Source organism: Fundulus heteroclitus, chromosome 5, assembly GCF_011125445.2.
Source record: "Fundulus heteroclitus isolate FHET01 chromosome 5, MU-UCD_Fhet_4.1, whole genome shotgun sequence".
Lineage (NCBI taxonomy): Eukaryota > Metazoa > Chordata > Actinopteri > Cyprinodontiformes > Fundulidae > Fundulus > Fundulus heteroclitus.
The window spans coordinates 39,155,279-39,293,727 of record NC_046365.1 but is presented as its reverse complement, the minus strand read 5'-3'; the positions used below and the strand labels follow the sequence as shown (position 1 = coordinate 39,293,727).

The following is a 138,449-nucleotide window of genomic DNA, read 5'->3' as shown; positions in this document are numbered from 1 at the left end:
TTAGCAAATTCATTGCAGGCCCTGGTGGAGTGGAGCTCAGAAGCCACGGACACAGGTTTGTTAACCTGTCGACTGTGGCAAATAAAGCGTGAGTATTATTAATGTTTTTATTGATAATCTCAAAGAAAAAAGATTCCCTTGCATTTTTTTTGTTTTAAATAACATCTGTAAAGTCTCTCTTTACAGATGGCATAGTGAACATTTAGTCTAGTCTTTCTCCACCTCCATTCAGATTCCTAACACTCCCTTTTTTTATTTCTAACTGCTGGAGCACTTCTCCCACCCAGCCGTGTATAACATGATGAATCTCGTTTTCATAGAAACATTTTCACCGCTCTTCTGATTCCTCTAGTTCATTAGGACTGCAGGATTGTGCTCTTCCTAAACCGTTTTTATATTCGTACAGCATTTCTCACTAGCCTCTCAGCGGTACTGCGCTGTTAAAAATATTTACTCCTTTGATTTTTTTTTTCCACTTATGTTTTTTAGATCATCAACCATCTTTTAATACCAGACAGAGACAATCTGAGAAAATACAAAATTCAGTTCTTAAATGATGATTTCATTTATTCAGGCGCACTAAACCGGCATGGCTCCATCCCCAAAACCCGATAACTGGCCGTGCAACAACAACGGCAATCAACCTTTTGTGATGATCACTCTGCTGAGTTTTCCTACTGCTCTCCAATTTGCATTGCTCGATTGTTATTTCATCTTTTACCTTTTTGCCCTCTGTCATTTTTTTCTTCATAGAAGGTACACCTGGTCTGGCGTTCTGTTAGCTGTGACATCATCAGGGGAGGCAGATCATCCACTATTACCATCTAACATAGAAAGTACTCCTGGATCAATGTGAGCTTCTGTGCTTTCTGTGTCTCTGCTCTGTGTTCTGTAACATAGAAAGTACTCCTGGGTCAATGTGAGCTTCTGTGCTTTCTGTGTCTCTGCTCTGTCTTCTCTAAGCCTCAGTGGGTCGAGGCAGATGAGCGTTCACACTGAGCCTGGTTCTGGTTCTGCTGGAGGTTCTCCTCCCTGTTAAAGGGGAGTTTTCCTCTCCACTGTCGCTTCATGCATGCTCAGTATGAGGGATTGCTGCAAAGCCATCAACAATGCAGACGACTGTCCACTGTGGCTCTACGTTCTTTCAGGAGGAGTGAATGCTGCTTGGAGAGACTTGATGCAACCTGCTGGGTTTCCTTAGAGAGGAAACTTTCTGACCAATCTGGAGGATCTGATGAAATCTGTATAATCTGATTTAATTTGACTTTCGAAAGTGCCTTGAGATGACATGTATCATGATATGGCGCTATATAAATAAAAAAATGTTGAATTGAAGACCAGCAGTAAGTCTTTTTATATCATTGTGGAGGAAGTTTAGCCAACTCCTCTTTGCTGAATGTTTTTAATTCTGCCACAAGGAATGTTTTAAAGCATAAATGGTCTATCATGCCAAAGGATCTCAATTGGATTAAAATCTGGACTTTGACTAGGCCACTCAGTGCTGTTTGTTTTGGGGGTTCTTTTAGCAATCTAGGCGGCGGACGTCCTGGAGTGCGTTGGATGTTTGACCTGCTGCATAACCCGACTGTGCTTGAGCTCGATAAGATGTTCTAAAAACAGCATAAAGGCCTAAATCTGAGGCCTTTTTTTTTCTGAAAAGACAGAAAGACCTGAACAAAAGTCCGATTTAAGCCTGTTTGCTGTTGCGATTACCCGAATAACTGAGAATTTGCACATGCATGTTCTAGAAATGTCCAGAAAGGCTGTTGGTTTTACTTCAGCTGATTTGCGACGCACACTTTCCAAGCAGTTCCTTTAGGCCCTTTTCCACTGATGTCCTGTCAGTCAACAGAATATTTTCCTACAAGTGTTTGGGATCATCAAGATGTTTTTGGGGCAGTTTTGAGACGGGCCTTTTCGTTCTTTTAAATCAGCGGTTGTTCTGACTTCACAACTCTCCTATGGAAGCCATTCCTTCCCAGTCTCTCTTTTTTACAGTTGTTTCGTGAACTCTGAGCTTAAACAAGGCATTAAGGCTTCCAGAGCTTCAGATGCTGTTGTGGGTTCTGATGTGACCTCCTGGATTATTTTAGGCAGGTCAGCCACCACTGGGACGGTTCTGCACTGTTCCATGTTTTCTACATTTGTGGGAAAGCTCTCACTGCAGGTCATTAGGAAATGAAACACGTTCCAGAGCAAAATACTTCAGTGATTTTATCTTCTGTAGACCAGCAAATGATTTGCTGCTCTATATGATTGTCATATTGTATAAAAGTAACTTCTGTGTCATCACAGGTAACTCACCATTTAACTAGAATAAGGAGGTTACCTACAGATGTCTGGCTTTATCATGTCAGCAGGTTATTTCCCTTATTCAGCCCAGAAATATGAATTTAGTCCATTGGTTCTGTCCAAACCGAGAGAAAGTGAAAAAAGAAAAACTTGAACATACTTTCAGAAAGGCTGGGGAGCTATTCATGTTAAGTATTCACGAGACAGTTTAAGTGCAAAACCAAAAGAATATTTCCTCTGTGTTGTGAATTAAAAACACGTGACTTCATGCGGACTGAATAAAATGAAAAGGTGAAATAAAACAGACTCCATTCTCACATAAATCGCTACAACTTGCTACAGATCTGGAAAAAAAGCAAAGAGTTGTAAGGCCTCCAGAAAGCCTGGCGATCTATAACTCACTCAGTCAATCAGCATTACACGTAGCGCCTCAGAACGTCCAAAATGTGACCAGGGTACACAAAAACACAGCAGAAATAAGATTGAATAATACAGCAGAATGTAAAATCTAATTAAAAACATGGCAGACACCTAAACAGCACATGAAACGTGCCCAAATATCGGACAATCCCAGATAAGTCCCACAACCCGGTTGGAATAAATGAGCATAAATCCCACAACCTGGGAGCAGGAGAGTTTGAACCTTGGCCTTTTTACTTCTAAGGGGCAAAGATTTGAAGATCTCCTCTTTCTGAAGAATAAAATAGTGAGAATAAAATACGGTAAGATGGGGGCAGGGCCATCAATGACATTAAAAAGAAACGGTAACATCTAAAAGTGCCTTTTCAAAGTAACCGGAAGCCGTAGAAGCGATAAAAACACGGCGGTGACGCGGTCACATCTGGAGTTGTTGGTTCCAAGACCGACTGCTGCGTCTTCGGCGACTACAATGAACAGAGATTCTGACCAATTGGAAGGAAAACACACATAAGTTTTCATGTTTAAACATATTCGGGCTGAAATCTGACTCCAAAAATCCTTGAGCTGATGTGGACTCCTTCCAGGTATGCAGGGGCCTCCAAATTACTGAGGCCAAACAGCAGAGAGGGCCGTCAGCCGCAGTCAGAACCAGAACTGAGGAATGTCTGTGTGGATGTGACCAGAACCAGAGCCCACCGTGATGCTACAGCGCCACCTACAGGCTGCGCTCAGAGCAACTAGGAAGGGTTTCAGCTTTAAGTTAGGCATAATTTAGACTATTAGAGACGGTTTAGGTTTTTAATCCTGAGTAAAAAATACTGGGGTGGTACATTTAGAAAGTATTCTGTAGTCTGCAGGGGTCTCAGGAAGTAAAGCGGTTGGGTTGAAGGGGGGGGGGGGGGCAGTTCGCCTGATCCATGCACAATGCTCTCTTTACTGCACACCTCCTTCCAAGCCATGGGCCCCAGCTAGGAAGAAAAAGGAAAAATCAGGCAAGTATTTATGAAGCCAAGTGATTTTATTAGAGAAAATGTGTTTTTTTAATTCAAACAAAACATAATTTTGCAACAGTTCTTAAACTATACAACGTTACACGCTTAGTCGTTTGTGGACATCCAACCGCATGGCCAGTTCCACGTCTGCACGCCTAACCCAACATAAACCATCAGAAACACATTTTCTATTGCCCATGTGTTGAGAATAAAGTGGAATTGAACCAAAGTACTTTTAGCATTTGGAACAGCGATACCCGTTTGTGCAAAAATACTGTCTGCACATTTGAATCAATAGCGCATTAATATTTAAGAATAAACAACAGGGAAACTCCTCCAGCAACTAAACAAGAGCATCAATAAGTTGAAAAATGTTTTGCATCTTGTTAGAAGTTAAAAGATATTAGAATTTATGACTATTAGAATACTTTTTTTTCTTTTCACTGGACAATGCACCAGACCAAAACGCAGCTGGTTAGTGAAGTATGGATGTCCACTGCAGGATCTTAATAAATATCTAATGTTGCTTTGTGTACATTTGAGTCGTTGACGTCACAAGAGGCTGAGGATGGGGAAAAAAAGAGATAAATAGAAATGGCCCGACTCAAAAGAACCCCTTGCTATTTTTTATCGTTTTGTGGCTGATGTTTTTGTCCTAACTTCAGCAGATCATACCTGCCAGGGGGACTGAAGGTCGTTTTCTGTAATCTGCTAACAGAAAAAGCAAAAGGAGCCCAGACCGAGCAACAACAACAACAAAAAAGAACCAGGAGCCTCCTGAGGGTTAGCAGGGAAGGGTAAATGTAGTTTATAACCCACAGTGACAGAGAACAACAAGTCCTCTGCAGGAATTACAGCAAATCAATGTCAAGATGACATTTCCCAAAAGATTTAATGTAAAAATAAATTAAAGAAACAAAATCTATGAAAGACTGCGATAGACTGGCGACCTGTCCAGGGTGTATGCCGCCTTTTGCCCATTGACAGCTAGAGATAGACACCAGCTCCCCTCATGAGAATAGACGTGTTAGAAGATGGATGGATGGATGAAATCTATGAAAGAAGCAAAGAATTTAAGGGAGAATTAAATGCTATTTGAGATCTCTTTTAGAAGATCTGGATAAAAGACTTAAGTTTTTAAATGTTGGCCTTTTCAGGGTTCCTTCGACAATATGACTACTGGATCATTCCCGACGTGATGTAACCAGAAACATGAGCTCGTTCTGGAGAAGTAGGTTTTATTTTGATTAAATTACGTTTCACAGAAAAAATAAATAAATAACAGCAACAAAACTGACGTCAAGATAGTTGAACCTGTAGTTTTAACCTGTATGTAGTTTGGATTTTAGTCTAGTTAAGTTCAACACCCTCAGACTTGCAGGAGCTAACCCTCATCCTGGATATTTCACGCTGCACCATTAAACACTGTAGCCCATGCTGAGCATCATCACTGGAAGACACCAAGATCATCTTCTCAGAGCAAAAATGAAACAGAGATTACCTTAAGCACCTTCCTGCCAATTATATTGCTATTAAAACATCACTCATCTCTTCTGGGGAGGCAAAGGACATCAAATTATGATGTTTTTGGGATGTTTTACGTAAGACAAACTTCATCTGCAGCGTCCTTGATTTCGTTTCTCTTCTTTTTTTTTCTTTTTTGTTAACAACCACGCCTGGTCGATAGCTTTAAGACAAATATTTATTATCAACGTCTTTTGATAATTGTGATATTGGCTAAGTTTTATTTAGCTAAAATTACGTTTAACAGCAAAAAAAAAAAAAAAAAAACATCTGCAGAGTCGTTGATTGATTTATTTATTTTTTATTTTTTTTACAACCACTCCAGGTCGGTAGCTTTAAGATAAGCATTTATAATCTACGTTTTTCGATCCTTTTCATATATTGACTAGGTTTTATTTAGCTAAAATTACGTTTAACAGTAAAAAAAAAAAAAAACATCTGCAGAGTCCTTGAGTGATTTATTTTATTTTTTTACAACCACTCCGGGTCGGTAGCTTTAAGATAAGCATTTATTATCTACGTTTTTCGATCCTTTTGATATTGGCTAGATTTTATTTAGCTAAAATTATGCTTAACAGCAAAAGAACAAAAAACAAAAGAAAAAAAAAAACATCTGCAGCATCTTTGACTGATTTTTTTTTATATTTTTACAACCACTCCTGATCGGTAGCTTTAAGACAAATATTTATTATCAACATTTTTCGATCCTTTTGATATTGGCTAGGTTTTATGTTGCTTAAATTACGTTTAACAGCAAAACTAAACTAAACAAAACAAAAAAGATACAAACAACATCTGCAGCCTCGTTGATTGATTTTTATTTATTTATGTTTTTTTTTTTTACAAACCACTTCTGGTCGGTAGCTCTAAAACAAATCTTTATCATCAACGTCTTTTAGATAATTGTTGTGCTATATAAACTTTTTTCGTTGTTCTTTTTTTTGCAGGAACCAGCTGCAGCGCCGCTCCGCTTTGTGGGGGCCGCGTCATGTTTTCTCACTGCATTGCCCCTTTCAGAGGCGGCGATGGGCGGCTGGCGGCGTTAGGGGGCGCTGTTGAGCAGATATTTTTGTTTCAGTCCCGTTTCCCTCCATGGTTTCCCCTTCTCTCCGACTAACTTAGCGTTCGGCTCACTTCATTACACAGCCCCGTCTTCACCCTCCGTTAAAAAAAAGGGGCATCTCCGCCGATTCGCGCTGAAGATCCCACCAGAAGCCCGAGAGAGAGGAGAACAAAAAGTTTCACTTCCACAGGGGGAAGATGGACATGAAAAAGAGGATCCACTTGGAGCTAAGAAACAGGACACCGTCTGATGTGAGTCGTGCTTTTTTTTTTTTTTTTTTTTATAAACCAACCCTTTTAGTTCTTTCTGGTTAGCCCCTCCGCTAATGGTGACCACATGGGTTTATCGGGCTCTTGTATGCGTGTGTTTCTCCGTTTAAAAAACAGTCGCTTAATCCCTCGGTTCTTGTTGCGGGGATTGGGCGTATTGTACACGGGGGTTTGCAACGAGACGAGAGAAGCCGTATTCAATGGTTACTTTCAAACGGCGGTTCTCTCTCCCCCCCTCTCTCGGGTTGCTGACATTATTATTGCGGTGCTTTAACCGTTTCGCAGCCTCCTCGGTGGCCGCTGCACACGCACACACACACGGCTCAGCCCGTCTGGAGCGCGGTCTGTAAACTTATTTCTGCCGCCCGTTGGCTCGGCATGCTACACGGCGGCTATATTTTATACACGCATCGGAAGCCATGTTTGCTTGCTAGCTCAACTGCTACAAGCAAAAAAAAAAGGAAGGAAGGAGGGGGAGAGGAAAAAGAAATCAAAAATCGGGCGCTTTTTTTTTTTTTTAAGCACGCCGATGCAGATCTCTGGAGTCTGGATGTTTCGGTCGAGTTTAATAATGAGAGAAATCAAGAGTCGCGGCGTTAATGTTACAGCTAACCAGCGAAAACCGTTAAAAAAAAGCCACTTTTACCTCGACTGTGGAGCTGGAGCTCTTCACATTGACAGTAAACAGTTTATATGAAATGCATAACCACTCCTGTGATCTGATTTATTTTTTTAAATATATATGTATTTGATGTTTGTTGGAAAAAAAATATGACGCCGTTATAATGTTTGAACGTGAATCTACCAAACCCACGCGTGTTAGCGGCTTGCATGGCTACACGGGCTGCGTTTCGACGCGAGGCTCCTAAATGTGGCTGTTTTTTAAATGGAATCAGGCGCTGCCATTATTCGCAGCCCAAGCCAGCTAACTTAGGAATTTGTTCCCGCCATATTACCACGACGCCGAAGTGCGCCTGTGATTCGGAGCTTCGCAGAGTAAAGGGCCATTTCAGTTCCTTTAGAGCACACAGCTCAAATGTTCCACGCTGGATGAAAATGTTCCACGCTGGATGAAATAAAATGCTTTTATTTTTGGAAGAGGCAATTTATTTCAATATTTTTTTAAACATGGTTCCTGGACTGGATTGCTCCATACTGATTTACAGATCTCTTAGAGCAAGAGCAGGATGTTAAAACATGCTTGTTAATAATCAATTTGAGAGAATACAGTTTAAATGCATATTTTTTTAGTACATATCTCACCTTTAGATTTGGTCCAACTTGAAATACTGCAATACTTCACCAAGTCTAAACTGAAAACTGGCTTATTGTACACTAGTAACAAACGCTTTACAACTAGTTAGTGGTAGTGGAACAGCAGAGACTAGTTTAAAGAGCCCCACAAAGAAACAGTTTCAGCTTCCAGATTAAAACGCCAAAAATATTGCAGCAAAGCTGAGGAGGTCTGTAAGACATTTGTTTTTAGAGAACACAAAACCACCAGGTTCATCTAACAGTGCTGATCTAACCTAAGATGGATTGTCTCACATTTCATTGAAAAATGTTTTAAATATCCCTGAAACTTCAGTTAAAACATTGTATTTATTACAGTTTGATTTTGTAACCTGATTCAAATTGCAATGTTTCAATATGCTTTTTCTGACTGATGCTTTATACTCAAACAAAGCTGTTATTTCATATCTTACACTTTTTATCTTGCATTATGGATTAAAAAGGACAATACGGGTGCCTTATTTTCTTGCTGTGTAAAGCCAAATCTCCAAAAAGAAATACTTAAACGGATCCAAAACAAGCTTAATTGTCTAAATGTTGGATTCCTAACAAAACATCCTATGATATGTGTAACCTGTATTCAATTTGTAAAACTTTAGCCTTGTGGTAGTGATTTAGCTGTAGATCAGCAAAAATACAATACTTAAAACAGGGTTAGCGTTTTATTCCTGCAATTATTGCAATAAGATACTGGTCTTCCACAAAAGGAATCAAAGTTTCAAAGATTAGCAACTATATTTTCAGGTAGTTTGTTCCAGGTTAAAAGTGGTGAAACGGCCCTTTACTCAACGAGGCAACAATTCGGAAGCCAACTTCGGTGTCGCCATGTTGCCTGTTCCCTACAACGGCCAAAAGACGAAATAATTAATCCAAACATAACTTTGAATTTAACGACCGTATGTTCCAGCAACGTTAACAATAATTATCTTAAACTTTGCGTTCGCTGCTGACCAAATCGACGTGCTGGCTGGGGTGGAGGCCTCGTTGACCGAGTGCAGCCTGCCTGCCTGCGTGACACGGAGATCCGGTGCTCCGCGCTTCATGAGTGGGCAACAAACACTCGACGGTCGGCGTTTCCGCTCAAGCCGCAACTTGCACTAACAAAACATTATTTTTTTCAGACATTGAAAAAATGTTTAGTTGAGGTTTTAAGTATTTGTAATCAGTCTCCTTTCCGCCACCGGAGTGTTGGGAGAGCTGCGTACTGTAGTTGTGGAGTCGCCATGTTGTCGCTCTGTCGTCTTTGAAGCCCTGGCAGAAAGGAACCGTCTCCATCTTTGTTTTTTTTTTTCCTCACTAAATTTCCGTTCAATCTCCTTCGCAAACTTCGACCTCAAAAGCGAGTCGTTGAACAACCCGGGTCTTACACTCGGAAGACGACGAATATTCCACTTTACCCCCTTAATGAAAGCTGGTTTGATCGAGAAAAGGGTGACTCTTTTCGGGGTGTGTGTGTGTTGGCAGTCCTTTTCCGTTGCCGCGGTGCTGTCTAATGGCGGGCGATGCTGGAGCGGCTGCTCTCGCGCTCCGCAACGTTTATTAAAAGGGGGCAACGGTTAGCCTGTAGCTAAGCCAGCTAGCTTCCCCAAAACCACCGCGTTGGCCGTTAGTGGCCGCATCGACGAAGCCACGGCAAGCTGCTGCTGCTGAAAGCGGGCGGTTATTTGTGTCGGCCGGGGGGAGGAGGACACACACCGGGAGTTACTTTAGAGCCACACACGCCATTATTTCTGCGTGTTTTGCTCCGCTAATCGCGGCGTTCATTGTTTTTTTGTCCAGCATTTTTAATTGCGCAACCAGTGAGTTCGGCCTGACTCAAACAAACTCCGCCTGTTGGGAGTTGTTTTTCCTCATATTTAACGTTACAAAATGTCCCTCCAAGAATAATCAACTACACATGAACGCTTTTTCTTTTAACTCCCAGCTACTTGGTTTGTACACAGTATTGAAAACTGAAACTGAAAAAAAAAAAAAAAAAAAAAAAACATGTTTCCAGGACTCATCCATCATTCTAAAAAACTTGAAGATTATGATAAATAATATCTTGTCAAAGCATAAAAAGATACCTGGTCATATAAATAATATCTAATAGATGCAAGAAATTGAATTACAATTAACATTAAAAAGTAAGGGTATTTATCAAAAGCAGGTAGAGTAGCCAGAAATTGTACTCAAGTAAGAGTAGCTCTACTTCAAGATGTTTTTACTCAAGTAAAAAGTAGTCAGCTAAACAATTACTCAAGTAAAAAGTAGTCAGGGAGAAGGCTACTCAAGTACTGAGTAAATAACCATGACAGCTGATGATTTATTATTTAGAAATTCTGTAATTGGACAGTCAAAAATATATTATGTGTGAATTCTGTTTTTTTAATGACAAAAATGAAAACATTTACAAAGAATAACAGAATAGCAAAGAAACACTTTTCTAAAAACAAATGTCAACATTAAACTTGAAAGTAATGCTACAGCAGTTACTGTATATACGGTTTGTTAGAACAGCTCAAAGTGCTTCCAGTGACATCTGCTGTTTACGTTCAATGAGCTCAGCAGATAGAAAATACCATTAAAACAACAAAAAGCTTGTGTGCAAATAAAAAGTCTCACTCTAACACAAACTCCAAGTTTTGTCTCTGGTGCATTTTTGGTTAAAACAAGTATGTTCTTTATTCATAAAGTTACTCACAGCAGGTAGAGTAGCCAGAAATTCTACTCAAGAGTAGTAATACTTGAGTAATAATGACTCAAGTAAAACACACAGTGCAGTAAAACTACTAAAAGTACATTTTGTAAATAAAGTTACTCAAGTGAATGAGTAAATGTAACTAGTTACTGCCCACCTCGGGTATTTGTACAGTGGGAGTTGACCAGTATGTTGTTTTAAGGGACCTCACCAGTGGGGTTAATTTGGTTGACAACAAATGTTTGCCATAGTTGTCGATGACTGGTCTTATAATCGTTAAATCTAAACCACACATAAGTATTCGTAGAATCTAATTCAGTTTTGAAAGAGTTGGGGGGGGGGGGGGGGGGGGGGGGCAGGCAATGAGGGGACCTCCTCTACAGAAGCAGCCATTTTGTTAGTTTGCAGGTCTGGAGCATACAGGTGTTTCAGACGTCAGCGGGGAACGAAGCAAAGCAACTGTTGCTGCCCATCAATCCGGGAAGGGTCACATGACCTTCTCCAGACTATTTTAAATCCATCGTTCTGCACAGAGATTATCCACGGGGGGGGGGGGAAACTTTTCTAGATTCCCAGGCCGTGATGCGCAGGGAAAACTGTCAACCACAGCGGTGGAGGTGTGATGATGTGGGCTCGCTGTGACGCCTCCACCTGCATTGATGGAGTTGAACTTGTTTATAGACCAAAGTATCTGGAGTCAGATGTTAAGGCTGTAGCTTGGCCCAGACTGGGTCACTGGTTCCAAACACGGCAGCAGATCTGCTACAGCTCATAGATTAAGACTGTAGGTGCTCAGCTAGCTAACCGCACACGTTACCATCCGTTCCGTCGCTTCGTCCCACCGGCTGAAAAAGTGGGAATTGTAGGAACTTGCCACAAGAAATGTAGCCAACAGCACGCTCGACTATGACGGGTAAGAACTTGCTTCTGGTTGTACAGGTACAAGCCGTTTTAATTCAAATATTCCATCTGGGAGTGGACCTGAATTCAAAGTGTGTCTAAACCCGAGCTGTGAAACATGCTGGTAAAACAAGATGGCCGTTGTTAACGATGAAGGAATAACAAAATGTTGTCTGCTAGCGATGTCACACGATGAGCTAAGAACGGGCTTCATTTGTGTAGCTTCAAACCAACTTTAAAAAGTAAATTAACAAGTTACAGTTTCATCTTTATGGTAAAAACAAAGATTTTCCTAAACATATATTCAGGATTGCCGCTATTCTCTTCATGGAAGCCCAAAGAGTGCTTTGGAAAACAAAATCTCAATCTTATTTATTTATTTTCTTCAAAAATGTGATCTTAATAAATTGTAAATTCAATCCAATCGATTAAATCGATTTATTAATGCAGGGTTCTCACCAACGCATTTCAGCGCGATGGACCGTTACGCTGAAATTAAACCATTACACTAATTTTTTATGAGCGTAATGGTCAGTACGACACGGGAGAGCAACATGGAGGAGTCGGTAAAGCGCTTAAACCACTGAGCTATATAATACACTGGAGTGCTAATCACCGTCTGTTTGAACGAGTCACTTTGAAGCCACCAGCCGCCATATTGGTACTCCCTATTTCTCCCCAGTAACTAGGGAATATGTGCGATACAGCATCAAATAACGAGGATTTTCTCATGTTCAGGGGGAGCTTAAAACTTTTAAAATGTCGAATGCCATATAGTTTTATGTTATGTTCTAAAACTATCAAGTAGTGAGAAAGTCATGTGCTGAAATATTTTAGATTTTATTCATTTAAATATATATGTTTAACATTTATAAATATATAAATAACAATATACAAAAACATATATTTACATATATATACATATATACATATACACATACTTATATATACATATATTTAATATGAATAACATGTAAAATATTTCAGCACCTAATTTCCTAGTACTTGATACTGTTAGTACATCCACTGACTGTAAAATTACCTGTGAAACGTTTTCACACAGCCAGAAAACTGCTTGTTGTTGCAACCAAATCCTGTGGGATTCTGTGAGAGTAGGGAGGAGCAAGATGGCGGCCAGTGACTTCAGTTTTTCGGCAAAATCAGCACTCCAGTGTATTATATAGCTCAGTGGGTTGAACGTGCATCAGCGCAGCTATAAACCTCCCAAACATCAGCTAATGCTAGCTGTTGTTAGCTGCGGGGGGGGGGGGGCTAAAAATCAGCATCGTGGATTTTTAGCCTGTGGTCGTTCACCTTCTAATCACCGCGCAGCATGGAGATGGGTGCGTTTATTTTTGACCTGATTCAGAGCCTTTTGTGAAGTGTGATGTATTTGGTCTGATTGACGCACTAACTCAGTCTTCCTCAATCTGATTTCAGGTACGAGAGCTCGTCCTCGATAATTGTCGGTCGGTTGAAGGGAAAATCGAAGGCCTCACAGCCGAGTTCGTCAACCTCGAGTTCCTCAGTTTGATAAACGTCGGCCTAATCTCAGTGTCCAACCTACCGAAACTAGCAAAACTGAAGAAGGTAAGGCCCGTCTCGCCCCTGGCGCCGCCCCACAAATGAGGCCGGCTGCAGCTGACCGCGCCCTCTGCTTGCCTTCCAGCTGGAGCTGAGCGACAACAGAATCAGCGGCGGCCTCGACGTCTTAGCAGAGAAACTCCCCAACCTCACACATCTAAACCTGAGCGGAAACAAATTGAAAGACATCAGCACGTTGGAGCCGTTGGTACGTTTTTTTTCCCCGTCTGCGCCGTCTTCTGTGGCCGCGTTTACAGCCACTTCCTGGTTTTAATTTCCGTCCCCACCTGTGCAGAAAAAGCTGGAACACCTGAAGAGTCTGGACCTGTTCAACTGTGAAGTAACGAACCTGAACGACTACAGAGAGAGCGTCTTCAAGCTGCTGCCTCAGCTCACATACCTGGACGGCTACGACATGGAGGACATCGAAGCCTCCGACTCTGACGGGGAGGTGGACGGAGACGGCGTGGATGATGACGAGGACGAAGGTACGGGGTTCTAGGAAGGCTTCTCTGTTTTCTGTCAAATAGACTCAAATTATCCCAGAGGAATCATGGTGGATAGTTTCTGGTCCAAGTTGATGGGGCACAGTGAGAAAAGGCATTTTTTTCATGTTCTGATGGTTCTAACGGATCACTGAAGAAGTCCTGAGACCAAAGTCTGTGGCTGGACTGTCTAAGTGACATCTAGGAGGACGAATGAGGGGAGAACAGCCTAAAGAGTGTAACTTTTGCCTTATCAGCATCTAGTCTTAGACAGAGAAATATGGTCAAAAACGAACTGCAGACACCTCAGCACAGCAGTAATAGTTTTTCATGGCACCAGACCACAGTGCCAAGATAAAAAAAAAAAAAAAGGTTTACAAGCATCAGTAACATTTTCACCGACACTTTAAAGAAATTGGAAACAGAGTTGGACCTAAAATGGATCCGATGTCAAACGAAGAACTGGGCCGTCCAGTTTTTTTCAGTGAAAAAGGAAATGTTTAACATATAATGATGGTACATGGAGATGCGCTGATATGAAGGGACAACAAGCAGGGCAGGAAGATCAGCTGTTAATATAAGCCCAGTTTTATTTATCGGACCGATGTCCACGTGTTAAAACTGACTAACGTCGACGTCCGATCTTGAGTTAACGTCGATTTATCGTGTATCCCAAGTGTTACGTTGTACTAAAAGCCTAATCACGACGATAAATTGTGTAAATTAAATTCAAAATGTATCTGTAAAGTCAGAGGTGGAAGTATGGTCTGTTCACTTAAAAATATCTAATAGAAAGTGTCAAAGGTGTTTTAAAAATCTCCAATCTTGGTCCCAGTAAGACCAAAGATCGGCTGAAAGGTGGAGAAAATCTTTAGTGTCTGGTGGCATTTCCACAGGCCTCCACTAGGGGGCCACAGGGGGCCTCCACACCCCAGACTAGCTTCAGCTTTTTACCCTCATCTTGCATTTTGCAGCCATGTTTAGAGGTGCACTGCAGAGTTACTGCATGTTGAAGGTCCATGAGAACGAGACGGGCTTTCAGACACCTTCGATTTGTCATATTAGTGTTTTAATGAAAAAGTGATGCACGTTTTTCTGTTAGATGGATGTTTCTGCCCCAAATGCTGAGGTGAAATCTTTGAGTTTTGAACATATTGTGGAAAAAAATGGTGAATGTGCAACTTTATTCCTGTTACCAACTTGTACACGGCTGTGGATCAATTTAAAATCATCAATTTAGAAATAACTGGTAGGTAACTGCTGATGGGGAAAAGCTGCGTGGTGCGTTCACTGACTGAAGGGGGAGTCAGATTTTTGAGAACTTATTGTTTGCTTCATCACTTTTTTCTTCTGTTTTTTTAATTTCAATTCAACAGAGGGAGAGGAGGAGGAAGACGAAGATGGGGAGGAGGAAGACTTTGATGAGGAGGACGACGATGAGGAAGATGAAGAGGAGGTAGAAGGAGAGGAGGATGATGAGGAAGTCAGCGGTGAAGAGGAGGTGAAGACAAAAACAAAACACAAAAAAACGGACAACTGTTTAAATCTTTAACTCGTCTCTAACTTGTAAATGTTGTTTTATGAAGGACGAAGAGTTCGGTCAAGATGGAGAAGTGGAGGATGAGGATGAAGACGAGGATGAAGATGAAGAAGGTGAGTGCACTGCAAAAAAGGAACTAAAAATTGGTAAAATCCTCTTGAAATTAATGTATTTTTCATTGATTTGAGCTGGTAAATCAGACTATTTGCCAATGGAACTAGATTTTCGGATTTAAAATAAGAACAATTCATCTCCCTCATCTTATTTCAAGTGCAGAATGTCTAATGATCTTATTTTAGGAGTAGAAATTCTCATTACATTGGCAAATATTCTTATTTAGCTGTTCAAATCAAGGACAAATTTACTAATTTTAAGAAAATTTTACTTACTTTTAGTTCCCTTTTTGCATTGTGTCAGAAACTGTTCTGATGAACCCGAATTCAGCCACATACAGAGCTTAGTTTTTAAGAGTTTATTGAAGAGAGGATGAGTTGATGAGAGAGAGACAGAGAGACAGAGAGAACCAGAGTGTTGACTGAGCAGAAGGTTGTAGATGGCAGGAGCTGAACTTAATGCTCCGTTTTACATATGGACTCTCAGGAGCCACAAATCAAATGTGAATATTGCACAATCCGGTTTTATTTAAAATATATCCAAACTACAGCAGATTACTTCCATAACATTATAAAACTTTACTCTCCTGCTGTCTCACTGTTTGACTACGACTTTGTGCCTGAATGTGGCACAAATACACAAACATCTTGTCATAAGTGCTCTGTGATATGACCATACACTGCAAAAACTGATCTAAAAATTAGTAAAATGTTCTTAAAATGTGTGTTTTTGTCCTGGATTCGAGCAGGTAAATAACATTATCTGCCAATGGAATGAGTATTTTAACCCATAAAATAAGATAATTAGATATCCTGCACTTGAAATAAGATGATGGAGATGAGTTGTTCCTATTTTAAGTGCAAAAATCTTATTCCATTGGCAGATCATCCTATTTACCTGCTCAAATCAAGGACAGATACACTAATTTTAAGAAGATATTACTTATTTTTTGTTCCGTTTTTGCAGTGTAGGGCTTGCCGTATCTCCCTTCTCCGACTCCGCTGTTGTTTCCCCAAAATAAACCACGTTTGCTTCAGATTTGAAGAGAGGCAGACGGGGTTTCTGCGTCACCGTTATTACTGGCTTCTCACGCATTAGTTTGGTGTGGAGTGCTCCGGATGGACAGCCCAGAATAAAGTTTTTATTTGCTTGTGGATTAAATATTCTTATATCTGCAGAGCTTTCTGACTGCCTGTGATTCAGTTTATTTATGAGTGTCCCCTCTGTGTCGCCAGAAGCAGAGGCCGGGAAAGGCGAGAAGAGAAAGCGAGATCCAGAGGATGAAGACGAGGATGAGGACGACGAAGACGACGATTAAAAGCAAAAAAAACGAAAAAAAAAAACGGAAAACGAGAGCCTACCGAGTTTCCCCTCCTCCCTCTTTTGACCCCGTCACAAAAACCCGAACGTCCAACAACTCACACCGCCTTTTTAATCCGCCTCAACCTGCTCCCCTCCCCAGCACTGGGCTCTTTTTACGAGCAAGACTGTACCGACGGGTGGGCCGAGTGGAGCTGCTCCTCCCACAATCCCCCCTTTTTTTTCTTCTTCTTCTTCTTCTTCTTCCTCCCACTCCAATGGACTGAGAGCCACCTAACACCCACTTCGCTCCCACCCGTAACCCCAGAGGTTCTCAGGCAGCCTACCACTCAGCATTCCACATTTCCACTGTCCGCCCCTCTTTATGTATTCCCGCGTGAGGACTTTGGGACTGGTATCTAGTTTTGGGTCTGTGTTTTTAATATTTTGTTGGATTCGATTTTTTTTTTCTTTTTTTTTTTTGTTGTTGGGTTTATTATTTCCCTATTTTTTTTTTCTGTTTTATTTTGTTTCCCCCAATAAAATTATTGCTATAGCAGCTGTGCAACCAGCAGGCCATGGGTTTTTAGTCTGGCAGCCTGTTGCACAAATCAAGGTTGTAGCTACATTTTTACTTTCTGTATGACAAAAAAAAAAACAACTTTGTAAATAAAATGTTAACATTTTTGGCTTTTCTCTCTCCCTGCTTTGCTTTTCTGCTGTCCTGAAATGATTTAGATCAGTTTTCAGTTAAACTGGGGGGGAAAAGGCAGAAGATATCTTTAGATTCATATTTAAATTCTTCAGCAGACGTTGGAATCGTGAGAATGGAGTTAAATCATTAGTAGTGCTGGTATTTGTGCTCACTGGACTTCTAAAAACCAAAAAGATCTGATTTGCATACTTGAGCTGTGCCTTTTTTTCTGATTCTCCTAAATAAAATCCAACCTAGACGTCTGCCTGAATGTAAATAATCAGCAGCTCTGTGCTCTGCTAGATTATTAGTGAACCCAGCAGACAGGTCGGGAAGGAAGTTCTGGTCCAGTTTAAAGCAGGTTTAGGTTCTAAAACAACACCCCAACCTTTGAAACATCTCCTAGGTTTCTGTTCAGGAGCTCAGGGAGGACCATGGTAACTCTGGAGGAGCTGCAGAGTCCCACAGCTCAGCTGGGAGAATCTGTAGACAGTATAACTGATTGTATTCCCCACAAACCTGGCGTTTAAGAAAGAGTGGCAGAAGACGGGATTAGGAAGTCCTGTTTGCTAACCTGGAAGGAGTTTATCTCCCCTGTTGAGACCAAAAGTGAACTTTTCACAATACATGCAGAACTGGAAACAAACACTGCATATTCCCTGGGGAGGGTTGTCCAAACTTTTCATCATGTGAGCCAAAACTAACCCCCCTAAGCACTTGAGGAGCAAAGGATATATTAGAAAAAGGGTGTTGAGAAGTTCCCCGTCCTCCAAGGTGAGCTCCAAGTCAGATGCAAATCAGTGGACCCACCCGTCACTCCTGCATCGTTAGGGTGAATTGTTTCGTGTGCTAACCTCTAACGACCCAGGAGAGTGATGGCAGGGTTGTTGATTTGCATCTGACCAGGTCCTGAATCATGTCTCCTGCTCCTTCTTTGGTCTTCTGTGTTGCTCTTTTATTTCAAGGACTCACCCCTTTGTCCATTCTTTGGGTCTGAACTGCTCTTAGGTTTTATCTCACTACGCTTCTTCCTCTCATTTTCTAGTATAAGGCTTAAAAGAGCCCCTTTTTAGGCCCTTAAACAGTTTTAAAACCTGTCAGACTAGTCATGATGTGCATGAATCTTTGTAATTGAATCATTAATTCAAAAGTGCGTTGCCAAAATAGTAAGAGTGGTGTTTTACTCTGAAAGTTTCAAACGGGGGGCTTTCATTTCAGGACGAAGGCAGAAACATTTTGAACAGTAAAGGGGTCGTTTTAGACTTTTTTTTTCCAAAGGAACGGTGCGCTTTGATAAAAAAAATCGATTTAGATGAGAGAAAAGAAGTGAATTTAAATTGCTCAGCTCAAAGGCAAGGCAGGTTTATAAAGCACTTTTCAGTAATAAGACAAATCAAAATGTTGTACATGAACAGAACACAAAACAGGAAATCATCGCATTGGAACAGTAACAACAGGTAAGACATGTAAAAGACAAGTTGGAGTACAAACTTCCACATTAACAGTTAAAGGCAACTTTAAACAGGTGTTTGACCTTGATTTAAAGGAACTCAGGCTTTCAGCACTTTTACAGTTTTCTGGGAGTTTGTTCCAGATCAGTGGAGCATAGGAACTAAATGCTGCTTCTCCATGTCTGGTTCTGGTTCTGGTTCTGGTTCTGCAGAGCAGGCTGGAGCCAGAATACCTGAGTGGTCTGGAGGGTTGATGCCCTGATAACAAGTCTGTGATGTATTTAGGTGCTAATTCAGGGATTTATAGACTAACAGAAGGATTTTAAAGTCTATTCTCTGAGATACAGGGAGCCATGGAAGGACTTCAGAACCGGGTCCATGTTCTCTACGTTCTTAGTCTTAGTGAGGACTTCAGAACCGGGTCCATGTTCTCTACGTTCTTAGTCTTAGTGAGGACTTCAGAACTGGGTCCATGTTCTCTACGTTCTTAGTCTTAGTGGAAGGACTTCAGAACCGGGTCCATGTTCTCTACGTTCTTAGTCTTAGTGAGGACTTCAGAACCGGGTCCATGTTCTCTACGTTCTTAGTCTTAGTGGAAGGACTTCAGAACCGGGTCCATGTTCTCTACGTTCTTAGTCTCAGTGGAAGGACTTCAGAACCGGGTCCATGTTCTCTACTTTCTTAGTCTTAGTGAGGACTTCAGAACCGGGTCCATGTTCTCTACGTTCTTAGTCTTAGTGAGGACTTCAGAACCGGGTCCATGTTCTCTACGTTCTTAGTCTTAGTGAGGACTTCAGAACCGGGTCCATGTTCTCTACATTCTTAGTCTTAGTGAGGACACAGGCAGCAGGTTCTGGATCAGCTGCAGCGTTCTGATCCACTTTTTAGGCAGACCTGTGAAAACACTGATGCAGTGATCAGTTCTACTAAAAATAAACGCATGGATTAGTTTTTCCAGATCCTGCTGAGACGTCAGTCCTTTAATCCTGGAAATGTTCTCCAGGTTCTAGAAGGTCCACGTTGTAATTGTCTTTAGATGGAGGTTCAGGTCTGAGTCCATCACTGCTCCCAGATTTCGAGCCTGATTGGTGGTTTCTAGCTGAAGCAGCTGAAGCTGTGTGCTAACTTTTGATCTCTCCTCTATTGGTCCAAATATTATTACTTCAGTTTTGTTTTTATTCAATTGAAGAAAGTTTTGGCACATCCACGTATTGATTTCTTCTAGGCATTTACTCAGTGCCTGAACTGGTCCATAGTCACCTGGTGACATGGTGATGTAGAGCTGTGTGTCGTCTGCATAGTTATGATAGCTGATGTTGTTGTTTTTTATTACCTGTGCTAGAGGGAGCATGTAGATATTGAATAGGAGGGGACCCAGGATGGACCCTTGGGGAACCCCACATGTGATTTTTGTCATCTCTGATGTAAAGTTACCTACTGACACAAATAACTCCCTGTCCTTTAAGTAGGATTTAAAGCTGTTGAGTGCTGTACCAGAAGGGCCGACCCAGTTTACTGACGGATCTTAAATATTTTTAAACAGACCTTAAAGCCAGGAATAAGTTGAAGAAAACATAAAACTACTATCTATTTGACGAGGAGTTTTGTAATAATTAGAAGATGGGCATGTGAAGCCAAACTATCAGCAAGAACCCCCCAAAACATCAAATGTTGAGATAATTATAAAGCTATTTTCAAAAACACAGCTTACATAACTAAACAAAAGTTCAGATATTCACAGGAAGGTTCAGTCTTCAAGCAGTTCTCAGTCTGCAAAGAAAAATGCTGACACCGGCACTTTGCCAACAGCCTAATGCTACTTTTTCCTCACTTCATGTTTCGCTTTGGATTAGCAGAGCAGCGTTTCCAACGTGTTTAGGCTAATATGAAGATTCGGACCTTTATCCGCCTCTTTGGATCAGCTCTATCCATCCATGTTCTATACCCTGGCAGGAAGCTGGAGTACCCAGAGAGAACCCTAAGATGCACAGGGAGAACATGCAAACTGCAGACAGGCGCCGGGATTTGAACCCCGGGTCTTCTTGCTGCAACATTATAGTGCTACAAACTGTTTATGGTGCATATATTATATAAATGTGTTGCTGTTGTAAAGTGCCCTGAGAAGACACTTAGGAACTAAAAATAACTATATTTTAAACTAAGGACAGCAGAATTGTCCGCTACAGATAGAAATAGTCCTGATGGAGAGGCTGCGGTCCATCAGGACCACAACCTCACGCCACAAGAACATTTTTTTCCCCATCTGCTACCAGCCTCATGAACAAGGCCCAGAGGCGCCCGTGACAATGGACACTGCCTCTCTCCCCCGTTCAGGACTTACAAGCTTCTGCGTTACATTAACACACAGTTTACTGAGTGTATATAGCTTCTGTATATATATCCATTTTATTTTATTTTCTCTCTTGTCTGCATCATCAACACCAAGTCAAATTCCTTGTAAGTGCAAACCTACTTGGCGATTAAACTTGATTCTGATATCAGCCCAACCTAAAAATGAAGCGTGAACAGTGTTTAGCTTCTTAGAGTCAGTTTGTTTTATAAAAATTTGCATCAGTGCATATAATGCAGTGATTTTAAAACTGTGGACAGACATGGTTTGTTTTCAGGTGTGAGCATTGCCTGGTGCAGCAGCAAGCGCTGGGTTGAAGTCTGAACACGTGATGCTGCTTCTGCTTCTGGACCAAAAGCAAGTCTAACTAATCCTGCCGGACCCGCCGTGCTGCAGGTCAGCCTGGTTAGAAAAACCTCTGCGTCTGGGGCGGTTAGCGTGGCAGGTTCTGGGTTTTCACCAAAAACAAAACCAGTACCATCCCACTGACTAGAACCAACATGTGCTGGATGAGCGTTTGTCTAAAAACAGCAAGCGGTTCAATGGCCTCTGTGTTTATTTTCAGGTTTATCGGGCGTCTGCTGAGGGTCCCTTCAAGCTCTTTAAAAAAACTCATTCAGACAGAATGTGCACGGTCTTTGCAAGGTTCCTGGTGGAGGTGAAAGCATGGTGGTGTAACCTGGGCCAACCCTGCATACAGAGAAGCCCTGGGCATGATGGCAGCCCAGCTTACAAGCAGAAGCAGCTACATCAAACGCTCACCTCTCCATGTCAAGACGGCGCCGTATTTAATCAGTGTGAGCTGGGCTCGCCAATGGAGGAGGACCGGACCAGTTGGGAAGAAAGTCACAGTGGTTGGGTTTGGTGCAGGGGGACCGAAGGGATTTGTGAAATGTTCACACTTCAGTTCCAGTGCAAACACAGAAGAACCCCTCACCCACATCCTCTTGTGTGTTTGAGATGATGAAAGAGATGATGGTGTTTCCTGCCCCACAGCAAGGCTGAAACTGATGATGGAGGTGTACGAACCTCCTAGATGTGTATATGGTAAAAAAAATAAAAAGAATCAGGAGTTTTCTCAGAAAAATGGGGATAGTTTCAAAAAAGTTCAGAATAGTAACTTGTTCCCCTGACTATTTTCTTAAATGTTAAGTATGTTTAAGTGAGAAATAACATTCAACAAATGCAGAAAGTTATATTAGGTAATCATTTCCACTGAATCTTGTATTTTCCCACTAAAATGCATACCATGCCAAAAAAGGTGAAAAAAACAAAACTACTGGATTTCTACTGTGGAGGTTTTCTCAGTAGTGTGGAGCTCCAAGCCTTGTAGACCTGCTGATGAGGCCTCGTTAGGGTTTAGATTCACATGTAGATTCACCTGGAGCCGATCGCCCCAACAAGGGAGAGTCGTTAGGCTCCTCGTTAGCCTGGCTCCCAGGAGGAATGTTGTAGTCACATGCATAGAGGTGAGAATTGGGATGAAACTTGGCACAAAGGTTGTTGTTTTTTTAACCTTTTTTGGGGGGGATTGATCATGACCTGCATGACTGAGAATCTTCACCAGCGTAAAATGCATATCCTCTTTGCACTCCTGGTTCTTACTGAGGGAAAAAAACTCTCATTCTGGTCAGCAGATCAGTGGCCGAGGCCCAAAAACAAAGAAGAGTCGATAGAAAGCAAAGTTCTTGTTGGAGATATTCAAGCGCAGTATAAGAGTTTACTCCATTGGCCAAGATAGGGCTGTGCAGCGTCCAGTTTCATTGTGACGTCCGCTGACAAACCAGCATTAATGATCTGAAATAAGTTCAGATCCATGTTTATGCTTTAGTATGAGCTTGTAGCTCTGTCCAAAAGATTGAAACGGCCATCGTTTCTCTCTGCTTACTAACAGCTGGGCATTTTGTGACCTCCTGCTGTAGCTCCGATCAGTAGTTCGCCATGCTTCCCGGGCTTCTTCTGAAGCTTTCCGCCTTTGGCTGCTTCTTCGACTTATTTTCTGTTCAGCCTCTGTGCCGAAGCGTGCGTCTCAGAAATGAGAAGCGAGAACCAGTAGAGGACAAAAGAAGTATTTTTCAGAGATGTTATAAAAGGCGTCGGTTGGTTTTCCTGTTCTTGTTGTATCCGTTTCTGCAGGTGTAGAAGCGGACTCCAAGGATGTTATCTAGTATTCTCTTTTTCCTCTATTTTTGATCACCTTTTAACATTTTGGCTCATGTTTTTCTCCTTTCTTTCTCTTTTACCTTTTCATTCCTGTGTCCATTGAACTTAAGAGTCCAGAAATAAAATCCAATAAAGTTTTTTGCATACATAATCAAGCGAAGCACTATGGCGAAAGCAGTAATGCTTCATTTGGTTGGGCTCTCTTTGGCAGTAAGACGGCAATTCTTAATGCTACACTGTCAGACAGGACATGTTAAAAAAAAAAAAGAAATGGGACACAAAATTGCATCATCCTTTAATTTACTATCAACTGTGCAAAATTCTCAGCTAGCAGCTCTTTGGGAATCACCTTGTTGGCTTTTCTTTGGGATTTTTCATCGATTCTCAAAAAACTGGAACAAACTGTCTGTGACAGGCAGTTGGTTACAAAGTGCCTAAAGATCCAATTTCTATCCTTTTTTTTGCAATATTCAGGTATGTGTTGACAATTCTGGCTCATCCACTTAATTTGCAACCACATTAAACCGTTTACAGGGAATGTGATCGTGTACAATCATTTTGTCACCCTTTATTTTCTGCATATCTTTTACAGTGAAAAATGTTACAAAATAAAGAGAGACTTCTTATAACCCAAATTCCAAGTCTGACGGTGTAATTTTGGACATTTAAGTATTTCGGTGAGTTCTCTGTGAAGGGTTATGTCTGATGGTTTAGTTGGTTCATGAGTCAGATTTAAGGAAAGATGTTTAGGTACTAAAAATTAGAAATATCCTGCCCAGGAGTGACGCTGAACAACTAGTCCATGCATTTGTTACTTCAAGGCTGGACTATTGTAGCTTTACGCTCTTTCAGGAGTGAATGCTGCTTGTCAAGACTGCTGAGTTTCCTTAGCTATGAAACCTTTGACCAATCTGCAAGATTTGACTGAATTTACTTTGTATAGTGCATTGAGATGACATTTGTTGTGAATTGGCGCTATATAAATAAAACTGAATTGCATATTTGACCTGAACATCTACTAAGCTAAAAGCAGCCAAAGTCCCAAAAAACTTGAGCATTAATAATCAAGACCTAAATTAAAAATAAATTACAGAAATGTCTACCCATCAGACATTACCCCCCATGGGTGGGGGGTAATGTAAATGTTGTGGGTGTGAAGTCCTAACCTGACAACAGCCAGATGTATGTCTCGCTCCGCCTAGCTGGAGCTAGGCGGAGCGAGACATACATCTGGCTGTTGTCAGGTTAGTGAAGTCCAGCTCTCAGAATAAATAGGCCCAACAGATCGACTCAGAGTTATTGAGATTTCAAGCTAGATCAACATGGCTTGGCGCACCAGAAGGAGACGGAGCGCTTTGGAGGCTTTGGCTTTGCTACAAGACATGCCAGACTGTGATTCTGACGGCGACAACGTTGACTTCACATTTGAAGAGGAAGACTCCACAGATGCAGAATCTTCATCTGATGAGGACGTGACCGCTTCTCCTGCAACAGATAATCCTCCTCCTCCAAGAAAAAGCAGGAGAGTTCGTGTTGTTATTGAGGAGGACAGCGCAGACGAGGAGGCTACATCAGATGAGGACGACATCTCTCCTGGTAGCAAGAAACGCAAAGTTTCCGGTATGGACACAGAGACAAAGGATGACAGTGAGTGGGTCCAGCGAAAAGTGGAGGACTTCACCTCTCAGCAAACCACGCAGATGAAATTTACCGGGATTGGAGGGCCAACGGAGTTTGCAAGGCGGAAAATTACAAGTCCCCTCCAAAGCTTCCTGTGTTTGGTGGATCTGGGTATGCTGGAGACCATCAGAGACTGCACAGTCCAGCAGGGACGCAGAGCAGAGCAGGGCTGGAAGATGAGTGTGGATGAGCTGATGGCTTTCATTGCAGTGCTGTTTATAAAGGCGGCCCAGGGGAGTGCTGGCCCCATGCGGGATCTGTGGTCCAAAGACTTTGGGAATGAACACGTCAAAGCCACAATGCCTCGAAACCGGTTTCAAGATATAACGAAATATCTGCGCTTCGACAACAAAGACAGTCGTTCGGAACGCGTGAAAACGGACAAATTTGCTGCAATTTCAAACATCTGGCAACATTTCGTGCAGAACTGTGTGTTGTCCTACAGTCCAGGGCAACACATTACCGTTGCTGAGCAGCTATTTCCATCAAAGGTTCGTTGTCCCTTTCTGCAATACACTGCATCCAAACCTGGTAAATTTGGAATTAAGTTTTGGATTGCAGCGGATCTGGACACAAAATACATGTGTAATGCTATGCCCTGTTTGGGAGAAGATCCCTCCAGCCCCACAGGAGAAAGGCTGTCTGAGAAGGTTGTTGTGAAACTGATGGAGCCATTTCTGGACCAGGGCAGGAGTGTGACTGTGGACAATTTGGTCACGTCTCTGTCTCTGGCCAACAGGCTCCTTCAGCGGAACACAACTCTGCTTGGCACCATGAGCAGAATTCAGCAGGAGCTACCAGCAACAGCAAACGAAGCTTCAGGACGCCAGCTGTACTCTACACAGCTGTTCACATCTGGAAGTGCCTTGCTGACGGTGTATGCGGCAAAAAAGAAGAAATCTGTTTGTCTGCTGAGCACCACGCATCAGAAAGTGGAGATCGGAGAGACTCAAAAACAGAAACCAAACACCGTTGTTGACTATAACCACTTGAAATGCGGCGTGGACATTATGGAGCAGAAATTACGGACTTACTCAGTGCGTGCGGGAACACGGAGATGGCCCGTGGCTGTCTTTTACAACCTACTTGACATGGCTGCAACAAACGCGCATGTTTTGTACAAGGAATGCACAGGGTCTCAAGACAGTCGGCGAGAGTTCATTCTGCGACTTGCAGATGAACTTCGTCACAGGTTTATGCAAGAAAAGGCAATGCAAGAGGAAAAGATGAGACAGCATTGTGAGATGGAGAGACGTTCTGATGGTGAAACAACACAGTGCCATGTGCGTAATCTCTGCAACAGGAAGCACAGCACTGAGCGTTGTGTGCACTGCACAAAGCATACCTGTCGCAAATGCAGGAAGGACTCACCTTGTGTTTGTGGAAACTGCTAAATGGGACAATTGTAGCTTCACATGTAGTGCTTTTCCTTAGGTGAAATAAATGTTACTCCAATACTGAAGTCATACTGTTTGTCATTTTCTAAGCTGAAATGTGGAATGACATGAAAAGGCGAGACAAGACAAAATACAATTATTCTCTAAGTTACTCTTTCTTTCACGTAGTGAGCTTTGCAATATAAATTAGTCTGTTGGTGAATGGACAATATAAATAGGCTCTGCCTTGCCTTGTTGGAAAAGCATGGCTATGACCTTTTCTCAGCTCAGGAACTAGGACCCGTATGATATCTGGTTTTTTCAATAGGTTTGCCTAAATAAAAGATTTAGATATGACTTATCCATATATTCCTGCAAAAAGGTCTGATGTTGCAGGGGAAGGTAATGAAAAGTGCTTGGAACATGCTCTTGTTCTGATGCCAGTCTTCATGTAGAAGGGCTGGTCATATCACAGGTTATTTGCATTACAATAGGCACAGTTGGCAAAGTAGAGTGAATACACAAATCCTGCGTCTAAAAACTGCAGGATTATACTTCTGGAGGTCCGGATTCGTACTTTTTGTAAACAACGTTTAAGCAGGAATTAAACATTTTTCATTGAACCCACATTTTCTGTAATAAAATGCTTGTTTATTAGTCTGATGTAATATTCTAATGCTAAATACCATGTTTTCATTGGCCGTGAGTGGAAAATAATCATAATTAACAGAAATGAAGGCTTGAAAACATCCATGTGTGTAATTAATTAAGCTATATAATCTGTTGCACTAAGAGAACTGAGTTACTCAACTAAATTAACATCAATAATAATAAAATCTATAGAATATGACTGGAATATGGGTCTGGACTGCCCATGTTGGTAGAACCCCATCAGCCTCTGAGGAACCTATAGTTCTCTACATTCTCGCAGCAGACGGCGTTTTACCTTAAAGCTTTCAAGATTTAAGCAAAGCAGAAATGAAAGGAGACAATCATAAGTCGAGAAGTTTTTCAAAGCAAGAAAATAAAAACAGGATTTGGGTGCTTGCTTTAGATTTTGTCTTCATATATTTGCCAAAAATCAGATCAAATTGCCGATTTAAACGTGTATTTTCCGCCCGCATTTAAAAAATAAATATAAGAATCAGGTTTTAAAAACTCAAACCGTGGCATCAGTTGCAGATTTAGCTTAAACATTTACTCCTGCAAAAAAAAAAATGTATCTGGTCCTAGACGATTTCAAAATAAGAGCTGGAGTAAGAAGAACTGCAGCTTTCTGGGAAGGCAGAGCACAGGAGGGACAGGCGGGTCATTCGTTTTGCTCTTTCACATTCAAGCTCACATTCATGACTTCAACACCACAGCCGTGTCCACTTACAGCAGTTTAAATACAGGAAAACGTAAAAAAAAAATAATTATCATAGCGATGTTGGCTCTCAGACGGACGATTTGGAGTCAAACATCCGTTTATCAGTCAGCTACAGGAGGAATAAAAAAGCTCAAAATATTACAGTAAACTTGCATAGCTGTGAAGTTTACAAAAGAACCAGGGTAGGTAGAGGTAAAAAGGGGCAGCTTTAAAAGTTTATGTACAGGAAGGAGGAATATGTGCACCGAGTGTCGAGTTGGCCGAAAACACAAAGTCGAGGTTTTGAGTCTCAGGAGAGCCGGGCCGGTTCTGGTTCGGCGGTCTGAGCTGGTTGGTCCCGTCAGCAAGCGGCTCGCTCGGCTCATCGGGGCGCTCTTAAAGTTAGCTCTGCATCTGGGAGTTCTTGATGTTCTTGATCTCCAGCTCGAGCTGTTTGACGCGCACGTCCCTCTGGTTGAGGAGCTCCTTCAGCCGTCGGATCTCCTCCTGCTGCTTCATGAACTTCATACGCAGCTGCAGGCGAACAGAACACAGGCGGATCCGTTAAGGCTGTCCGCAGCAGGGACACGGTCACAGCACTGGGCCAACTCTCAATCACCAAGGCATGGTTTTGTTGAGAGGTTCTGAGTAGACAGTAAGCTACCTGCAGAGGATAACTCCCATAATGGCCTCACTGCTAAAACGGAACTAAAAATAAGTAATATCTTCTTAAAATGAGTGTATCTGTCCTTGATTTGAGCAGGTAAATAGGATGATCTGCCAATGGAATAAGATTTATGCACTTAAAATAGGAACAACTCATCGCCATCATCTCATTTCAAGTGCAGGATGTCTAATTATCTTATTTTATGGGTTAAAATACTTGTTCCATTGGCAGATAATGTTATTTACCTGCTCGAATCCAGGACAAAAACACACATTTTAAGAACATTTTACTCATTTTTAGATCAGTTTTTGCAGAGCTCGGACCAATCTGAGCTACCGTAAAGTCAGATTTATGCCTCTTTTTTTTTTAAACAACTCCAATATAGATGGGACAGTTACAGGTATCAAGGTGTAGCACGGTGTCAAAAAGCTAAAAAATGTAATTCTTCCTCATATGAGCTTGTTTTCCTACAAATATAGAAAACAGCTTCAATTATAAATTAGATATATTTTTAGAAAATAAATTATCTTTGTTTTAAAATAAGCTCTGATTTCTTATTTTGAAAGCATCAAGACTGGTAAAAAATTTAAGAGAATAAAAAGGAAAAAAAAATGGTCATCTGTATCGGCATAAAAAAAACTGTAATCGGTGCAGATAAGCTTCAACTTTTTAGCAGACTTTTTTTTTCGTTAGATAGATAGATAGATAGATAGATAGATAGATAGATAGATAGATAGATAGATAGATAGATAGATAGATAGATAGATAGATAGATAGATAGATAGATAGATAGATAGATAGATAGATAGATAGATACTTTTTTTTTTTTTTTACAATTGTGATTAGAGAAGTGAACAGAAGGATAACTCTGTACTTGTTTCCTGTCAGTCTAATTACAAAGTTTATTGTTTCTTCATGAACACAGATAAATAACATAATAAAATTGTGGGTTGTGTTGGACAGCCACTGCTTATAGCCCCTTGTGGGTCAAAGAACCAACGAGATAAATAAAACCCACCTCGTTTTCTGTCATTGGAGGCGAACAAAGCGGCAGGTCCTCCCCGTTGCTCACAGGCGTCCGAGTCCGGTCGTCCTCGGCCCGATCGCCCGCCTCTTTAGTGGCTTCCAGCTGATCCTGAATGTAGGAGAGCTGCAGCAGACCCGGTCTGCTGTGAGACCTGCGAGTGTCCAGGGAGTTTGCCAGGCCCTTCATCTCTGACGCAGGCTCCATCAGCTCACTTCCAGGCTTCAGAGACATGAGAACCGGTCCTGAAAAGAGCAAAACAAGGAGGAACGCGAACCTTAGATTACTTCCTGAACAAAATGCGGCAAATTGTTCCTGTTTGAAACCTAGACAAATATCCAACAGTGAATATTTTAGACCAGAACGAGCACCCAGTATATGCCTGACCTTTGTTGACTCCAGCGAGCCACTCCCCGGCAGTCAGAGCTGGTCTGTTACTTGCCGTCATCGGGTAGATGTCTTCTTGGTACGACTCCGACTAGAACAAACAAGCGAGCAGCGCAAACTCAGATGCAGCAAAAAAAGAAATAAAGTAAAGCGTCCTGGTTTTTTGGTTTTTTTTCATTCTGAGGTGTGCGTAGATCTGCGCGCTCTCACCCTGCGGGGTACGATCATGGAAAGAGGCTCAATGAGACTCTTGATTGTCACCACTTTGTAGAACCTGAAGACCTCACAGGAGCTGACGTCCAGGCCCCTTTTTGGCATCACGCCTGCAGACCAACAACAGAGACACACAAAGAGCTTCACACAGCATTTCGATTCGCCGTAACGTTCAGTTTTATCAGAGCTGAGGGGTTAAAGAACATATACTGTTTCAGATTATCCCCCGGTTTATGTCAAAACACACCAAGAAGATACTGGTCTCTTATTAAACTGCATTTAATTGTGTTTCGCTGTTTTTTCCAGCCCACTCATTTCTACAGTGTTGCTTCACTGCTGGGATGACCAACTGATGGTCTCACATTTGATGCTGGCACACTGTGGCATACAGGTGAGCTCTTCTTCTGTGGCTCCAAAGCAAACCCAAATCGTCCCCCCTGCACAAAATTATTGACATGAGGTGTTGTTGCTGAAAATCTGGGTTTAGTTTCCTCCATCCCTGGTACTGTGTGTCAGTAAAACATCTCCACTACAAGCCAGGTGGTTCATTCAGCATATTTTGAAAAAAAATAAAAATAAATAAATAAAGGCGGTGCTGCAACATTTGTTTTAGAGAGAAGAGATGAATGAACAAAATGGAAAAAATGTGGAAAAAACTATGTTCCTCCCTGCTGCTTCTGTAACATTGGAGGAAAAGATGATGCTAATCAAACAATGTTTGCATCATCATCATCATCAGTGTGACCACCCCAACAAAAGCAGGAGCTTGTTGCTGCTGCAGGTGAGCAGCAATCCAACATCAGGGCGGAACGACATCAGCAATGGTCCCTTTTCCACAGCCAGTCCTTTCAACGTGCACACAGAGTTTTTACCCCCCCCATGTCCTTCGAACTCAGGTCACCAGCATCAAAGAGGCGGATGACCTCTGAAGCAAAAGCTTAAAATTATAGCTCGTCATTTTCTTTGCACTGCATTCACCAGGTTTTTCTTCTTCACATCGCAAATAGCAACAAATTCGTGGCACATCATCTATTAGCGGCTTTGCACTTTCTTATATGGGTCAGAATAAGGCAGATTTCTGAAGAGTGGAGGTCAGCAGAACTGCTTTAAGAACTGGAAGACTCCATTTGTCTGACCTCGTCTCTACAGGTTGGACGAGCTCGAGTCGGTCGGAGACGTGAACGGTCACCTCAGCCGTCTTTGCAGCGGTTTTCTGCTTTAATCAATAAAAATAAAAAAATAAAAAAACTAAGCTCAGAGTAAACGGGTTCGGATCAGGAAGCAGAAGACGACTCTGTTGGCCCAAGCAACTTCTTCTTCTCTTGAAACGTCTCAAAACAAATGAACCATCACCGGAAGGTTAGTATACACTGCAAAAAGGGAACTAAAAATAAGTAAATAAAAGTAAGTAAAATTTTCTTGAAATTAGAGTATTTTTCCTTGATTTGAGCAGCTAAATAAGACTATTTGCCAATGGAATAAGATTTTTGCACTTAAAATAATAACAATTCATCTCCACCACCTTATTTCAAGTGCAGAATAGCTAATAACCTTATTTTAGGGGTAAGAATACTCATTCCATTGGCAAATAGTCTCATTTAGCTGCTCAAATCAAGGAAGAATACACTGATTTCAAGAAAATTTTACTTACTTTTATTTCCCTTTTTGCAGTGTACCAAAGAGGCATTTGCATAGCAGCAAGCTCTGATAGTTTGTCCTTTAATGCCATTAGTAAGGGTTTACATCTTCAGACGCGGGCGTAGCCCTGCCTGTCTGCAGCGTCTGCAGCATCAGCGACGGCCTGCTTTGGTTATTCAAATACAGCAGCTTCATTTGCACAGCAGCTTTGCTTACAGGGGCCAAAAAGTCAACGTAGCCTGGAAGCTGTGGCGCTTCAGGGAACATTTCACAACGCCTGAGATGCTCGAATGCGTGTTGGCGTTCCTTACCCATTCCTTTCTGAGGCGACTGTGAGCGGTACTCGGTCAGGAAGTGGATGTAGGGCTTCTCTGAGCTGATCTCGTAGTACCTGATGTTTCCGTCCCCCTGAGAATAACAGCAAATTTACAGCTTTTGGGGAATCGACACCAGACGGTGTGTTTTTCTTTTCTGGGTTCATGAGCCCGGTTCACCTTCCCGGCGAGGTAGAGCATGTGCGTGTCAGGATCGTAGAACGGGAACAGAACCCCCGAGGAACCGTCCAGGTTCTCCTGCAACAAAGGCGCCGACAGGTCGTCCTGCGAAGGCACACAAAGTTGTTGTTTTTTTTTTTAAATTGCTGCTAAAAATGTAAAAGAACAAAAGTCACAGTTACAACAGAGAAGAAACCCAGATACGAAAACACAATCAGTTTAATCTGCTAAATTAAAAACCAAGTCTTTAATCTACGGTTGGCCTACGTTGACTGAAACTGACCACTAGAGGGCAGAGTTGTGTTTAATACAGCAGCTCCACATTGCAGGATTTTAAGAGCATAAAGATGGTTTTAAAAAAAACAATAACAAACCAGAAGTGGAAAGGAAGAAGAGTAAATTAGAAACAAAATCTGCATCTTCAGAGGGACAGCGCTAAATAAAGCTGGATGTCTGTAGAATGATTATTAGGAAGGTGAAAAAAAAAAGTACACATGCTGCCTATCATTGATTTATTTGACTAATATTTTGTTTTCTCTGAAGCCGCTCACCTGATCCCACAGAGCTATCTGTCGGTCGTTGTAGCGCGAGGTGCCGGATGTGAAGAGCATCTTCATGTTTCCTAAAATCAGCACCTTGCTGGCTTTGTGCGTTTTGCAGTTTGTTTCCTGCAAATAAAGAAGCATGAGGCTGAATCAACCACAGAGAAGATTAAGCTGCTTTAAAGGGTGTTTGGAAAAATAATATAAAGATACAGGAAAAACCTTTAAACCAGACATTATTTAGTTATAGTTAGTTATCCCAAATATAAAGCGTTTCTCTGAAAATGGTGAAATACTGGACAGACAGTGAGTGAAACAGCAGCTAAAGTCCAAAGAAAACCTTTGAAGCCTTCAGGAAGAACTACTGATAAAATCCAATTTAAAGCATCAGAGAAATGTCTGATTGACTCAAGACTAGTGAACTATAGTAGTCTGGGTATTTCATTTCATTTTCTTCTAATGGTTTTGTTTATAAATCTTGTTAATTAGTGTGACATCAGGTCTGACAGTACAACAATAATATCAGAACTGTGGTGAAAGACTTTAAAGGGGACATATCCACTTTTTTAGTCCTTAAATACATTTTGCTGTGCACTTGGAGTCTCTGTTAGAGCAGAAATGTTGAATGTAGTCTGTCCAGGTGTAACAGGTTTAATTTGTTATGATTCCACTTGTCATTATTTTTCATTCGGCTCACTATATTATGGGGAAACAGCGCCCTCTATTGGTGGTCGGCTACGATAAGAGCAGTGTGTACAGCTACCTCGTTGCCATTATATGCAAGACGGGCACGAGGTGAGTTCTTCGCTGTTAGCACAGTGGTAAAGTATGATGTATTATGAGCCATTGTCAATTGTATGATCCCTGGCGGGATGTATTTATGGCAAATGAGGTACTACATGCATTTTATTATCGTTATAACACTGTGCTACACTGTGTTTGGAAATAACAGCTAGTTGATGCTAATTGCTAATGCTGTTCCTCGTAGAGGTGCTGTGACTGCTGTGAAGAGCCTATATGTGACCAGTACATATCCTGTTCCACGCAGGTATTTGTTTTATTTTGCTGCCTTTCTTTTAAATATAAATGTATTATTGTGGCCATTATATGCAAGACGGGCACGAGAGGTGCTGTGACTGCTGTGAAGAGCCTATATGTGACCAGTACATATCCTGTTCCACGCAGATTAAACGCATCATCCCACATCTTCCGTCTCTTGGCCATCTTTAAAACACAACGCGGAGGTATTATACTAGGAAAACAAGACTACTTCTATCTGAACCGAGCTGAACAAACAGACGGCCAAGTTCAGTACGGTTACATTGGTGCCGTTACCCATTCTTCGGCTGCATCGGCGCGGGCGGGCTGCGTCTACTTCCCGGAGCTGTTCGCATCGGAGGTCCGTGGGCTGCGTCTACTTCCCGGAGCCGCTCGCATCGGAGATCCGTGGGCTGCGTCTATTTCCCGGAGCCGTTCGCATCGGAGGGCCGTGGGCTGCGCATCGGACCCGGACGGCGGAGCACAGAGCCCCGCAGGGACACTTCACCGCCTCGGCAGTGTGGCGGTAACCAATTTAGTGAGTGTGGAGCTATATATATATATATATATATATTTTATTTTTTTTTTTTTTCTTGCCTTTTGTGGGCTGTAAGGAGTGAAGGAGTCAGTCGCTGTATTTTGTTTCACTGAGTTTTTGAGGTTCATTTTTGCCCCTGTATTTTATTTGAGAGTGCTCTGTCTTTTATTTGTCTGTTTTTGGGGACTGCATATTGAGCCATGACAGGCATTAATGGTTTTGGTAGGGGGAGAGGGTTCACAGTTTTTACCCCGGTGCCTGCAGTTGGTAGAGGCAGAGGCACGTTTTTATTTTCCCCTGAAACGTCCACACCAAAGCCGGAGTATGGTGATTCGGGCCAAAACGTTAATAACACTTTTATTGCTCCACAAGCTGATGTTAACGGGAAGCTTTTGAGTGATATAGCCTCTAAGATTGGGCTTTCTATTGGTGAGAGTATTGCAACATGCATTGAGACACGTCTTGGTAATGCAGTGGGTTCTGGTGTAGTTGGGGCTGCAGCTAATGAGTCTACTATGCTGAATGTCATTGTTCGCCCTGATGTGAAGGAGCCGGTGAGTTTTAAAGGGGATCATGACTCATGTTCAGTTCAAGAGTGGGAGGTTTTGATGTTGTCGTACTTGAAAAAGAAGGGCATCCCGGTAGCTGAACAAGCTGAGGAAGTACTGTCTAAGCTTGTGGGGAGGGCACGTGAAGTGGTTAAAGTGGGCATACGCAGTAAGCCAGTTTTGACTCTGACTGACGGACCTGAGCCCATTTTTGAGATACTGAAACAGCATTTCAGTGACACAGTGTCATCTACCTTGCCCTTAGCAGACTTTTATGCTACTGTGCCCCACGCTGACGAACACCCCTTTGATTATTGGCTGAGACTTAACAAAGCTCTTGAAGTGACGGAGGACTGCTTAAGGAGACAGAATAAGACTTTTGACTATCTTTCACGTGACTTGGCTGCCATGTTTATCCAGAACTGTCCTGATCCTGAATTGTCGCTTATATTTAAGTGCAAACAATCAAGCGAATGGACAGTGGCTGATATTCACGAGAAGCTCGTTGAGCACTGCAGGACTCGCAAGCAGCTAGCTAAGCACAGATTGACCTGTGCTCTGCTTTCCCAGCATCAGGAAGTTGTTGACTCTGTGCGGAGTGTGGCGCCCGTCAGCGCAGTTCGACCCTCAGCTGCTGTTGTCTCATCACCTGATGGACAGTCGGCTGAGAGCTCACCGGACCGCCTGGACCGGGTCATCGCCCTGCTTGAACGTGTTCTGGAGCAGCAACCACGTCAGCACAAGCTTCCGTATAAGTCTAATGTGCACACACAGAGGAATCTGCCAATGAGGTCAAAACCCGTAGTGCCCTGTGCTGTGTGCAGTGATGAAGGACACACTACTCAGTACCACTGCAGGTCCAATCATCTGTGCTTTAACTGTTTTGCACCTGACCACACACGAGCGGAGTGTCCGGGGGCTGTCGCCACGAAGCTCAGGGGCGCTGAGCCGGTGCGGCCGCAGGAAAACTAGATGGCCTGCATGTGGTGGGGGCAAGTGTTGGGCCTAAATGGGATCCCCTTGGTGCGAGTGTCGAAGATGACAGGGAGTCTATGTATCAAAGTGTATGTGAAGAGAGGGAGATGGGACGCACTCCAGTACTCCAAAACATTCAGAGACTCAAACTACATGACCAACTGTTTTACGAAGATGTAACACTGGGCGGGAAGGTGACGGTCAGAGCTTTACTGGACAGCGGATCCATGGCGTGCACCCTGAGCTCAAGTGTAATGCCCCAGTTGTTACGGCAGGATGTTTTAAAGGGCTCCACCCTTGAGCCGACGAATACCGTGTTGATTGGGTGTGGGGGGTCCAGGACCTTACCTGCTGGCATGTGCGACCTGGAAATGGAGATTTACAGCTGCAGAGTGATTGTCCCAACGCTGGTTGTCGAGAACCAGAGTGATGAACTGATTGTTGGCAGTAACCTGTTGAAATATGTGATTAACAGGCTTAAGCTAAAGAGGGATCTTCAGGGGCAAAGCCCCACAGCGCTCAGTTGCGGTGATAATGCAGAGCAGAGGCTGTTAAGCTTGTTTGCAGGGGTGGAGGTTGACGATGAAGTTATCCCAGATGCGATTGGAACTGTCAAAATCAAAAGAGCTGTCACTCTGGAACCAATGACCGAGCATCTGGTTTGGGGCATATTGCAACGAGTGGACAATACGCTGGCTGGGAGCACAGTTGTTGTTGAGCCAACTGTAACTGGATCCAGACCAAGGACAGTCATAGTGGGGAGGTCTGTGTCGATTCTGAGAGGGGACGGGTGGCTACCGCTGAAGGTGATTAATCCGTCAGACAAGCCAGTCACGCTGAGACGTAATGCTAAGCTGGCTGATGTGGCTACTTGTGACTCAGTAGAGCTGTTTGCTGGTTCCCAGCTCGGCGTCCAACAACAAGTACAGGTGCCATCTGACGAAAGTTCGACACATAGCCTTGTCTCAGAGACCTCCACCCTGCCTAACCATCCTCAGCCTAGGACACAGTGTGCCGCTAATTCACTTCAGTCAAAACTAAGTGAATTGGGACTGTCAGATGTAGACAGAGTCATGTGAAGTTGCTCCAGAGTTTAAAGCAAGACTTGCTAGTCTTATTGACGAATATCAGTCAATTTTTTCAAGAGACAAGTTGGATTGTGGCAAAGCCACTGGTTGCCTACACCGTATCAGAGTTATGGACGAGAAACCATTCCGGATGCCATGTAGGCGTATTCCACCAACGCAGTACGAGAAACTGAGAGAGGCACTGGATGAGATGGAGGAGCGGGAAATCATTCGGAAGTCTTCTAGTGAGTTTGCATCTCCCTTGGTGATCGTTTGGAAGAAGTCGGGTGACCTGAGGATCTGTAACGATTTCCGCTGGCTCAATGCACGAACTATCAAAGATGCTCACCCACTCCCTCATCCAGCTGATGCCCTAGCAGCCCTGGGTGGCAATGCCTTTTTCTCAACCATGGACTTGACCTCGGGCTACTACAATGTTGAGGTACATGAGGCTGACCGAAAGTACACCGCCTTTTCATCGCCGTTTGGATTGTATGAATACAATCGGATGCCTCAAGGTCTTTGCAATAGTCCAGCTACGTTTATGAGGATGATGCTGAATATCTTCGGCGACCAGAACTTCATGAGCTTGCTGTGCTATCTGGATGATGTCCTGGTGTTCGCTCCAACGGAGAACCTAGCTCTTGAGCGTCTGCAGATGGTCTTCCAAAGGCTCCAGGCTCATAACCTCAAGCTCGCTCCAAAGAAGTGTCACTTTCTGAGGAGGTCAGTGAAGTTCCTCGGTCATGTCATCAGTGCCGATGGGATTCGGTCTGACCCCGACAAGGTGACTGCTATCACCTCCCTAACCGAGGCAGACCTTATGGAGGATGGCACAGATGTTCCTTCTCAGAGAAAGGTCCGCTCTTTCCTCGGCATGGTGGTTTACTACCAGCAGTTTATTGAGGGCTGTTCAGCAATTGCCAGACCGCTGTTTCAGCTAACCTCAGGCTCCAAGGGTCCACGTGGGGCGGGGAGAAAGCGTCGTCAGGTCCGCAAACAGCTCTGTGCCAACGACTGGACGGAGGAATGTAGGCTAGCTTTTGGTCATCTAAAGCAAGCCTTATTGGACCAGGTCGTGTTGGCTCACCCGAATTTCTCCGGACATTTTTTGTTGTCGGTAGATGCCTCTACCAACGGACTCGGCGCGGTCCTGTCTCAAGTGCCTGATGGTGGTTCTACAGCTAGACCGATTGCCTTCGCCAGTAAATCGCTCAGTCACGCCCAGTCCAAGTACCCAGCGCACAGGCTAGAGTTTTTTGCCTTAAAGTGGGCGGTGTGCGACAAGTTCCATCACTGGTTGAGAGGTCACCGGTTCACCGTCTGGACAGACAATAATCCGTTGACCTATATCCTGTCCAAGGCCCGGTTGGATGCGTGTGAGCAGAGGTGGATTGCTAAGTTGGCGCCATTCCAGTTTGATATCAAATACATCCCTGGCCCGAAGAATGTGGTGGCTGACGCTCTTAGCAGGGAGCCCTTTGTGCAGTCCAGTGCATCCCACCGCCTGACGAGAGTGCCCTATAACGACCTGCTTGCAGAGGCTGCTGCAGTTGGTGCTAATGGAGTGCAGGAGGCGTTTCGCTGGTCAGCCAACCCACCTGAAGTGTTATCTGAGTGCGGCCAACAGTTGACGCAATGTGTGGCAAATGTCAAGCCTGGCGGTTTGTCGTCACAGGAGGTTGCGGCTGTGCTACGTGAATGTGGGGACAGTGATCCGGTGGTGTGCCCCCATGCCCTCCTTCTGCCGCAGTTCCCGCAAACGGTGCTAATGACCCCGCAGATTAGCTCTGACCTGCTCACACATGATGTTTTGAAAGAAAAACAGAGGAGTGACACTGTCCTGAGCAGAGTGATATTCTTTGTGGAGAGGAGACGGAGACCCTCAAGGAGGGAACGTGTCAAAGAGTCTGCTGAAGTTATTAAGCTTTTAAGAAGCTGGGAGAAGCTTGCAATGAGAGATGGTGTTCTGTATCGGGTGACTAAAAGTCCTGTCACAAAGAGAAAGACCTACCTGTATATTGTTCCTCTCTCTCTGCGCTGCAAAGTTTTACAAGGTGTTCATGATGAGGCAGGACATCAAGGACAGCAACGGACGTTGTACTTGACAAGACAGAGGTTTCACTGGCTTGGCCTGGCTCGTGATGTTAAGGAATATGTGAAACGCTGCAGACGGTGTGTGGTCAGCAAGTCACCAGAGCCTGAAGCCAGAGCCCCCTTGGAAAATGTACGGACATCTGAGCCTCTTGAGCTTGTCAGTATTGATTTTTGGACTGCTGAGGATTCGTCCAACAGATCCCTAGATGTGCTCGTTGCTACTGACCATTTCACAAAGATGGCACACGCCTTCTTGTGCCCCAATCAGTCAGCCAAAGCTGTTGCACATCAGCTGTGGAACAACTACTTCTGCATCTATGGATTTCCCAAACGGCTACATTCAGATCAGGGAGCCAACTTTGAGAGCGCTCTTATTGCAGAGTTGCTGAGTGTTGCAGGTGTGCAGAAGTCGCACACGACGCCATATCACCCCATGGGCAATGGCTCGTGTGAGAGGATGAACCGGACCCTAGGCAACATGATTCGGGCGCTGCCTCCAAGAGCGAAACACCGTTGGCCTGAGGCCCTGAAATCCTTGACATTTGCCTACAACTGTACTATACATGAAACTACTGGCTATGCACCATTTCTGCTCATGTTCGGGAGAGTGCCACGCCTTCCGGTGGATGTCATTTTTGGATCAGTGCTCAGTGATCCAGAGGTTGTGGACTACGACAATTACATTGAGTCCCTACGCAAGAACATGAGGGAAGCTATGGCCGTAGCTCAGTCGATGGCAACTAAACAGCTCCGGCGTCACACAGATTTGTACAACCGGAAAGTACGTGGAGCACCTGTGGAGGTGGATGACCATGTGTTACTGGCCAACAAAGGGGAACGTGGCAAGAGGAAGCTTGCTGACCGCTGGGAAAACACTGTTTATGTGGTGGTCGGAAGGAATGAAGAAAGTCACACGTTTAGGATCCAGAACCCCACCACGGGCCAAGTGAAAGTGGTCCACCGCAACCTGATAATGCCAGTGAACTTCCTTCCCCTGTCCCAGTGTGACACAGTCGACCAGGATGAGGTTGTGATGTCTCCGACGTCGAGTTCACTGGATCTCAGTGCTGAGAGGTCAGCTGTCAGTGATGTTACTTCTGACTCGGCTGAGTTCAGGACAAGGGTGTGGGTGTCCGAACTACCTTCAGGGGGAGGCAGTGAGTCAAATGCTGTGGACACTGATCAGTTGGTGGATCGGGAGGGGGAAATTGCTGATATCCAGTCCGGAGAGAGTGTCTCGCCTCAGGCTCAGCCAGTCGTTGTACAGTCCAAACCCTCGGCTGAAGCTGCCTTGATGGACAGCAGTTTTAAAGACTCTAGTTGCTCTGTGGTTCCTACAACTTGCCCGGTGACTTTTACGGTACCTGACGCCGACATGCCTACTGACATGCCCTCTGACAGACAGACTGACTTGCCTGCTTCTGATTGTACTGCGACAACTGTAGTTGACGGTGTGACTGACCGTAGATCTAGAGCTGGACGGTTGTTGAGACCTGTAGTTAGACTAGTTGAGATAATGCACCAGAAACCTGCATTAGTCGTTTGAGTTGTTTTTATTTTTTTTTGGGAGGGGGCTGTGATGTTTTTAGTCCCTAATTTTGTTTTGTACAGGTTTTGCAACATTTTTGGAATGTTGTATTTTCTTTTAACTTGCTATTTGAGAGTTGTATTTTACAGTTACATGTTCATAGAATATGTAAATGGGCATATTTTTTTCTCCTATGTGTGTGGATAGGGTTTGGCCAGCCTTATCTCATACTAATCCTTAAGGGATGGTCTTTGTGACTGGGTAATTGTAACTGTAATTTTACTGAGATAACACCTCACCTGCGGTTTTGGAAACGGTAAGTGTGTACATGCTTCCTGTGCATTCAGATAGTGGTTTTGCACCATTTTTTATTTTCTTTTTTTTTTTTGTTTTCTTACCTGTGGTTTTGTTGTACTGGTCCTCTTTTGTTTTTGTTTTTTTGTAATGGGACAAGTGGAATTCAGTAGGGGGGAGTGTAACAGGTTTAATTTGTTATGATTCCACTTGTCATTATTTTTTTTTTTTTTTTTTTTTTTATTTATTTATTTTTTTTTTTTATATATTTTTTTTGCTTTTATTCCACTGGACCTTGAGGACAGATTAAGATGAAATAGATTTTTCTGTTGCTGCTGCCTTGCTCAAGAGCCACAGGGAGAACTTACAGGTAAAATGCAGAACTTTCTTACCTTAAAAGAATTAAAATGTTAATAAAACTTTTTGTTAAACAACGTGTGAGCGGATGAAGCTCAGAGGAAGAGAAAGAAAGACTTTGGTGACTTTTTTTTTTTGTTTTCTTACCTGTGGTTTTGTTGTACTGGTCCTCTTTTGTTTTTGTTTTTTTGTAATGGGACAAGTGGAATTCAGTAGGGGGGAGTGTAACAGGTTTAATTTGTTATGATTCCACTTGTCATTATTTTTTTTTTATTTTTTATTTTTTTTATTTTTTTTTTTTTAATATTTTTTTTGCTTTTATTCCACTGGACCTTGAGGACAGATTAAGATGAAATAGATTTTTCTGTTGCTGCTGCCTTGCTCAAGAGCCACAGGGAGAACTTACAGGTAAAATGCAGAACTTTCTTACCTTAAAAGAATTAAAATGTTAATAAAACTTTTTGTTAAACAACGTGTGAGCGGATGAAGCTCAGAGGAAGAGAAAGAAAGACTTTGGTGACTTTTTTTTTTTGTTTTCTTACCTGTGGTTTTGTTGTACTGGTCCTCTTTTGTTTTTGTTTTTTTGTAATGGGACAAGTGGAATTCAGTAGGGGGGAGTGTAACAGGTTTAATTTGTTATGATTCCACTTGTCATTATTTTTTTTTTTTTTTTTTTTTTTTTTTTTTTTTTTTTTATATTTTTTTTGCTTTTATTCCACTGGACCTTGAGGACAGATTAAGATGAAATAGATTTTTCTGTTGCTGCTGCCTTGCTCAAGAGCCACAGGGAGAACTTACAGGTAAAATGCAGAACTTTCTTACCTTAAAAGAATTAAAATGTTAATAAAACTTTTTGTTAAACAACGTGTGAGCGGATGAAGCTCAGAGGAAGAGAAAGAAAGACTTTGGTGACTTTTTTTTTTTGTTTTCTTACCTGTGGTTTTGTTGTACTGGTCCTCTTTTGTTTTTGTTTTTTTGTAATGGGACAAGTGGAATTCAGTAGGGGGGAGTGTAACAGGTTTAATTTGTTATGATTCCACTTGTCATTATTTTTTTTTATTTTTTATTTTATTTTTATTTTTTTTTTTTATATTTTTTTTGCTTTTATTCCACTGGACCTTGAGGACAGATTAAGATGAAATAGATTTTTCTGTTGCTGCTGCCTTGCTCAAGAGCCACAGGGAGAACTTACAGGTAAAATGCAGAACTTTCTTACCTTAAAAGAATTAAAATGTTAATAAAACTTTTTGTTAAACAACGTGTGAGCGGATGAAGCTCAGAGGAAGAGAAAGAAAGACTTTGGTGACTTTTTTTTTTGTTTTCTTACCTGTGGTTTTGTTGTACTGGTCCTCTTTTGTTTTTGTTTTTTTGTAATGGGACAAGTGGAATTCAGTAGGGGGGAGTGTAACAGGTTTAATTTGTTATGATTCCACTTGTCATTATTTTTCATTCGGCTCACTATATTATGGGGAAACAGCGCCCTCTATTGGTGGTCGGCTACGATAAGAGCAGTGTGTACAGCTACCTCGTTGCCATTATATGCAAGACGGGCACGAGGTGAGTTCTTCGCTGTTAGCACAGTGGTAAAGTATGATGTATTATGAGCCATTGTCAATTGTATGATCCCTGGCGGGATGTATTTATGGCAAATGAGGTACTACATGCATTTTATTATCGTTATAACACTGTGCTACACTGTGTTTGGAAATAACAGCTAGTTGATGCTAATTGCTAATGCTGTTCCTCGTAGAGGTGCTGTGACTGCTGTGAAGAGCCTATATGTGACCAGTACATATCCTGTTCCACGCAGATTAAACGCATCATCCCACATCTTCCGTCTCTTGGCCATCTTTAAAACACAACGCGGAGGTATTATACTAGGAAAACAAGACTACTTCTATCTGAACCGAGCTGAACAAACAGACGGCCAAGTTCAGTACGGTTACACAGGTGCTGTGTAAATATCTTTATATTCTGTTTGGGTCATATTTTTTGAGCAGTTCAGTTTTCTCTGTTCTTTATTGTGTTTTTTTTCTAATAAATATGCCACAGTATTTGCTAAACAAGTTCACTGACTGCCTGGCTAACCAATTTCTCGAATCCGCCATTTTTATTTTTAACTACGATTTGTTAGTGTGAGCTCAAAGATACAGAATTGAAAAGTGGGTAAGTTAAAATGTTGTTCGTTATGGCGCCTCTAAGCATACCAGAAAAATGGATGAACGGAGTGGAAAGCTCTGTGACCTGGAGGGGGGCGACGTGCCTCCTTTAGATTTAAAGAGACGGCGCCAAAACGAGATGCTCTCTGACGTTCGTTGGAACAGGAGTAAAAACAGGGGGGACATGGGGGTAAATTAACGAGGAATTCAGACCACACCCGAATGATTTCAATGTGAAAAGGAAGGCATTAAAAAGCAGGATATGTCCCCTTTAACTTGATTTTGTTCATCTCTGTTTCCTGGTAACACACCTTCCAGGTCAGATCTGGAAATAAAGGTCAGTTCTGGTCCAAAATACACACAGCAGGTTCCACATAACAGATAACAGAAAAAGAAAGGGTCCCCTTTTTTTTTTTTTTTAAATCGACACCAACTTTCTGAACATTGCTATCAAACACAGGAGATGAGAGCAAATGTCTGTGCTGGTGAGCCATAGGTCTGTGGAGCTGAGCTGAGATCTGGCCAAGACCAAAAGGTGTCAGCTTTGGCCAAGTGGTGCTGAAACACGGCCTGGGTGGAAGGAGGAAGAAACGGGTGGGGGTGGGGCCTCCTAACGCCTCTCTGTGAGGACAGCATACAGTAAAAAAAACTAAATTTTAACTATAACTAAGTATAAATGCTGTCAGTGATGGGAGAAAACAAGCGATAATTCATGTCCTCACGTCTCTGTGTGGAAATGTGGGATATCTGAGCAACTTAGATACAAAAGTTAACTCTCACAAACAGCTACAGGGGCTTGGATCCAGGTACTAACAGACACACCATCATACAGATAAACCCCTATTATTATCTTCAGCTGTCACTTTATACATGTTGTATTAATTAATACTGTATATTATTCAGTGATGGTATTGATACCTTGGTTGTTTTTATCTATAACACTTTATCGGCTGGTTCTGCTGTTCTTTTTATATCTCTCTTTGCAGGTGTAGAAGCAGACTCAGCGGATGTTATATCGCTCTCTCACCTTTTCTCCTTTTTAGCATTTTCTCTGATCTGTTTCTCTCCTTTTTTTCCCTCTTCTACCTTCTTGTTTCAGCGTCCGTTGAACATGAAATAGCCCCAGCATAAAATCTAATAAAGCTTCTTGCATATATAAATCAAGCGGAGCACTGTGGTGAAAGCAGTAAAACTCCACTTGTGAAAGTAAAATCTGTTGGACTCTTTTTGGCATTAAGACAACAATTCTTTTTGCCACACTGCCTGACAGGACACACAAAAAAAAGAAATAAAATAGAAAAAGGTACAAAGTGATTCTGAAGATGAGCAGCTGAGGCGGACAGACATTTGGTTGATTCTGGGCTGAAATTATGTGATGTTCCTGAAACAATCTACAGTTCCTCAAGTCGAAAAACATAAAATAATTAGCTTTTTTTTAATTATAGAAGCAAATAGAGATAGATTACCCGTGATATTTGCACGGATCGCTAACAATCCATTAAAGCGGCAGCAGCACATGGGCATCTTGGCTCGGAGGTGTTTACCCTGCATCACAGTCTGAAACTATTAAAGTCTCCACTGTGCCAGCAGGTGTCGCTCTAAGCAAGTCCCAATCACGCAGGGAAGGACTCTTAGACAGCATGTAAAAAAATCTGATCAGATGGGATAATCTCACATGGATTAACGTGAAGTTCCCGGTTCATGGTGAAGGATTAGGGATGATGGTATGATGATGATGTGCTTAGAGGCAAACTGTGAGCAGCTATGTGTCCTTTACATGCTCCATGTGGCCTTAAGAAAATAAATGCTGAGTGAATTTCAAGGATGGTCATTCATAAACTGTGAGAGAATTTTATTCAAATGTAACATCCGTCATTTCCAAAAAATGTTGAACCTGATCCAAAAAAAAAAAAAAAAAAACCGGGTTCTGGAGACTTTTAGTAGGTCCTGAGAGATTACAGGTCTGCAGCTGAAGATGAGCCCGACGGATGTGTTTTAGATTTAATGATGTGAATCCATAAACATGTGGATGCATAGAGGAAGGAGGCTTAATCAAACTTCTGGAGTTTTTAATGTTATGTTATGTGTTGGGTAAAACAAGTTCCTAATAACTCTGAGTTATAAAAACTTAGCAGATTTTAAATTATTTGCTTTACTTTATCCAAAGCAGTTAATTTTAGTAATGATGAACCTTTTTTAAATTTTTTTATTATAAAAAATAAAATAAAAAAATAAAACATGAAGAAAAAAGTAATGATAAACCTTGGCGATTGGCTTTTAAAACCTCGTTTTCCTTAAAGGTTATCCTCACGCACGTGTTTCCTGTTAGAAAATCCGTCACTACGTCACATTGTGGGCTCTCTCTGATTGGTTGATGCCCTCGATGCTCCTAAAGCGTTTGATGAGAACGCAGCATAAGAGCAGTACCCAAAATCTCTGCCCAAACAGCAAACAGGATTTGATGGAATTTGACGTTTACAAAGTGCCTTGAGGTGCCGTGTTGTGACCTGCTGTGTAAATAAAGTACCTGCAGCACATTCCCTGAGCGCGCGTCCATCAGCCGGACCTTCCTGTCCCTGCAGGAGGTGGCCAGCAGGCTCCCGTCTGTGTTGAAAGACATGGACAGGACTACGTCTGTGTGGTGCTTGATGGTCCGGACGGGGTTCTTTATCACTTGTTCTGGAGAGTCCAGGTTCCAGATCATCACCTGGAGAGAGAGGCGCACAGACATTTATCAGAAAATCAGCTGAAAACAGTCCAGGTTACATTTATTACTGTTAAACTGAAAAATACATAAAGTTCAAGCTTATTTTTAAAGCACACTTAAGAAAAACAACAGCAACTTCCACGATGACCAAAGTGCATGCAGCAGAAAAACACCACCAAAGTGTGTGTTTGTATTATATATATATATATATATATATATATATATATATATATATATATATATACACACACACACTCACACAGGACTGTCTCAGAAAATTAGAATATTGTGATAAAGTTCTTTATTTTCTGTAATGCAATTAAAAAACATGAAATGTCATACATTCTGGATTCATTACAAATCAACTGAAATATTGCAAGCCTTTTATTGTTTTAATATCGCTGATTATGGTGTACAGCTGAAGAAAACTCAAAAATCCTATCTCAAAATATTAGAATATTTCCTCAGACCAAGCAAAAAAAAAATTATAACAGCAATACAAAATCAAACATTTAAAAATGTCCATTAATGCACTCAGTACTTGGTTGGGAATCGTTTTGCACAGATTACTGCATCAATGCGGCATGGCATGGAGGCAATCAGCCTGTGGCATTGCTGAGGTGTTATGGATGCCCAGGATGCTTCAATAGCGGCCTTTAGCTCATTTGCATTGTTGGCTCTGGTGTCTTTCAGCTTCTTCTTCACAATACCCCACAAATTCTCTATGGGGTTCAGGTCAGGGGAATTGGCAGGCCAATCAAGGACAGTAATGCCATGGTCAGTACACCAGTTACTGTGAGAATCTGATGTCGTCTCTTAACCACTACCATACTTGTGATTTAGTTTACTGAACCAAGCTGAGTGTTTTTCAAGGCTCAGGAAACCCTGCTGTGTTTCGAGTTAATTAGACGATTCAAGCGATTAGTTGAATAGCCTACTAGTATACTTTTTCACAATATTCTAATATTTTGAGATAGGATATTTGGGTTTCTTAAGCTGTAAACCATAATCAGCGATATTAAAACAATAAAAGGCTTGAGATATTTCAGTTGATTTGTAATGAATCCAGAATGTATGACATTTCATGTTTTTTAATTGCATTACAGAAAATAAAGAACTTTATCACAATATTCTAACCTCCTCCTCTAGAAACACACTAATGGCAACAAGACAGAAATATATATAATTGATACTGATGCTAACGCTGAAATATTCCACATCGCTAATAAAAACAAATAAACAGAGAATATTTAGATGATATGATTGCCTGACTTAGGAGTAGCAGACCGTTTAGGAGCTACGACCCCATCAGCGCTGTGGACCAGCCTGGACTTTGGTACAGCTAAAACCTAGAAACAGTGATTATTTCACCTTTTCAGGGCATAAAAGGCTGCAGGTGGTCAGACAGATAACCGGTCAGAGCTTTACAACGAAACTTAACTAAAGCTGCATTGCCACCTTATTTTACTTTTTTACATATTTATTTTCAGCAGCTCACTCTGGTTGCATACAAAGTTTTTAAGAAAGATTATAAAGTCCTGCTGGCGTATTAGTTGTTATTTTGTTTTGGCTCAGTTTGTCAGTAAATAAAGCCTTTTGTGTTTATTTTTAATAACAGAGGAAGTACGTACTGCACATGTGCAGCAGGGGATAAAACAAGGACATGGCTAACAGCTGTTAGCATCACCCAGCAAAACAATGAAGAATGGTTGCAAAATAAAATCTGATTCCAAGAGGGAAAAGCCTGGAATATCTCTGGGAATACATTTTGAACGTTGGTGTTCACTGAAGCGGACTCTAAACCTGCTGAGGCTCAGATGTGACTCAGAGTTGACTGACTTGAGTAAATGTTCTGATATGAGGCTCTTAAAGTTGCTGTAGATCGGTTTATTTAATTAATAACGGCTTCATCACGCTGAGCTCCTGCTTTATTGCGAGGCATTGCAAAGGGTCAGGCTCGGTCCGGCATTAATTAATTTGGATTTATTAATAGAGCAAACCGGCATTCTGATAGTTCTGCAATACTGTCACTAGATGGCGCCACGTCTGTTTATATTTGAATTTTGTTTAAAAAAGGACAATCAAGACACTATAAAGATGGAGGCTTGGAGTATATAACCTTATTTTAACACGATCAAACGTTATTTGAGCAAATAAAGTGGCTATATACCTTTATAATATATTCTGAATTTCACACAGAGCCAGTAAAAAGAAGTTTCAGGTAAATATTGTCCCGCTTTTTATTTTGCGTCAGAAGAAGAGATGCAGAGATGCAGATGAGCAAGGCAGTCCTGACTAACGCCGGCATCTAAAGAGCTGCAATCAAACTAACGTAGCTGGCAGGCTTGTTGCAGAGGAAACATCCTGGATCACGGTTAATTATATTTGAACTCCACCTCGTTATCTGGATTGGAAGCTGCAACAATTTGCTTCGTCCAAAGAATTTCAGAAATCCAGATAAAAGTATGTGTAGCAGTTCAGACCTGCTCAGAGCTGAGCGCAGAGGCGAGGCGTAGCGACACGGGGAGCAGTGCTTGATTGTTGCACTAACAGGCCCAACAGCGCATACTTCTCACGCTCACATCTGTGATCTCAGTCCTTTTAAGGGATTTTTTAAAAGTATAAATGCACAATTTAAAGTTTATTTTATGGTGGCGTTGCAAACCTGGAAAAATCAGACTGGGAGGAGGATGGAGGGACAAGTGGATAGAGAAACTAATTAATTAATTAGCCAAAGGACAGATGGATGGTCCGTTTCTTTTCCTTTTTTCATCCTGGAAAAGAATAAAACTCCAGACTTTTCCAGGCAGGAGAACACGTGTGGCCATAAAGTCGGCGACGCAGCAATCACCAAACCAAGTCTCGTTCCTGAAACCCGTTTGGCAGCGTTGTAATATAGATCTGCTGCTGATAAATTTCCCAATCAGCCTTTTGTTTCCCTTATCTAGCCGGGTGGCGTGGGCTCGGGCGGTTCCTGTCACCTGGTAGTCGTAGGCGGCGCTGAACAGGATGTTGTTCGCCGTCGGATGCCACTCGACGAGGCCCACCCGGCGGCTGTGACCCTGCAGCTCTTTCCACGGCACCGTCAGGTTCTTCAGCACGCCGTGAGGGGGGATTTCCCACACTTTCACCTGCACGCACATAACAACACACTCGCACAATAAATAACCCGTAGAGCCCTGAGCAGAGAGCAAAAGCCTCGGCCCGAGGCGCAGTTTACGGCTGCCTCTTCCTCCGTCTGCAGGGCTTTGTTCTGAGCCGCCCTGCCGAGCAGAAGGCTTAACAAGCGCGGCAATAAAAACCATCTCCCCACAGCAAGGTGTTCATAATTCAGGAATGAAACAACATATCCCTGCAGCCACTGGGAGAGAGTCCACGCACCGTGGTGTCCTCGGAGCAGGAGGCGATGCAGTAGTCATTGAAGGGGTTCCATTTGACGTCCAGGACGTTTCCTCTGTGGCCCGACACGCGAGGGTGGTGAGGGTCCACTTTACCTGTCTGGCCAAAAACAAAACAAAAAAAAAACTAATAGCAACGATTACAAAACAAAGACGCCCAGTCAGGAAGTCTGGAAGTGATCCTGATTTTACTCCCTTGTGAGGAAAATCAATCCCCCCCCATGGATAAGCAGCAATCAGGACGATAGTGGAGTCTGAGTGTTTGCGTCCAAAGGTAAGAAAAGCTCATAAAGCACCGCAGCGTCGGCACATAACAGGACAGGTTTGCATGTGTGCCGGCGTAATGTAAACTAATCTGATCAGCCATTTCCTGCTCTAGGAGTTTCGAACCAGCTTGCTTCTTTTAACGTGGTTTTGATTCTTCTGCAGGCCTTTAAATGCACTGTTACATTTAAGGTTAGGGTGGGTTTAGGAGATAGGATGCAAGAGAAGATGATCTATGATCTGGAAAAGGCCTGAGAGTGGTGAGGGCCTAAAAACATGGCATATACCTCTCAATATCGGCAAATCTTTCCTTCTTCAGCTTTGATCAAGTCAAATACACCAAAAAAAATTTTTATTCCTGTCCATTAAATGCACAAAAACTGGAAATTCCCATTTTTTCTTCATGAAAGAAACAACATGTGCCACGAGAATCTTGTAATTCCTCCATTTCTGACTTGATGCCGCTGGCTGGGTCTCCTTTGACAGAAAACCACTGGCTATGTTAACCTCTACTGGACTGCGTTACTCCATAGGATCAAAATGGAATATATATCTTAGCTTTCCTTGTGACTGCATTGAACTAACTACGTGTTTCTCTATTTAAATTGGATGGGTTTGTTTTTTAAAGATCTTTGTTGTGAAGTGGTGCTACAGAGATCTACTTAACTGAACTGAATCTCTCAGATTCAAAGCTGCCACCTCTATCAACTCAACTCAAATGTATTCATCTAGCACTTTAAAATACAACTCAGTTGCTCAAAGAGCTTGACACACTCTTAAAAAGTAGCAATTTAAAACAAAACAATAAAAAGCAGATGCAGTAAAACGTAAAATAAAATGCAGATAGACAGAAACAGACAATAAAAACCTCAAAAGCCAACATCTAAAACTGATGATGGCAAAAGCAGGTCATAAATAATAATAAAAAAACTGATCTGCAGATCTGAGCGAGCGAGAGGGAGCGTCCAGATGAAGCAGGTCTGACAGATACTGGAGAGTAAAGCCGTGAAGACATAAAAAGATTATAAAAAATCCATCTGAAAGTGAACCGGTAGCCAATAAATTGCTGCTAAAAGTGGAGAAATATGTTCATGTTTGCTGGTACCAGTTTAAAGACGAGCGGCAGCATTTTGGACCAGCTGTAGTCGAGCCACTAAAGTTATTTAAGCACAGAGTAAAGTGTATTGCTATAATCTAGAAGAGTTGTAATAAAAAAAGCATAGATTAAAATGTCAAATTGATGCCATGACAGGAATGGTTTTACTTTGGTCAGCTGCCTCAGTTGAAAAAGCCGGACCGGTCCAAAGATCAAGGAGACCGCTTGTTGCAATAAGACAAGATTTACACAGATTTGGATGTGTTGGCGACATCAGAAAGAAAATCCACTGACATCCGTAACGCCAGTAAGAGCCTGATCTAGTCTGGAAAGTTTGAGGCATTGCAGTAATCAGAGCCAATCTGCAGCCTTTCTGCAGTTTCATCTGAAGCACAACGGCACATTCATGAAACTTTACACAAAAAGAATCAGATAATAGACGGCAATCTTCCATTACGTTACCAAACTCAACCAGTTCTTTCACAACGGGCGACCCATCATGGACCACGCATAAATGCGTCAGTTTGTGGATGTTTTTGCGTAATGCACCTCCAGAGAGACAGACAAGTTCACGCAGAGTTGTGTTTTGTTTGGGTAGAAGATAAATGCAGGCGAAAGAAAAAGCTTCTTTCTAACTCCCCTCGGCCAGATGTTTTTTATTTTTTTTTTATTTTTTACTTTTGTTCTTGTAAACTCCAGTCAGCGTTGCTCAGATTAACATCCCTGAAGGGCATTTATCCGACTTCACAAGACTTGACAGATCCAGACACATAACAGAGTCGCTGCTGCCTTCATTCACACGAGGAGGCAAAAATTCTTTAGGGGAGAAAATTGAAATAAAAAAAAAACAAAACATGGATAAGCGTGGCTGAAAAGTCAGTGAACCAGATGCACAGAGAGAATAAACGGTGTCAGACCGATGAGAGCGTGGCGCTCTGTGCCGGCTCAGACACGACACGGCGGCCAAGTCTGCTGGACGTTAACGTGAAGCCGCAAAAAATGATGACAAAACTTTACAAATTCTCTCAAACATCTCCTTTTATTACACACGAAAAAGTCTGAAATGTTTTCTGCCTGAGCAGCACTAGTAATTATGTAGGAACAGGACGCCTGTGGGCTGGATAACCGTGCAGGTAGAGCCGGTAGTTTGTGCTTCTCACAAACATGAAATAAGGCAGAAGGACCTTCAGCGGTCGCATGCATGTGGGTTAAATGTTTGTTCCTCTCTGCAGGCTGATGGTAAGTGTCCTCGCACAGAGCGGCGGAGAGAGAAGTGCTAAAGTTTCACCTCCTCGAGATGGAAGGGAGGGAGGGAGGGAGGGTACGGGGGTCAAAAGATGAGATTTTTCATTCCTGAGCTCATATGCAATCCTCAACCATGGCAGGAGGCTGATAAAGACTCAAAGAAAGAAAGAAAGAAAGAAAGAAAGAAGCTTCATAAATCCCTCTAATCTCGAGATAAACAACCAGATAACAGAAAAATTCCCAAGACACCTGAGGTTTCTTTTAAAGATTACACCAGTGAATAAGATATTTTTGGAATAATAAATGATCGATCTGACCGGGGAGAAAGGGTAAAAGATGTTTCCTCATACTTAGATTTATAACCCGAGAGCAGATCCACCTCCTCTGGGAACAAAGGAGGGCTCAGTGAAGACGTTGATCAATCAGCTAATAAAAATATCTCTCTGATGATTAAAAATTCACATTTTTATTAACTCCACCGCCCTCCAGCTAGACCAGCTATTTGAGGAAAAAGAAATAAGAGAATTTCTAATAACTGGAGGGGAAAAAAAACTAAGAAATGAAGAAGCTGTTAAAGTTTTTCCACATTTTTCTAAATTATGGCATAAAAAATGTCTGAGGGGGGGGGGTACTTATTTCTCTTTTGTCTGCTAAAGTGTGAGATAATTTCTTTAACAAATTTCTTTAACGGCCGCCGCCTCGCCAGTTTTATTATTATTATTATGTTGGCGAGACGCTACCGCCACCGCCTCGTCAAGCCGCCGCCGCCGCGGTAGCGTCTCGCCAACATAAAAAAAAAAAAAATAATAATAATAATAATAAAACTCGATATGCTTGTATGTTTATTTGACGTTAACATGCGGTTCTTTGTTGTTGCTTTCAACGCGGAAATAGTGAATAGAAATCACTCGTGATACAGAGCCAATAGTCGGGTATTTCAAACACCAAAGCGAGACTCAGTGAGGTGCGGGACAAAGTGGCTCTTGGAAAGATGAGGAAAAACAGGTAAAGATTTCCCTAAGAGACCCCATGGCGAGGGCGGCAGCGAAAAACCCTTGTTTGACCTGAAATGACTCATTTAATCATCCAAAACGGTATGGAAAATAATTAACTGAAAAATGTTGCATACTATGCCTTTAATTGTTAGGTTTCTTTGTATTATTCGTTTTAAAGGTGCCATGAGTCATGACATCACTTTATAAACCATTTCAAGCAGTTGACTTTGCTGCATATGAAAATTCTTTAAAGAATTTAATTTAAAAAAAAAATACCATGTTGTTGTTTTGCCAAATGTCCCTCCTCAGTAAAAGAGTCAGGTGCAGTAATGATATGCAGCTCTACCTGGTTGATTTCACTCTGATTGGCTACAACCATGTTTGGAAAACTGGTCAAACACTGATTGGAGAATATTAATTATGTAGAAAGACAACATTCGTATAAAATTAAACTGTTTTCTGATCGTTTTTGAGCAAAGCAACAAAGCTCACTACCCCTGAGCAGCTCCTTTGGTACTCACTTTTGAGATTCACACAGCCTCATCAGTGCACAACAGATCATATTATACCCCCAAAACCTCAGAAAAAAAGGAAATTTGTGTTCATTGCCCCTTTAAAGGTTCTAATATCCTCACCAGGGGCTGGGCCTACAGACAGGCCGACGGTTTCTTTTATATCAAATCCTTATGTCTCATCCCTGACCAAATAAATTTGAATTAATATTTAACAATCAAACAGTTCTGTTAAATGTTTAGGTGACATAAGTGACCCTAAATATCTGCTTTATTTCCCTTGTAATTTTTATTTTATTTTATTTTTTAAACACTGTACATATGACACACTGTATATACCTTATACCTTTTGAACCTCTCCTCCTTTTGGCACCTTTCTTTGTGTCTATTAAGCCGATGTGTGACAAGTACATTTCTCCACTGTGAGATCAATAAAGCCCTATCTTATCTTATCTTAATGACTTCTACAGATGCCAATCTCACAAATACTTCTAATGCTTTCATCCCTGACTTTTATCGCAGTATCTGTAATTATTAAACTCATAGTGACTCCGTTTTAGTTTATTCAGCTGCAATCAGAACCACTCATAAATTATCGACATGAGCGTTGTGCAGACGGGCGTTTGCAAATTATCCCCTGCATGTCTTTCCCAGTATGTCGGTGCATGCGCCTCCTTAAAAATCTGCAAAGCTGCCTGAGATGCACACACTCACATGATGGACCGACAGCACCAGGAAGGCGCCTCCCCCAGCACACTCGGTGATGACGGCGACGAAACGAGGGTTGACGGCACAGAAGTGGTTGTCCTGGACGCTGCGTGTGATCGGCACGCCATCGTAGCAGTTCTCCTTAGTGGCAGCTTTCCCGAAGACGTGGCGAAACTTGGAGCTGCGGTACTGAGGACGCCATGTCATCTGAGAGGAGGAGGAGGAGGAGGAGGGGAAAGGAAGAGGAAGGTCACTATGCAGTTACTGAGCTGCGTCTGCTTATACTTTACAAAAAAAGGAAACCGCATGTGCACAAAGACATGCACAACAGAGTAAAAACATGTTATTCGTTAAATTAAGAGGAAATGTTTGAGGTTTGTGAGAAAGTTTGTGTGATTTGCATTCATTTTTATAGAAAACTATCTGAATAAAATAAAGGATCAATTTAATCTCCGTGATTATGCCACTCAAGTTTGCTTTGTTAAAACAGGGCAAAAAACAGAAGTCCTAAAGTTATTGCAATATTGAACAATTGTGGTGTTGCTGCTTAAATTTAAAAAGCATATTTATGCTTAAAACTATTAAAAAAGCTGGCATAATATAATAATTTTCAGGAAAATGTTGAATACAATGATAAAACCATACTGTAATTTAAGGTGTCCCACAGGGCTGTATTTTAGTGACTCTTTAAATATTTTTTTGTTGTTTTAACAATTTTATATGCGAGTTTATATCGTCCTCTTTTTCTTCTTTGAAAATTATGAAAATCAGATTAAACCTTCACTGAGATATTCTGGCAGCAGCTGATGAATTACTTAATGCTTGAAATGGAAAAATGCCATCCGTTTAGGAATACTGAAAACACTCAACATAATAAAGACTGCTCACGTCTTTCTGAGACACAGTGAAATATTCAGTGAAACTAATAAAAGGAAAGGTTCCCTCTATACGTGATTTAATTTAACCAGAGTTCAGCAACAATTTATGTTTTCCAAGAATCCACAACAGCAAAGACAAACAACCACAAAGGGGAGAAAAGGAAGCGCATCCTTTTATGTATCTGGACTAAATGAAAACTACTGTTGCAAGGTTGCACAATTACTTAAAGCCAACCTCAGGTGCAGGATGGATTTAGTTAGAGAACCAATTCTAAACATTTAATTAAACAAAGATGGAGACAAAACCTGAAATCGTTCTGTGAAAAAGTATGTGCAGCCATGACGCTTTGATTCAAATAAAATAGTGACAAGGTTTTTAATTAAGTCCACCCAGATCTCCTGGTTCTGGTCTACTCTGCAGACCCAGAACCAGAACCAAACATGGAGAAGCAGCATTTAGTTCCTTTGCTCTATAAATCTGGAACAAACTTCCAGAAAACTGCAAATCAGCCAAAATAAAAACTGAGTTCCTTTAAATCAAGACTGAAAACCTCCTGTTTAGAGCTGATTTCAGCCATAATCACAGGAACACTGACCAATTTATCTGACGTTTTCACCTGATACAATTTAATGTTACTGGTCTCACAACCAGTGACCGTTTCAATGTGTTTGATGTTTTTATGATGTAAAGCACTTTAAATCGCCTTCTTGCTGAAATGTGCTACAAATAAACTTGACTTAATCATCGGTGTGACCAGCTCCATAATCACCGCAGTATTCAGCAGAGATTATTTGTGACCAGCGTCCTCCTGTCACATGTCGGAGAACGTACTTACACTGCAACAAGGAAACTAAAAGTAAGTGATATCTTCTTGAAGTTAGTGTATATGTTCCTGATTTGAGCAGTTAAATAAGATGATCTGCCAATGGAATAAGATTTTCGCACTTCAAAAAAGAACAATCCATCTCCATCGTCTTACCTCAAGTGCAGTATATCCCATTATCTCATTTTAGGAGTCAAAACAGACATTCCATTGGCAAATAATATTATTTACCTGCTCAAATCAAGGACAAATACACTAATTTCAAGACAATTTAACTTACTTTTAGTTCCCTTTTTGCAGCGTAACCCCAAGTTGTCTAATGCTACCCCAAAGCGCTTTACATTTGCTCCTTTGGCTACCGTTGCGTTGCACCACATTTATTTTTACATTTTCTTTTTCTATTAAGGCTTTATTTTTGTTTAATGATTCATTAGCTCTTGGAGCTCATTATGTTGTTTTTTTAAGCAACTGAGGTAAGATTTAAAAGATTTTCAAAGTTTTACAGATCAGATTTTTTATTAAGTCCTGATACACAAAACCTTAGAACTAAAACAGGGTGTACTTTGTTATTATTGTGACCATATATATTTAAAATTAAAATACCTCACCACCGTCCAACACTACATGTTAAAAATCCAAACTTAATCTGAACACAAATGGAAAAACATCACGTAAAAATCTTTGGGTATATTATTATTATTGTAGTAACGGTTTGTAATGTTTTGGGTAATCTTTGTTCTAACTTCAGATCTTTTGTGTTCAAACAAACCAAATAACGCAACACTTGAAACAACGGGACAGAAAAACTATGCAACACTTCCTAAATCCCGAGTCTCTTTTTAGCCCATTTCCTGCAGCCAGTCGATGCAGATGTCATTATTGTGGAAGATAAGAGGCTCTGGTCCACCGGGACAAGTCCCGGCCAGCCGGCACGTCTGCTCTCCTCCTCCGCCTGGCTCTCTGCCGGCCTGCTGCAAGCTCATTACTTATGAATAAAGGGTGGAGGCCGACGGATGAGATGTTGCCGCTGAAAAACGCAACCAAAACAACAACCTGCAGGGAGCTGCGGGTGCAGCACACGGCTGGAGGTCTGATGTCACTACAGGTCTGGGTTTTCCGACAAAGCCAAAATAAAACAATGAGCTAATTGTAATGACTTGTGCAGGTGGCGCTCAGATGATGGCTAAATAAATACACGGCTAACGTGATGCTGGTGAATAACCTGAGGAACGAGTCCAGTTTAGGAAACGTGACACAACTGTGACTTCATGCTTCGGTTTATGCTCCCCCCCCTCCTCATCCTCATCCTCTGCCCCCAGGCTGGAGCAAAACGCTGACATGCAGCTATGCTCTACGTGTCTTTATAACCATGCTGTCGGCTAAACCTGCAGCATTCTCACAGCCAACCGCTCGGCTTTCCTGCAAACTCAACCCGACATGCATCACTAACCTAAATACAAATAAAAGCCTTAGTATTTATACGAATAACAGCTTGTCTCAGGAACAGAAAACTATGACACAGAGATGGAACTGGCTTGGCTCTATGAAAAGCACATTTAAACTAACATTATTATTGCATTTAGTTTAATCCAAAAGTGTAAAGTAATCCCTTATTGCTTGCCAAGACTCGATGCAATCTGCTGGGTTTCCTTAGATAGGAACATTTTTGACCAACATGTCTGGATGATTTGATTGAATTTGACTTTGTAAAGAGCCTTGAGATGACATGTGTTGTGAATTAGTGCTACATAGATAAAATTGAGTTGCTTCTTTATGGGGATTTTTAAGCAAAACCACCTGTCAAGAAAATTACACCGCAAAATGGAATCTAAACGCAAGTAAAACTTTCTTGAAATGTGTATTTGTTCTTGATTTGAGCAGGTAAGTAAGATAATCTGCCAATGGAATAAGATTTTTTGCACTTAAAATAGGAACAATTCATCTCCATCATCATATTTCAAGTGCAGTGTATGAAATTATCTTATTTTAGGAGTCAAAACACTTCCATTGGTAGATAATCTTATGTACCTGCTCAAATCAAGGAAAAATACACTCATTTCAAGAAAATTGTACTTACTTTCAGCTCTTTTTTTTTGCAGTGTACAAGAAGGTTTACAGACTTTCACCAAGAAAAGCACCAACATGGAGGTTCTGGTTCTGTACCCGATTATTTTCAGAATCAACATTCAGCTGCTTAACTCAGACCATTTATGTCAGGCATAAAATGTTGCTAAACTCCAGGGATTAGCCACAGCTGTGTCGACACAGAATAAACAATTTGTAATAGAATAAAAGTTGTAAAGGATGATGCATCCATCAGGGGCAGTTCAACGTCTTTGATTGCTTGATTCTAAAAGAAATTACTTTCAGATAAAGTTCGTCTGCTCGAGAGATTTTGTTGGTAGTGGCAATTACGCTATTGGCCTTCATCTGTCCGTCCTTTACATGCACACAGTTTCCATAATCAGGAGCAGGGACTGAACTAAGGAGAGGAAAAGCAGTCAAATACTGAAAAACTTTGTGTTTTCAGTCAGTAGAGATGCTGATCTGAGTGTTTTATTGACCACTTTAAAAGATTCAAAGAAAGTCACATCACTGCTTGGCAAGAAACTCTAAATCACTTAATAGTAAATGTGCATGAATTAAGTTTGGAATCAAGTAACTAAGTATCAAAAAGGCAAAAATATGCATTATTGAAGATTTTTTTTCCATCAGGAACTTGATCAAAGAGAAGAGCGGTGGAGAAAAGTTTGATAAAGTGAACCAGAAATACGTGGCGGTGGATGTCGATGCTGCACTTAGTTTACCTCTGAAGTCAGAACTTAGATCGGAAAGAGAAAATAATCTGGTCCAAAGTAACGGCGGTCCAGTTTGAGGACCAGTGAGCTCCAAGCTGAAGCTTAAAACTGCAACTTCTGGGTAAAAGTGGCATAATTAAACCACGTCCATCAACCTATCATGCTAATGCTGCCCCAGCATGCTACCATCATGAACTGGAAAACTATGGAAGCTGACATAAACATCATTTAGAGTAATAAATGTTGGCTAGTGAAAAAATAGACAAAGTAAAACTGTTTATTTATAGTACAATAGAAACAGGAGGCAACATTATTAACATTATTAACCAGGTAAATATTGGGCCTCTCAGAAGCTGCACTGGACCCCACTGATGATGTTGACAAGAAAACAGAAAAATGTTCTATGTGCTCCTAAACTGCAGCAGGGAGGCGTCTCAGAACCAGACGAGTGCTGCAGGTTCTCCATCTGAACGTGTTACCAGCTTCATTTACGGATGTATGGATGGATGGATGGATGGATGGATGGATGGATGGATGGATGGATGCATGGATAGATGCATTTATGGATGGATGGATGGATGATGGAACAATAGATGGATGGATGCATTTATAGATGGATGGATGGAACAATGGATGGATGGATGGATAAATTTATGGATGAATTCATGGATGGATGGATGGATGGATGGATTAATGGATGGATGGATGGATGGATGGATGGATGGATGAATTCATGGATGGATGGATGATGAAACAATGGATGGATGGATGGATTTATGGATGAATTTATGGATGATGGATGAATAGATACATTTATGGATGATGGAAGAATGAATGGATGGATGAATTTATGGATGGATGGATGAACCTATAAATTTATGGATGGATGGATGGATGAATGGATGAATTCATGGATGGATGGATGATGAAACAATGGATGGATGGATGGATGGATGGAATAAGGACTTTTCCAGACCTGGATGAAAACTTGGATTCCAGATTTTTCCTGCCTGTACAGGAAAACTGCATCATGTCGTTTGACTAATTCTCCTCCAGAATGCTCCACATGGAGCTTCTGCAGCTGATGACCTGCAGTAACCTCTGACAAATCTAATTTATCAATGACTGAACAAACAGATAACTTCACACTTTGACCTGTGCTGCCAAGAAAAAACAAAACATCGGACGGGGAGATATCTGAAGTATAAACAATTAATCATACTTTTACATCTGCTGTGCTCCACACTACGAAAACAAAGCCTATCCTCCTGATGTGGGGATAAACGATGGTGGTCCTAAACTTGAGTAATCACATGGCCTGGACGAATCAATCGGCAGCTTAGCGTCAAACGTGCGCTGAGATGCATGACGCTACAGACCTCTGGGCTGCTATAATCAGCAGTCATGTCCTGCTGAGGCTTACAACAGCAGAGGCAGCAGCTTCCAAGGCGGACATCTTGTCACGCGGTTGTAATCAGGCCATCGGCAGCCTCGTTTCAGCTGCAGGTACACAGCGGCCTGCCGCTCACAGAGCTGATGACGAAAACACTATTCTGCCTATTTTTACACCGACTTCTTGCTGATCAAAACGCTGCGAGGAGCGCTCAGTGACGGCAGGATGTTTGTTTTATTCCCAGGCGATGCTCTGATGGCGAAACAAGGAGAAACGGAGATGCTGTCCCCTTTTTGTCAGACAGAAATTTATTTCAGTCTGTGAACAGCGAGTCAGGGAGCCAAACAACGTTACTGGGGCTGTAAACCCAAAACATTTGGTCGTAAAACTGGACTGAAAACACAGATTGTACTTCCAGTACTGTGAAACTTTGTTAAATGCTGCTTCGATGTAGACCTTAAAATCTTCTAAAGAGGTCTTCATCCGTATTTCTTGAGGCTTTCTGAAACTGTTTTTCTTTGGACTTTGGCTGCTTTTTCAATCGTTTTCTGACTCTGTCAATAGTATGTAAACAACAAATTTTCACAGTCTTTGATTTTTATGTTTCATGGAAAAGTAAGTAAAGTAAGTAAAGATTCATCCACTTGATCCAACTTTAAATCTCAGCAGTGAGAGTCTGTACGGCTGGATTTACTGGACTATTTATATTAAAGCATATAAATTACGTTTTAATGTAAAATATTTTGCCGCCATGTAAATAAAGTGAATTAAATTCTGTTTTCCATCCAACGTTTTTCACGTCATTGTGGAGAAATGTTGACCCATTCTCTGATCTTGAGGTGGATTTGGAGGGAAGACAGTCCGCCGTCTGAAATGTTTGTTGTATTTGTGAATAAAGTGGACGTCTTTCCTCCTTGGAAATGTTTCAGGACAGACTCGTGAACTGACCAGAGCTGGACGATAATTCAATAACGATATATATCGATCGATAGACATGTATCGTAAAAAAGGGTCAGTAAAAAGTATTTTTAATCGATCCGACACCAAGTAAATACAGGGTCAGTATCGCCGAAAGCGATACGATACCAATATTTTGTATCATGTATCATGAAACTGTTGACCTTTTGGTGTTCTTGTGATTTTTACTTTATTATTAATTGATAATAATAATAATGCTCTGTTCATGTTTTTTTTCTAAACCACCTCTTATATCTTTCAATCCTTATGTGACTTTGTTTGTATTTTGTGTACTCACTTGTTGCTTTAATGATATAAATTTCCCTGTGGTAGGATAAATAAAGGATTATCTAATGTTATCTTATCTTAAATAACACTTTTTAATGGGATAAATGTACTGGGTTCTCTCAAGGTCTTAATTACACTTTCTGAGTGGGCTCCAGTAACATATGACATATAATATCTAGTTTGAAAGGTAATATGAAGTGCTGCTGAAGGTGACCACACTTATCTACCTGGATGTTCTCTGGAGGACTGAACCACCTTTGTCAAAGACGTCTGACTGTTGGTCTGTCGGGGCAATTAGCGAAGTTTCGTCTCCTCTCGCTGTTTCCTTGCTCATGGTTTTTCATGTGCTTGTTGTCGTGTTTCCACTGTATTTAATATATAAATATCATTAATAGTGTTGGTATCGATATTATCGATACTAGGATCGATCCGCCCACCTCTAGGAAAAAATTAAATAGAATAACAGTTTTTCTTCCTTTTGCATTCTAGCTATGTAGGTTGATATTACAGTCATTACATCCTCCCAACCAATCAGAACGCAGACCCAGGAACGCCCCGTCACCAAGCTCCGCCCCCTTCAAAGAGTTCAGAGAGCACGTGTTCTGTTTACTTTTTTAAAAACTTTCAGTTTTGGTAAAAAGTTGGTTGAATAAAGGGTTGAGTTTGAATTCAGTGTTTGTGTCAGTATCTAAAAATAGATTGCTAAGCAACAAGATAAAATGTCCAGGGTGGCACTTAAAATATATGTTTCGAATTTGTTGATAATTATTAATATCGCTCCAACATGATTTCTATTTTATCGATGTTTTTTCTTCTATATCAAAACAATATAATTAAATTTGTATTCCAAAATACTTTATTTATGCCAATAAAATCCGTTAAATTGCAATTCCAGCTTTTCTAAAAGACGGTGAGCGTCGCTTACCCTGAATCCTTCCATCTAGGGTTTGTACGTTTGTATATTGTCTGTACAAAAGTAATTACTCAACACTTGTGCACGGTGAAGTACATAGCTTACATGCTCGATTTTTCCTCATCCAGAGAGCTTTAAATACCTCCTAAGTCACATTCATTCACACCGACTGCCACTCCTCTCTTTGCACTTCCAGGCTCCACAGCTTCAGGATTTCTGTTCCAGGGATATAAATATATATATATATATATATATATATATATACGATGGAAAAATATTGATTTGAGCGTTATCTGCAGCTACGATGGAAACCGTCAGAGCCGAAGCACACATCTATACGGTATCAATTCATCAATACACTCATCAGCAAACTCATCGTCCCAGGACGTCTGCGACACAGAAGCTCGTCTGGAACACGAACCCTGCCTCCTCCGCCTGGAGGTGGGAGGTTTTCCGTACTCTCAGAGGGGGGAAAAAAAAAGTTCAAGACGAGGAATGCACAGGTGTGAACGCGTGTTGTGACATATCTGTGCACAGGTAGTGTGTCTGAATGACTCCGGCTATCATCCACACATGACAGCTCACAAACTCTGTGGTAATAGGATAACGAGCGATAATCCCAGGGCTGCTTCATCACAGCAGAGCGCACGTTTGGGGGGGGGGGGTGTTAAGACGGGATAGATTTCTGTCTGCATGGCCATGTACTGGACAGAAACCATCTCAGAGTCATTCAGGCATGAAAAATCCCACTTTCTGTTTCAACAGAACCACCAACACCTGAGAATCGCTGCTCCGGCCCACTATCAGGTTAGCATTTATGCGCTCATTTCTCCACGTTGACTCACTACAGCTCTTTATTCCAGCCGGCTGTTTTGCAACAGAGTAACTTCATGACAAGACAAAGCGGGGTAATGATTAACACGGCTGACCGTCTGCAGGACGGGGCGTGGAGGATCTGAAGAAGATTGCTGCAAGGAAACAGGAAACTAAAAAAAAATCCTGATTTCAATTCCATTAAGACGTGTCCACCTGTCCCAGCTCACTCAGTTTCTTCTACACACAAAGTGCAGTTTTTCAGAAGCGTGTGTAAAATAAAAATAAAAAAGGTACAAGTCGACCCCGCTTCTCTTATCTAACTCAAAGAAACACACCCATGAACGATTCAGGGAGATCAACAGTGACTTTGCTCCGGTGTCCGTCCAGCAGCTCTGTGGTTTGTCACCTTCATGTCTCGAGTGAAATGGAAGTAAGAAAAAAAAAAAGAAAAAAACGTTTCCTCGCTCAACTTTAACAGCATATTTGTTGTTTTCTACACTTGAGGTTAAAGAAAATCTACTTTTAAACACAAAATCTCCTACTTTCCAGTCTCAGCCCTACAGGGGATTCCTTTAGGGTTGTTTTAGACATAGGCTGGTTTGACCTTTAGCACACACACCACAGCTTTACAGTGTTTATTTAACTAGAGAAATGTTTACTTCCTACAACTTTTAACGGTAGCAGAAAACGTTTGACTGTTATTTTTTATTTTATTATTGGAAATATTGTTACGTTTCATTGTATTTTCTGTAAGTGACGGAAAACGTTTCGTAGCCGTCTTTCATGCAGCTGGCTGGCAGTGCGCAGCAGCAGGTTTGGGAGGGAAAGTTGTTTGAATTTTGATTTATTTAGTAACAGCCTTTACGGAGCAGAATGATTGAGCCTTGTCACCTTTCTGGCAGTTTAAGGATTAATTAGTTGGGCTGTCTGGTCAGGTCCAGCCTGCAGTCAGCCACACAGACAATGCTACCTGTAGCTCGTCAACTCCAGCTTTAAAATGGTGCAGCCTTTAAAAAGAGGCGTGTGTGGCGCCCTCTTAGCAGCAACATGTGGAGGAGGGGCAGCCCTGCATACAGCCTGACAGAACTCCAGTCACTGTGGCCCTTTCTAGGACATTATCAGAACCAGCATCACGGAAACATTAGCCTAGCTTTTAAAACCTCAGTGTGAATTTATACAGATAACCAGAGTTAATTTGCATCCCTGCTGCACTCAGAAACCACTTTTTTTTTTTTTTTTTAGTTCCTGTTTGGACCACTGCTCAAAAGTTAGGATTGACCAACCCTGACCTCCACTCCAAACATGAACACAGTGGCCTGGTCTTGAAACATTTAATGCATCTGACGCATGATCGGCTATCATCATGGTGGTAGCCTTGTTGAGGTAGGAGACGAACTTTCAGCGTGTTCAAACAAAGCTGCCAAGGATGTGATCTGAGGCGTGGTGCATTTTCTGTCAAATGTTGTCAAATCATGAAAGGAAGGAGCTGATAACTTCCACAACCAATGAACAGCTCAGAAATATGAGCAATAGAAGCAAAAAAAATCTATTTGGCGAGTTAAAAAATAAAAAAATAAAACACTAAAATGTATATAATTTTTCTAATTTGCAGCAATCTAGTTTGTTGAGTGGAGCAGGATCCATAGCTGGTGTCAAGAAATATACAAGCCCCCTCAGATTTAAAAGATGCAGGAAATGAACCAATTTAGATTTAATCTGAGGCACTTTAAACAAGAAAGGTTCAACAAATGAAAATAAAAGGTTAACTTAGTACAGCTGAGTACAAAGATTAAAGATAGTTTGCGTCATTTCCAAATTAGACAAGAGTTAAGTTTGTATATTTGCACATAATCGTTTAAAGAAGTTTTTCTTTAGGGTGACCTATTATGCAAAATTCCCTTTTTGCACATTTTCATACTTCCATTTAAGTTTTTGCTGCTTTTAGAAACAGTCCAAGTGCTAGAAAACAAAAACAAAAGCAAAACATCCAGCAGCTTTTTTAGCAGTAAGTAAATGTTTTGCTGGTGTCTGGAAAACGAGCCGTTTCTAAAACTTCCCGATTATTACGTCATAATCGGCGGCCACTCCCCCTCGCCTAGCAACACAAGCGGAGCTCCGCCCATTTCATCGGTTGGTTTTACCGCCGTGTGCGCTGTTAAAATGGCTCTATGAGTCGTCATTTAGTACAAGCTAATGCTAATAGGCTACAGATAGCCCTGTGTCCATTTAGAAACCGCGGCTGGAGCCGTGCTGGTTATGAAGGAGGCTCCACGTTAGCTTCTGGGTCTGACTCAGGGTCAAAGATGCGCTGTTGTGCCACTGTGCATCTGTTTGCAGACATTTTCAGGTGTAAAAATTGCGAGTGTAAACATTAAGCTTTGGGGCGTGGTTAGCTACAGCCGATTAGCATAAAAGTGACAGAGCCCTAAGAAAAACTGCTCATTCTGAAAGGAGCTCAAAATAGGTTAAACTAAGGAGGTGAAATATCATTATCTGAGAATCATTTTGCGCAAAAAAAGTAATAAACATTCTTTGTATTGCCATAGACCTAACCTAAATGTTTAAAAGAAAGAGAAAAAGGTCCCCTTTAAAAATATTGAACATTTTAATTAGAGGCACAGAGTGTTCAATTGACTTAAGTGACATAAAAGGAGGAAGAGGTTGTAGACCCTGGGTGTAAATGTTTTATCTAAATGTTGGGGGAAAAAAAATCAATGGTTTTAAAATACAGATAACAACAAATTCAACTCTTAGCGGTTTTTAATTTAATAATTGCAACAAATTTCCACAAAGTATTGACACTAAAAGTACCAGTAATCATTTTTTTAGATCAAATTTTCTTGATATCCGGTGGGAACACTGAGCTTTTCATTTTTGGACATATTCATCCACAAATATAAACATCTAGTAGCAGCAAGTGCATCCATCCTCTCTGTGGAAAAGTGATTTATGATTTTCTTTATTTTATAACTTCAAAATAAAATTAATTGGTGGCTCTTTAAAAAAAAAAAAAAAAACACATTCCCTCTAGCAGATATTTAACTAAAATTATAAGTTATTTGTAAGATTAGTAGCCTTAAACTAGTTTTATTTAGCTGGACTAAGAGGAAAAAGGCTCTTTGGTTTGTAAAAGTTGCAGAGCTGTGGTCTACACCATTAACTGAAGCCTCATAATGTGCACGTCTCCCTTTATCACGAGTTTACTCCAGAAAGTTTTCCCATTAATTATCTCGACCGGACAGAGTGAACATGCTTTCAGGCCATTAGCTGCTGAAACTCATCGGTGATGTTTGTAAAAGCATTTAAACGGAAGCAGCCTTACCGTAAGCCTTACACAAGACGTGCAATAATTCACTTAAACACAGAAGGGTTCGGCTATTAATGCCCGCTGAGGTCCAGGAACCGATGGCCACACGGATGGAGACAAGTTGGAGAAATTAGCCAATTCCTGATCAGAGTGATCCTGCTGCTCATGGGAAAATGGGATTAAAACCGTCTGCAATTCAAACCACAGGCTGCTCGTTATAGTCGCTGGCAGCGTTTTGAAGGGTGGAACAAGTTATTTGACCATGAGGTCATTTATTCTGCTCTTCATATTTCGTTTTTTTTTTGTGTCCTAAAAATAGAAAATCTGTTTACATCACTAGATATGACAACAGACTAAAAGGGAAAAAAAGGAAAATTTAAATGTCAAATAAAAAGATGTGCAGAAAAAAACCCATTCAGCACAGATTTAGGCGGAAAGCTGCTCTGAATAAAGCCCTTAGCCAGTTTAGGACCGGCTTATCTCATGCACACTCCAAAGTTTGAATCCAGAGGGCAAAAAAAACCAAGAAGAAAACTGAGCTCTGTCCCACAGACACACAGAGATCAGAGAGTCTGAAGAGTAAAAGATCAATGACAGGAGAAGCATTCCCCGGAGCAAGACAACGGCATCGTTTTCTGCAGCACTCACCCTGTCGGGCGAGTCGTCGGCGTCAAGAGGAGCAGCAGCAGGTCCTTAGGTGAGAAAAAGTTCCTCCGAGTCTCCCAGAGCCAGCCGGAGGAACCAAACGACCCGAGCCGAGTTTATCACACGGACCAACGCCGGCAAAAACCCTTACGCTGACACCGTCCAGCCCAAACTCCTCAGTAGTCCCAGTTCAAGCGCTCTGACATGCGTGGTCAGCGGAGGAGACGGAGGGCGTGAGTGTGCAGCGGGAAGCCGAGTGCATGTGTGAACAAGCAGAGGGAGTGTGCAGGAGTGTGTACACTCCCTGAGAGGGAGGCGACTACGAGGAAAGAGAGAGAGAGAGAGAGAGCGGCAGGTGATCACACTTCCTCCTCTCACTCCACTAGATTTTGCTCAACCAGGATTTTTTTACCCAATCTGTGCCGAGAGAGAGAGAGAGAGAGAGAAAGAAAACTGCAGACACTCCTCTTTGTGCTCGTTGCGCAAAAATCAAACATTCCCACTGATGGGAAAGATCTGCATGCAAACAAGGTTGGAGAATTCCCCTCCACTGGGTTCAAGTCAAAGGATTTGTGTTTAGCAGTAAACCTAAAAATGGCACAAAATGTAAAGAGAGGGTTTTTTTTGTCATGTTGCAAAAAGCTGTGGATAAAAAAAAGGCGAGCAGGGGAGAAACCTTACAAGTTGGAGACGACAGATCCTTCTTAGATTAACATTTAATGGTTAAAATAGGCGACAAAGGGGATCATTTACGTTGCCTTGCAAAAGTACCCATACCCCTTTAAATTTTTCACATATTGTTTAGTTATAACCACAAATTTGGGACTTTATGGGATGGACCAACATCATATCATGATTTTCAACATCTGCTCATACTTTTTCTATACCAGCTTATGCGTGCAGGGCCATGGGGGATGCCCACGTCCACCCTGGACAGGTCGCCTGTCCCTTACAGGGCAACACAGACACACAGGATAAACAACATGCATCCTGTCACACCAAAGGAGTAACCAATAAAGTCAGTCCTGTTTTTGGACCGTGGGAGGAAGCCAGAGTACCCAGAAAGAACCCACTTCATGCACAGGGAGAACATGCAGAGACTCCAGGCCGGGATTCAAACCCAGGACCTTCTTGCTGCAGGACAAAAGTGCCACCAACTGCGCAACCTTGAGTTTCAACATTTATTTACAAAAATATATCAGAAAAGTCCAGCGTGCATTTTTATTTAGGTCCCTTTTTCACTCTGATGCCCCTAAATAAAATCCAACAAGTCATGTAGTTTCACCCGTGTGTGATTTGAATCCAGCTGTTCTCTAAAGGCCTCAGAGGTTCGTTGGAGAACGTCAGAGAGCGTCTAGCGTCATGAAGACCAAAGAACCCAGTAGACGGGTCAGAGAGGAGGTTCTTGTCCAGTTTAAAGCAGGGTCTGGTTCTAAAACAGCATCCAAAACTTTGAACGTCTCTCAGAGCTCTGATTAATCCATCATCTGGACCTGGAGACGGGATGTACCACCTGCAGACCTACCAGGACATGGACGTCCACCTGGGAGCAAAGAGGTCTATGATAACTCTGGAGGAGGTGCAGAGATCCACAGCTCGGGTGGGGGAATCAGTTGACAGAGCAACTATAGGTCATGCAAATCTGGGCTTTTATGGACCGAGGGAATTGCAACGGCGAATCCTTCCTAAACTTTGTATCTGTTCTGCATTCTGAAAACCATTTTACCCAGTTACTACCACTACTTCAACAAGTGCGAGATCTGCCTTTAGATAAGCACTAAAGCTTAATTCAATAAAATGTTATTTATATAGCACCAATTCATGAAACATGTCATATCAAGGCACTTTGCAAAGTCAGACTCCATCAGATCCTCCAGGTTGGTGAGAAAGTTTCCTCTCTAAGGAAACCCAGCAGGTTGCATCAAGTCTCTCCAAGCAGCATTCACTCCTCCTGAAAGAGCGTAGAGCCACAGTGGACAGTCGTCTGCATTGTTGATGGCTTTGCAGCAATCCCTCATACTGAGCATGCATGAAGCGACAGTGGAGAGGAAAACTCCCCTTTAACAGGGAGGAGAACCTCCAGCAGAACCAGAACCAGGCTCAGTGTGAACGCTCATCTGCCTCGACCCACTGGGGCTTAGAGAAGACAGGTTGTTACTTGACAAACTCTGCAAAGACTTCAAGGGATATTAATATTTAAGCAAGACTCGGCACGTTCATGACCCGATCAGGTCAAGGAGGGAAATCCAGACTTCACTCTTTTCAACTCGATGGAAAGGGTTCTGGATCTTCCGCATGGTCTCCTCCAGGAGGAATGTGCCAAAAAATAAAAAAAAATTAAATAAAAGAAGAGGAATCGGACACTCAAACCACCTCAATTCAGACTCTTTGATGCAGAGAAGCAGCAGCTTAACTTTGAGCTCCACACATCCGAGGCTGAATCCGGCCTCCACACAGAGGAACAGAAGGCTGCCCGCTTGTACTCAGTATGAATGTTTTTAATATTTATATCCAAGCTCCAAGTCAGGAAAAGTCAGCAATGCGAGTACCAACCTAAATGGCAAAATCCAATATGGCTGCCGCACATTTCTTTTGGACATAAGGCGGTCTCTTTCAGTAAATCAGTCACACACAGAGTGATGAACAGATCTTTTTTTCCCCACGGAGGTTATCTGGGCCACTGCTGCTCTGCATCGAAAGGCGCCACCTGGGCATCTACATTAGGAGTTTTTCTGGGGACGTCCCACCAGGAGGAGACCCCAGGGCAGACCCAGAACTCCCTGAGAGGGACTATATACTCCATCTAGCCTTCGAACCTTCAGACTCAGCTGGAGGATGTCATTGCAGAGAATGCAGGATGTCTGGGTCTCCCTCCTGGACCACAACCCGATCTCAGATGGACATTTTTATTCTACCTATGGTTCAGACCCTGGTCACCGGGCGCAGCAGATAGTTGGAACTTTGTTACTCTGGGAGGGACATCGTCGTAAAACGAAGGAATATTTTGTTTAAGAATAAATTAGCTGCGTTGTTTGGCAGACGCATAGAAAAACAATTTACTTGGTTCAGATTGTCCTCCTGCCCTCGGCTACAAAGCAGCAGCAGGAGTCGCTCCGAAGCAAACGGCCCCGTTATGTAACGGCGCGTCAGCTTTAGAGGCTGCCGGGTCGATGCGAGCGAAAGAGCTGGATGCTGACAGCTGGCCTTCACACGGTCAGGCGGGGGTCTAACGAGGGGATCGATGATCGCCGCTGAACAAACGTGACCTCCTGCACGCCAGCAAAGAGCAGAGGAGCTCAGATTACAGCGCTGCTCGCTTCAGATTTAATCATCTGTGAGGCTGACCTTGTTGGCTCCGTGCCTCCTCTTCAAATACTCTGACTGTGCTGCAGTTTCCTAAAATCACAGCACACTAAAGACTTTTCACAACCTTAATAGCAGATGTCAGTTTTGTTTGTCGAATGAAAAGCTAGAAAGGCGACAACTGGAGGATATGTTTAGTAGAGGCGGATGGAAGCACGACACGGGAGAAAGTTCACTAAAGTCATTGAAACTGGGAGGTTTACAGCCTCTGAACCAAAATCCCCTCCAGATATCAGGAACAACAACAGAGCTATAAAGTACAGAAGGACTGAAAGAGTGTCTGCCATAGCTCCTATGTTCAGGTTTATATATATATATATATATATATATATATATATATATATATATATATATATATATATATATATATATATATATATATATATATATATACACACACACACACATACACACACACACACATACATACACACGGCTCTTTTTAAAGGCTGCGCCATTTTAAAGCTGGAGTTGACGAGCTACACGTAACATTGTCTGTGCACTGCAAAAACGGAACTAGAAATAAGTAAAATGTTCTTAAAATGAGTGTATTTGTCCTTGATTTGAGCAGGTAAAAAAAATGATTTGCCAATAGAATGAGATTTTTGGACTTAAAACAGGAACAATTCATCTCCATCATCTTATTTCAAGTGCAGTATATCTAATTATCTTATTTTAGGGGTAAAAATACTCATTCCATTGGCAGATGATCTTATTTACCTGCTCAAATCAAGCAAAAATACACTAACAGTAAACTCACAGGTTCACTACAGGCATTTTCTGTAATTAATCTCTAAATTCATTCTCCGGTCCAGATCCAAACAAGTCGATCTGGACTGAATCACCGAATTGGACAAAATTAAAAATGTGGGTCATCCTGAAATGTGGGCATTTGATCCGACAAACCAGGACTTTTTCCAACAAAGATCCAGTGTAGCCTAATCCACAGAGATGTTCACAGCAAATAGCCAATAAAAAGGGCAATAATCAGGATTAATCAATAATAGTTTTTTTTTTTTTTCAGTAATCTACATCAGGGGTGCCTAAGTCCGGTCCTGGAGAGTTTCTTTCCTGCAGCGTTTACATGCTTCCCTCCTGCAGCTCAGGAGGTCACTAAGGTCTGCAGAGGCCTGGTAACATTAGTTTGATTCATCTAAAAGTTGCAGGACAGGTACCTCTAAACTAGAGGTTCTAACACAAACAGAATATTTTTCCTTTTAGAATTGTATTTACTTAAAAAAAATTAGCCATAACTCTATGGAGTAAATGTTCCATTATTGTTGCAAGCAAATAACACGTTTTGTAAATGGAAATTTGAAATAAAAATGCAATCCAGAAATGAAACTTTGAAAAAGAGTTTTGAGAGTAACTTTGTTTTTTCTCAGATTTTTTAAAAATCAATTATTTTTTCATATAAATGTTTCTAATTTACTTGAATTGTTTTTCTTCTTTACAGATATATTTCAAAATTTTCTTTTTTTCAAATTTCACTTTTTCAAATTGTATTTTAGAGATCACATTCTCGTCATTTATCGCTATTGAAGCACACATTGACCAATAAAAATGTCCCTGCTGACGTCCATGCAGACCAGGAGAAATGCATCTTTCTACTGAATCTGCATGGAGCCATTCTCCCTGTAGATCAGTGACTTCCTCCCCAACAGACCCAGGTGGTGAGGATGGGGAACATCTGCTCCACTGATCCTCAGGAACACCACAGGGCTGTGTCCTCAGCCCAGATCTCTTCACTCTTTTCACCCAGGACTGTTCTGCTGTCCTCCCCACAGACACAGTGGAGACGTTTGTGGACGACTCCACTGTAGTGGGTCTCATCTCCAACAATGATGAGTTCCACTACACTCTCACCTCTGCTGGACCATAAACACCGCCCACGTGATGAAGAAGGCCCAACTACGGCTCTTCTTCCTCAGGAAACTGAAAAGGTCTGGACTTCCCACTAAGCAGCTAAAGAACTTCTACAGAGCTGCTGCTTAATCCATGGAACATGGTTCATATCATTCCCAAAGGGACTGATATCAGAGCTCTAGGACTCTGATACGAACTTGCATTCGCTAATGCGATGAGGAAAAAACCTGTAAATACTAAGTCTGTTGTGTATGTGTGTCATGTTTATTTGTGTGCATGCTAAGCCGCTGTCTACCATGGTAACACAAGGCGACAATAAAAGATTCTTGATTCCTGATCTTTGCTCCCCACGTTGCAGGAAAGCCCGCCCCCAGAAGTGAAGAGAATCTTCTGTGTAAAATGCAACTTGAAAATAATTAAATTTATAAAAACTCAATCTAAAAAATAAAAAAAATTAAATTTAAAATATAAAATCTGTTAAAAAATATAAAAAAAATTTAATAAAAATAAATTAATCTTAAAACCTTTTTTTTTTTTTGACTACGGAGTTTTTCAAAGTTTCATTTCCGGATTGCAATTTGTTTTAAATTTCCATTTTTACAAAAAATGTTCTTTGCTTGCAACAACAATGGGACCCTCCATACATTTATTTTTTTCCTGATCTAATTAATCCAGTTTATTTATATAGCGCCTATTTCATGACACGTGTCATCTCAATGCTCTTCACAAAGTCATTTCAATTAAACCATCCAGACAGGTTGCTTTTTATTTTTTAAGTACATTAAAATGAAAAGAACTAATATTTTTATACTTTTCCATCCTGGCGACTAAAGGATTTCTTCACATTTTACTTTTTAAAATGCACCAAATGGCAACATTTACTGATCCGGTACTGATCCGGTGTGCAGGGCTACGCCTCCACCTCCCGTTTTTATGCCTCGGTGTTTGCAAACAAGATGCAACCAAGCAACAGCGGTCCTTCATCCCCGCCGCAGCAGACCTACGAGCCGTGGACGTGTTGCATGAGGATCTTCCATCCGCGCATAATTAGACACCGACTGCGAATGAGGGGAGGAAAAGATAGCATGCAAATGAAAAAATTACACGCTGAAAAGTTTGAGCTCATGTGGGAAAAACAGATTTTCTGCTGGTAGAGTCGGACTTGGCACACACACACCAAATAAAACACAACAAAGTCCACGGGCCATAAAGCATCTCTGAGATAAGACACAAAAAGAGCCCAGAAACTGGATCACTCCACTATCAGTTTGGTCCATCTTTAAATCAGGACATCCAATAAACATCCCTGACCTTTCAGATCCGTCGCCTGCCACCAGGAAACGGAGAAGCAGTCAACCAGAGGTTCAAACGAACCAGCAGGGAGTGCTGTGATTGGCTGACGTATCAGCGCTCTTATCGGCGCAGACTGGGAGTTATGGCTCTTGTTTCCTTTCATCCGGCTCCAGGTCCAGAGTCAGAACCGTTCTGGGTGCCAGGTATCAATAAAGGCAGCAGTCCCAAAAGCTCTCAGCTCTCTCTAATCACACATCAGTCGCAGCCTAATAGCCGGCTGCTGTGAGAAAATAGGCCAAAAGCTTTTGACACTTGAGAACCACGTTGACCTTCAGTCATCGACTGCGTCGCCGCTGATTAGCAGTCGGACCGTGTTTTGACTGGGGAGCACCTGGTTTCAGAGCCGAGGCCTTCACCTTTTCTAAAACCGGGCGTCGGCCTTTGTTCTGCACACGCTCCGCGGTCCGTCAGGGCAAATAGTGCCCTGCTGTTCAAATATATGTTCAACTGAACAGCTGAGGCTACTGGAGTCCGGTTTGCGCGGGAAGCTGCAAAAAATCTGATTCATTCGCACCGTGGGAGGGGGGGGGGATGGTTTCCTGGACAAGAACCTTTTTATAACAGGATGACTCGGCAGGATATTGCTGATGGGTGCAGGGCAGCACAGGGAAAAAGCAAGCGAGCCTTTTCTGTTCAACATAAATTTGCATGGCGCCCTGAGCTGTGGTTTTATGGCTCCACTGTGCAAATGCAGAGCCACACCTGTCCAGGAGCAAACAGCGCAGCAGCCCTGAGCCGGGGATGGGGAGATATGGAAAACACGCTTATGTAAACAAGCGTGTAACTTTTACCTTATTAAAGGAAAAACGGATTCAGACGTTTATATTCTTTCTTTCTTTATTATTATTATTGCAACAGGAAAGTCAGTTTTCCTGAAACACAAAAAAGCTTCAACTAAAGACGTACAGTTCAATTAAATTTTATTTATATAGCGCCAATTCGTGATACACGTCATCTCAAGGCTCTTTCTAAATTAAAATTCAACCAAATCCTCCAGGTTGGTGAGAAAGTTTCCTCTCTAAGGAAACCCAGCAGGTTGCATCAAGTCTCTCCAAGCAGCATTCACTCCTCCTGAAAGAGCGTAGAGCCACAGTGGACAGTCGTCTGCATTGTTGATGGCTTTGCAGCAATCCCTCATACTGAGCATGCATGAAGCGACAGTGGAGAGGAAAACTCCCCTTTAACAGGGAGGAGAACCTCCAGCAGAACCAGAACCAGGCTCAGTGTGAACGCTCATCTGCCTCCACCCACTGGGGCTTAGAGAAGACAGAGCAGAGACACAGAAAGCACAGAAGCTCACATTGACCCAGGAGTACTTTCTATGTTAGATGGTAATAGAGGATGATCTGTCTTCCTTGTATGATGTCACAGCTAACAGAACGCCAGACCAGGTGTACCTTCTATGAAGAAACAGAAGTGTTTCCCCTCATTTCTTTGTTTCCCATCCCAACAGAAAGATATTCTTGTAATGTCTCTAAAGGGTCCTGATTCTCTGTGAACCTGAACAAATCACTGACCAACCTGCCTGGAATCTAAAGCCCCTAAATTATCCTTCAGGTTTACTGTCCAAAAAACAACAAAAAAAACGAGTAAAAAGGAAGAGGAAAAACAAAAAGCTGAAGTTGGGTTGGTTGCGCAACACCAACCAAGAAGGGAAAGAAAAAAAAAAAACAGTGATACTGTTTTGATGAAATATTTAGTCACACTAAGCAAGTCAGCACGAGTATCCTCAGCTATGCATCCTGAAACTAAGAGAAATCACCACCTCTTAAAGAATTACAACATCAGACGATCCAAACCTCCTCCTCCACCGATAAAGATCAGGGATCGTGACTCTCTATCTGCGGTAGTTTGAACCTGGAAACAGGCCGGTAATCAGACGTAAAGATCTGGGCCGCTGCTTGGAAACATGTTTAGGTTTCACCAGGAAGCAGAGAAGAAGTTTCTGCTGACCAACTGTTCATGAAAGCGCAGCGAGATGCAGAACCGCAGCCGCGAGGAGACGAGGGCCGCAGGGTATCTGACGGGACGTTCAGGGGCCGTTGGGAAACCTGGCTGATTTCATCGTATGGATGCCTAAAGCCGATGATCTCACTCTCAGCTGAAATGACTCACGGGTCCGCGTGTCCGTGCAGAACTCGTTGTTCTTTCACGTTTGATTCTTTTCTTTTGAAACACTTCCCATTCAATGATATCACACCTTCACCCACCTGATTACGTCAACTGTGGCGGCTAATAAAGCTCGGGGGGGAAGGGGGGGAGACAAAACAAAAAAAAAAAAAAAAACACCAGTGGAGTTTTTTAAAAACTCCAACAGAGACGCACGCAAGAGCCAAGAAAATCCACTCAACACCCCTTAAAGCTGAGACACATTCAGGCTCGACGGTGCCAACCAGGAATGCAATATTCTAGCAACACGTGGAGCCGCGCACACGGATCTGGTCCTGACGAGTTTTACAACCAGCAGCTAAAAAAACGACTCCAGGGATCCATTCATCTGCTGGAACATCCCAGCATCCTTCTCACACTGCAAAAACAGAACTAGAAATAAGTAAAATGTTCTTTAAATCTGTGTATTTGTCCTTGATTTGAGCAGGTAAAAAAGATTATCTGCCAATGGAATGAGTATTTTGACCCCTAAAATAATAGGGGTCTAATAATTAGACATCCTGCGCTTGAAATAAGATGACTGAGATTAATTGTTCCTATTTTAAGTGCAAAAATCTTATTCCATTGGCAAATCATCTTATTTACCTGCTCAAATCAAGGACAAATACACAGATTTTGAGAACATTTTACTTATTTTTAGATCCATTTTTGCAGTGATCTGCAGCTCATTCTTCCACGTTTCCCAGACCAAATCAGAGTCCATTCCAGCGAGTTCTGGGTCGGCCCGGTCTCCTCCCAGAGAGACGTTCCTGGAAAACCTCCGGAGCAAAGCATCCAGAACCACCTCGGCCGACACCTTTCAACGCCAGACGACCCGTTGTCCAAAAAATAAGTTTCCCCCCCTCTCTGCACGGGAAGCTCGTTCCACACTGCAAAAAACGGATCTAAAAATAAGTAAAATGTTCTTAAAGTTAGTGTATTTATCCTTGATTTGAGCAGTTAAATAAGATCATCTGGCAATGGAATGAGTATTTTGACCCCTAAAATAAGATAATTAGACATCCTGCACTTGAAATAAGATGATGGAGATGAATTGTTCCTATTTTAAGTGCAAAAATCTTATTCCATTGGCAAATCATCTTATTTACCTGCTCATTTTAAAGAACATTTTACTTATTTCTAGTTCCGTTTTTGCAGTGCAGCCGCTTGGATCTCGGATCATCCAGAACCTTCTGGTCCTGATCCTCGCCTCATGGCCACAGTCACGTGTCACAGCTGAGATGGTTCTGCAGGCAGAAACTCAGCCCGACCTGAACGAAGCATCCTGTCAGTTCTTTCCAGTGAAATCCAGGCGGTTCTGGACGAGGTTTCAGCCTGAAAGCCTTGAAGGTGCCAAAGAGGTGAGCCTAAAAATGTTTCTCCAGGGAGCAATGAACAGATTTCTTTGGTAACATTTAACGACAAACACCAGAACTGACAAAGACTGACTGATAGGTGCTGAAACGTTTTCCAAACAACTGAGCGAAAGTCCGGTTGCCTCCGATTCGGGCCGGTTTGCTGCTGCGATGATCCGGATAACTGAGAATTTGCACAAACGCGCCTTTCAACATTAAAACCTGCAGAGGTACCAAAGAAGTTCCTTTAATACTGACGACTAAAAGGCTCCTCCGTCAACGGATGATCCGCAGCCTTCCCCCGGTAGGAGGAGAGCTGGATAATGTGCATCATCCTAAACCGGCAGTGTCTGCAATTAACAAGGAATAACCAGATTATAATGTCAGACTCTAAAGATTAGACGTTTGTCTGAATCCCAGTCCTGATGCTGTTTTATGAATTTATATTCAGGACCGCTGTCTGGTGAAGGGAGCCCTGGAAGTTAGTGGCCGACTCCCTTTTAAAGCCACGTTGGAGACTTTTAATTTGAAAGCTGGGGGTTCAGTTTCAGCTTCCGTCACGTCCATCTGCCCCTGAGCAAGGCACTAAGCCCCAAGTTGCCCAACGATCTGACAATCGACTCCAAAGCTTCTTTTTTTTTATTTTTTTATTTTTTATAAAATTACCTTAGATTGAGACCTGCACACAAACTCCAACATATAAGACCGTCCACTAATTTCACTACAATTACATTTTCCATTTTTGGTTTGAGGAAAAATAATTTTCCTGCACATAAAAAAGGGAATTCTTTGATTTTCTAAAAATATTGCTTAAATCTGGGTTTGTCTCACTGTCATGAATTTCACTAATCTCGTATATAATCTCTTCTCACAAAATGGATGGAACGTCACAGCCTTATTGTTAAATTAGGCTGGTAACATTATTTTTAAATGCTGTCCCAGGCTAAAGGAAAAGTTGTTTATTCACAAGATTGCTGCTTTAAACATCATAAAACAAATCGACTCTACCTGAATAACCGAAATAGGTCCTTTATATGAGAAAATCAGTTAATCCAATCACAATGTATGTTTACACGAACCAGGCTTCATTCAAAATAAAAGCACTTTGGCATGAGTAAAATCCTCAAATTGACCTAAAAACCGGCAAGAAGGAGAAGTTGTACTTCAGTCTTTTTTCATTTTATTATTTTTTTTTTCCTTTACTGATCATAAACAAACAGAAAATAATGATGTATACAAACAAAACAGGAATTGTGTTCGTTCTGTGTCTACTGAGCGCTCAGAATGGACGATTATTCAATAATGTATATTGATAAATAAAAGGTCAAAAAGTTCAATAGAATAACAGTTTTCCTTCCTTTTGCATTCTAGCCTATAATGTATATAATATATACACATTATAGGCTAGAATGCAATATAATGTATATAAAATGTAAGCTAATATTACAGGGATTACTTCCTCCTAACCAATCACAACGCAGACCCAGGAACCAAGCTACGCCCCCTTCACAGAGTTTCGAGAACACGCTTTCTTTTTTGTTTTTTTTAAAAGCAGTTTTGGTAAAAAGTTGGTTAAATAAAGTTGAGTTTGAATTCAGTGTTTGTGTGTCTGTATCTAAAAAACAGATTGCTAAGCAACAGCATAAAATAGCCAGGGCTGCACTTAAAGTATATGATTTGAATTTGTTGATAATTATCGATATCGATCCAATATGATTTCTATTTTATCGATATCGGTTTTTTTTCCTATATCGTCCAGCCCTACAATGGAGCTGCGTCATGTTCTAGTAGCGATTGGCACGTTAGCGCACTCGCTAATGATGCTAACGGCTTAGCAGCACATGACGTTGATCTTCCTGCGTTACGGGAGGAGAGACACAGGCCCCAAAGGCGTTTAGGTGGATTTTGATTTTAATCTGATCACAATATTCCAACTGCCATGTTTCCATGACACACTTGATCCCATTTTGCCCTTTATTCCGATTACGTGTGTCCATGTAAACATAGCTACAGGTAGCGTCAGGTCACATGGCACGCACAGGCAGGAAGCTGCAGCAGCCAACACAGTCTCTCTTTCGCTATTAAGATTACCGTAACGGCTCTAGAAAAGAAAATGTCCGATAATACAGTTTTACCAATTGTAGTTCAATTTCCATTTGATATAGCAAATGAAATGGGGACAAATTGTGTTTTTTTTTTAAATAGATTGTTGGTAGAAATTGAACGTAAAGTGGACACTGGTACACATGAGAGGAGGGATGTCGCAGATCGTTCCTCCTTGCAGTTGTTACACTTTACAAACACAGAAAGTTTCTCCATCCTTTGCACAAGTGACTTATTCTTACATATAATTGGCTTTTACAATTATATAGATATAGAAAAGAACACTGAACAGTTTTGTGTGGAGCCTACATCCAAAACTGCTCAATTATTATTACTTTGTATTTTTTATTTTATTTTATATTAGTTGTATTTTTTATTGTTACCAAACAGTTTCACAATTGAGGGAGAAATAAAGGCCTATTATGTTATAAATGATTAAAATAAGCTCTTTGCTGAGCTGTCTGTGGCCAAAATGGCCACTATTCATAATGTTCTCGATATGTCACCACCTACTACGCTGCGTCAAAAGAACAGTGAAGGCAAAAAGCTTTAGATAGGTCGATGTTACTGTGAGAGAAAACCTGTATCTTCCCAACAGCGTTTTACAGATCATGTCACTTCGCTCCACGGAGAGAAGAATTATGGCTGCACCCTCATGAGGGTTTCTATAATCTCCTGTTAATCATGTCTGCATAAAGCTGCTCCCCACACGGCGAGCGCTCTCTGCAGAATAAGCTCATGATAAAAATATTCAGCATCAAAGAACAACAAGAAAAAGGCAGAGGTAAAAAAATAAAAAAAACACATGCAGCTGCACAAAACGAGGCCTGATGGTCTAAATTTAGTCCATGCATGCTTGCTGCAGAAAAACCCAGCTCTCACATAATGACACACTGCAAAAAAGGAACTAAACCTACGAAATTTGTATTTTTCCTTGATTTGAACAGGTAAATAAGAACGTTTGACAATGGAATAAGATTGTTGCACATAAAATAGAAACAATTCATCTCAACCATTTTATATCAAGCAGTATATCTAATTTTAGGGGTAAAATACTCATTCCATTGGCAAATAATCTTTATTTACCTGTTCAAATCCAGTAAAAATACACAAATTTTAAGAAGATTTGATTTACTTTTAGTTGCCTTTATGCGGTGCAGAAAGTCTGATGAATAAATAATTATCCAGCATGTTTCTTAGAGAGAAGCAAACCTCTCCCCTTCATTTAAACGCGCATCACTGAGCCTCAGCTGCTGCAGGTCATCCATAGTGACTATAGTCAAGGTGAGATTTGCCGTCTTTGACTCGAGGGGATTAGCTTGGCTTTATACAGACACGCCCTCTTCCTATGAACAATACACAGAGGGCTGCCGCTATCAGATCGCTCCCATTAGTTAACTGCATTAGCGTGTTGTGACCGTCCACATGCAGAGCGCCGCTCAGGCCGGGTTCACCATGTTCCCCAAACAGCGAAGGAGAAGGACAGAGGCTCTCTAAAGCTGACGTCTCTAATATGATTTTCCTTCAATTATTCATTGAGGATGCACCCTTCCATCAGGATCACAGGGAAAGTGGAGCTATTTTTAGCTTTCGCTGGGCGAGACAGAAATAGAAATAGCCTTTATTGTCTGGTTCAGGTGTACCAGCAGCAAAGGGACAGGCAAGAAGCGTGCAGAGTCACACAAAGGTAAAATGTAACAACACATCACAAAAAACACAACTAAAAGTAAAATGTTCTTAAAATATGTGTGTTTGTCCTTGATTTGAGCAGTTAAATAACATGATCTACCAATGAAATGAGTATATTGACCCCTAAAATAAGATAATTAGATATCCTGCACTTGAAAGAAGATGATGGAGATGAGTTGTTCTTATTTTAAGTGCAAAAATCTTATTCCATTGGCAGATAACCTGATTTACCTGCTCAAATCTAGGACAAATACACTCATTTCAAGAAAATGTTTACCTACTTTAAGTTCTCTTTTTGCAGTGACAAGAAATAGAAAAGACAGTAAGGGAAAATTTAAAACAAAGAAAACACACTATTATGAGAAACAGCATTGCCAGATTTAAAGAAAAGTGCAACCGAGTAGGATCATTCTCCACATTTTCCAAATTTCTAATCTAAGAGATAACCTAGAAAATGTACGAAATGTGTCAGAACATTTGTACATAAATTAAAGAACAAGATATTTATAAGAGTAGCAAAAATGCCAGCCGTCAAACTAAATGAAATCTGTTTTATTTGCATGTGACAAATATTTGCTGCTCGGATCTAGAAAAGCTTTTGGAGATCATTAACCAATAAATGCATGAATTAGTGAGATGGTTTAATAGAAACAGATTATCACTAAAAAGTTAATAAAAACTACTATTAATTCTTTTTGGAAACGGTATTAGAAATATGGAAGCAAATGTAAGTAATTTAACAGCCGAGAAAGTTTATGATGACAATAGATAACAGTTGGAAATCCCATATAACATGCATACAATCTAAATTATATTTTAGGTAAAGCGAGGCACCATATCTGGGTAACACTGTGCAGATGTTTGGGGCAAGATACACAATAAAAAAAACAGCAGCTGAACAGTTATGCATGCAGAAAATAGCGATAAGAATAAATTAATTGCACACCAGAGGTTCCCACGCAACAATAAACTCAACTTTAGCATGAATCCGTCCTGTTCCTTTTATCTGCTGTTTTTCCTCCAACCAAACCCTGATTAAATAATTACTAACAGGCTCAAATCAGAGGCAACCAAAGTCCAGTTGCCTCTGATATCTCAGTCATCTGGGAACATGTGTGAGAATTCTGCACAGGCATCTCATCAAATAAGCATCTTGTAAATAAATGTCTGAATGTTGTTGTTTTTTTGTCTTGTCTTTCATTTGCATCCGTATGTCTGAGCCATTCACACCGACGCCTCTAAGCTACCAGCGGTGCCACTTTTAACTGGCAGGTATGATGAATAAGCCTGTCGCAAGAAGCAATAAGACAATTAATCTCATGACAAAAATTATTAATTTAAATGAGGCGGTGAGCCACTTAACCTGGACAAGCCGGTGTATTGCATTAGTTCCAAAGCAGTAGCAACAAAAACGCTGCAACACAACAAACACGCAGATATTAACCCGAGTTGCTTCGCTGAAAAAGGGAACTAGGAGTAAAATCTTCTTGAGTGTATTTTTCCTTGATTCAAGCAGGTAAATATGACTATTTGCCAATGAAATTGGTATTTTGTCCCTAAAATAAGATAATTAGATACCCTGCACTTGAAATAAGATGATGGAGATGAATTGTTCCTATTTTAAAGTGCAAATAGTCTTATTTACCAGTTCAAATCAAGGAAAAATACACAAGTTTCAAGAAAATTTTACGTACTTTTAGTTCCCCGTGTGCAGTGTGTCGTTTCCAATCACTTCCACTTTGTTATAACACCGCTGACAGCTGACTGGGGAATATTTAGGAGCGAAGAAACGTCACGACTTAGACTTGGTGCCCCAGTGGCGTCCTATTAGAGAACCGCGCTGGAGTTCTCTGAGCTCCTGACAGGGACCCGAATTTTTGGAAACAGTCTGCACACTGCAAAAACGGATCTAAAAATAAATAAAATGTTCTTAAAGTAGTGTATTTGTCCTTGATTTGAGCTGGTAAATAAGATCATCTGCCAATGGAATGAGTATTTTGACCCCTAAAATAAGATAATTAGACATCCTGCACTTGAAATAAGATGATGGAGATGGATTGTTCCTATTTTAAGAGCAAAAATCTTATTCCATTGGCAAATCATCTTATTTACCTGCTCAAATCAAGGACAAATACACTCATTTTAAGAACATTTTACTTATTTTTAGTTCAGTTTTTGCAGTGCAGGCGTGATTTAAACCCCTGCAGCCACGAAAGTGACTGGAACAACGGATTTAGATTATCTGGACGGGTGAGCAGATACTTCAGTAATATTAATAACAATATAGTGCAATATATTATAGGAGAAAATACGACCAGCTCTACGTTCTGTTAGATTCTGTTCATGTAATTTCCACGATATCTTTCATTAGACAGAGTATCATTTTATGAGGCAATAAACTGAACAGGTTTAATTGAGATATTTAAAGCGATACTACTGGTATTTTTATACACAGAGTCACAGCATTACCAGAATAAACACAGAGCTTCTCAAATGCTCTACCGGGTCAAGTCAGCTTTTGATCCGTTTGTGAAGTTCTGCAGCGAGTAAAATGCCAGAGTCCGCAGGTTCCACTCATGATATCCGAGGTTAGTCCTAGATTTGCTCTGGCAGCGTTTTTCTCCTGGCCGGAGCGTCCATGAAAGCTGCAGCAGAGCTAAAACACACGACAGCGGAGGAGGCTGACCACGAACATCCATGAATTATGGATTAGACCCTGCCGACCCATCTGCCGCATAATTAAGGACCACAAACAAACACATGTAGACATTTGTGTCTCCGCGTGTCGAGGGAACCTTTAGCATGACGACAGCACTCTTTGAATGTTTGTTACGAATCAATTATTTAGGCCAATAAAGGACATTATTGTTACTGAATAGAAAGAAACTACCTCAGTCTGACACTGCACATTAAAAAGACTCATTTTGAGGGAGCATTTATGTACAGCTGTGGTATGTACATGTGTATTAGGGCTGGACGATAATTCAATAATATGTATATCGATGAAAAAAGGGTCCATAAAAAGTTCAATAGAATAAAAGTTTTCTTTCTTTTTCATTCTAGCAATGTAGGTTAATACTACAGTCATTACATCCTCCCAACCAATCACAACGCAGACCCAGGACCGCTGTGACTAAGCTCCGCCCCCTTCGAGTTCAGAGAGCACGTTTTTTTTGCTTTTTTTTTAAACTTACAGTTTTGGTAAAAAAAAGAAAAAAAAAGAAAAAAAAAGATTGGTTGAATAAAGGTTGAGTTTGAATTCTGTGTTTGTGTGTCTGTATCTAAAATAGGTTGTTAAACAACAGCATAAAATGAACAGGGCTGCATTTATAATATATACCTTGTATGTTTTGATAATTATCAATATAAATATGATTTCTATTTGATCTATTTTATGCTTTTTTTCCCCACATATCATCCAGTCCTAATGTGTATCTCAGTTGGTAGCCTGGATTTTGGGGTTTCAGGGTTCAGAGTACAGAAAATAAAAAAAAAATAAAAAAAGAAATCACAAGCCAAAATCTACTTGGATTTTATCATGTCTTGTAATTAAAATAAAATAAAAATAGAAACAACAGAAAATAACAGTAGAAAAGTACAGAGCCCCTAAAGGGACATTGAAGGGATTTTTTTTAATTACTTCCTGGTAAACACCAAAAAGTAATATTTTTTTATTATTATTATTCAGTAGAAATGTCATCCTTATCGATTAAATGGATCGCTTTGTCCCCACAAACATGAGGTCAGAACAACAAATGGACCGTTATATGTTGAGGCGATTCTGACGCTAAAAAAAATTTAAAATCCATATGAAGCAAGACAATTGTTGCTGATTCACAGTTTAACTTTTAACCGAGTTAAATCCCAAAGTGAACAATATCTTTTTCATAACATTAGACAGCAGACCAGGAATGGCTGCTTGAGTTAATTTAACCCCGGCTTGAATTTCAACATGAAAACTGGTCCTCTCTTCACCAACAGATTTTAATGTCTGCGAAACGTTTTAGACATCTCCTTCACTGCTTATTTTCTACTTGAAACTATAAAAGGTCATTAGAAGGGCTGGGAGATGTGGCATAAAATTAAATCTATGATTTTATGATACCAATTTCGATTCATCGTTTATTTTTCTCTCTCTTTTGTTTCATTTAAACAACTTAGAGATTATTATTTTTAAAACTTTTATTTCAATCATCTCCTCTGGGAGTTGAGGTGAATCCCAAGTGCAACAAATTACAAGCTGTCAAATATAGCGACTTGTCTTAGGGTAAAAAACAATAGAAAAAAGTTTCCTCTTTAGAGTATTTTGACAATATATTTTCTTAAATATTTATAGACAACATTGCATGTCATTACCAAAACATATTGCCCTTTCAGGACTTATATAGTGCAAAGTGGCAAAGGGAATCTCGATTTTCCAAAAATTATATATTCGCATTAATTGATTAAATAAAATTATCATGCAGCCCCAGTCATTGGCTATTTTTAGTGATTCGATGCCGTCCGTTGTAGAAAAAAGTGTCAATATTGGCTAATAGGGGCTAAATAGAGCAATTTTCTTTAACTGGGGGACAAAAACTTTTGGCCGTATTTTCCCCAAAGAAACTTTCCTAAATAAACACCGTCTTTTGGTGGGATTTTTTCCCCAACAACTATATTTATTTCTGCTAACACTACAACCCAATGTTTTTGGCAGCCGAATTTGATTTAATTAGATTTTTTTAAATTTCATTAACAAATAAAAACAATATTTAATCTCATAAAAACAGAACAAATGAATGAAAAGGGGGAAAAAGACTAACATTTCTTATATAGCTACCCTTTTTCCTCCAATTCCAAGAAATGACAACATAAAAATCAGTTTATCACGTATCCACAGACCTACAATAAGGAAAAGAAGAATATCTACTTACATTTAATATCATGCTTCTTAAGCAGGGCATGAGCAGGTGATGAAAAAAATTAAGAAAAAATGCGTTATTTAACCCGAAATGTGACAAATTGTCCAGAAACCTTTTGATGATGGATGTGTTTAAAAGAGCTGGACTCTCTGCAGCGTGTGGCCTCCCTGCAGGCTGCAGAGGACAAATCTGCACACTCCAGATCCATTTCTAAAGTAATCCCCTCCACATCCGACCCACGTGGGCGCAGCGGCAGATAAACCCTCGGACAGACGGCCACGTCAGAAACGTGGATGACGACCCGCCGCGCGTGATCTGGGTGTCGGCAAAAAACGAAAATAAAAAAGGCATTAAAAAGGTCGTTAGAGCCATGAAACGGTTTATTCAGGAAAGCCGTGTTTTCAGGACAATAACAGAGGCTCTACGGCAGACGCTGCCATTACGCAACAGCATTTCAGGATTCCCAACCCATTGTAGAAGAAGACATTACAATAATCACCAACACATTATTAGTTTCTGAAAACTAAAACCCAGCCAGCTTTGATTCACACAGGAACATGTTTTAAGAACAGAGACTCTGTACTTTTTGTGTTTTTTTGTATTTATTCTGCTCTCACACTGCAAAAACGGAACTATAAATAAGTAAAATGTTCTTAAAATCTGTGTATTTGTCCTTGATTTGAGCAGATAAATAAGATGATTTGCCAATGGAATAAGAATTTTGCACTTAAAATAGGAACAATTCATCTCAATCATCTTATTTCAAGTGCAGGATGTCTAATTATCTTATTTTAGGGGTCAAAATACTCATTCCATTGGCAGATGATCTTATTAACCTGCTCAAATCAAGGATAAATACACTAATTTTAAGAACATTTTACTTATTTTTAGATCCGTTTTTGCAGTGCAGCCACCATTCTGTTGTCACTTTCTCCCCAGAAAGTTGTCTCTAGGGATTTTAGCTTCACTTTTCATCCGTCCTGATGCAGGTCGGTCTGCAGACAGGCAGGTGGTGGATCTGCTGGTCCACTGGTGCGGTCAGAACCATCTAGAGCTTAACGTTTAGAATCACACATTTTTCCTCTATTTCACACAATGTACTCTAATATGTGGACTGACTGCTGCAAAATAAAGGCTGACTTACGTAAAATAACTGCTCTGTCAGCAATAAATTCCAACAAAGTTACTTATTTATATTGGGCTTAACAGGAAAGACACAAATAAAACTCACTGCAAAAAGGGAACTAAAAGAAAGTAAGATTTTCTTGAAATTAGTGTATTTGTTCTTGATTTCAGCAGCAAGTTTAGATGATCTGCCAATGGAATGAGATTTTTGCACTAAATATAGGAACAACTCGTTTCCATCATCTTACTTCAAGTGCAGTTTATCTAATTATCTTATTTTAGGGGTAAAAATACGCATTCCACTGGCAGATAATCTTATTTATCTGCTTAAATCAAGGACAAATCAAACCACCAGTTTCAAGAGAATTTGACTTACTTTTAGTTCCCTTTTTGCAGTGCACATCAGGCTCGAATGAAAGAAATACAAAAACGGAAACCCAGTCAGAAACCAAGCCACCAACATGTGCGTCCAAACAGAAAAACTCTTCCGAGTCAACATGGCTTCACATAAAAAACACCAGCTGGAGTGAAGAAGCTCCCAGACGGTCCTCCAGCAAAGAACCAGAACCCTCCCCCATACCTAGGGTTGTCCCCACCAGTGCAGAGCTTGCTAAACAACGGCAGCAGACGTTCATTTGCCCGAACAATGCGGTGAAAACGTATCGACTCCCTGATGAGTTCTTCCTGTTTTGGAGATTTGGAGAAGAAAATGCGAATAAACCTTTTTGGGGACAATGTGGTGGTTGGTTCTTATCCGGGGAACTGGGTTTCCTCCAAACCCTGCCCAGCATCACTGCCATGATTTTCTGTGGTTTCTAATTCTCTGGTTACGCGTGAACTTTACTCCCATCAATAGAGCGCAGACTTTGGTCCAACTTTACTTTGTTTGTCGCGACCACGCTGCAGCAGACTGAATAATGATTTCTCTGAAGGTTCACAGCAAGCTTTCTACACTGCAAAAACGGAACTAAAAATAAGTAAAATGTTCTTAAAATGAGTGTATTTGTCCTTGATTTGATGAATATGCATAATGACCGAATATGCATATGAAGGTTGGAGGACCCAGGAGAACTTGAGCTTGAGACACCTTTAAAAAAAAAAAAAACTGGGTTTGCAACAATGAGACGAGATTTCTGAGTTTTTTTCCAGATGAACTGAAAGTCCCAATTGTTTTTCATAAATAAAAAGGTTTCAGAAATTACAAACTGTCTTTTAAAAACATCTGTAACATGATCTGTAGCATAACCTCAGTCCGTATTTTGATGTTTATTGCTTTTCTAATGCTAAGGTCGTTCTAATGCAGAAAAAGCACTGAAAATGCTCCTTGTTGTGTTTTTGAAAAATAAAGTTTTCAAAAGATCTCAACCACTGTTCAATGTGTCATTTATCCGGTTTGGGTTTAACCCGTCTGTGCTTCTTAGTTTTTGAGCTTGAGATGTTCAGTTTAGACTCCTTAAAAGCTCCGCAGATGATCCCAGCTTTAGAGTTAGCGGGTAACGGTTAGCGCATCGTCCTTTTCTCACAAATCGTTTGCATTGTGTTTGCGACTCCGTCACGGCTTCTTTTCCCACCAAGTATCCAAACTAAAGTCCCAATAACTTTTTAAAAGGGTTTGGGGCTGGTTGGCAACGAAACCTAATGGGAAGTCCTTATTACTCAGGTTCGTACCCGAGGCCTGTTATGTTAGCTAACACTTATTTGACTAGATGAAGTGCTATGTTAACAGCAAATGAAAAGTGCTTTGCAAGCCAGACTTTACTATGACGTGAAATATGTTTTTATATCGCAAAATCATGTAACTCCCCCTGAGAACTGGTATGCACGGTGCTTGTTGCAAGAGTACAGCTGCAACCCAGGAAGAAGCGCACACACCTCCAAATTGCCCATCCCCCGGCTGGTTGCTGCGAGACAAAACAAGGTTGTGTTTTATTTTCTTTCAGGCTGCATCCTGAACGCAGTATGTGTCTGTCAGGCTGTCAGCAAAAAGCCCTGCTATCATAATAACCTCCGAGTGCAAAGAGTGGCTCACATTCAACGGAGGTGCGTTAGCAACAACCCCCGGTTTCAGAGCCTTAACATTATGTTGCCATTTGTTTAGACCCTGAAACATTTGTGCGATATCCGACTCGAGCTGGAGATATTTCAGACCCCTCCGTATGCATCGTGGGTTTCTATTCTAGCTGCAACCCTAAAGCCGGGCGTACACTGTACGATATTTTCAATTATTGTACTCAGATACAGCTCAAACAATGCGACGAAACCTCAGGGTTTAAAAGTTCTCTGCTCTCCATTTCTGTTCTTACTGTACGACTCGACGCTCTGATGCGATCTGACTGCTCACACCATACGTTCAGAAACCACACGTCAGACTCAGCGCCGTGGAGAGATGGCGCTTGTCGGACTCGTCTATCCGAACGTAGACAGTAGAAGAAGAAAATGACGTGTTGATGCTCGCTGTTACATATGAGGCTCACTAGAACGAAACGCGTTGCTCTTCCGTAGTTTGACTCCATGTCACACGTACCGCCGCCATGCTGCTCTCCTCTCCTATGTTTTCGTCTGAGAAGAATACGAAGACGAATTTCCTTGTCTGCACATGCTCAGTGCGCGAGGATGGGGGAAATCGGCTTGTAGCTCTGCTTCAACAGCAGGAGGCGCTCACAATCACCTCACGAGGGCCGACTGAATTTCAACACGTTTGATTTTCATCTGACCGTACGATTCCTGATCAGGAGGTGGTGGTGAGAGGCTGATCGCACCTCGTTGCCCCCTGGATACGACACAGGATCAAGCTGAAACTCGGCCCGATCCAAAAAATTATCGTACGACTAAAGAATCAGCCCAAAAAGGGCAAAAAATATATATATACTACAGTGTACAGGACTGTCTCAGAAAATTTGAATATTGTGATAAAGTTCTTTATTTTCTGTAATGCAATTAGAAAACATGAAATGTCATACATTCTGGATTCATTACAAATCAACTGAAATATCGCAAGCCTTTTATTGTTTTAATATCTCTGATTATGGCGTACAGCTGAAGTAAAAAAAAAAATTATGACAGCAAAACAAGATCAAACATTTGAAAATGTCCATTAATGCACTCAGTACTTGGTTGGGAATCCTTTTGCACAGATTACTGCATCAATGCGGCGTGGCATGGAGGCAATCAGCCTGTGGCATTGCTGAGGTGTTATGGATGCCCAGGATGCTTCAATAGCGGCCTTTAGCTCATTTGCATTGTTGGCTCTGGTGTCTTTCAGCTTCTTCTTCACAAGACCCCACAAATTCTCTATGGGGTTCAGGTCAGGGGAATTGGCAGGCCAATCAAGGACAGTAATGCCATGGTCAGTACACCAGTTACTGTGAGAATCTGATGTCGTCTCTTAACCACTACCATACTTGTGATTTAGTTTACTGAACCAAGCTCAGTGTTTTTCAAGGCTCAGGAAACCCTGCAGTGTTTCGAGTTAATTAGACGATTCAAGTGATTAGTTGAATAGCCTACTAGTATACTTTTTCACGATATTCTAATATTTTGAGATATGATTTGAGTTTTCTTTAGCTGTACGCCATAATCAGCGATATTAAAACAATAAAAGGCTTGCGATATTTCAGTTGATTTGTAATGAATCCAGAATGTATGACATTTCATGTTTTTTAATTGCATTACAGAAAATAAAGAACTTTATCACAATATTCTAATTTTCTGAGACAGTCCTGTATGTCCATCTTAAGCAATCGGTTGCAGTAGAGCTATACAGGTAAATATACGTAGATAAACGTACATGTTTGACCCTGGGAGACTCAGCAAACCCAGGTGGTTCTGTTGTGCCTACAGAACTGTATGTGAAGCACTTTTTACTGCCGTAAGGTTCTCCAAGATCAACACCTGTAGTCAAAGAGTCTGGGAAACAAAAGGCAAAACAGCCAAAAATGAAAAAAACAACATGAGATGAGCTCATTGAGCTTCGGGCGTTTTCTAATTAAATCTGCAACACCAGGAACGTAGAAACACACACGTGCAGAAAAACCTTGGCCTGCTGACAACTCGGTCAACACCAAAGATTAAGCAGTTGATCTGATTCTGCTTTGAAAGTCGTACAACCTCGTGGCTTCTGTGAATGGACCTCCTGCTTTTGTCATCAAGTAAAACAATAAAACTGTTGTTTTTTTTATCTTTTGCTTGAATTCCTGCAGCTTTGATCTACTGGAGCTTGTCCAGAAAACGTTGAAGCGCTCCACCGCTCTGGCTTTTCGTTGCATCAAAGTTGCTTTCTGAACTGTTCGGACATGTTGGCATGATTCAAGGCGCTCCATGTTGTGTAAACATTATAATTGGAATATTGTCCCGTTTAAAAATCGGGTCAATTGTTGGAATAGTTCTTGCACACTGACGGCATCCCCAGGATGTTGGCAGGAGGAGCACAAGCTGCATCCAGCAGCGCCTGAATCTGATTTGACTTGAACTTTGGCTGCGGGGTCGGTTTGTTGAGTTCTTTTGAACCGATCCCCATCGGTTTTTGTGGTGTAGCGAGGCGTGCTGTCCTGCAGAGAGAGGCCGCTGGATATCTGAGGACAATTAAGCGATAATTTCCCCGTCAAACGCAGCCAGCCCACGTGCTGCGCTGCTTCCATGGCAGCAAAACACACAGATGACCTCATGATCAGAGCCGTGCACAATAAAAGGGCAGAAACTCCTAAACAAACCCATTAATATCAGCAATAGTCGATCTTACTTAATAAAAATATAAAAAATTTTCATCTGAATGCACACACAAAGCAATCTAATCCGTAAATATGAGCAGTTTTGATCCATCCCTCATTACTTTACATTTTCTTGTGAGCTTTTAAATTGATCCTCCTATATTGCTTCATTTTAGAGAACCACAAGCTGAAAACTTTTTCATTTCCCACTGAGGTCCGGCATCAGAGCGTTTCCTGTTTTTCCTGAAAGGCTCAACTTCCAGAAACTTTTGATCTGCAGGAGAAAGTTTGGTTTAAAAAAAGCTCCATTTAAAAGATGACAAAAAAGTCGTGGGTTTTGGTTATTAAACAATCCAAGGATGCTGGAAAATTAGTATTAAAATGAAACAATGGGAGGATAACCTGTATATAATTATTTTAGGTCACGTATAGTGGAGGTAAAGTGCCATGAAGAAGTATTCACCCCCTGTTTTTGGCTTTTTTTTTGTTACATTTACTTGTTTTGTTTTGTTACTCCCCCATTAAATTATAAATTAAATCTGATTATTTACCAGAGCTGCAGGACACGTCTATCGATTACCGTCCAGCCCTAGTGACTGGGCCCCTTTAAGCCAAACTACAACCATGCTTTTGGGTTATTAAACACACAAATTTTGTCATTTACATTCACAAAATAATGTTTTAAAACTTATAGACCTAAAAAAAAAAAAAAAAAAAAAAAAATTTCAGGTCTGAAGGAAAAAAATAAATAAATGGAAATTATTTATGATTTCTGGTCACAGCGGAAAATCGGCCGTTTTAATCACCGCCCAACTCATCGGGACATCCCTCCGCTTGATTTGCGATGATTTACTTTCTTACAAACTCGTTTCTTTAAGGGAACCATCAGCGTCTCAAGGCGTCGATTTGCTCAGCAACATTCCTTCAGTAAAAACCTGCAGGCAGCAGCAGGTAAATGGTCTGAGCGACAGATGGACAACAAGATAACACAAAAAAATACTTCCTTTTCACGTTAAAAGCTGCTTGTGACATTACACACATAGCAAACCGATCACTGATTGGATAAGGACTGGGAATCTGGGCTATGCGGTGACAGCGTGTGTGTGTCATGGCGTGCCAGAAGTACAGGTAGGCGTTTTACGACGCAACGTCGAAACGCAACAACAGTTTATTAGAAACAGAAAACGGCGTCTATAAATTCCACAAATGTTCGCTTGCTGGCTTTCATCCAGAAAATAGTTTAGTTTTGTGGTGAAGATTTGCAGCCGGCTCATTAGTCTAAATGCTTCGCTGGCGAAGAGTCGGCGGTTCTGGTTCGGTGCCAATCTGGACAGAACGAGTTGGCCGGACACCTCCTGAACATGCAGAGTCCCTGAAACTCGCACCTCGTAATGTTTGGAGTTACTCAGAGCTGTTCAGGTCCGACCATAAAAAGCAGCAGAGCAGATTACACCCCGAGGATCAAAAGTATTTATGCCTCTTCAAGTTTTCTGCATTCAAACACGGCGCCAAATTAAAACCTTAATTAGCTTTATTTGGATCCTACGTATGAATCAGGAAGCGAATGGCTGTTAACTGGATGAGAAACTGTTGCATTCAAATTCACTTTGAATGTTGGGTTTAAAAATGTATTTTATGAATAATGATCTGAAAAGTGTGGCGTGTATCTGCGTTCAGCCTCCCCAGGTCGATGTGGCGTCCCTACCAGCTTTGCTTCATCTACCTCGAGAAAAAGCTCAACTCAAGCTGGTCAGGGTGGATGGAGACCAAATTTCAAGTCTTACCACAAATTCTCTACTGGATTTAGGTCTGGGCTTTGACTAGACCATTCCAACACATGTAACTCACTTGATCTAAACCAGTACATTATATTTTCGGCTGTGTGTTTACTAGGGGTGTGCAAAATAATCGTCATGACAATGCATCGCGATTCTAATAATCGATTCTTGACGCCAAGAATCGATTATTAATTTAAAAAATGAATAAATAAAATTGCATTAATGGTTGGCGAACATCAGCCAAAAACAAGTGGAATACAACTTCCAGTCCAGTAGATGTTGCTGCAGATGTGTTGACGCCCGCTGCCTTGTGTCACAAGCATTTCCGGCCGCGGGATACTGCGACGAGTCATTCATAAACAAAACATGGAGGAGACTGAGAATATTCGCCCGGCTCCATCACATTTCAAGTCAGATGTTTGGACGCATTTTGGCTTTAAAAACAAAGAAGGTAAAAACAAAATTGATATGACGCACGTAATTTGCAAACACTGTTACATCGTGATGAAATACTGTGGGAACACAACAAACTCAAAAGGCACATGCAGAGGCGCCATCCAGAAAAACAAGAGCCGCGAGCGCCGCAAGCACTGATTTAACAAACAACACTCGATTGCAAGCTAGCCCCAATTTCTACACGCACAAACATTTGAATGTTTTCATTTCATTGGTTTAAAGGACCACTGAGGCCATGTAAATGACACTGATTTTGTTATTTTAAGTTTTATAAATCCTAAGCACTTTTTGTCAGTGTGTCCACTCCAGTAGTAATATTTGTGTCCAGTTACAGTAATGTTTATTTTCACGGCAATACCTCCAAAAGTCATTTCAATAAATACAGCTATGTATGAATTCAGTTGCTTTCAGTTACAGTATGTATCAATTGAAGACACTATCCAGATCATACACAGCCAGTCAGCCACTGGCGTACAGTGTTCAGTGAAAATATCACGATGCATCGCAATAATTCAAGTATCGTGATGCATCGTGATTCGAATCGAATCGTGACTTCTTTGGCAATACCCACCACTAGTGTTAACGGTGGTTGCCCTGCTAGAAGTTGAACCTCCAACCCGTCTCTAACAGGTTTTCTTTCTCTACTGCCCCGTGTTTAACTCCATCCATCTGCCCTTCAACTCGGACCAGCCTCATTGTCCTTGTTGAGGCATCTTGGTGCCACTAACACGTTTCACAGTGGAGATTGTGCATTACAGGCGTGGTGTTAAAGCTATAGTTGGTAATCCTGTTCAGCAACACTTTTTGTTATACTGGGTGAAACGGTCCTTCCATCCTGACAGTAGTAAATAGATTATGTATTCAGAAAAAGGAGGTTAAAAAATTTCTGTGGGAGCTGCAGGCCTGTAAAAACTGACCAATCCCTGCAGTTCGGTCCGGATGCCAGGGATCGGTCAGAGTTTTGGTTCCTGATCTCCTCTGTCCCTCCGGTTCTGTGGAATCTCCTTATCTGCTGGTTTTCCCACATGCCGATCATTCTGACGCGCTCACATAACACCAGTGTGCGTGCTATTTCCTTCCTAGTTTCCACTTGCTGGCTGTGCATGTGCACTTGTAGTGTATCCGGTTAGCTTAGCCGTTAGCTTAGCCGTTAGCGGTTCATTGTAGCCCCGCTGCTCTCACTGTAGACTTTGAACATGGCTGAGAGGCGCAAGAAGCGAACTGCGTTGTTTATGAGAAGAAGAGGAAGACCTCAGTAGAAAAAAATAACACCAGAGTGGATTTGGGAGATTCTTTTTCACGACATCCCCCCGAGGAGCTGAAGAGCAGGTAAAACAGTTTTGAGCAGTTTTTCAAAATGGACTTGAGGAAACTTCTGGAAAACAATCGCCGACTTTACCTTTAATGGCATGTAAATAATCACAATGCATAAATTTTTTTTTAACCATAAATATTGTTTTATTCTGGTCTCATCTGACTGCAGCTGTCTTCGACGTTTGCCCACTGGACGTCTTTCAGCAGTGGTTTGCTTCCACAGAAGGTTAGACTTGTGAAGTCAACAGGCTCTCTCACCTGAGCCGTGGATCTCTGCAGCTCCCCCAGAGTGATGATGGGCTTCTAGGTTGCCCAGCTTGTCAGTTTAAGTTTCCAGGTGGTCCGTCCTCTCTCCAGGTCCAGATCATGGACTGATCAGAGCTCTGGGAGATGATCAAAGCTTGGGATGTTGTTTTAGAACCTGACCCGGCTTTAAACTGGACCAGAACCTCCTCCCTGATCCGTCTGCCAGGTTCCAGGGTCTACATGATCCTGTTTGTTCTCTAATGTTCTCTAAGGAACCTCTGAGACCAGAAACAGAACAGCTGTATTTATGCAGACACTAAATTACACTAAATTACACAGAGCTGGACTCCATTTGGATTGTATTTAGGGGAATCGGAGACAAGGGGGCTGGACACAAATGAATGCTGCACTTTTTATGGCAAATTAATTTGTAAAAACCACAATTTCTTTGTTCCTTTTCCCAATTTTGTGCTGGTTTATTATAGGAAATCAGTAAAATATGCAGAAGTTTGTGGAAATAAATGTGGAAAGGTTTAAGGGGTGTGAATATTTTTGCTGGGCACTGTATGAGATAAATTACTCTTTGTTCCTGGGCGAAAAATTTGCATTCTAGCACAAGAGCCCAGAGGAGTAGCAACGGACGTCGAGTTTTATCTCCTGAGCAAAACAGGAGGATGTGACGGTAAAACGGAAACGGTCATTTTTAGAAAAACTTGTTCACCAATTAAAACTAGAAGAAGTGTTTAATGCCCTTCATGCTCTTTAAATAATGCTGAATTTGGACATTTCTAGGACTCAAAACCAGGCCAGCAGCTTCAAATATACCGCATATTTTCTGTACTCCTCACTGCTTTTGCAACCAAACAGGTCGGTATGTTTTTGTCATTTACCAAACCCGACGACAGCGGTGCTGCTAAAACATCTGCACCACACATCTGGCACAGCAACACCGACATCTGGCACCGAAAATAACAACACAAACCAGGCGTCGTTTAAAAATGAAGCCAGCTGTTAAGCTACTTAACGGTGGAGCGCTGCTGCGCACTGCTGATCAGCAGGCCTAAAAGTAGGCTGCTGTAGTTTTCTGTCGCCTACAAAAAGCAGATAAATTTAGCTTCTTATAAAGTTTCCCAGTGTGGAAACTGAACCAGCGTCATCCATCGCTCTGAGGGAACATGTTATAAAATTGAAGTTAGCAGAATCCAAGCAGCAAGTAGCCAAATGCAAACAATGTTAACTTGTTATACAGAAAATGGATAGAAAAAGCACTAAAAACGAAATACTAACCCCCAAATTTAGCCGGTGCTCTTGTTAATGCTTATGCATCATAAAAACAACAAATGCATGCAATAGACAGGTTCATAATGGTAATAATCAATATGTTTTAGCAGCAATATGAATGCTTGTTGTATGTCAGTTTGAAACAAACACTATTAGATACATTTTCCTTCAAGTTTTTTTAAGCTAAAATCATAAATCTGTGGTTGTTTTAATCAAAGCGGTTCATACTGAGGAACGCGTCACTAGAAATACGCCGCTAATAAATACGAAGCACTGCTGAACTCAGGTGGTTTTTGGGATGCATTTCACTCATCGTCGTGCTCAGGATGTAAATTATTGACACGTGTGTCGCCTTCTATGATGTTGATTCCATCAATCATGTGTTTTGTAAAGCCCTTCACACTTCTACAACGATGATGACCAAACTGCCTAACAAAATCAACGTAATAAAGAAAGGGAACATAAAAAGCAGGTTAAAAACAAAATAGATAAAACCAGGAGTGCCTCCAGACTTTAAGTCTTGAGCTTCGGTTTAAAAAGGACAAGTTCAGTTAGAGATGGAGGATCGACGTTTGGACCAAGTCAAGACGGCGATCTCTCCAACGAGAGGAGAAATCAGGCACACAGTGGCCCTGCACCATGTGGTCGGCGTTGGACTCGGCTCATTAAACACAAATCTTTCCGTCGGTTCTTGTCTATTGTCTCCAGTTTGTTTACATTCAGACACAAGCGAGAGAAACAATGGAGGAGAGCATGCAGGGAGCCGGTTGGTTGGCCCGATTTCTGCCACCTGCAGAGGCGAAGAGCTGGTTTACCGTATCCAGTGACTCCTGCAGGACACGACAACTGCAGCCTAACGTCTGTTTAGAGTTACATCATTCCCCATTTATAGATGAACTATTTTATTCATTTAACTGTTTCAGGGACAAGAGATTAAAAAATAAAATCAAAAAAATTTCCAGATGCAAACCAGCTAATGTGGGTTTTTCTGAGTATGGAGGATCAGAGCATATTCCGATTCCTTCCTTCTTTCCCTTCAAGCTGCCAGACTCTGATGATGAAACCTTCTTCTGACTTTTTGATGGTCTTTTCTCATTCTTCTTTGGACTTTGGCTGCTTTTTCCTGCACACTTTCAGTCTCGTCGTGAAATAACCCGTCCAAATGCGACGGGACGCCAGACGAGCATAAAAGCCGAGGAAACTGAGACGACACGGTGGAAACTAAATCAATGTTGAGGGAGGCCAACGCGGGGAAAGTCTAAGGAAGAGCTTCAGATGTTCATCAAACCCGCTTTAAAAGATTTAGGTTTAAAACAAATGTGCAAAAACGTGCTGCCATCCTGCTACTTCCAGATGCAGCTCCTCTTCAACTAACCCAACCAAGTTAACCTGAGTTTATTATAAACGGACAAATAACGTAAGGGGGGCCCAGATGGAGCCACTTAAACTTCTGAGGTGGCACTGAAACTAAAAGCTGTAGAAAACTATCATAAAGACTTAAGTAAACGCCTACTGATATATTTTAGTTTATTGTTTGATTTTAATGGTACTAATGATCTAAAGTGCATAGACAATTAACATTTTGAATTGAACAACAATTCCTTTTCATTGTGTAATTATATTAGGAATAAGGTGCACATTTATTAAATTATTGAAAACAAAACAATCACTAGGAGAAAGTAGATAGTGGCAGATACAAACAGAAGCGCAATAGAAAGGTCAGGAAGAGCGACTGCCTTGCTGGCTGTGCATGATGGGATGAAATGCTAAACTGATGCTACTGCAATTCCCACTGGCCACGCCCTGGGGGCGCCATTGCACCCAGCAACAGTCAGGAGTTCCACCATACTTTTTTCTTCCACTCAACTTTCCCGTGCTTAGTACAATCTCCCTGCCAGGATATCAACGTCTGTGCAAACCACAATAAAACTTTCTGCATTCAAATCTCTCTTTTTTATGATTAGTCTTATAAAATATTCAGATTTTCAGACAAACATTTCACTTATACACCCTTTAAAGTTAAGAAACACGACTTTGGCCCAGAAAGGAGCGAATTGCTTTGAACTTTTCCACGTTGGCGCATTTCCCTGAGGCGCACCGGGGCGTCCGCTCGGTCGTGCAACAGTCTGCGGGTTGAAGGCAGCCGTCCTGGCGCAAAAGCTGCGCCGCGCCGAGGAAGATGAGGAGGAGGAGGAGGAAGAGGAGGCTGTGCAGCCGCATGGCAGCTCTGCAGCCCCGGCTCTGCGCATAAAGCCGCTCAGAAAAACAACATCTGCAACTTGGGCAGAGTTGGGTCTGCAGCGGACTCACCTTTGAGACGGTCATGTGGTGGTTTCCCCTGGGAAGAGGGCTCCGCTGTCGGACCTGGTCCTGGTTCTGGTTCTGGTGGCGCAGGAGGAGCGTCCCTTAGATCCCCGGTGGCAGCTGCATGGCGGCCCGTTGCAGAAGTCCTGATGTCCGGATTCACCTTGTGAGCCCCGGGGACGCGTGCGGTGGTGGACCGGAACCTGTATGGCAGGACCGGTTCGGCGTCCTGGACCGGACCGCTGGAGCACGGAGAGGAAGAGGAGGAGGAGGATGGTGGGATAGATGCGACGACGGCAGGAGGAAGAGGAGGGAGGGGCATCAGGTGCAGCCCCAGGAAACCAGGATTTAAAAAGAGTCAAACTGCAGCGAGGGGCGAGAAAAGTAAATATAAAAAAATTATTAAAAAAAAACAAACAGAAATGAATGAATGAACCAAACCAGAGAAGCATCCCAGGATCCGAAGAACCGAAAGAATAATTTTGACTCAAAGATCCATTTTTTTTAACAGGTGTCTCCAGGGGCGCTCTTAACCTTTCTGGGTCCCTGCTTCAGTTTTTTTAATATTATTATTATTATTGTTATTTATTAGTTTTGTGTATTTTTTGTTGTGTTAATGCAAACAGCCTAAAGCTTTGCCCTGTTCTGCATTTTATGGTGAATTTAATTAATTAATTTTGTCCTTTTAAACTAAACAGAGCAGTTCCGTGTCCCTTCAACACAATGTTTTTAGGACACCATTTTTTAATTATTATTTTAGTTTATTCCCTCTTGGTGTTTAAACCTACATCAAAATAATATGTTTTATTGTTATCTACAAAATTAAGACACATTTTTTGTTATTCTGTAAATGTACTTTGCAGATATGGGAGGGGGGAAGCTACTTTTGGATGCAATCTTTATTATCTCTGTACAAGAATAAAGATGGTTCAGAATCAGTGTTGAAGCCATTTTTCCTAAAGTAAAACTAGCATGGTTGATTAAAATCCATCCACTGTCTTCCTCTTGTCGGAGATCGGGTCGCGGCACCACCGGGTCCAGGAGGGAAGCCCAGTCATCTCCCAGCGACATCCTGGAGCTCGTTCTGGGGGACCCGGCACATCACCAGGCCAAACAGGATATATAGTCCCTCCAGGGAATTCAGGGTCTTCCCTGAGGTCTGTTTAAACATGTATAACTATTTTGTGGCCAAATCCCCCCCCCCCACAAACCAACCTCAGAACAATGTGATACATTTGTTTTAAATATACAAATGAATTTTAAAACCACAGGGATGTTTTTTTTTTTCAATCAAAGCTTCCTGAAGCAACCTCACCATCTGCCCGTATAAACCTATAAGACCCTGCTATTGAATTCTATTTTATTTATATAGCATTAATTCATGAAACACGTCATCTCAAGGCTCTTTCCAAAGTCAGACTCCATCAGATCCTCCAGGTTGGTGAGAAAGTTTCCTCTCTAAGGAAACCCAGCAGGTTGCATCAAGTCTCTCCAAGCAGCATTCACTCCTCCTGAAAGAGCGTAGAGCCACAGTGGACAGTCGTCTGCATTGTTGATGGCTTTGCAGCAATCCCTCATACTGAGCATGCATGAAGCGACAGTGGAGAGGAAAACTCCCCTTTAACAGGGAGGAGAACCTCCAGCAGAACCAGAACCAGGCTCAGTGTGAACGCTCATCTGCCTCCACCCACTGGGGCTTAGAGAAGACAGAGCAGAGACACAGAAAGCACAGAAGCACACATTGACCCAGGAGTACTTTCTATGTTACAGAACACAGAGCAGAGACACAGAATTCTGGATGGTTTGTTTAGTGGCGGTGCCTTTTTAAGCAGAGAGGGTTTACGGCTGTATTTTGGCGGGTTTCAAAGAATATAAGGTCCGTTTACCACTGGGTCGGAAGGGAAATTACTCAGCTTTTAACGTTTCTGATGGTGTGCACGGAGATGTGAGACACAAAGAAAAAACATCCCAGTTTTTGATGGATCGCTGTCATATGCACAGGGAGGTCCTTCTCATCCCGGCTGTGCTGGTCCATTTCATGCTGAGCGCCTTGGCCTGAAGACAGAAAAATGAGCCAAGATGAGACTCCAAGGTACCCAAACAAGACATCCTCCTACACACAACTAAGTCTTTAGATCCGGTTCACGAAAACAGCAAACAGGTTTGGCAAAAAGCCCCGGCAGGGTCCAGCCTGCACTGGGAACAAGGCGGATCGCCCGCTCAGATGGGCCATGGTGATGAGTCTGGTTCTGCTGGAGGTTTTTTCCTCTCCACTGTTGCCACATGCTTGCTTAGTTGGAGGGTTTGCTGCAAAGTTTACAACTCGACTACAGTTGGCTGGGCTTCCTTTTTTTGATTGGACTGTGCGATATTAGATCGGTTTCTGGCTGCATAACTGGGCTGTAGGAATGACTCGGACGGGGAGGGTCCAAAGTGCGGCCCAGGGGCCGTTAAAAACACCTGGACTGATTTTGGGCGGCCCCCCTCCACTGCAGTTCAGGAATGATCCATATGTGGCCCTCCAGTACACTGTTTTTTTTGGGTTTCTCTTAAATATATATATATATATATATATATATATATATATATATATATATATATATATATATATAGGGACTTTTTACTGAAAAGGAGACTTTGGTGCACCCAAGTCTGGTTTTAATTTATCAGACTGGGCCAAATAAGGCAGAAGTTTCCAAAGAAATCCTGTTCTCATTGCTGAGATCAGCTTGTCTCCACTGCTCTCAATCAAGCCCAAAATTATTTCCAATTAGGAAAAAGTGCAAAACCCTTTTAAGTTTCTGATCTACAATGATTTCTATATCCTCTTCTGACTACTTTGTCACATTGAAACGTTTCATGCCTATTTTACCATTGAGCAGGTAGAAAAATAGAACATAAACTTGATTTGTGATTTTAGGTTTTAAAGTACGGTATTTATTTTCGTTCTCACTTGTCGAGTTTGGTCCATGTGAAAAACAATTTGGACGGCAAAACTTCTATATATTCTATATAACTGGAAACAACTTTATCTTATTCAGTGTGTTGAGATTCTGTTTGCTGTGACACGGTTATATGTTAATAAATTAAATCAACAGATTAGGGGGCTTTTACATTCATCCTTCAATGTTAAACTGATCAGTGATGAAAGTGCTGAGGTGTGCAGAACAGATCAGATGTGCTGAGTCACTTTATCTGCATAGATGCTACTTACTTTACAGTAAGATCACCTTTAAACGCTGAGATCTGAGCGGACAAAGACTCAATGAGACGACGATCTAAAGCAGAAACAAAGGTTAAAACTTAACTGCAGCTGGATTTAGTTTGTTTAGTCTTTTTTATTTTATTTTTTTTTAAGTCTTGTTTTCATGTACAAGCAGCATTTTCCTGAAGTCATGCTGTGTTTTTGGCGACGTCAGGATATTTGGTGCCCCCTGTTGACCAAACTCAGCAATTACAGAAGCATTCATAAAAATAAGCTGCTTTTAACTGACATTTTCATTAAACAATGGTTAGTTTATGTAAATAGTAAATTAAGAAAATGTATGCATAGAGGAAAAGTGGTTGTGGGGTTTCTCAAGGCTCCAATGTTGGGGCACTTTTTTCAGAGTATATGTCTTGGACCTGAAGACATATCAGTTTCTGCTCAGGGATAAACCGGAGAGGCCCTAACGTCATCACCTGAGACCTGATCACTCCAGGACTACAATTGAATAAGGTGGTTAGTAACTACTTACATTTATTCAGCTATGTTTACTTGAGTAACTTTTAGAACAAAATGTACCTTTAAGAGTAGTTTTTACTTTTACTTGAGTGATATTACTCAAGTATCGCTACTCTTCAGTAAAATCTCTGGCAACTCTACCTGCTGTGAGTAACATGAATAAAGAACAAACTTATTTTAACAAAAATGCACCAGACAAAAACCTGGAGTTTATGTTAAAATGACTTATTTGTACACAAGCTTTATTATTTTAATGTTATCTTCTATATGCTGAGCTCATCAAAAATTTGGAGGTCACATTAATGTACAGTAAATAGATATTATTGGAAGTACTTAGCACTGTTCTAACGTACTATATATATATATATATATATATATATATATATATATATATATATATATATATATATATATATATATATATATATTACCTGCTGTATTACTTTCAAGTTTAATGTTGAAAAACATTATTTAGAAGTGTTTCTCCTGCCTAAATTTGTTATTTTGCAATTATATTATTCTTTTGTATAATTTTTCATGTTTTTAAAATACCAGACTTTGCACATAACCTTATATTTTTGTCTGATTACATAATTTTTAAATATTAAATCATCAGATGTTATAAGTTACTCAGTACTTGAGTTTTCTTACTGAATACTTTTTTACTCGAGTAATTTCTTGGCTACTTTTCAAAAGTATGTAAAATCTTAAAATTTGTGAATTTGTTCTTGATTTAAGCAAGTAAGCAAGATTATCTGCCAATAGAATAAGATTTTTGTGCTTAAAATAGGAACAGCTGATCTCCATCATCTTATTTCAATATGCAGGATGTCTAATTATCTTATTTTAGGGGTAAAAATACTCCATTGGTAGATAATCTTGAATTGAGCAGGTAAATAAGGACAAATACACTCCTTTCAAGAAAATTTTACTCACTTTTAGTTCCCTTTTTGCAGTGCATAAAGCCCATTTTCATATTAATATGAATGTTCATGTTTCCTTTTGTGTGATCTGTAAATGTTACTATTATTCTCTTGTTTTTAATGTCATTTTATTTACCTTTGCTTTTAATATTCAGCAAACGGTGTCACATGAAATAAACTTACCGGGCCTGAAATGTCAGCAATCTGAAACAGATTTTAAAAAAAATAAAAAATAAAACAGTCTTTGATGTCGATTTAGTAAAATTTAATTTATCTACAAATATTTTCCATACGGCATACAGATAGCATATTAATTCATCTCAGGGTGGCTCTTAAATTGATAAGTTACACAGTATCATACAGAAGCTGGATGCCAGAACTGCACAAAAAGTTGAAAAAATACGTCTTATTTTCCACGGTCTTTACATGTTTTCCGTCAGCGTTTTGCAGCATATCGCAGAGCGGTGGCGTGGAGCCGTCCAGACGAGACGGAGACACGGAGCGTTCACAGCGTCGCGTCACTGAGACGGTCCTGGATGTGACGGCGGCGGAGAATCCTGCAGGAGACGGCGGATGGAAGCCATGACGCCTGAGAAACTCCCCGCTTCAGTCGCGGTAGTCACACTCCGCTGCTTTTTAAATCCTCCACATCACATTTTTCACATTAATGGTGTTAAATTACCGCAGCCTCTGTTTTTGGGATTAGAAAATATATATATAACAGCAGAACAGAACGAACACGAGGCCGACGGGGGAACACTGTGGAGATGAACGCACTGACGAGCCAACGTCTCTTAGCCATCTGAAAATGGAAGAATAACCTCAACTTGAACATGAAAACGTCCAAAAAAAAACAAAAAAAAAAAAACAACAAAAAACGCAACGATGTGCTCATGTGACGTGACCGATTACAGGAAAACAAAGACAGCATGGCAGCCGGGAGGAGGAAGTGGTCCAGTCGAGGTTTACTAGTCCTACTCCTCTGTTTCTCAGGTGTGAAGGCGTTTCTTCTCCTCTTTCTTTTTAGTGTTTTCTCTCTAGTCCTCATCTTCATCCTCCTCATCGGACGTCTGGTCCCGGGCGTCGATGTCGTCTTCATCTTCCACCTGTAAGGGAAGGGTCACAGTCTAACTAAAGCAAACAGACAAAACAGAGCTGAGTCGTCTGAAAACGCGCCGCTCAGCACATCTGTAACTAGGTCGCCTCTTAAAGGGGCGTTGATCACAGTTCTCCAGCTGTTTATATTGCGCGATATATATATATATATATATATATATATATATATATATATATATATATATATATATATATATATATATATATATATATATATATATATATATATAAATAAAGCAGCTAAAGGCCAGAGAAAGACTTTCCAGTAGCTTCAGGAAGCGTTGCTCAAGAGCACGCTGGCTGGGCGTTTTGGAAGTAAAGCGAAGTGATGATGAGGAGGGAGCGCTCAGGCCTTCAGCTCAGTAGTTTAAACTCTGCTCTACTCTGGAGGTTTTATAAGAGCGACGGTCACAACTAACACCTGAATATTTGTTATTCAGAGCAGGAACACTTTGTCCAGCTTGATTCAGCAGCACTTGACTTTTTGTGGCTAAAAGCAAAGCGCTTTAGATTTTTATACATCCATCGCATTCCTGATGGATTAACCAGGTAAAGAGGAAGGAAGGTGGGAGGCAAGTATCGTATTTTTCGGAATATAAGTCTCGTCATTCAAAAAATGCGTCATAAAGTGGAAAGAAATATATATTAGTTGTACCGGACTATACGCATTTAATTAGACATTTATTTAACACAGTCCAAGAATAAAAACTGACATTTAATCTGGTAAATCAACATATTAAATCACCCAGCTGAATAACGTGTCACATACCTGGGAGGATGAATGGAGTAACGTTACGCTGAAAGTTGACAAAATTATGTCTAAATTAGACCGTCAGCGTAACAGCGCTACGTGCTAAGCTAACAGTTGAGAGCAACATAAAGCTCATGTTCATCAGGGAAGCTCTACAACAGAGCTGTAAGCTAGCGCTAGCTGCTCTTAGCTTCTCAGCCCAGTAACCGTGTTCTGCTGCGGTCTGGTTCCTATAAGCTGCACCACACAATGCTTCGCTGCGTGAATACAGACTGAAACAGTGAAATATACAAACATGGTCAGTCTTTGTTGTCTATAAGTTAATGTTTCAATAAATTTTTGAGTGGTACAGGAGCAGCATAAAGTTGTCACAGGCCTAGTGGCTATAGACGGTAATGTTTACTCCTTGGTTTCTTACTGGTCAGGATGAATTACCATTTAAATTCGACATATAAGTCACACCTGATTATAAGTCGCAGAGTCGGCCAAACTATGAAAAAAAAAATGCGACTTATAGTCCGAAAAATACGGTAAGAAGGGAAGGATAAAAGAAGGAAGGATACATACACTGTACTAGTATGACAGGTAGGGCCGGGCGATATGGATTAAAAAATAAATCTCCGATTTTATCATACCAAATCTGATTAATGGATTTTTTTCCTCCTTTTTGTTTCATAAAAAGAAATTAAAGAATTTATTTTAAAACCTTGCTTTTATGTCAAGCATTTCATCAGGGAGTTGACCTGAATTCAAAGTGCAACTAAAAACAAGCTGTGAAACATGCTTGTAAAACAAGATGGCAGCCGTGCCATTATAAACAATGAAAATATAACAAAACATTTGCTGCTAGTGGTATTACACATTGAGCTAAGAACAGGCTTCACTGCACTTGTGAACATCAAACTAAGTTAAAAAAAAAAGTAAATAAGTAAATGAAATACCTCGTATTATGGTAAAAAAAAAGTTTCTACTTAACAATATTTTGGCAATACATTTGCCTAAACATATATTCAGCATCACATGCTGTTCTCTTCATGGAAACCCAATGAGTGTATTGGCAAAATAAAATCCAGATTTTCCAAAAATGAAATCTTAAAGAATTGTAAATTCGAATTAATCGATTAAATCGATTTATCGCCCAGCCCTAATGACAGGTTATCTCTCAAAGCAGAAAGGTCAATCCAGCATAATTGGGGCAAAATATTAACTTAAGATTAAACTTTTCGGGGGTGTGGGCTATGAAAACAAAACATTTGTAAATGGCAGAGTTAATTCCTTAAACTTAAGACGGCTCTAAAGCTTTATAAAGGAGGAAGGAAGCTTCATTATCATGATGGTTTCAGAGAGTTAAACATTTAACACATGGGAATGTAGCTGAAAAGAGACTTAAGAGCCCAAACAACATAAGCGTGAGCATGAACGATTATACAAACTGAACTCATATCTGCTGTATAAAAGCTCAGAACAACTAACGGCTGTGTTTGTTAATAATCCATCCCTCCTACCGTCTCTCCCAGGTCTTTGAGCTTCTGCTTGAGGCTGTGGATCTTCTGGTCCTGGTCTGCCAGCAGCATCAGCAGGTCGTCCTGCTCCTTCTTGGACTCCTGCACCTCCGTCTGCAGCTTTGACTTCTCCGTCTGCAGGATGGCCACGGTGCTGGTGGCCGAGGCCAGCTGCTCCTCCAGCTCTGATCGACCCTCCTGTCAAGTGAGACGAGGCACCAAGGCCACAGCGGCAGCTCCTTAATCCTCTGGAGCCAAGAGTGGTGAGAAAAGCCGAATTCACAGATCTCCACGTACCTTCAGCCTCTCCATCTCAGACGTCTGAGCGGCGAGTCGGCTCTCCAGTTCCGCCTTGGCAGCATCTGATGACTTGTCACTAGGGGGCGCTGTGCTGGAGGACTGACGGACCAGAAACGAGCGCTTTAATTAAAACAACTGCGAAGTACGAGTCCCACACTGGCGTCGCGTTAATATTTCTTAATTATCTTTACCGCTGCTTCAGCTCTTCTCAGCAGCTCCAGCCTCTCCGTCTTCAGCTGGCTGATTTCTGCCAAATGGGACTGAACCTGGTTCTTTAATGCCTCCACTTCCTGGAACACCAGACAAATAAAGAAGATGGGTGTGCTGAGCGGGTCAGGCAGATTATAATCACAGAAAAACAGAAATGACTCGTTTAGAAACCCTGTGCAAATAATAGAGCTAGTTTTAATGTTATTATTTAACTTTTCTAAACAGCGGCAGATCGCATCCTGAACCATTTCTGTCGTCGCTCATCTACTTCCGGCGTTTGCACGCAGGTGTAAACGCTCCTGCCAGCGGAGAAAGCTCAGATTCAGACGTATTTTTATCTGCGATCCGCGTTTATTCTAAACTCTAGCAGATCTAGATTTAAAGAGATTTTCATGCAAACAAAGCACAGAGATGGAAAGATAAAAGATGGAGCGAGACGGAAGCCGGCCGCTCATATAAAGCCGTGGGAAAGTTAAGTGGAAGGAAAATCCTCGTTTCATTTGAAGATGAATATATGGTGGGTTTTTTTTTCCCCATTTTCTTTTTATAGTCAAGTTACATGACTAGAGTTTAATGTTGAAATCTGAAAGGTAGCAGATGCTTTTTCACAGCTCTGTACATGTTTTTACAGATAAATAAACCCTCTCAATTAAAAGAAAGAGCGTGTTTAACCTCAGAAGGCCACAATATGAAGGAATGTAAAAGATTACTTTTAACATTGAGGACAGAACGGGGGTCGGAGTACGGCTGGATGAAAAAAAACACATATTGATAAAATATAAATCATATTGATCGATATCGATAATTATCAACAAATACAAAACCTATACTTCAAGTGCAGCTCTGGCCATTTTATGCTGTTGCTTAATAACCTATTTTTAGATACAGACACAAACACTGAATTCAAACTCAACCCTTTATTCAACCAACTTTTTAACCAAACCTGGAAGTTTTTAAAAAATTAAAAAGAACGCGTGCTCTCTGAACTCTTTGAAGGGGGCGGAGCTTGGTTCCTGGGTCTGCGTTGTGATTGGTTGGGAGGAAATAATGACTTTAATATTAACCTACATGGCTAGAATGTAAAAGTAAGGAAAACTGTTATTCTACTGAACTTTTTATAGACCCCCTTTTTTGTTTTCTATCATCGATATACGTGTATGATCGATGTATATAGTTATTAAATTATCGACCAGCCCTAGGTCAGAGTAATTTCTCCCACAGGTACTCCCCAGATGTGTCCTTTCCCTTGTTATTTGTTTTATATATAAACGAGAGCGGATAACGCTGAACACCACATTGTCAGAGTCATTGAGTCGCTCCTCAGCAGTGACAGGTCTGAACATGGCCTGGTAGGCTTAGGGTCTTTTAAAACTGGTCACGCTTGTTTTGTAAAAAATGTGATTAAAGCAAATTTTTGACAGAAGTTGAGGTTCATCCACCTGGAGAAGCTCAGCGTTGTCTGATCCTCCTGCTGGAGCCTCCGCTGCTTGTGCCGAAGACTTCTACGAATGAAAGATAAAACAGCGAGACATGTTAACGCTGCGCACTGAGCGGTAAAGAAACATGAACAAAGCCTAACATGGTTAAAACGTGGGTGAGCATTAACGGATACTGGAGAACTTTTGATCCCACAGGAGGGAAAACTGATTATTTATTAGGCATAAATTAAAACTGCTGGCCAGACTACACGTTGTCCACAGGCAGATTTATCGCTTCTGTACTTAAAGAAAAATTACTTAATATTGAAAACTCAGAGAACACAGATTTTACTTGATTAATGATCAATATATATTATGAAATTATCCGCTGTCATAAAAAAATTACCAAAAAAAAAACAACAATGAAAACATCTAAAAAATATATCATTTTGCTATTTCTGATGTTGGTCATGCTGTTTAATCACACATACAGTATATTTATTTATATCACGTGTGTATCTGGCGTTGAGCTGAAGTTTTAAAACCGCCGTTGCTCCAAGCTGCAGCACATTTTTAAGCTTTTTTTAAGCCCCTCATATTTGACCTATTGGATCTTATTCCGTTTTAAAGCTGGATGACTTTCTGATGCTTATTTCACATGAATTTAACAAGAAATTGAGAAACAAAATAAAGCCAGCGGGGCCTCGCTGGTGGAGGTTTTATGAGGACAATGAAAGCAAAGTCATTTGTTTTGTTATAAACTGCAAAAACATCTAGTATGATCAACACACAAGCAAAGTCAAGCATAATACCATCAGCCCTCTGATTTCTTCAGAAAAGCTACAGACTTCTTAAAAGTTTGAATTCATATGTAAATGTGGCGTTTTGAAAAAACAGAAAACTATAATAATGCATATTTCCTGTCAAATGAGCACAGCACTCAGACTCTTAAGTTATTTTCAGTGGGGATTATATAATTTAGACATGATGGCGGAAGCATGGTCAATTATTCATGAAACTAATTTTATGGGAACTCTTGTTTGCTTCTTAAAGCCACAGGCGTCGTTTTGCAGGGATGAGCTCGGCAAAAACAACAAGTCAGACATCTCACTGCAAAAACGGATCTAAAAATAAGTAAAATGTTCTTAAAGTTAGTGTATTTATCCTTGATCTGAGTAAGTAAATAAGATTATCTGTCAATGGAATGAGTATTTTGACCCCTACAATAAGATAATTAGACATCCTTCACTTGAAATAAGATGATAGAGATGAATTGTTCCTATTTTAAGTGCAAAAATCTTATTCAATAAGCAAATCATCTTATTTACCTGCTCAAATCAAGGACAAATACACTAATTTTAAAGAACATTTTACTTATTTCTAGTTCTGTTTTTGCAGTGCTGCTTGTGTGTCGGCCAAAGTCATCCTGCATGTTTGTGAGCCGCGGACGTCAGGAATGCGTCGTTATCGTGTCGTTTGGATTCAGAGGCCGGGTTTTATGGAAGACAGGGATAAACCATCCCAGCAGAAGCTGTATTATAATCACTTATAATCACAAGTCGGAGACACTTTATAGCATAAAATGTGTTAAAACCTGAGAAACAGCAGCACCTCATGTGGCCGTTTCTTATACGGAACAATGTAGGCGTTATGCAGCCTGGCTGTGAAATTATCTAAATAATATATTCTATCCTTCAGGGACGATTTAATGTCTTCTTGCTGCTACTACATTGCTAAGACGGGGATTTCAAGCCTAATTTATTTACACAACACAAGCAGAAGATCTGAACTGACTGAAAAACGTTCGGCCGAGGCCCGGCACGTTACCAACCAGGCTGTCGATGAGCGCGTCTTTCTCACTGAGCTGCGTCTGCAGAAGTGTTTGCTGCCTCCGCAGCTCCTCCAGCTCCTCTCTGAGCTGAGAAAGCTCTTCTGTCTGCAGCCCGTTCACCTGAGAGTCCCCCTGGTTGTTAGACTGACTCTGGTTCTCCTTACCTGGACGTAAACCAAAAAAAACAATCAGGTAAATCTGGCACTGACATCAAGACAATATGACTGTTTTGGTTTTTAGACATTTTATGCTCAGGAGCCTGAATTAATCCCAGTTTTTAAAATTAAAAAAAGTCACAACATAATCTTCTTTATTACCTAATATTATTGTAACAGAACACCTGAGTAGCAACTTATGCACTGCAAAAACAGAACTAAAAATAAGTCAAATCTTCTTGAAATGAGTCCTTGATTTGAGCACATAAATAAGATGATTTGCCAATGGAATGAGATTTCTGCACTTAAAATAGGAACAACTCATCTCCATCATCTTATTTAGAGTGTAGAATATATAATCATCTTATTTTAGGGGTCAAAATACTCATTCCATTGGCAGATCATCTTATTTACCTTCTCATTTCAAGGACAAATGCACTCATTTCAAGAAAATTTGACTTATTTTTAGTTCCGTTTTTGCAGCGTGTTATGTATGCTGTGTGTCGGCCAAAGTCATCCTGCATGTTTTTGAGCCGCAGACGTCAGGAATGCGTCGTTATCGTGTCGTTATCGTGATGTTTCTGCACTTAAAATAGGAACAACTCATCTCCATCATCTTATTTAGAGTGTAGAATATATAATTATCTTTTTTTAGGGGTCAAAATATTCATTCCATTGGCAGATCATCTCATTTACCTTCTCATTTCAAGGACAAACACACTCATTTCAAGAAAATTTGACTTACTTTTAGTTCCGTTTTTGCAGTGTGTTATGTGTGCTTTTTCTGCTCTGTTTTCCTAAATAGAACATTTGAACTGTCCGATTAATCGCAAAAAATAATCCACTGTTTAATCAATTATTAAAACAATTGTTAGTTGCAGCTCTAGCTCTAGGATAACCTGATATGACCTAGATTTTATTTAATAGAAGTCAAAGTGTGAAGCTAATTTAAAAGCTAGGCTGGTTGTTTTCTTTAGGCTCAAACTCAGCAGGAAGCAGGAGAACATGTAAACCCTGCAGGGCAGCGTATCCTGAGCTCCAGCGGTGGGAAACCTCCATCCAGACGACATGAACCCACCTAACTTGAGCTTGATGAGGTTGTACTGGTCTTTGTGCTGCTGAATCTGAGACTGCTGCTGACTGACTGTGGCCTGCAGCTGTTCGGTCTGAGTCGTCATCGATGCAACTTTCTCTTTCAGCTCCTGAATCTGGGCGTCCTGGGGATCAAACGGACACAAAGGAAATTAAATATCCTGTAACTTTAAGGACCTAAAACATCGATCCATTTTTGCATCAGCACTCACCTGTTCTCTGATCAACTCTTTGTACTGAGTCACAATGTTATCATGTTGCTCCAACGTCTTCTTCACCTCCTCTTCCTTCTTATCCTCCTCACTGGACTTTTGAACGGCTTTGGTTATCAGACCTGTGAGCAGCGGAGGGAAATCTTTCATTTTTTTATTTGCCGTTTGAATAAAAACGAGCCAGACGAGCTGATCTGTAGGAAGACGGACCTTCCAGATCTTTGACCAGTCTGGTGAACTCGTGGTCGAACAGCATCTGCTCCGGAGACGGGAAAACGGGCTGCGGCTTCAGCGCCGCCCGGGAATAAAGCTCATGTTTGGTGATGAAGCCGAGCTTCTCCACAAAGTTCTCCTTCCCGATACGTTTCTCGATCAGCTGCTTTAGTTTCTCCCTGAACAAGAAAATAAAGCAGCAGACAGGCTAAGCGTTAGGGCAGGGCGATATGCCGTAAAAAATAAAATCTCCCAGTTTATTATAACACATCAGATTCAATCTATTTCTTTCCCTCCTTTTCATTTCACAAAAATAAATTATTTAAAAAAAAAAAATTGCTTTTATGTCACCTGAATATAAAGTGCAAAAAAGTAAAAAATAAGCCTATTAAACAAGATGGCGGCCCTGAAAATATAACAATGTTTGCTGCTAGTGGTGTAACGCAATGAGCTAAGAACAGGTTTCAATTCACTTGTGTAACTTCAAACTATCTTTAAAAAAAATAAGTAAATAAATAAATTGCCTCGTATTACGGTAAAAAAAAAAGTTTTCTTATTCCAGTATTTTAAAAACATATTTTTCTAAATATATATTCAGCATTGCTGCTATTCTCTTCATGGAAGCCCAAAGAATGAGTTTCTGAGTGTAACCTCTGAGAAAGTTACGGCAAGTCCTCCCTTCTGCTTCAAAAGCAAATACCATATTTTTTTCGGACTATAAGGCACACTTAAAATCCTTAAATCTTCTCCAAATTGTATTGTGTGCCTTATCTATGATCACTGTTTTGCTTACTAACCGATTTTATGTGGTACAATGCGCTCAAAAATCTGTTAAAATGTGTAAGTACGACTTTGGTTAGCAACAAGCCGCTGTGATAACGCCCCCTAGGGGTTGGGAGGTATATCGATATTGAAAGCCAGAATATTGATATTAAATCGTTTTTAAAAACATCGATATTAATCAGAGGTTACCACTGTATAAAATCCATTTAACAGAATAAACCTCCCTCCGCCTCCCAAGACAAACTAAGATGCATTTAGTTACAGCATAAATTCTTACTTTCTGTAATATTAGTTTGTTCAAAAGTCGTTTGCCTTCAACTATAATTGGAGAATTGTCAAAAATTGCTTTTGCTAAGAGGACAGTTAACTCTATTGTGTAAATTTTCTACAGGCAGTCATGAGAAGAGCATGCCGAGCTGATACAAGGACACTTACTTGGTGTAGTTTTCCAGCGAGTTGTCGTTATAAAAGATGCAGATGCCAAGCAGGAGCGCACAGAGACCCTGCACAAGCCGCTCATCCTCTCCCAGGTTCTCTGAGATCTGAGCCGTCAGCTGCAGCAGTTCCAGCGTCAAGGATTCATCCGGAGCAACTCCTTCAGACTACAGCGTGAAATAAATCTAAGATCTCCAGTCATACTGAGGATTACTGCTTCAGGTGAATGGATGAATTTAAAAGGAATAAAAGTCTTGGCACAAACAGGTAATTCAAAGATTTAGAACAAAGGCTCTGAAAACAGGCTCTGTTTGAAAGTAAAATGTATTTAAGTCAAGAATAGAATTTAAAATTCTCCTAACGTATAAAGCCCTTAATAATCAAGCTCCATCATATATCAGAGCTCTGATTACCCCGTATGTTCCTAACAGAGCACTTCGCTCTCAGACTGCAGGTCTGCTGGTGGTTCCTAGAGTCTCTAAAAGTAGAATGGGAGGCAGATCCTTTAGCTATCAGGCTCCTCTCCTGTGGAACCAACTCCCAGTTTTGGTCCGTGAGGCAGACACCAGGGTCTATTTCATGCATGCTCAGTATGAGGGATTGCTGCAAAGCCATCAACAATGCAGACGACTGTCCACTGTGGCTCTACGCTCTTTCAGGAGGAGTGAATGCTGCTTGGAGAGACTTGATGCAACCTGCTGGGTTTCCTTAGAGAGGAAACTTTCTCACCAACCTGGAGGATCTGATGGAGTCTGACTTTGGAAACAGCCTTGAGATTACATGTGTTATGAATTGCTGCTATATAAATAAAATTCAGTTGAATTAAAATGTGAGTTAAATCCACCACTTGTGAACATTTGTGTTTTTTATTTTATTGTGCAAATCTGATTAAATTTGCTCACATTGCGTATCTTGGAGGCAATCATTTTTTTTTCTTTTAAACTAAATAAAGCAACAAGTGTCCCTTCATCATTTGGGCCTTCGGCTCCCTTTGTAAATGCATTTATGTGAATCCAATATGTTTAAAATGTCATTCTCATGTGGAAATTCATTCAAAATTTTATCCTTCATTGTTTTCCCACCAAGCAAAGGCACCTTTTATGTAATGGGAATCTACAAATCTGCATACAGGACAGATTAAAAAAAAAAGATCTTAACTTTTCATAAAATTAACTTATTAGAGTCAATTTTGCGACCAATTCTGACACTCCTCACCCTCAGATTTATGTTTTAAACAATAAGAAAGGCTATAATCTTTCACACTGACTGCAGAAGATGAGTTCTTTGAAAGAGTTTTTTTTTTTTATGAGATCCAAGTTTAACTCAAAATAAGAGAAGCCCAGAGGTTTGAAACTAAACGTTGTGCAGGCAAGCGTCAAGGATACGAAGGGAACATTATCCTGATTGTGTAGGAAGTGTGTGACGGCGATCGGACAGTTGCTGATCCAGGTGCAGAGCAGCATGAGGAGGCCCACTCTGGTCTGTACTTTACTGCCCTGCAGAGAGAGAGACAGACAGAGAGAGACAGACAGAGAGAGAGACAGAGAGAGAGAGAAAGCAAAGAAAGCACATTTACAGAAATCAGGGTGTGCTGCTGAAGAATCCCAAAATAAAACCCCAACTCAGACTATTTTGTAAGGAAGACATGTTAGAACTGCAGGCTTTAGAGATCTGGCTCAAGTGATCAAATCAAGTTTCCAAAATAAGCTCCTAATGAGAGAAAATACAATATAAATGTTTAAAAAAATGTGCAGGAGCTTTAATTTTCCATTTTTTTTTAAATTAAGCCAATTTATTATCCAGACATGATGGAGGTGAAACCAATGTGACTAAATGAACACAAGTTGAATTTCCCCATTTCCAGGTTAATGTATTACGGCAAGGCTTCAAATGGCATTCACTGTTAACAGGGTTATTGTTAGTTATAACAGAGAGGAGAAAATTCAGACGTCTTATCAAAGTTAGATTTATTAGAGCATGCAGTCCTAAAGGATAAAACTCGCTTCCCTAAAAATGGATCGACTGTGGCACACATTCAAGATTTACCCTTTTTTTGTTTTGCAAATTAAAGGATGATGGAATAAATATTAAATCTGTGGCAAAACATGCAAAGCAAAAATCCATTAAATGGGATTTTCAAGAAATAAAACGAAGAAAGGAATCAATTTTATCAGATTAAAAATCAGCTATTCTTCCTAAAAAAAGAAGCATTTGATGCAGTAAAGAAGCTGGTTTGTTCCTCTGGTGGAGCAGTGATGTAAAATGAAAAATGCTGTTTAAGCTGCAGCTTCAGCCTCTCGACCATTTGATGCATTAGAAAACGCCCAGCATGCTTTAAGACGAGCAGAAACGTCTCCTGCAGCGTGGAAGCGTGTACGAAAATCTGAGCAAAGAAAGCGCAAAATAAAACTTAAATGCTTTGGTTAATATAAGAATTTAGAAGAGGTCACCTTCTCAGCTTTTGTCTCCAAATGTAACGCATTGCAAAAAAAATAAGGAAAACACAAAATGAAAAGAAAGGTCAAAAATAAGCAAACTATAACGTGTTTAAACTCAATCCAGCTCCTTCAGTATGAGAGACTAAACCGGACTGAGTCGGGCCTTTCTTTTTAAATGATGGTTTAATTTAGTTAGTTGTGAATAATTGTTGCTGCAATAGGGCTGAACGATTTTGAAAAATAATCTAATTGCGATTTTTTTTCTTAATATTGCGATTTAATGCGATTTTTTCCCCAGTTTAATTTATCATGTCTTTTTAAACATATACAAACAACAAATCAATTTGTTTCCTTGCTGTGCAGATTAGTTGCTAAAACACCCACAACGTCTAAACTCAGAGCAGAAATTATTGCGTTCTGCCTACAATATATTTCAACCAAAATTGCAATTTTGACTTTTCTCTGCGTTAACCACAAGAAACAAAAATGGCTTCTAAATAAAGACATTTGTAAACAAGGACTATTCAAAACAAGAACTTTTAATGTTTCTATTAATCAGAATATTATTAGAGAGAACAGCTTTTAGTTGATTTGGACATCAATCCTTGTTGAACATAAAGTGCAACCAACAAGCAAGTCTATGTATTAAACTGATTGACCAGTACTTAATGCTATGTATGATTATATAAACTCTAAAACAAGTAATAAAATTAGATTATCTCACTGCTGCAACTATCTTCCCTTCCATGTGGAGCAAACCCACTTTAAACATTTTACCAACACCTAATGGACGAGTCTAATTCCCTAATTGTTACATAGCTAAAAATTGCAGACTCTGCGATTTGGAAATTGCGTTTTTTTAAAATCGCGATTATATTGAAAATGTGATTAATTGTTCAGCCCTATGCTGCAACAGATTCATATGATTATAAAATCAAAGAACTGCATGAAGATGGGGATCTCAGGGCTAAAAACATCCAAACAGCAGCAACACATCCATCTCTGATCCGTCGTTCATGAGTAACTTAAACAGAAGCAACGCTTCGGCGCCGCCGCCCACTGAGCCCTTATTCAGTAAAATACTTTAATAATCCCAGAGGGAAATTACTTAAACCCATGCAGCCAAAACTTTGCTGCAGAGGCTTAATGTGGAGCAACTGCAGCTCCCACTTTCAACCTTTAAACCAGGGGTGTCAAGGATCCGGCCCGCCAAACAATTTAGTCCGGCCCTGTGGCTAAATGCATAAAAAAAAAAAAAAAATTCAGTGTCCTGTCTGGCAATGTGGCAATAAGATGCCACAAAGAGCTCATCAGATTTGACTTTCACAAGTGGACAAGATAAAAGGAAGAGAATGATAAAACAATTATTGAAAAAAACATGTACTTTGTTTAATTGAAAATCTGCAGTTCCCATATTGTCCACGAGGGGCGCTGTGTTTTAATTAGATTAAGCTCAGGTGTGGAAAAATTCAAATCATTTCTTAATTTTTATCTGTTTGATTTATTTTGTCATGCAGGACAGTGTTTTTAAGTTCCAAAAAATTTGAATAAATGTTTTTCAACATTGTATAATCACTGTGATCAGTTCTTATGCATAATGCACTTAAGTAAATGTTTAACTGAGTAAAAGTATTGCTGAAATTGCACATACTTTTCTTAAAAACGCTGAGGTTATTCATAATATATTGTGTAAAAGTGAAATTAACTTAATATAAAACTCAACAAGTCCACATTTATTAGTTCTATTTAATCTTGCAATGAGTTTACTCGTGTGGCCCTCTTGAGATCAGATTAAGCTGTATGTGGCCCCTGAACCAAAATGAGTTTGACACCCCTGCTTTAAACCTTTGTAATATTAAAAGCAGCTTCCAGGTTACAGTGACGGTTAGAACGAGAAGCTCGTTTAAGACAAATCGTCCTGAATTCCTCAAGTTCACAAAAAATTGAAACCAGACATAGTTTTTCACTCTTTCAGAGCTCCTCGTCTCCAGGCCTTTTCATCCGTTACAGTTCAGATAAAAATGCTGTGAACGAACATGTCAGCTCATCTTGCCAACATGTCTGGGGTTTGGAAACACTTCCTTTAAGTTGCTAAAGGCTAAACTCAGCAGCTCAGTGGCAGTGAAAGAGCAAAAGGGCCGAACACAACGAGTTCACCCAGACGGTTAAAGGGTGAAGCAACACCTTCAGCGGAAACTTTAGAGAACGCGTTTACGCTTCCAGAGAACAACGCTGAGCGCTTACAGAACAGACTCGTTAATCTATCCCACTGGGTGACTTCAAAAATGTGTTATCAATGTGACAATCACTAAATCTAAAGCCTCATTTACACTAACCTTGTTAAATAGAAAAAAAGGCGGCACCCGTAACATTCAGGAAGTTATGTTTGGTTATAATTGTGATATTTCTTTGTTTGCGGAGAGTCAGGCGAAGAAGGCAACCTTTGGTAAATTTACTTGACAGAGTCGGCTTTTGGGAAGTAGATAAAACAAATGAACATCTAATAAGGATTTACAGACGCAGGAAACAACGACAGACGTTGAGGTTCATCACACTGCTAAGCAGAATCATCTCTGGTAACCGTGTGTCACGGTAGGGAAGCTAGTATTATTATGGATGTCTGAAATGTCAGCTGACTGTAAGGAGATGACGCGGTCTGCTCAAGCGCTCTTTGTTATCAGAGAACTGAGCCACTGATGAACCGGGCCGAGACCACTTATCGAACTGGTCTAGATTTAGCACGGTTCGGTTGTGTCTGGCACGGTTCAGTTCAGTTTGCAATTATCTCAGTTACCGAGCTCGGACCGTTCTCGGCACGGTTAAAAAAGGGTAGTGTAAAATGGAGCTTATTTCTCTCTCTTCTTCCCCCACACATTTTAATAAGATGTCCTGATTGGTGCCGGTCATTTAAACTATTAGATCTGAACATCTTTACAGAGGTTGCACTGAGTTTCCATAACTTTTTAATGGTAACAACTAGAAAACAATCTGAGGATAATCCTGCATTGGTCTGATTTCACCGTTTTTATGAGAATGAAGGTTTTTAAATTATGATTTTATTTACAAAAGGGGTTCAAACGTCTCCAAAACAGTCCAGACACCATTTAAAAAATCACAAATTAATTGTGAATAACACCTTCCGGGTTCAATTTCCCAACCAAGCCAGGCGTGTTTACTGGCTAACCTGTACAATTTACAAATCCATTAAACAGAACCTGTCTGACAACATGAAGTAGGCTAATAGATAAAATAAAATCAACACACATGATACTGTTTGTTATCATAATCAGTGGGTTTAGGGGGCACTTAGATTTTCACACCCGCTCAAAACAAGAAAAAAAACACCCACACTGGGTTTGTTTTTGAAGTTAAGACCAGTTAAATGTGACTTCAACTGTTGGACTGTGTGACAGAACTGCTGTAGAGTCTGTTATTATAAAGATTCAGCATTTATAAGCAACATCTGAGCTGAATCGAACCGTTTCCTCCTTCTGGTCAGTGAATGCACCATAACAAAGCCAACTCCCACTAGGATGAAAACCTCTCAGTGTGGAAGTTTTTACAAGGCCTACAGTTGGCGGTTCGTAGGGAACTATAAATAAAAAGGTAATAAAGCCATAACTGGGTTAACAAAGAGAGAGCAGCTGTGTGTGTGTGTGTATTTTAGATTCCATTCACAGTGAAGAACAAAACGTGTTTCTTCCCACAAAGACGCAGGATCATGTGACGTTTCTTTTGTTAGAAGCTGTTCTGTTGTCCTAAAAAAACACTTTAATGATTAAGAGAGAACTATAAAACAGTAAAAGCTCCTAACTGGAACAGGAAAAGACCCCAGATTAGCCACAGCACACACTTCCTGAGACAGATAAGAGCTGGCAGCACAGAAACAGTTTAACTCTGAGGCCCAAAGCCGCTGTTAGGACGACGACACCAAATAAAACCAGACTCTGTTGCCAGGGTGCTTGCTCTTTTTCCAAATTAAAATTCCAGACTTTTTCCAGACTTTTTTAAAACTGATATTTTTTTTCCTTAACTTTATGTACTTGTATACATGTGTGCCTACTGCCTACTTCATTGGTTGAGATTGTACAAACTGTTTATTAGAAATGTTAATTTTTATAGGCTAGTATTCAATGAACAAATGCATTATTCACAGTAAATTATGCTTTTACTGATGAAAACGTTTCAAAACATGAAAATCACAAGTACATGAATTTCACATCAAACAAGTGTTTGATTCCATTAGGCTAATACAGTACGTGGCCAGTTAGTAAAATTATAGTTTTATAGCCTACCTTCCTATTTCTCATTTCACAATGCCTTTGAGCAAACTGTAAAATTCTACCATACATTTTTTTCCCCATACTTTATTAAGACTTTCACACAAAATTCAAGACTTTTCAAGGTCTGGAAAACAGTGTTTCAAAACTCCATACTTATTAAGACTTTCAAGACTTGCGCAAGCACCCTGTGTCGCGCTCCTCTCAACCTCTTTATGCATTCCTGCGCACGGTCGGCGTAACCGGATCGTCTGTGCGAGTCACGCTAGGCTGAGGCTTTAAGTTAAGGGCAAAGCAGGGCACTAAAAAGGTTAAAGGGAAGCAAGACTGACCAACATGTGGGCCACAGAGACCGCTAGTATTCAGGCCAAGCCAAAAAAACAACCAGCATAGATACCACCCCAAGACTCAGCACACACACATTACACACTACAGAGGCTCTCTACTCACCCGCCGGACGATCTTATCACCCTGCAAAACCACAGCGTCGTTGAGCTTCACATGTCAGGAGTCAGACCTACGCTACCCAGAGCCCCCCCCCCCCCGGCCTGGCAAAGAGCGGCGACCGGGACGAGCGAGCAGCGAGCTACCTGAGACAGGATGTTGGTGCACTGCTGCAGCAGGGAGACGGGCGGCTTGCCCAGGCTGGTGGCCAGCTGCACCCGCAGCAGCTGCTCCTTCTGGGTGAGGTTGTCCTGCAGGGCGTGGGCCAAGGCCACGGCGGCACACCAGTTAGACAGAGAGTCCGTGGAGAACAGGCCGCCGCACAGCAGCTGGCCTGCCGAGATGGAGTTGGCTTTGGGAGAGAAGAGGAAATATTAATAATTTAAAGAGCAAACAGGGAGCAATAAAACAACGCAGGGTGTGGACAGGAAGCTCACCATCGATGGTGGAGGGCAGCAGGGTGGCGACGATCTCCCCCTGACCTTTCTGGTTCTTGCAGAGGAAACACTGAAAGCAGTAAAGGACCGCGCAGCGAAGCACAAACGGCTGCCTCTCGTTCACCATGGACATGAGGAGCACCACGATGGCCGGTCTGCAAAACAAAACATCCGTAAAGCCAAAAAAAAACAACAACAAAAAAGCGGCTGAACGTCTCCAAGCGCGGTGCAACGCTTGCGTTACCTCGGAGGGTTTGAAGGCGCGTTGACGGAAGCAAAGTAGTCCTGGTTGACCTGTGAGCCCCTGATAACCTCCGAAACCGTGTTTATAGTCTAAAAGAGAGACGCCAGAGCAGGAGACGTCAACAGAACCTCAAAGTATTTCATTAGGACTTGATGGGATGGACCAACTTGGACAGAATCTGAAAAGTGTGGCATGAATGTGTATTCAACCCCCATAACAAAACATCAAAACCAATAAGCAATTTTATTCGTCTTCACAATTATGCACCGTTTCTGTTGGTCTATCCCATAAAATCCCAATTTAAAAGTCTTTCAAAAGGAGAGATCAAAAGTTAGCTCACAGCTTCAGCTGCTTAAGCTAGGAGCCACTAATCAGGCCCGAAATCTGGGAGTAGTGATGGACTCAGACCTGAACCTTCAAAAGCATCTAAAGACAATTATAAGGCCGGCTTTCTATCACCTGAAGAATATTTCCAGGATTAAAGGACTGATGTCTCAGCAGGATCTGGAAAAACTAATCTATGCGTTTATTTTTAGTCGAATTGATTACTGTAACAGTGTTTTTACAGGAGATCAGACAGCTGCAGCTGATCCAGAACGCTGCTGCCTGCGTCCTCACCAAGACTAAGAACGTAGAGCACATAACCCCAGTTCTAAAGTCCTTCCATGGCTCCCTGTATATCAGAGAATAGACTTTAAAATACTTCTGTTAGTCTATAAATCCCTGAATTAGCACCTAAATACATCACAGACTTGTTATCAGGGCATCAACCCTCCAGACCACTCAGGTCTTCTGGCTCCAGCCTGCTCTGCAGAACCAGAACCAGAACTAAACAAGGAGAAGCAGCATTTAGTTCCTATGCTCCACTGATCTGGAACAAACTTCCAGAAAACTGTAAAAGTGCTGAAAGCCTGAGTTCCTTTAAATCAAGATTAAAAACACATTTGTTTAGGATTGCCTTCAACTGTTCTAGTTAACTGAATCACCACTTTTTTGTTCTATTTTCTATCTACATTTTATTTCTACTTGCTTTTATTCTGTTTCATTTTGCTATATTTTAATCATGTAAAGCACTTTGCATTGTCCTTGTACTAGGGCTGGGCGATATGGATTAAAAAATAAATCTCCGATTTTATAATACCAAATCCGATTAATCGATTTTTTTCCTCCTTTTTGTTTCATTTAAAGAAATTATTTTAAAACCTTGCTTTTATGTCAAGCATTTCGTCAGGGAGTTGACCTGAATTCAAAGTGCAACTAAAAACAAGCTGTGAAACATGTAAAACAAGATGGCAGCCGTGCCATTATAAACAATGAAAATATAACAAAACATTTGCTGCTAGTGGTATTACACATTGAGCTAAGAACAGGCTTCACTGCACTTGTGAACTTCAAACTAAGTTAAAAAAAAAAAAAGTAAATAAGTAAATGAAGTATTAAGTTTCTACTTAACAATATTTTAACAATACATTTGCCTAAACATATATTCAGCATCACATGCTGTTCTCTTCATGGAAACCCAATGAGTGTATTGGCAAAATAAAAATCCAGATTTTCCAAAAATGAAAAATTAAAGAATTGTAAATTCGAATTAATCGATTAAATCGATTTATCGCCCAGCCCTACCTTGTACTAAATTGGGCTATATAAATGAATTTGCCTTGCCTTGCCTTCAAGTTAGGGGTTTGTAAAATGAAAAAGTGCAAAAGGGTTGAAGGCCCGCTGAGCCTCACAGGCGGGGCAAACTGAGAGTCTTTGGGGATTATTACCTCTGTGAGGATGTCTGCAGGGACACCGGTGGCCATCAGGATGGTGCACAGCTGCTGCAACAGGCCACATTGGTACATGCACTTCTGACAGCTGGCCGTCGCTCCAGGGGAGTTCACCGGTGACACCATCACTCGCACCAGCTGGGATAATATCACGGCGTTAAAAGAAGCAGTTGTACGTACCGCTTTTTTTAAATTTATTTTTTTATACCATCCAGGTCCGTGCTCAGACCAACGCAGCCGTCTGTGTTTTATACCTGCAGCATGAGGTGGAGGTTGGTGACTTTCTGCGCAGACCAGCCGGAGTTATCGTCGCCCACTTCGAACCAGGGCTTCATCCTCTGGATGTAGGAACCCTCCTTAAAGAAGTTCTGGTTGGAGCTGTTGTTCTTGAGCAAGTTCAGCAGCAACAACAGGCAGTCCTCCACCACGATACCTGGACGCAGCAACGGCAACGGATCGGCAACACTGGAAGAGACTCCGAGCAGTCTGACCACAAGCTGCCTTATCTACAGTTCCCGGGCTTCCTGAAGGCCTTTCAACGTTTGACCCCTCATTCTTCAGCTTTAAGCTTTGAATTAAACAACTTGCTTTGTGGTTTTACAGATTCAACTACAGAAGTTTTAAAAAAAAAACTGTGATTGTGAGGGAAATCTATCATTTAAAATTGTCTCTTTGCTAAATCATTTGTCCAGTCCTTGAATCTGTGAGCCTTTTTAATGCAAAATTAAATGTAAATCACTATGCACCTTTCTTTTATACTATTTTTGTGGCTGTAGTGGCATTTATTTGACAATAGGCTGACAGGAATCGGCTGTAGGCAGGAAGGACCTCCTGTAGCTGTCCGCTTTACAGCGGCTCTGAAGAAATCTGTGATGTTGTACAACAGTCTGATGAAGAGGATGCCCAGGCTTATCTGCAATGCTCTTTATTTTATGGAGAATTCCTCTTTGCACCATTATCTCCAGAGGTTCTAGAGCAGTGCCCATGAAAACGATGATTAAAAGCCAGAGTCCAAAGAAAACTATCCATCAAGACCGTTTTAAAAACCTGAATCACACTGAATGCATGATGTAAAACAGCAGGGATGGATAAAAACACATCCATGGTACTCCATACACAAGGTCTCCAAATTAGGGAAAATTAATCCAACAACATTTCATCTGTGGCATAATTATCAGCCTCGCTAACAATTGCTGTAAAATGGATGCACACTGCAAAAATAGAACTAAAAATAAGTAAAGTTTTCTTGAAATAAATGTAATTGCCCTTGATTTGAGCAGGTAAATTAGATTATTTGCCAATGGAATAAGATTTTTGCACTTAAAATAGGAAAAATTCATCTACATCATCTTATTTCCAGTGCAATATATCTAATTATCTTATTTTAGGGGTAAAAAAATACTCATTCCATTGGCAAATAATCTCATTTACCTGCTCAAATCAAGGGCAATTACATTCATTTCAAGAAAACTTTACTTATTTTTAGTTCTATTTTTGCAGTGCAGAGAGAAATCAGGGCGTTGTGATTAAGAACCCGCAGGCCCTTAGCCAGAAAGTGGGTCACCACTGGATTTTTCAGCAGGATAATAACCAAAAACATTTGGCCAAACCTACACAGACGTTGTTTGTCGGACGTAGAAATCAACTTTCCCAGAAGTCTACGGCCGACCTGTGGGTTGAGCTGAAAAGAAGAGAGGACCCACAGGAACGGCCAAAGAACCCTTTCCCTATATGCTTGTGAGATTTTATAGGTGACAGAGAGGAGGGAGCGGGTTAGACCGATGCTCAATAAACCCTGGATTTGAGTATTTTTGCAGATTTCTACAGCGGTGACCCATAATTCCTACAATAATTCTGTCATTATGTGTCATATTTTAGCTATTCGGTAGTTCGCGGTTCATTCACCTCCATCACTGCTGCCCTCTTCTGTGATGATATCGAGAAGACGCTCAAAAGCGTTCTCAAACGCCACGATTTTCTGAATGGCTGCGTTGCCTTTGGTCAGCTGCTGCAGCAGCAACAGGCCCTGTTGGAAACAGAAAGCAAACAGAACGCGGGACCTTCAGCGGTCGTCAGGGATCCCCTTCTGACGGATTCACAACTTCACAGGAGACGGAGAGACTCACGTCATTGCGAATCACTTCTCTTGAGTCGGCCAAAAGGTCCATTAACCTGGAAACGCCTATGGAGAAAAACAGAGAAACACTTCTATCAATCAAATTTAGAAAGACAAACAGCTGAACAACTAAAAAGGTCTAAACTATACCAATTATATTTATAAAAGGACTTTAAAAACACCCACAGGACCAAAGTGCTATACACATTGATAAAATACAAATTATCAATCATAAAACAATAGGCACAATGGTATATAAAAGTAGTGATGAAATTAAAGAAAGTAAAACGCAGTAAAACAAAGTCAACATCTCAGATTGTGTCAAAAGGAAAATAGATGGATCTTAAAAAGGGATTTAAACTCTTTGCTTGCTCTTCGTCTTCCTCAGTAACAACTGGTCAGCTGATCTAAGGGAACGGGAGGGTGTGCAGGGAAGGAGCAGCTCAGACATGCAGGGCGGGGCAAGGCCATTAAGAGCTTTAAAAGCAAATAAAAGGATCTTAAAATGAGTCCTAAAATGTACTGACAGTCAATGTAGTGAGGCTAAAAAATTTTCTTGTACCTGTTAAGATAAGATAAGATAAGATAGGCTTTATTGATCTCACAATGGAGAAATTTACTTGCCACATCGGTTCATACAAGAAGGTGCAGAGTAGGAAAGGTGAACAATCCAGAAAAAAACTATAAAGAGGAGAAAGTAGGAAAAGAAGGGATACAGCCGATGTGACTGGCTGCTGCCATCTTGAAAAAAAGAGATGCGCAGCAGCATTTTGTACCCTCTGAAGCTGGGAAATGCACGAATCACTGACCCCTTCATAAGGTGCATTACAGTAAACTAGCCAAGTGGATCACTGTTTCAAAATGCAGATTAGAAAGAAAAGGCTTTACTTTTGCAAGCTGCCATTAGTAGAAAAAGTTGGATTTTACAACAGCTCCAACGTGGGTTTCCAACTTAAAATCAGCGTCTTATCTTTACCCCTAAATTTTAAATCACAACAGGCCTGTCGTACTGGGCCAAGGAGCCTAAAACTACCAAAAATCACCAATTCTGTCTTTTCTTCATTTAGTTTTAAGAAGTTTAGGGCCATCCAGGCTTTCAAATCTTCCAAACATGAAGACAAAATAATAAGGCGGATAAGAAACTCACCCATGGGGCTGACGAGAATGATGCCCTGCACCTGGACGCCCTGGGTCTTTAGGAGAGCGGTGAGCAGCTTCACGCCGGGCCAGCGGACGTGGAAGTCGAACTCCTTTAAACGAGATAAAATCATTGAGCTGAAGCGTGAACGCGGCGGCGCCTCTGTAGCACCGGTGGACCAAAGCAGAGCGGTACCTCCAGCAGAGTGAGCACCAGGGTTATGTGCTCCGGGTCCTCGATGAACTTCTCTGTAAACTGGGTGGCGAGGTCATCCGCCTGCTTCTGGGCATTTTCATCTGTCAAAAGGAAATTCGGCAGCTGACATGAGATTTTCTTTAAAAAACAGAAAGCAAAGGTCGACGACATTTGCCTCTTCCTGTTTGTGACGACGAGACGCCACGGGTGAAGTTCACGGCGCCTCACAAGAGACACGAGGGAGAAAAAAAACGGGATCTGATCACAGGAAGAAACTATAAACGCATGAAAGGAATGTGGGAATGATGGAGGTGATTTAAACACCAAGGTTGTTTAAAAATAAAAACACCCGCTAAAGTCTGAATGGCAACATGAAAAGTCTGGTCCTTGGTCCACTGCAGGCTCAGCGTCCAATAGGGATGAACGATTTTGGAAAATAATCTAATTGCGATTTTTTTATTGTAATATTGCGATTTAATGCGATTTTTCCCCCCAGTTTAATTTATCGTGTCTTTTTAAACATATACAAACAACAAATCAATTTGTTTCCTCGCCATGTGGATTAGTTGCTAAAAGACCCACAGCGTCTAAAATTGCGTTCTGACTACAATGCATTTCAACCAAAATTGCAATTTGGACTTTTCTCTGCGTTAACCACAAGCAACAAAAATGGCCTCTAAATAAAGATGTTTGTAAACAAGGACTATTTAAAACAAGAACTTTTAATGTTTCTATTAAATCAGAATATTATTCAGGAGAACAGCTTTTAATTCATATGGACATCAATCCTTGTTGAAGATAAAGTGCAACCAACAAGCAAGTCTATGTATTAATCTGATTGACCAGTACTTAATGCTTTGTATGATTATACAAACTCTAAAACAAATAATAAAATTTGATTATCTCACTGCTGCAACTGTCTTCCCTTCCATGTGGAGGCAAACCCACTTTAAACATTTTACCAACACCTAAAGGACGCGTCTGATTCACTAATGTGACATAGCCAAAAATTGCAGACCTCTACGATTTGGAAATAGCGTTTTTTTAAAATCGTGATTATATTGAAAATGCGATTAATTGTGCAGCCCCAGTATCCAATATGGCTAACGTGCGATTAAGAAAACTTTCACTAAATGCTTCAAAGAGTGGCGAGGAGGGCAGAAGTCAGCCAGAGGATTTAAAACTATAGATACGACCAGGAAAACGTTCAAACGAGAAAAGTAAGGTGAGATATAAAAGTTTACATCCAAAACATTTGCTTGTGCCAAAAACAGGATCCTTTCACTGAGTGAGGCCGCATGGAGAGAGTTAGGACACGGATTAGCGTCATCAGTGCTGACCATTGTCCATCGCTGCCGGCTTCATTCCTAAAAGCTCAGAGCAACAGAGCTTGTGAAAGGCTGCCAGGCGCGGCTTGTTTTTGCGGGTCTCATTATGGAAATGTCGTGGAAAAAGGTTTTCACCGTGAATGTAAACACGTCTGTGCTGCTCTGTCACTTAAAGTTACAGTAAAAACAGTGAAGTTTGCAGCTGAGATAAGATGGCGTGTCAGGAAGTTTCCGTAGGACGAGCCCAGAAAACAAAGAGAGCCCTTTAAGGGACATCCTGATAACGACTTCACCGAACTCGTTTTAACGTGGAGGAGCAGCGGCTCCTCAGCATCCCTCTAAGGTTCGCCCTCCAGAGGAACCAGCTCATATCGCACATCCCGTCCTTTCAGACATGATCCAGGTCTCATCAACGTTGGTGAGGCTTGGAGCGTGAACAGACAGATTTAGTTCGGTTGTCCCCGTGAATCCACAGGTTTTAAACACAAATTTACTGAGGAGTTCACAAAACTGTGATCAGACAACAGATAGAAACGCTACTCAAAAGTAGAAGCATTATTAGGAAAAAGCTGAGAAAACAGCCAGCAGAGAGCCCTGTGGGGTTAGTAAAGCGTTCGTGTTACAACCCAAACACCTTCCTGGATTTTTAGTGGAGTTGGTTACTGTTTTAGTACTTGAACTAAAGCAAAGTTCCCTTGGTTTTAATAATGATCAGGCAAACACAGTCATACGGTTTCCTGAGGCAGTGAGAGGATTATTGCATCTGTGAGGGCAGGGTGAAAAAGAAGCCTTTACCCAGAATGCTTTGAATTTAAGCCACAGCCGACAGGTTCTTCAGCCGACAGGACAATCCTCAACAACTACAAACCCACAGCCGAATAGTTCAAAGTGTTTTAGGCAAAACAAGGGGGAAAAACAAACAAAGTAAAATGATAATGAACTTATTTCCACGTCCAGCACAATGGAGCACGTGTAAGTGGCAGGAGTCGGTGGTTAAAAGTATTGGCGTCATGCACAGTAAAAGATTTTTACCTTCTGATTCATCTGTAGGGTTAAAACATGAAAGAGAAGAGAGAGACAATTCTTTACACAACGCAATCACTACCAACATATGGAAGAAGGGATGCAGATCAAATCTGGTCCAATTAAACATCTACACATGCAAACATAACAACGGATCAGGGTCCATTTATAGCTGACACACAGGAGGAACTATAGTCTGACTAGATTAGCTTTATTTTTTTTCCCCTGATCGGCAAACTTTGCAATAAATACCTTGTTCTTCCTCCTCATCGTTGCTGATCACATTGTAGAGCGTATCCAGAGCATATCCCAGGATTTCTGAGTCAGATCTGTTGAATTAAAGGAAAAAAACTAAAACGTCATCCATAAAAGTAGTAAGTATAAAACCTTTACTGCTACATATTGCATTAAGATGAACTCTTTTAGAAAGAAACCTAAAGGATTTAGAGTTTCTGTGCAGAGAAGTCAGCCAAAAAAACTGTAAAATATACAATGTTTTTTCAAGCCCTGGGATGCTTTGGATCTAAAGTTTGTTCCATTTAGGGCAAGTAAGTCAATTTTAAGTTTAATGCAGTGGATTTCTGGTTGATATACTTTCCACATCTTAAAATTAATCAACCACGAAACAGGAAACTGTTTGATAATATGTGAACCTTAAAAAAAAACGTCAATTTGGTTGAAAGGCTTATCCCCTCCGTTATATACTTAATGCCCAATGACAAAGAAATAAATGTGTTATTATACAGCACAAAGTAATACCTAAATGTAGCTTCAGCATACCTGTCAGTTTGCAGGATGTTAATCAAGTGATCCATTGCCTGTGTGCCAACTTCCATGCGATATTTCTGCAAAAAGGTAAGAAATTCCCTTAAACAAAAACATATCAACCACCTCCTTTGTTCAAGCCTAAATCCTTATGGTCAAAGAGTACGACGTGATCAAAGCCTATGATTAATTCAATTTCATTGACAAAATTAAAAAAAGTGAAGTTTTAATCTCAGACTCCTTGCAGTAATTAATATATGGTCCTTGTCCACAATAATCTAACAAAAAGGGAACATGCAAAGCTGTCAAACCGACATCTGCACCCTTTTTTTTTTTTGTTTACCTTTGACAGAGACTTAAGAGCTCGGACAGCACCTCTGCGGTCTTCTAGCAGCGTCGAGGAGGCGACACGGTCGCACAGTTTCTGAATCTGAGAAAAGTAAGGGAAATGTACAACAGTTAGTTTTCGTGTAATAAATTAATTTCTTCAACAGCAGCATCTTTTTGGTCGTTGATGTTATATTTTAATACCTTTTGGTATCAGTTATCACAGTGTGTGTGTATTTTCTTACTGACCTGAGGGAAGCTTATTGTTGACGTTTTAAACAAAAAAAGAAATATTTACTCAACATTGCTTTTTTGCTGAGGTAAACCTATTTTTGTTTGATTTCCTTTACACATTTCCACAAATAAACTTGTTTATTTTATTGCCATTAATTTTAGGATTGTAACTATTCATTGCTTAGCTACATTCTACGTATAAGTTACCATTTGTTTTAACCTTGTTTATACGAAGTGATCTGCACACAAAGTTTGACTAACTGAATTACATAACCATTCTGCTTTTGAAATCAAAAGCACATGTAGAGTGCTAAGCAAATAGCTTAGTACAATCTTGCTAAAACGGCAGAACATGTCAGGACATCAATACTTTGCAGCAGAGTCACAGGGGAACAATCCGCTGATAGCAAAGCAGACTGGATGACTAGAAAGAGGCAATCTGAGCGATTTGTGTTGCTTGATGATGTTTTATATCTTTAAAAAGCGGAATTACCAGTTTATCTACCCACGAAACACCAAAACTACATATATGAAGGGTCTTATATTGTTTCTCCATCAGGTGATGCACTCTGATTTGAATTTATATATACATATATAAATCTTTTGACTGTTTTCTATGGTGGTCCTTTTGTTATAGCTCTGAACAGGTAAGAAAGATTAGGTTCACTCATCGATGGCTAACTGACAGATCTGCTAATTTTGCTATTTAGCATGACTGGCTAACTGACTCAGAAAGGTCTGTCTATCTTAACTAATATGGACTTTTCAAGCTAAATAAATAGAGACGAACATAAAAAAACAAGTGTGCATTCGCTATTGTTTGATGTGTCTTCATTTGAGGTGAAACGTCTCAGCTGAAGGTAGCAAATAGGCTAATTTATTAGCACTCCTACCGTCTCCGCTCCTGACGGTTGCGGCCCGGCAGTCTGCCCTCCCATCACTCCTCTGAGGAAATTCATCCTTAATGTAAAATAGCCAAAATGTTTACGTGTTTCAAAGAAAAGCTCGCTCCCCGTGTCAACAAAATGCTTAGAAAAAGGGGGAAAAAAACAAGAGCCCTGCTTTAACTTCCTATAGTGACCGAGCCCCGGAACACAGATAAGGTCAATGCGCATGCGCGCAGACGTGGCGCTACGTGGCCGAGCAGAAAGCTAGGGGAGCTGATCATTTAAAGGGCCAGTGCACTTATCGATTTTAAAAGATGTCCTACTTGGTTTAGTTTTAAATGTAACAAACTTGCTTTAGAATTAGAATTATTTCTATTTACTTAACTTAACCTTAAATGCATATTTTAAACTAGCGCTATTCTCTTACTATGCTCTTAGTAATGTTTCCTCTAAAACATTTTAATGTGGTCTTGAATTATGAGTTGAATAATTGTTATCCTTATGCTTTGCTCTTCACCAATTCTCCTAATTTTTCTAATGCATACTGTGTTGCATGCCAGAAATAAAATTTGTAATGATACAAATTTAAATGGGTTTAAATGAGTTCTCCCTCTACGGGTTCCTTCTGCGTTACATCAAGGTAGTCTACTGTGTAAATAGCTATAGATTATATATATATATATATATATATATATATATATATATATATATATATATATATATATATATATATATATATATATATAGATATAGATATAGATATAGATAGATAGATATAGATAGATATAGATATATATCTGTCTCCACCATCAACACCAAATCAAATTCCTTGTAAGTGCAATAAACTTGATTCTGATTCAAAGCTTTAATTAAGGTGCCTTTGCTTCCCTGATGACTCCTGAGGTCAGAGTTTAGTGGCTCAGTAAATATCCATCCATTTTCTGACCCGCTTAATCCCTCATGGGATCGCAGGGGTTGCTGGTGCCTATCTCCACCGTTAACTGGGTGGGAGGTGGGGACAAGTCGCCAGTCTGTTGCAGGGCAACACAGACAGGACAAACAATCATTCACGCACACACTCACCTACAGACAATTTAGAGAGACCTTTTTGGACTGTGGGTGTAATGATTTGAGTTTTTGTTATGGTTTGATTGTGTTGTTTTGTTATCAGTCAGGGTTCTGTAAGCTTTTAGGTTGGTTTACCTGCCAGGCCACTTAACTGTCTTAGTTTGTTTTGGGCCATAGTGTGGGCTCTGGGGTTATTTGATATGTTGTGTATGTGATCAGTTTTATTTACTGTCTGCCATGTTTTTCTGTTTTGGTTTCTAGCTTGCTTCTGTTTTCTGTTGGGAACTGGGCACTGATGGCTGAGTTGATTGTTCTCTTTACACACCTGCTCTGCTCCACCCCTCCTGCAATTACCTTTTACTGGATTCACCTGGTCTCAGCTCTATATAATTCCTGTTCAGTCAGTCATCAGTGCCAGTTCGTCAGCTCTTGTTTTTGGTGAGTCTGATCCAGCATTTATAGTTAACTGTTGATCCTTTTTATTTTGTTCCAGCATTCTGAGCCATTCTGTTACTTAATTCCTGTTTACCTGATCTGATTCTGTTCCTGTCTAGTAGTGCTCATCTGTTCCCAGTCCTGCTGCTTAGTTTATTTGTTGCCAACCTTAGACCAATTCTTGGATGCTGCTTTTGGATTCTGGTTTGGACACTCTTGCTATTTTTTGATTTTTGTTTTTTGACCCTGGACTGATTTTTGGATTGGTTTCTTGTTTTTCCCTTATTGTGATCTGACTGCCTCAGTTGTTTTGGTTCCTGTTCCAAAATAAATATCTTCTGTCGGCACTCTATTTGTCTGGCTGAATACTGGGTCCACGTTCTGAATCATTACAGTGGGAGGAAGCCAGAGTGCCCACATTAAATATTACGCTCTGATAGTTGTCATAAAGGTTTATCTGAAGCAGTCAAAGGCCTCAAAGGTCATTACACAATGGTTACACATGTGACAATAAAGGATTTTTGATTAATCATTATGTATTTTACTGAAGAACTGATCAAGAGACAGATATAAATCTGTGGAAATCCAGGTTTACAGTTTAGCTTCCTCTCCTTGCTCTTTTCCTCTGAACCTACGGCAAATCCCTTGCATGCAAGATCATTTTCTTTAACTGGATATTTAGGAGGTTCTGGCTCCTGGGACTCACAGGCTTCCTGCACGTTTTTCATGTCAAAACGGCATAATTGTCCAGATTCAAATTTCCAAGTTCTGAAATATTTTCTGCAGTTGTTCTTTGGCTTTTCCAATACACATCCAGACCCAAATGAGACTTGAAGCAGTAGTTGATAATTCTGTTCAGAAAACACTTTTTCTTACACTGGTTCAAATGGTCTGACCATTCTGACAGTAGTCAATACATTATGTATTCAGAAAAATGGATGCTCCGGAGGATCCTCAACTGTTGGTAAATGGGACGGTCTAGCCTTAGGAGCACTTCCTGGTTGCGACACAACATCATGTCTACCCCAAGCCCGACAAAAAAATGGATATGGAAATTTTAATTTTTTTATTTACTTGTTATTGGAGGAGGAGAGTTGGCTTAGACCGCAGCAAAACCGGCGACAAATTTTTCTCAGGCTGGGAGAGCGCAGTGGAGAGGTAACATTTACCTGCTATTATTTTCACCCAGGGGCCAGTTAATGATCATAATATACCAGTTATTAAACAAACGCTTTTCAGCAGCTTGACGAATATGTTTAAATATAAAATTTTATATTTATTTGTAAGACTTGATATAAGCTTATGTTTGTAACTTTAGTAATTTGAATTGAATAGTTAAATGTGTACAAACCCTGTAAATAACTGACTTAAATCACTACTTTCACTATCACTAAAAAAGCGCGCAAAGCACCTCGGGAAATCTTATGGCAGGCGAGGCCACTAAGGATGGTAGCGGTGCATCCTCAGAATTCGGGGAAAAGGAGGACACATTTGAAGGCTGCATTTTAAGCATCCTCAGAATTTTTGCCAAATGGGACAGCCTCCGCGCATCATTGTGACGTAACCGGCCTTAAAATGCGTCTGTCCCTCAGGTTCTGGGGTATCACCTTAACTATTGGTTGTCCCACATGTCAATCATTTTGATGCACTCACATAACGCCAGTGTGTGTCCCCGTTCCTTGTTAGTGTCCTTTTGCTGACTGCGCATGAGTATGGAGTCAGATCGGTCTCGATATTCACAAATGCACATGTGTGATCCATGCATGCACAGCCCAATTCATGCAAGCACAAAAAAAATCTACACATCCACAGTGCGATTCATGCCAGCACAGAAATATCTGTGAACATTTGTGAATATCGAGACCAATCTGGCTCCATACATGTGCACTTCTAGTGTTTACGTATCCAGTTAGCTTAGCGCAGGGGTGTCAAACATACGGCCCGCGGGCCGGATCCGGCCCGCCGAAAAATTTAGTTCGGCCCTGTGGCTAAATGCATTATTATTAAAAAAAATAAAATAATAAAAATATATATTTTTTTGTTTTTCAGTGTCCTGTCTGGCAATGTGGCAATAAGATGCCACAAAGAGCTCATCAGATTTGACTTTCACAAGTGGACAAGATAAAAGGAAGAGAATGATAAAACAATTATTGAAAAAAACATGTACTTTGTTTAATTGAAAATATACAGTTCCTATATTGTCCACGAGGGGCGCTGTGTTTTAATTAGCAGATTAAGCTTCAGGTGTGGAAAAATTCAAATCATTTCTTAATTTTTATCTGTTTGATGTATTTTGTCATGCAGGACAGTGTTTTTAAGTTCCAAAAAATGTGAATAAATGTTTTTCAACATTGTATAATCCCTGTGATCAGTTCTTATGCATAATGCACAAGTAAATGTTTAACTGAGTAAAAGTATTGTTGAAATTGCACATACTTTTCTTAAAAACGCTGAGGTTATTCATAATATATTGTGTAAAAGTGAAATTTACTTAATATAAAAATCAACAAGTCCACATTTATTAGTTCTATTTAATCTTGCAACGAGTTAACTCGTGTGGCCCTCTTGAGATCAGATTAAGCTGAATTCAGCCCCTCAACCAAAATGAGTTTGACGCCCCTGGCTTAGCGGTTAGCTTCTCTGTGTTAGCCGTTCATTGTAGCTGCACTGCTAACACCGTACACTTTGAACATTGCTGAGAGTTACAAGACGCAAACCGCATCATGTTTATGAGAAGAAGAAGGATTCAGTAGAAATAAATAAAACCAGAGTGGATTTGGGAGATTTTTTTCACTCTATCCACCCCAAGGAGTGTAAGAGCATATAAGACGGTGTTGCGCGCACGCACAGTTATTAGAAAAGGGACTTGGGGAAACTTACAGAAAAACAATCGCCCACTCTACCTTTAAGTGAACCACGCCCTATCCCAGTCTGCATCTTGGATACAAGCGATGAATTAAGAGGATTCCTGCAACACAAGCTGGAAAAGTATCCAGAACTCAACGTTCTGTCTCCTTTAAAGCCAAAAAGGTCTGCGCATTTCATTTAGTAAATGAACACAAAGCAGAAAACTCTCCTCCTGTTGTGGAAGTGCTGCGGCTGCATCATGCTGCGGGGGATGCTTTTCTTCGGTAGGGCCAGTGTCAATAGGAGGATGGAGCTTACAAAAGGGTAATCATTAAAATAAAATAAAGTTAGAGGCTGCAAAAGAGCTGAGAATGACCAGACATTTTAGTGTCTACATGCATGAAGTTGGTAAAATGCCTTGAGAAACGTCCAGCTGTGAAAGGTGCTTACACAAAGTACTGAGTCAGGGGGCCAGACTACAAATGCACGCCACACTTTTCAGAGGTTTTTAATTTGTTAAAAAAGAAAAACGAGTTTCATTTTCCTTCACAATTATGCATTATCTTTGTCTACCGAATGGAGTCCCAACAAAATCCACTGAAGTTCATGGTTGTAATATGAAAAAAAGTCAAGGTCTATGAACAAGGCAAAGCAAATATAAAATCCAGGAATGTTCTGTACCTTTCATCCAGGGGGTTCAGATAAAGAGCAGAGCTTTATTACCACGTTTGGTCACAGGAGAATAAAAAAAAGGAACATTTTTCACATCGTATGACCTGCAGATGTCCCCTTCCAACAAATTCCTAATTAACCGTCTTTTTTCTCAGCCGGACCACATCAACACAGCCCCCCCCCCCCTCCTCCCAAGGTTAGCTGTAAACATGAACATGTGAGCAGAGCTGTTCTCAGTAGTTTATTGTATTTAAATCCAACATTCAGGGTTGCAGAAGCAGGAAAAGAAACCTAAACTAAAAAAAAAAAAAAAACATCCACCTGCAACAATTTGCACTAGAATAAAGTTAAAGGGTAGAAACAGTGAAACTATGATGGCGGCCAGCTGTTCACATCTGCTAAAGCCAACAAGCTGTTCCCATTTCCACTGGGTAAGGACCGGGATGGTTGGTTTTAATCAATTTACAGTTTGCTTCCTGAGGATCCTGAACATGTTTGGGACACGGCGCCGGGTTCTTTGCCACCAACCAGACCATGATTTAACGTCTTCCCCCATAGCCAACATACATAGTTCTGAAAGCATGATGGTTCCTCTTCACCCTCTCCTCTCATGGACCAATGCTGTGATGACAGCTGTTAAAAAAAATAAAATAAAAATGGCCGTGGTAAACATTTAGGGGACAAATAATGGGCCGACCTTGGAGAGAACCGAGCAGTCAACATGAAAACAATGAGGGAGCAAAAAATTTCATCAGATTTCTCCTTTTTCCATTGCTGGGTAGATTTTCTTGCCAGTCCCCCTTTGATCGGAGCCACAGATTGTCCCAGGAACCTTGAATTTAGTGCAACACCACCAGACAAGGAAGACCAAAGTATCTTTGTCAAGGGGGGAAAAAAAAATAAAAATAAAATGCTACATCATGATCGTTTAACTTTCCATTTCAGTGCAAGACAAAATAATGACAAGAGAAAAATTAAACACTTGTGTCTTCCTTTTCTGACTGAAACCAGAGTCTTCCCTCCCCAGCGGTCGATTTAAAAAAAAAAAGAAAAGAAAAAAAAAAGATCCCATCCCAAACGAGGGCACCGCTGGCTTAATTTGGCCTCGAGCATGAGAAACAAAGCACGGACTACAAGCAGCACAGTGAATGATCGGCATGGGAGAATACAAATGCACCGACGATAGAAAAATGTTCACAATTACTCGCTGGACTGAAGGTACAAAACTGTTGTTGGGGAAACAAACTTGTGAGTCCAAGGATTATCCAAAGTGTCGTCATGAGGTGCCAGAATAAAAAAAAGAAAAAAAGGCTTGAAGAGTAATCCATGCCCATGTAGGGCCTTGACTCGTTTCATCGTCACCATCCTTAATGTACCTTTTGGTTTTGGGGTGAAAGTTCCTTGGATGCGTTTATCAACCGTTTAACTGAAGAAAAAAAAAACCTGCAGGCACCGGTTGTCTCTACAAAACCCCAAGAGAATTACAGCAAATAAAAACGTACACAGCTCACAGCAGATCATTTTAGGTAGTCAAACAGTACGAAAAGAGGAAAATCCTGCAGCTGAAAAAAAAAAAAAAAAAAAAGAAAGCAAATCTTATGAATACTGTATTACTCCCGTCTGCTCGGAGCAGAACAAAGTTCAAGACGAAGCGACTCTGTAAGCGTTGCACTTCAGTAAGACTTGAAGAGGTGAACTGGAAGGCACCATCATGCTCATTTTCCTTTAAATCGAGACAAAATAAAAATAAAACTATAGACAGAGAAGCAAAGCATGTAGTAAACTGATTTTTACTCTACATTTATTCGGTTACTCCACACTCATGACAGGGAGGGAGGGAAGGAGGAGGACATGGTTCACTAATCCCAGTTTCGCAGTCAGGCAGGCATGAAAAAAAGAAAAGAAAAAAGAAGCTGGAATCAAAATATAAACAGCGAGCCACCATCATCAACCCTCTGTCCCCAACTCATTTGGTAAAAGGTCCGAGAGTTGAACTTTTTATTTACAAGGAAGAAAATAAAAAAAAGTGAATTTGCTCGTCTTGTCCATCCAGCAGTGACTGCAGAGTAGTTGGGGGGGGGGGGGCATTGGTCACAGCAGCCAGGCTACGAAACGGACCTGCGGTCCAGGTCTCTCCAGCGGCGGTCCGAGTCGGGACGCCAACATGAGACAAAAGTACCCATTAGTGCCAACTGAGGAGCGCACTATGCAATTTTGTAGCAGTGGTCTCGTTCTATCAAAAGGGGGGAAATAAAAATAAAAAAGGTGCTTTTCCTGTGAAACTGCAACCGATTCTGCAACACTTTCCCTTGACAATAA

General features: G+C 40.9%; 5 protein-coding genes and 1 long non-coding RNA gene across 24 annotated transcripts in view; 2 read left to right on the top strand and 4 right to left on the bottom strand.

Annotated features, from left to right (window-relative positions):
* The first annotated feature begins 6,215 nt into the window (after positions 1 to 6,215).
* anp32b (acidic (leucine-rich) nuclear phosphoprotein 32 family, member B) lies at positions 6,216 to 17,141 on the top strand. Of its 6 annotated transcripts, none has more exons than XM_021308381.2 (7): positions 6,216 to 6,542; positions 12,874 to 13,023; positions 13,103 to 13,225; positions 13,313 to 13,505; positions 14,879 to 14,958; positions 15,089 to 15,155; positions 16,398 to 17,141. In XM_021308381.2, exons 1-7 carry the CDS (start codon positions 6,489 to 6,491, stop codon positions 16,472 to 16,474), a joined length of 744 nt encoding a protein of 247 aa, XP_021164056.1. In that variant the 5' UTR covers positions 6,216 to 6,488; the 3' UTR covers positions 16,475 to 17,141. The 6 variants fall into 6 exon arrangements, with proteins under 6 accessions (XP_021164056.1, XP_021164037.1, XP_021164050.1 ...); XM_021308362.2 differs by having other exon boundaries at positions 6,217 to 6,542; positions 14,879 to 15,003; XM_021308375.2 differs by having other exon boundaries at positions 6,218 to 6,542; positions 16,395 to 17,141.
* LOC118563232 lies at positions 7,803 to 9,589 on the bottom strand. Its single transcript, XR_004931120.1, has 2 exons — positions 9,059 to 9,589; positions 7,803 to 8,950 (listed from the first exon to the last, which is right to left on the bottom strand). It is a non-coding gene; the product is annotated as an uncharacterized LOC118563232 (long non-coding RNA).
* Positions 17,142 to 26,798: 9,657 nt separating the features above from the next.
* Positions 26,799 to 99,224, bottom strand: coro2a (coronin, actin binding protein, 2A). Of its 4 annotated transcripts, none has more exons than XM_012882295.3 (12): positions 98,822 to 99,224; positions 54,015 to 54,215; positions 49,172 to 49,288; positions 48,772 to 48,921; positions 45,611 to 45,790; positions 32,492 to 32,608; positions 31,941 to 32,045; positions 31,758 to 31,854; positions 29,806 to 29,918; positions 29,596 to 29,686; positions 29,203 to 29,453; positions 26,799 to 28,051 (listed from the first exon to the last, which is right to left on the bottom strand). In XM_012882295.3, exons 1-12 carry the CDS (start codon positions 98,834 to 98,836, stop codon positions 27,920 to 27,922), a joined length of 1,569 nt encoding a protein of 522 aa, XP_012737749.2. In that variant the 5' UTR covers positions 98,837 to 99,224; the 3' UTR covers positions 26,799 to 27,919. The 4 variants fall into 4 exon arrangements, with proteins under 4 accessions (XP_012737749.2, XP_035993461.1, XP_035993462.1 ...); XM_036137568.1 differs by lacking the exon at positions 98,822 to 99,224 and adding an exon at positions 85,618 to 85,770; XM_036137569.1 differs by lacking the exon at positions 98,822 to 99,224 and adding an exon at positions 80,151 to 80,217.
* Positions 33,104 to 42,756, top strand: LOC118563230. 3 transcript variants are annotated; one of them, XM_036137571.1, is made up of 4 exons: positions 33,104 to 33,277; positions 33,471 to 33,530; positions 33,668 to 34,058; positions 35,177 to 36,165. In XM_036137571.1, exons 1-4 carry the CDS (start codon positions 33,144 to 33,146, stop codon positions 35,576 to 35,578), a joined length of 987 nt encoding a protein of 328 aa, XP_035993464.1. In that variant the 5' UTR covers positions 33,104 to 33,143; the 3' UTR covers positions 35,579 to 36,165. The 3 variants fall into 3 exon arrangements, 2 of the variants coding, with proteins under 2 accessions (XP_035993464.1, XP_035993463.1); XM_036137570.1 differs by having other exon boundaries at positions 33,471 to 34,058; XR_004931119.1 differs by lacking the exon at positions 35,177 to 36,165 and adding an exon at positions 42,675 to 42,756 and having other exon boundaries at positions 33,105 to 34,058.
* Positions 99,225 to 103,712: 4,488 nt separating the features above from the next.
* Positions 103,713 to 131,336, bottom strand: uso1 (USO1 vesicle transport factor). Of its 4 annotated transcripts, XM_012882405.3 has the most exons (26): positions 131,115 to 131,336; positions 130,004 to 130,090; positions 129,676 to 129,740; positions 129,148 to 129,224; positions 128,905 to 128,916; positions 126,545 to 126,645; positions 126,359 to 126,461; positions 125,222 to 125,277; positions 125,001 to 125,121; positions 123,350 to 123,528; positions 123,093 to 123,233; positions 121,324 to 121,412; positions 121,080 to 121,234; positions 120,789 to 120,994; positions 120,649 to 120,669; positions 114,866 to 114,976; positions 113,481 to 113,599; positions 112,260 to 112,441; positions 112,050 to 112,171; positions 111,824 to 111,962; positions 110,591 to 110,754; positions 108,781 to 108,843; positions 107,323 to 107,421; positions 107,129 to 107,230; positions 106,835 to 107,029; positions 103,713 to 104,568 (listed from the first exon to the last, which is right to left on the bottom strand). In XM_012882405.3, exons 1-26 carry the CDS (start codon positions 131,334 to 131,336, stop codon positions 104,500 to 104,502), a joined length of 3,000 nt encoding a protein of 999 aa, XP_012737859.2. In that variant the 3' UTR covers positions 103,713 to 104,499. The 4 variants fall into 4 exon arrangements, with proteins under 4 accessions (XP_012737859.2, XP_035993459.1, XP_035993458.1 ...); XM_036137566.1 differs by lacking the exon at positions 120,649 to 120,669; XM_036137565.1 differs by lacking the exon at positions 128,905 to 128,916.
* A 4,818-nt stretch (positions 131,337 to 136,154) lies between these two features.
* Positions 136,155 to 138,449, bottom strand: part of g3bp2 (GTPase activating protein (SH3 domain) binding protein 2) — a 15,360-nt gene continuing 13,065 nt past the window's right edge. For all 6 annotated transcript variants that reach the window (XM_012882441.3, XM_012882449.3, XM_012882475.3 and 3 more), the window contains one exon: positions 136,155 to 138,449. This exon is cut by the window's right edge and continues 762 nt beyond it. The gene's annotated coding sequence lies outside the window, so the exon portion shown is untranslated.

Bases quoted from the DNA above. Each gene is read 5' to 3' on its own strand.
- anp32b (XM_012882387.3), top strand. From the start codon at position 6,489: ATGGACATGAAAAAGAGGATCCACTTGGAGCTAAGAAACAGGACACCG. The intron at 13,024-13,102 runs GTAAGGCCCGTC...CTTGCCTTCCAG, and splicing joins AACTAGCAAAACTGAAGAAG to CTGGAGCTGAGCGACAACAG. The intron at 13,226-13,312 runs GTACGTTTTTTT...CCACCTGTGCAG, and splicing joins TCAGCACGTTGGAGCCGTTG to AAAAAGCTGGAACACCTGAA.
- LOC118563230 (XM_036137570.1), top strand. The intron at 34,059-35,176 runs GTGAGTGTGGAG...CTGCTTTCCCAG, and splicing joins GTGTGGCGGTAACCAATTTA to CATCAGGAAGTTGTTGACTC.
- coro2a (XM_036137568.1), bottom strand. From the start codon at position 85,647: ATGCCCTGCTTAAGAAGCATGATATTAAAT. The intron at 48,922-49,171 runs GTGCGTGGACTC...ATGTGCGTGCAG, and splicing joins CCTGCTCCGAGGACACCACG to GTGAAAGTGTGGGAAATCCC. The intron at 29,454-29,595 runs GTCAGGCATATA...TGCTCTTTTCAG, and splicing joins GCTCGCTGGAGTCAACAAAG to GACCGGTTCTCATGTCTCTG.
- uso1 (XM_012882405.3), bottom strand. From the start codon at position 131,336: ATGCGCATTGACCTTATCTGTGTTCCGGGGCTCGGTCACTATAGGAAG. The intron at 129,225-129,675 runs GTATGCTGAAGC...TTAATTCAACAG, and splicing joins AACATCCTGCAAACTGACAG to ATCTGACTCAGAAATCCTGG. The intron at 121,235-121,323 runs GTAACGCAAGCG...TTTGTTTTGCAG, and splicing joins GCGCCTTCAAACCCTCCGAG to ACCGGCCATCGTGGTGCTCC.